The sequence below is a fragment of the Cetorhinus maximus genome, chromosome 4 (genome assembly GCF_964194155.1).
Source record: "Cetorhinus maximus chromosome 4, sCetMax3.hap1.1, whole genome shotgun sequence".
Classification (NCBI taxonomy): domain Eukaryota; kingdom Metazoa; phylum Chordata; class Chondrichthyes; order Lamniformes; family Cetorhinidae; genus Cetorhinus; species Cetorhinus maximus.
The window spans coordinates 70,940,726-71,084,904 of record NC_135882.1 but is presented as its reverse complement, the minus strand read 5'-3'; the positions used below and the strand labels follow the sequence as shown (position 1 = coordinate 71,084,904).

The 144,179-nt window shown below is 45.3% G+C and overlaps 1 protein-coding gene across 2 annotated transcripts; it reads left to right on the top strand.

Moving 5' to 3' along the window:
* Positions 1–24,126: 24,126 nt before the first annotated feature.
* On the top strand, positions 24,127–118,109 carry LOC144679676 (cysteine-rich secretory protein LCCL domain-containing 1-like). Of its 2 annotated transcripts, none has more exons than XM_078540280.1 (14): positions 24,127–24,831; positions 60,444–60,562; positions 60,665–60,797; positions 72,031–72,146; positions 73,005–73,105; positions 81,846–82,016; positions 83,086–83,146; positions 83,513–83,579; positions 98,322–98,452; positions 102,415–102,458; positions 102,556–102,628; positions 109,817–109,892; positions 114,852–114,985; positions 116,465–118,109. In XM_078540280.1, the coding sequence occupies exons 1-14, from the start codon at positions 24,484–24,486 to the stop codon at positions 116,514–116,516; spliced, it is 1,626 nt and encodes a 541-aa protein (XP_078396406.1). In that variant the 5' UTR covers positions 24,127–24,483; the 3' UTR covers positions 116,517–118,109. The 2 variants fall into 2 exon arrangements, with proteins under 2 accessions (XP_078396406.1, XP_078396407.1); XM_078540281.1 differs by having other exon boundaries at positions 24,130–24,831; positions 81,849–82,016.
* Positions 118,110–144,179: the final 26,070 nt, after the last annotated feature.

Genomic DNA, 144,179 nt, shown 5'->3' with positions numbered 1-144,179 from the left:
TTATTTATTGGTTTGAAAGTCTTCAGCTCCCCGAGGCAGCTCTCTGCCTTCAGGGAGCTTTTGTTCAGCGCCCGCCCTCCTCCAGCCCCCACCCCGGCAGCACTGAGCATTTTAGTGCATGCTTCACGCTGTTAATTGGCGTTAATTGGCCAGCCGGTGTGAAATCGCGGTCGGTGGCCGATTGCAGGCGACGGCCCGTTTCCCGACCGGTCCCGGGCCTGCCCATTGCGCCCACACGCCAACCTAAAAATCCTGCCTTATAGGTTTCAATCAAATCACCTCTTACTCTTCTAAACTCCAACGGATACAAGCCTAGTCTGTCTAACCTTTCTTCATAAGACAACCCACCAATTCCAGGTATTAGTCTGGTAAACCTTCTCTGAACTGCGTCAAACGCATTTACATCCTTCCTTAAATAATGTGCTCTCCCGACATCTGCAGCGGAAGTGGAGGCAGCCTGCTGATGTCTGTGGTGACCTTGATGCACGTCGTCTGGAGGGCCGAGACATGGAGGGTCCCGGCCTGCTTTTGGGGTCCTGCTGTGTGGCAGTGGCACCCTCCTCAGTCTGTGGAGCTGGAGCTGCTGAGGTCACAGGAAGAGGGGATTCGGATGGGCTGGGCACTCCCGGATGGCCCTGGGGTGTGTACCTCTGATTCTCCTCCCTATGGGTGCCTGATGGCCTCTGGCTGACTCCTTGAGGAGAAGGGGAAGCTGGAGTGAGATTGAGCTGTCCTGCACCCTTCTCACATTGACACTGCTGGAGGCCAACAATGGCATCAGCGATGGAGTTCAGCGGTGCAGGAGCGATGTGCTGGACCATGATCTCCATGGCGGCCGCCATCCTGCCAGTGTTGACCTCAGTGAACTGGCATGCTGGCACTATCACCTCAGACTGAAGACAGACTGACTCCTCCATTGCGCCTTGCAATCTGAGGAGTACAGTGGACATCCTTTCCTGATGCTCCCGAGCTTGTCTTTGCAGCTCCAGCAACTGTGACATGACCGAGTCCAGAGGCTCGGCAGCTGACTCGGACTCAGCAACGCTCTGGCCTCCAGCAGTACAAGTGCCAGAGACCTGGAAAGCCCCTGCCGTCATCTGCTGTGGATCAAACAGTGCGATGTGCTCACCAGATTGTGATCCTGGGGCTACTCTAGAACTAGGTCCCACTGAGGTGTGTATCTCTGCGCTGGTGGAAGGTGTGGGTGAGCGCTCTGACGGCATCCAAAAGGCACTCGAGGGATGCATCGCTAAACCGGGGGGTTGCAGTCTTCTTGTCTTTCAGGAACTGGAAGCACTGAGAGGTGTGCACACGGCTGCACTTTAAATATGGCTCCTGGCTTGAGGAAGCAGCAAGGTGACCGTGTGGCAGGTGAATGAGAGCCTGCCTGCCACCAAAATGGTGTGTTTCCCGGGAATGCACGATTAATGTGGCAGGAATGGGACGATTCAGCATGAAAAGCCGCCATTGCAGCTGGCGGGTAAAACGTTGTTTTTCCCGCCCACTTCCGCATTTAGTGTGAATCTGGGGCAATTCTGACCTGAATCTAACACATCAATAACAAAAACAGAGATTTCTAGAAATATTCACAAAGTCAGCATCATATGTGGAGAGACAAACAGTTAATGGGCAGAATTTTCCCAACCCATTGAAGCTATATTCAGGATGAGGAAGACCAAAAGAAAAAGATTTCAGTAGGGATCCTGACATGATCCCGCCCTCTTGTGGCATACACTGCAGTAGCTTGGGGTTCCAGCAGGGAGCCCCTGTGGATCTGTTGGGAAGCCAATTGTGGTAGTTTAAGAGCCTTTAAAAGCATGGAATCCCTCTTTCTAAACAGCACACAAATCAGACACTGTGTCTGCAACTCATCAAGTTGAAGCAGGTGAGTGTACAGAGGGAAGTGACTGTAGAGTGAAACTAAACAGATATTAGCAATATAAAGGGTGAAACTGGCAAGCCTATGGTCAGCCACAGTGAAAGGCTAGTGCTGACAGCAGTTCCTGTACCTTAAACTAATTGATTTTGATGGGGGTGGCACTTCTGTGCATGTTAGGAAGATATAGTAATTGTCATAATATTTTTGGAATTTACTATAAAATAGAGTAACAGTGGGATGTGTCTATGTGTCCTCTATGTGTGTGTGTAAGACTTAATTGAATTAGAGGCAGCTAGTCTGGGTGCTTTGATGTGGAAGAGATGTTAGGTTTGGGATGTTAATTAGATAAACATGGGGAAGTTTAGAAAAAAGCAAAAAACTGCGGATGCTGGAAATCCAAAACAAAAATAAAAATACCTGGAAAAACTCAGCAAGTCTGATAGCATCTGCGGAGAGGAACACAATAACGTTTCGAGTCCGTATGACTCTTCAACAGAACTAAGTAAAAATAGAAAAGAGATGAAATATAAGCTGGTTTAAGGGGGGTGGGACAAGTAGAGCAGGATAGAGGGCCAGTGATAGGTGGAGATAGCCAAAAGATGTCATAGACAAAAGAACAAAGAGGTGTTGAAGCTGGTGATATATCTAAGGAATGTGCTAATAGGTGACATTAAGGGTAGAAAGCAGGACGAGCAAGGTACAGATAGCCCGAGTGGGGGTGGGGTGGGGGGGAGGGATCAAAATAGGCTAAAAGGTAGAGATAAAACAATGGATGGAAATACATTTAAAAATAATGGAAATAGGTAGGAAAAGAAAAATCTATATAAATTATTGGAAAAAAAGGGGGGGATTGGAAAGGGGGTGGGGATGGAGGAGAGAGTTCATGATCTAAAATTGTTGAATTCAATATTAAGTCCAGAAGGCTGTAAAGTGCCTAATCGGAAGATGAGGTGCTGTTCCTCCAGTTTGTGTTGAGCTTCACTGGAACATTGCAGCAGGCCAAGGACGGACATGTGGGCATGAGAGCAGGGTGGAGTGTTGAAATGGCAAGCGACAGGGAGGTCTGGGTAATGCTTGCAGACAGACAAAAGGTGTTCCACAAAGCGGTCACCCAGTCTGCGTTTGGTCTCTCCAATGTAGAGGAAACCGCATTGGGAGCAGCGAATGCAGTAGACTAAATTGAGCGAAGTGCAAGTGAAGAGCTGCTTCACTTGAAAGGAGTGTTTGGGCCCTTGCACGGTGAGGAAAGGGTAAGTAAAGGGGCAGGTGTTGCACTTTTAGCGGTTGCATGCGAAGGTGCAGTGGGAGGGGGTTGAGGTGTAGGGGGTGATGGAGGAGTGGACCAGGGTGTCCTGGAGGGAACGATCCCTGCGGAATGCCGCCGGGGGGGTGAAGGGAAGATGTGTTTGCTGGTGGCATCATGCTGGAGTTGGTGGAAATGGCGGAGGATGATCCTTTGAACGGGGAAGCTGATGGGGTGATAAGTGAGGACAAGGGGGACCCTACCATGGTTCTGGGAGGGAAAGGAAGGTGTGAGGGCGGATGCGTGGGAGATGGGCCGGACACGGTTGAGGGCCATGTCAACCACCGTGGGTGGAAAACCTCGGTTAAGGAAGAAGGAAGACATGTCAGTGGAACTGTTTTTGAAAGTGGCATCATCAGAACAGATGCGACGGAGGCGAAGGAACTGAGAGAATGGGATGGAGTCCTTACAGGAAGCAGGGTGTGAGGAGCTGTAGTCGAGGGAACTGTGGGAGTCGGTAGGCTTGTAATGAATATTGGTGGATAGTCTATCACCAGAAATTGAGACGGAGAGGTCAAGGAAGGGAAGGGAAGTGTCAAAGATGGACCATGTGAAAATAATGGAGGGATGGAAATTGGAAGCAAAATTAATAAATGTTTCCAGGTCCAGACGAGAGCATGAAGCAGCACCGAAGCAATCATCGATGTACCGGAGAAAGAGTTGTGGGAGGGGGCCGGAGTAGGACTGGAACAAGGAATGTTCCACATACCCCATAAAGAGACAGGCATAACTGGAGCCCATGCGGGTACCCATAGCCACACCTTTTATTTGGTGGAAGTGAGAGGAGTTTAAGGAGAAATTGTTCAGTGAGAGAACAAGTTCAGCCAGACGGAGGAGAGTAGTGGTGGATGGGGATTGTTCAGGCCTCTGTTCGAGGAAGAAGCGGAGAGCCCTCAGACCATCCCGGTGGGGGATGGAGGTGTAGAGGGATTGGACATCCATGGTGAAGAGCAGGCGGTTGGGGCCAGGGAACTGGAAATTGTTGATATGATGTAGGGTGTCAGAGGAATCATGGATGTAGGTGGGAAGGGACTGGACAAGGGGAGAGAGAATGGAGTCAAGATAGCAAGAAATTAGTTCCATGGGGCAGGAACAAGCTGACACGATCGGTCTGCCGGGACATTCCTGTTTGTGGATTTTGGGTAGGAGGTAGAAGCGGGCCATCTGAGGGAAGTTTAGAAACATAGGTGTCAAGAGAACATTTGCATTTTTAAATAAACCAGACTACATTGTTTTCAAAGGAGGGAGTGAAATGTGTTACCCAGCCAGGTGAAGTTCGGAAACAGTGTGTTTATTTTTTCTAAAGATTACTGATAAAACTTAGTGCTATGAGAAGGTTTGGAAGGTAATGTCCAAAGACATAGTGAAACAATGGATATTTGGATTCAAAGGAGAAAATATGTATAAAGGAGCAAAGGCTGTGTGCAAGGCTAGGATTTTTAAGATCTTACAAGTATGAAAAGTCTTCAGCATCTATGCCTCAAACTGCTGTCTTCAAAGGACTGAAGTTAAGAAAACTCACTTGAATTTGACTTGTTCAGAGCATCATGTTTCTTTGCCTGAGTCTTTTAAAATCTATGTGTCTTATGGTGGCCTTAATGAAAGTGTAAGTGGGAGTTAGATTGATTAGGGGAATTTAGAAATTGTACATAGTAATAATTTGTAGATCCATGTATGTATTTAAAAATCATTTCTCTTATTAATAAATGTTTAATCTAGCTTTGTAACTTTTGACTTGTGGTCTTCTTACTACTGAATTCAAGGCACGCATCTCAAGCTATGCAAACTGCAAAGCAAATTGTGGCAATTGTTTCAAGTTTCCCTTTGGGATTTGAACAACTCAGCATTTACCATTGGCTGTGCTTGAATACCTAAGGATCCTATCACCTCATTGCCTGTGAGACTCCACTGTGACATGAGGTTCATCTAATCTGAAGTTGGTTGAACCTCTAAGGAGGAAGTGCAGTGTTCTGCAGCTCAGTAGCCAAGTAACTCTGCAGCAGCAGCAGCAGCTGCCTTCTCCACAGTCAATCAGCTGTAAAGGACAGAAAGAATGGGCACAGCACTGCACCTTGAAAGAGGTAATATCCCCAGCACAGAGCCCATAAGCTAATGGTCAGCTTCCTCGACCTCTCTGGACAGCACAACCTCCAAAGTCGCAGGCTTTTGGATCGTGTGGTCACAGACCTCTGCAGCCCCTTGGAAACAGACCTCTTCCCTAGAGGAGCAGGTGGCCACCCATTGCCCATGGCTGTCAAGGTGACCACAGCCCTCAATTTTGTTGTGTCTGGGTCCTGCTAGGGCTCAGCTGCTGATGTGAGATGCCGCGCTCCACAGCCCACAACTGCATCAGCCAGGTCACCAATGCTTTGACTGTGAGGAGTTTCGACTACATCAACTTTGAGACCAATGAAAGCAGTCAAATCCACAGGGCTGTCAGCTTTGCTTCCCTCATGGGATTTCCACAAGTCCAGGGGATTACAGACTGCGCCCATGTGGTTATGAAAGCACCATCAGAAGAGACAGGTAATTGGAAGCAATTCCAGTCCTTTAATGTATAGCTGGTCTGTGATTACCACAAAGGGATAATTCAAATGTGTGACAAATATCCAAGGATCTTCCATGGCTTGTTCATCCTTCAACAGTCTAGGATTCCACAGGTGTTCTCTCCATCAGACAGCCAAAAAGATTAGCTCCTGGGGCTACCCACTTAAGACCTGGCTGATGACCCTGGTGAGGAGTTCTACCACAGAGGTGCAGGAGAGATATAGCAGGATACAGCAATACAGCAGGAGCACAATAGAGCTATTGGTGTATACAAAATTAGGTTCCGTTACCTTGACCAATCTGGAAGCGCCCTTCAATGCTCACCAGCAAGGGTGTCCAGATATTAGTGTGATGCTGTACCCTGCACAACATGGTCCTGTAGAGAGGACAGGAGCTGGTGCTAGGGAAGGTGGAGAATTCCCAGCATCTTTATCATTAGAGAAGAAATCAGAGGAGGAGAAAGAGGAGAAGGAGCATCCATCCTTACAGCACTGTGGGTTGACCTAAACGACACAAACTGCATGGTTCAAGGCAGCAACTCAGCATCACCTTCTCAATGGCAATTAGGGATGAGCAACATATGCTGGACTTGCCAATGACACCCACACCTCATTAAAAGAAAATGTGCAATTGGAGCCTGCAGCCACAGATCTGCCTGCCCAAGAAGCCCATGACCATGGACACTTCACTTGAGAATTCTGCTTGCAGCATTGAAAGCTACTCATCAAGACCTCTGTGCAAAGCTCACCACCCCAGCCTCCACACACACCCCCACCCTCTCAACTGGCCCCACCAGCAGCATGTTCCCTCCCTATGGACATATGTCCATCACAATCACAGTCCGACTTCTCATCAAGTCAGCCCATGCCAATCACTGGCACTAAACTGGCCAGGGTCAATGGGGATCTAACAAAGTAAACACCATGACAATAAGTAGGTCACAAAAACTTCCTTCATTCAAATAAAGAACGTCAGTAATTGGCTGTGTGGATTTGCCCTGCTTTTTGTGCACAGGACATACCTGGGCAATTTTCCACATTGCTGGGTAGATGCCAGTGTTATACCTGTACTGGAAAAGCTTGGCTAGGTGCACAGCAAGTTCTGGAGCACAACTCTTCAGCACTAATGCCGGAATATTATCAGGGCCCATAGCCTTTGCAGTATCCAGTGCCTTCAGCCATTTCTTGATATCACGTGGAGTGAATGGAATTGGCTGAAGACTGGCATCTGTGTGCTGGGGACTTCAGGAGAAGGCCAAGATGGATCATCCACTCGGCATTTATGGCTGAAGATTGTAGCAAATGTTTCAGCCTTATCTTTTGCACTGATGTGCTGGGCTCCTCCATCATTGAGGATGGGGAGATTTGTGTTGCTGAATGTAAGTGAAATAGCAAATCACCAAGGCTCCTTTGACAATGCCTTTCAAACCCACGACCTCTACAACAAAGAAGGACAAGGGCAACAGATGTATGGGAACACTACCACCTGCAAATTCCCCTGCTGCCACACATCATCCTGACTTGGAAATATATCGCTGTCCCTTCATTGTCGCTGGGTCAAAATCCTGGAACTCCCTTCCTAACAGCACTATGGCGGTACCTATGCCACATAGACTGCAGCAGTTCAAGAAGGCAGCTCACCACCACCATCACAAGGGCAATTAGGGTTGTGCAAAAAATGCTGGCTTAGCCAGCAATGCCCACATTCCATAAAAAAAAAGAAAAAGTGTTCCAAGTTAACATAATGTAGATCATGCCTTTTAATGTATTGACTTTGATCAACATGAGTGACAGTTAAGTGTCAAGTGGCAGTGTGATTTCGAATGCTGTCACGAGATCTCTGGGCTACCCCCATCTCTCCATCAGCAATGACCTGTACAGGCATCACTCTGCCAATGTCTGGGGCTTCCTTCTCCATCAATATCAGGGTTACCATGGTTCTCTGCCTCGCCCTGAAGTTGAGTGCTCTCTTCTTCTGCAATGAGAAAAAAACAAGAGTTATGAGTGTGGCGAGTTAACTAATCATTGAGGGTGGAGGGGAGATGTTTGAGGAGGCTGACTGTGAGGAATGGGAGCAAGAGGGGAAAAGGTTGTGGCTGAGTGTGTGTTATCTGTTCAGTTGGAGCTGTGAGGAGGAGGCTGAAGAGCAGGGGGTGTGTGTGACGGCAAGTTGTGTCAGTCAGAGGAGGGTGCTAGAGAATTGAGAGTGTAAGGGTACTGCTATCTTTACTCCCCCTGCAAGGTAAATTTATTCAGTTGAACTTATTGTCAGTCTGAATCCTCAACTAAAAGAGATTTTAATTCAGCATACAAGCTTAAGTCAGCTATGCTAGTTAGTTGCAGCTGTAGCATGTTGGTGCTGATGTACACCACTGTGATCAATGGCAACCACATCTGCAGTAAGCGTCTGCAGCTTGGGGAATGTTAGCTCAGAGTTGATGAGCTGGAGCTTGAGCTTTGGACACTGCAATTCAGCAGGGAGGGGGAAAGTTGCCTGGTCATTTTATTCCAGGAGGCAGTCACATGCATTAGGCTAGATACTTCTGATTTAGTCTGTGATCAGGGACAGGTGAGTGTGAATGCAAGTGAGGCAGGTATGAGGACCCAGGAGGTAGTGATGGAGGAGCCTCAGCCCTGCAATTGTCCAACAGGTTCAAGATTCTTGCATCTTATGTGGACAAGGAAGAGGAACTCAAAGCAGTTGCAATCACCAGGGAAAGAGGTGCTGCAATAGTTGAGAGAACTATTAGAACTAAAGGCTGACAAGTCTCCACGATTTGATGGTCTGTATTCTAGGGTCTTAAAAGAAGTGGCTGTTGAGATAGTAGGTCAATTAGTTGTAGTTTTCCAAAATTCCCTTGATTCTGGGAAGGTCCCATCAGATTGGAAAATAGTGAACGTAACTCCTCTATTGAAGAAAGGAGGGGGACAAAAAGCAGGAAACTACAGGGCAGTTAGCCTAACATTGGTCATAGGGAAAATGTTAGAATCTATTATTAAGGAAGTTACAGTGGGGCACTTAGAAAATCTTACTGCAATCAGGCAGAGTCAACGTGGCTTTGTGAAAGGGATATTGTGTCTGACTAATTTATTAGAGGAAGTAACAAGCAACATGAATAAACGGGAGCATGTCAATGTAGTATACTTGGATTTCCAAATGGTGCCACATCAAAGGTTATCGCACAAAATAAGAGCTCGAGGCATAGGGAGGTAACATGTTAGAATGGATAGAGGATTGGCTAGCTAATGGGAAGTGGAGAGTAGGAATAAATGTGTTATTTTAGGGTTGGCAAGCTGTAACGAATGGAGTGCCACAGGGATCAATGCTGGGGCCTGAATATTTACAATCTATATCAATGACTTGGATGAAGGGATGGAATGCATGGCAGGTAAATTTGCTGATGACACAAAGATAGATAGGAGAGTGAGTTGTGAAGAGGACATAAGAAGTTTGAAAAGGGATATAGATGGGTTAAGTGAGTGGGTAAAAATTTGGCAGATGGAGTATTTTGTGGGAAAATGTGAACTTGTCCAGTTTGGCGGGAAGAATAGAAAAACAATGTATTCTTTAAATGGAGAGATTGTAGTACTCTGTGGTACAGGGATAGGTTGGACCTGTATCCATTGGAGTTTAAAAAAGTAAGAAGCAGCTTGGTTGAACACATAAGATCCTGAGGGGATTTGACAGGGCGGATGCCGAGAGAATGCTCCCCCTTGTGGGACATACTAGAACAAGGGGACATAGTCACTGTTTAGAAATAAGGGGTCTCCCATTAAGACAGAGATGAGAATTGATTTCTCTCAGATGGTTGTTAGTATGTTGAATTCTATTCCCTAGAGAGCAGTGAAGGCAGGGTCAATTGATTATCTTAAACTTGTTGTTAGTGTAGCTATTAGCACACTCAGGATTGTTCAGCAAGTGCTATCCAATCACAGAATCCTATCTAACAGTAAACATTTTTGGGTTTTGCAATCACAGGCTGGTTGAGTATGTTCTGTGCTCAGCCTATTCCAAACAACTGAAGGAACATGTTATTTGATCTTATCAGCCATTCATTGGGGCACATGGCCTACGTACCTGGCATCACATCTGCATTGAATTTCAAGCATGACGTTGCTCAATTATGTGGTAGGCCAAATGTTTTTTTGGAAGGACGGCTGCATCCTGTTAGTGGAAATTCCCCTTGCATAGCCACTGCTTAGTAACAGAATCAATTTTTTCTTATTATTCATTCATGGGAGGTGGGTGTTTATGGCCAGGCCAGCATTTACTGCCAATCCCTAATTGCCCTTAAGAAGATGGTATTGAGCTGCCTTCTTGAACCGCTGCAGTCTATGTGGTGTAGACACATCCACAGTGCTGTTAGGGAGGAAGTTCCAGGATTTTGACCCAGCGACAGTGAAGAAACGGCCAAATAGTTCCAAGTCAGGATGGTGAGCGGTTTGGAGGGGAACTTTCAGGTGGTGGTGTTCCCATGTGTCTGCTGCCCTTGTCCTTCTAGATGGTAGTGGCCATGGGTTTGGAAGGTGCTGTCTAAGGAACCTTGGTGAGTTCCTGCAGTACATCATGTAGATGGTACACACTGCTGCCACTATGCATCAGTGGTGGAGGGAGTGAATATTTGTGGAAGGGGTGCCAATCGAGTGGGCTGCCTTATCCTGGATGGTGTTCAGCTTCTTGAGTGTTGTTGGACCTGCGCTCATCCAGGCAAGTGGAGAGTATTCCATCACACCCTTGACTTGTGCCTTGTAGATGGTGGACAGGCTTTGGGGAGTCAGGAGTTGAGTTACTCACCGTTCCTAGCCTCTAACCTGTTCGTGTAGCCGTAGTATTTATATGACTAGTCCAATTCAGTTTCTGGTCAATGTTAACCTCAGGATGTTGGGGATTCAGCAATGGTGATGGCATTGTATGTCAAGGGGTGATGGTTAGATTCTCTCTTGTTGGAGATGGTCATTGCCTGGCACTTGAGTGGCGTGAATGTTACTTGCCACTTGTCAGCCCAAGGCTAGATATTGTCCAGGTCTTGCTGCATTTGGACATGGACTGCTTCAACATGTGAGGAGTCACAAATGGTGCTGAACATTGTGCAGTCATCAGCGAACATCCCCATTTCTGACCTTATGATGGAAGCAAGGTCATTGATGAAGCAGCTGAAGATGGTTGCGCCGAGGACACTGCCCTGAGGAACTCCTGCAGTGATGTCCTGGAACTGAGATGATTAACCTCCAACAACCACAACCATCTTCCTTTGTGGTAGGTATGACTCCAGCCTGCAGAGAGTTTTTCCCCGGTTCTCATTGACTCCAGTTTTGCTAGGGCTCCTTGATGCCACACTAAGTCAAATGCGGCCTTGATGTCAAAGGCAGTCATTCTCACTTCACCTCAGCTCTTTTGTCCATGTTTGAACCAAGGCTGTAATGACTCTGGAGCCGCGTGGTCTTGTGGAACCCAAAATGAGCGTCAGTGAGCAGGTTATTGTTAAGCAAGTGCTGCTTGATAGCACTGTTGATGACCTTTTCCATTACTTTACTGATGATCAAGAGTAGAGTGATGTAATTGGCCAGGTGGATTTGCCCTGCTTTTTGTGGACGGGACATACCTGGGCAATTTTCGACATTGCCAGGTAGATGCCAGTGTTGTAGCTGTATTGGAACAGCTTGGCTAGGGGCGCGGCAAGTTCTGGAGCACAAGTCTTCAGAACTATTACCAGAATATTGTCAGGGCCCATAGCCTTTGCAGTACCTAGTGCCTTCAGCCATTTCTTGATATCACATGGAGTGAATTGAATTGGCTGAAGACTGGCATCTGTGATGCTGCAGACCTACAAAGGAGGCCGAGATGGATCAACCACTCAGCACTTCTGGCTGAAGATTGTTGCAAATGCTCCAGCCTTTTCTTTTGCACTTGATTGACATATACAAGATCCTGAATGGCCTTAACAAGGTTGACATCAAAAGGATGTTTCCTCTTGTGGGTGAGTCCAGGACTAGGGAACAGTGTTTTAAAATTAGGGGTCGTCCTTTTAGGACAGAGATGAGGAGACATTTTTTTCTCTCAGAGGGTTGTGCGACTTTAGAACCCTCTACCACTGAAGGCGGTGGAGGCGGGGCCATTGAATATTTTTAAGGCATAGGTAGATTCCGGCCCATCTCCCGCGCATCCGCCTCACACCTTCCTCTCCCTCCCAGAATCATGATAGGGTCCCCCTTGTCCTCACTTATCACCCCACCAGCCTCCACATTCAAAGGATCATCCTCCGCCATTTCCACCAACTCCAGCATGATGCCACCATCAAACACATTTTCCCTTCACCCCCACCCCGGCGGCATTCCGCAGGGATCATTCCCTCCGGGACACCCTGGTCCACTCCTTCATCACCCCCTACACCTCAACCCCCTCCCACTGCACCTTCGCATGCAACCACTGAAGGTGCAACACCTGCCCCTTTACTTCCCCTTTCCTCACCGTGCAAGGGCCCAAACACTCCTTTCAAGTGAAGCAGCATTTCACTTGCACTTCCTTCAATTTAGTCTACTGCATTCGCTGCTCCCAATGCGGTTTCCTCTACATTGGAGAGACCAAACGCAGACTGGATGACCGCTTCGTGGAACACCTTCGGTCTGTCCGCAAGCATGACCCAGACCTCCCTGTCGCTTGCCATTTCAACACTCCACCCTGCTCTCATGCCCACATGTCCGTCCTTGGCCTGCTGTATTGTTCCAGTGAAGCTCAACGCAAACTGGAGGAACAACACCTCATCTTCCAATTAGGCACTTTACAGCCTTCTGGACTGAATATTGAATTCAACAATTTTAGATCATGAACTCTCTCCTCCATCCCCACCCCCTTTCCGATCCCCCCCTTTTTTTCCAATAATTTATATAGATTTTTCTTTTCCCACCTATTTCCATTATTTTTAAATGTATTTCCATCCATTGTTTTATCTCTACCTTTTAGCCTATTTCGATCGCTGCCCTTCACCCCACCCCCATTAGAGCTATCTGTACCTTGCTTGTCCTGCTTTCTACCCTTAATAACACATTCCTTAGATAATATCACCACCTTCAACACCTCTTTGTCCTTTTGTCTGTGACATCTTTTGGCTATCTCCACCTGTTACTGGCCCTCTATCCAGCTGTACCCACCCCCCACCCCTTACACCAGCTTATATTTCACCTCTTTTCTATTTTTACTTAGTTCCGTTGAAGAGTCATTCGGACTCGAAACGTTAACTGTGTTCCTCTCCGCAGATGCTGCCAGACCTGCTGAGTTTTTCCAGGTATTTTTATTTTTGTTGTAGATAGATTCTTGTTAGGTAAGGGAATCAAAGCTTATTGGGGTTAGATGGGGATGGAGAAATCGAAACACAAGAAGATCAGCCATGATCTTATTGAATGGCAGAGCCTGCCCGAGGAGCCGAATGATCTACTCCTGTTCCTATTTCTTACACTCTTCTGCTGGGCTGCCTCATCATTGAGGATGGGGATATTTGTGGATCCTCTTGCTCCATTGAGTCATTTAATTGTCCACTGCTATACACGACTGGATGTGGCAGGACTGCAGAGCTTAGATCTGATCCGTTGATTGTGGGACCACTTAGCTCTGTCTATCGCATGCTGCTTATGCTGTTTGGCACGCAAGTGATCCTGTGTTATAGCTTCACCAGGTTGACACCTCGTTTTTAGATCTGCCTGGTGCTGCTCCTGGCATGCCCTCCTGCACTCTTCATTGAACCAGGGTTGATCTCCTGGCTTGGTGGTAATGGCACAGAGAGGCATATGCCAGGCCATGAGGTTACAGATTGCGGCTGAGTACAATTCTGCTGTTGCTAATGGCCCACAGCACCTCATGGATGCTCGGTCTTGAGTTGCAGGATCTGTTTGAAATCTATCCTACTTAGCACAGTGGTAGTGCCACACAACACAATGGAGGATAATGAGTCATAGAGTCATAGAGGTTTACAGCGTGGAAGGAGGCCCTTTGGCCCATCGTCTTCCCACCAGTCATCAAGCCCCAATCTACTCTAACCCCATTTTCAAGCACTTGGCCCATAGCCCTGTATGTTATTGTGTTTCAAGTGTTCACCTAAATGCTTCTTAAATGTTGTAAGGTTCCCGCCTCTACCACCCTTACAGGCAGTGAGTTCCAGATACCACCACCCACCCCCCAGCCCTCTGGGTGAAATTTTTTTCTCTATTTCTACTTCAATTTGTCAGTCTTAACTTTTTCTGTCTAACTCCCTGTTACTCATAGAAGTGTTTTTAATTAAAATGGCAATTTTTTTTTGTAAAGCAAACTATATTTAATTTACACCTAACATACTTAACAGACAACATACTTAAAATTTTAATTTTTGGTTGTAATTTCAATCAATGTCCACAAGGTGGCTACAATTCCTTTTGGTGTTTAAAAGCAATACAAAAATAATGTAGGTTACAAAGGTTATAAAAACCAAAAGAAAGTGATAGGTTTAAAGGGCTAATTTTGAAATTCAGTGTTTCCAGACTATTAACTTGAAGGTATTTTGGACAGGCTTTCTTCATTAAATTTGTATAGTTCTGTTCAGCTGTTCACACCCCCACCTAGACCACTAGACTCTTTAGAATACTCCCTGATCTCATGATGGACGGAAGAAAGTTAAAAAAAATAATTACAAAGTGCAACCCCAACTACCACCTATGTGCCTGATGCCATTTTTCTAAAGGTAGGTTGTGAGATGTGCCTGTGTCTCATGTTGGTGAGGTGAGACACTTCCTTATGTTTAAAACAGGCTCTCTCGGTGCAATTGGGAACTTGATTTATGTTTAAAGGATGACAGCCGCGTTTTCGAGGGCTCAGAAAACCTGGCAGTAAAATGGAGCTGGGAGCAGCCGCCTATAGAAGAGAAGTGCAAGCATTGCCTGTGGACTAGGAGAAGCAGATGCGTTCCCTCCAATCCCTCAAACAGGCCTCTTGCTGATTGCGGCCTCTCCCTGCTGCTGCAATTCGCTGACCCCCTCCAATGCCCAGTCTCATTCGCCTGCCCCATGACCTGCCCCCTGCCCGAGCACCTGCCTGAACTTCCCCTCTCTCCAGATTGCCAGGCCTTGACTTCCCCTCCAACCAACCAAGCCCGGATCTTTTCCAATTGACAGGCACCGTCTCCTGCAATGCCAGGCTGCGGCCTGCTACCCCTGGATTTCCCACTGTCAATCTTTTCATTCGCAGGCAGGAAATAGGATCAAAAAATAATAACGAGGTCCTGCTATTAAATTCACATCCTCAGGGTTTCCTTCCATAACTGCACTCCCTCGCTTCTACCCTGGCTCTCCATTAATATTGGGACTTAGGCCAAATATTGGATACCAACTTAAATTATTTGAGTGTACACCTTTTATAAATGCCTGTAGTTCACAATCTATCATGAGCTTCTGACCACATATTCATGCCATTAAGGCTACCTATTCCCACCTGCATTATACTACTTTGCAATCACATGGATATGTGGCCCCAAACCTCCGAGATTTCTAAGCTTATCTAATTCTGGCCTTTTGAGCATCCTTAATATTAATTGCTTCACCACTGGTGGCTGTGCCTTTCAGCTGCATAAACTCTACGGGCTGGATTTTACGTATTCCTGCTGGGCATGTTTTCAGTGAGTAGCAGGAGCTGCATGTAAAATAGGGCAGGGCCCATCCCACCATCTCCCCTCCCATCCCCGAGCTCACATGGTAGGTGGGTGGGTGCCAACATTGGCAGCCTGCTCATCATATTTAAATAAATAATCAAGGGTCAACTGAGCTTGTTAACAAGCCGATTACCCTGATAATACACTGCCCATGCCCTAATAAGGTTGGGCAGTCAGGTTGGAGTGGTGTTTATTTAAAAAAAAACTTTTTTAAAAGGCGGGAAGGAAGTGGGGTACTATCTTCGAGGAGGGGTACCCTTTGCACATCAGGGGCAGCCCCCCTACGATAGTAGCTGTCTCTTTCTTCCTACATGCCTGGTTTCTAAAGTCAACCACCCCCACCCCCTGCCCCTTCCCCAAGCTGTCCAAACCCTCCCAGCCCAAAATCCTGGACTTACCTCACTCTAAAATCCATTGGACCCACTATTGCGCTATTGGTGCTGCCGAGACTGCTGGCCAATCCAATTCGGAAGTCCCACTGGCAGGCTATTTAGCCAGCTTGCAGCGCGTTACAACTGTGGGGCAGGCTGGCATGGAACAAGCCCTCCACCCCATGTAATAAGCAGCCCTATGTTTTGAAATTTCCTCTCTATATCCCTCCGACTCTCTAGCTCTCTTTCCTTCTTTAAGACGGTCCTTAAAACCTACCTCTTTGACTGAGCTTTTGATCGTCTGACCTAACATCACCTTATTCCACTGTCTAGTCTTTGATCCTCCACTTGCTACAACATTTCTGCAGTTACTGATTGCTCAGCTGCACTCACCTCCACTTTTGAAGGCCTAATCTCTAATAAAACCATTACTCCTCCTCACTCTGGCCATTCCCCTGGTAGATCTCTCATCTCCGCTTCTTAAGTCCAAGGGATGCAGATTTGAAAGGATATGGTGGACAACTGGTTTAGCCACAACTGGCTAGGCCACATAAAGAACTATCGGATCCTGCTGTCATCTGCTAAAGCTGCTCTTTATTCCAGGATCATCCTGGAATGTAAAGAAACCCCTGGTTCTTTTCTTTACTACAAACTGTCTTCTTAAACTCCTTTCTCTGTCTTGTCCATCCTCACCTCCAATAATAAATGTGAGGGGCTCATGGACTTCTTTGTCACTAAGATTCAGACCATTTGATCACTGCCACTACCCTCCATTCCATCAGCCCACTTGGCCGAACTGCCCCACCCTAGCCCTGAATTCACATCTTTTTCTTATATCTTTCTTATTTCCTGTTCCCTCTCTGAGCTCATCTTGTCCAAGAAACCCACCTCCTGATTCCTCAACCCACTAAACTGCTGACCACCCAACTTCCTCTCCTGGTCCCCATGTTATCTGAAATTCTTAACAGAATTCTCTCTTCAGGTATTGTCCTTCTCTCCTTTAAATCTACCATCATCAACCCCGCCTCAAAAATACCAATTCTTGACCCCGCCATACTTGCAAACTACCACTCCATCTCCAAACTCCCTTTCCTCTTTGAGGTCCTTGAATGTGTTGTCACCTTCGAAGTCCATGCCCAACTTTTCTGGAACTCTGTGTTTGAATCCCTCCACTCGAATTTCTGATCAGCCACAGTACCAAAATGGTTCTTACCAAAGTAATAAATAACATGCTCTGTGTTGGTGACAAAGGTAAACTAGCCTTCCTCAACTTCTCGATCCTTCTGCAGCCTTTGACATTGGCAACCACCAACCTTCTCAAATTCCTCTTCACTGTTGTCCATTTTTATCTATCTAATTATAGTTAGAGTATCATTCGCAATGGTTTCTCTTCCTGCTCCCACACTGTTATGTCTGGTGTCCCCCAAGGGTATATTCTTGGCTCGCTCCTATTTCTCATCTACACGCTGCCCCTCCGTGAAATCATGCGAAAGGAAGACGTTAGTTTTCACATGTACACTGATGACACCCAGCTCTGCCTCGCTAACTGCTCTCGACTCCTCCACGGTTGCTAATTTATCAGGCTGTTTATCCAACATTCATTACTGGATGGGCAGAAATTTCCTCTGATTAAATATTGGAAAAGCTGAAGCCATTATCATTGGTCTACGTTCCAAACCCTGTTCCCTATCTACGCACTCCATTCTTCTTCGTGGAAACTGTCTGAGTGTAAACCATGCTCTTTGGAATCTTGGCAAGGTGAGCTTCCAAACACATTTTCACACCATCAAAAAGACAGCCTGTTTCCACCTCTGTAATATCACCCAACTTCGCTCTGCCTCAGCTCATCTGCTGTTGAAACTCTCATTCAACGCTTTGTCACCTCTAGACTTCCCTGTTCCATTACTCTCCTGGCCAGTCTCCCACTTTCTACCCTCTGTAAACATGAGGACACCCAAAACTCTGCTGCCCATATGCCAAGTCTCCTTCACCTTCATCTCTGTGCTCGTTGACCTACATTGGCTCCTGGTCAAGCAACACCTTAATTTTTACTATTCTCATCCTTGTTTCAAATCCCCCCTGGCCTCACCCCTCCCGATTTTTGTAATCTCTTTCAGCCCACAACCCTCCAAGATTTCTGCGCTCATCTAACTCTGGCCTCATGAGCATCCCCGATCATAATTGCTCCACCATTGGTGGTCACGCTTTCAGCTACCTCTGACCTCTGGAATATCCTCCCTGCACCTCTCAGACTGTCTTAAAACCTGCACCTCTAAGACTACTTACCCTAATATCGCCTTATGTAGCTTGGTGTCTAATTTAGCTTCATAATGCTTCTGTGAAGTGCCTGGGGATTTTTTCTTACGTTAAAGTAGCTACATAAATGCAAATTATTGTTGCTGATCCAAAGCAAAATACTGTGGATGCTGGAAATCTGAAATAAAAACAGAAAATGCAGGAACACGTCAGGCAACAACTGTGGAAACAAAAACAGAGGGGGAAGTTTTACGGCCCGCTGCTAACCTATTTCAAGGCTGGTGGGGGGCACCTAAAATAAAGTGGGTGGCAAGCCGACCCCTGGCCTGTCCCCCTACATTACAGTGGGCGGATAGGGTGTCGGGCAGCCTACCCACCCTTCGGCCTATTGAGGCTCTTAATTGGCCAATTAATTGATAAAATAATTGATGCTATCAACTAGTGGTATTTAAAGGTTTTGATGAGGGGGCAGAATCATGGCACAGGTCACATTAGCCTGTTTTTGGTGTGATAGGAAGTTTTGCATTAGTTACATAGTTCACAAAATCTAGGCCGCCACAACATTCGGAACAACATTGGCTACTTTTGCCACGAAATGTATAAAGGTGTGAGAGTTGAAATCTGTAGGGAACTATAGAAAATATATTAGCTTGAAAGGGGCTGCCAAAGCTAAGTTACAATACAATATGACATAGAACCTAACAGCACAGTACTGAATGACTCTTAGGAAATTTTTTTGCATTATCTGAGAAGGCAATTGCCCAACTGTTTAACCTACAGGGCAACATAGTGAACACCTCAATGTCAGTGTCCACTGCTGAGTGATGGATCTGTGAAATGATGTCAATATGCTGCTGGGTGTTTTGGTCAGAGATAAATATCAGCAATGCCTTTAAAATGCCTCCAGTGTGCATTCCAACATGTTTTTTAAATACAACCCCTGGCATCATGTGCTGTCTTAATATTGTTTAATGCATTTGCAATAAATTCATTGATATGAGTTGCTCAATCTTCCTCCACATTTTATTGCTTCCTCCTGCTGCCAAAGCCAACAGCTATTTTGAGGAGGAGGTCACATTTTATCATGACAAATCATTACAGCAGTGATTACAATTCAAAAATACTTCACTGGCTGTAAAGTGCTTTGGGACATCATGTGGTTGTGAAAGGCGCTACATAAAAACAAGTTTTTTTTGAATGAATGAAAGATAGTACACCACCAATGATGCAATATCTGGAGTTTTGCATACACGACTGTTTTGGTTAATGGGAAACCTGCTCAATTTTGGCTGACTTCTTTACAGTCACCCTCTCGATTGCACCTTGGAACTTGGAGGGGTCACCAGAAGAAACATCAGCTAGCGTTGATTGGTGTTAACAGTTCACTAGGCCTACCACACACCAGTAGCATGCATGAAGAGATCATTTGCCAGCTTAGCCTCATCACTCAGTAACTTTCTCTTCAAACGTTGTCTTCTTGTTGCCTCTGTTCCATTCTTTAGAAGCCACCTTGAAGTTTATCTCCTTGATCTTGCTTTCAGTCAGCTCCATTAACCCTCCTCCCTCCACTACATGGGGTAGAATTTTCTCCACAGATTTTGGAACCCCACCATCAAGGTCAAATGGGGTTCAGAAGCCTGCACTTTAAGGAAGCAGTCACCCGGCTGTGATTTTCCCTGAATTGGCCAATTAATGGCCAGAGGACTGGCTCTCCATCCAATTAAGCTGGACAGTGGCCTCTCAAACAATAGGAGGCTCTGTAGCTCAGAAGAAGCAGCAGGCTGCCTTGTGAGGTAAGTAAGGCACCTGGATGAATTCCAGGCCCCGATCCTGCATCTCAGCTGCATTGCTTTTGTGATGTTATTTTTAAATTCAAATGGCCAGGGGGTGAGCTCGGCTCTGTACTAAAGGCACCAGGGCATCCAGAAGGCAGGATGTTAAGGGCTGCCGCTGACTTGCCAAAGACAGCAGGCAGCTCCTTAGAGGGCCAGCCCTGTCCATGGTGATGAAAGGGACTGTGCAGGAAAAATGAAGGGCCAGTGCACACACTATCGCAAGTAGGCCCAATCAAAAACAGTTGTAAGACAAAGAGACATAAACTTTATTTGGTCCCATGGCGAACCCGACAGCTGTACACTAACGTGCACCAGACGGTTCGGGTTTGCTGAAATAAAGTTTAAAAACTCCATTCTGTACCAGACAGGTCTCTTAACAAATTTCTTAAGGAGCTCAAGGCACATTAATTGGCAGTGAGCCATCTTTTCTGTTCCCTCCCTCAACACACCCTTTGAAAATTGCAAGCAGTCTTGGATGCATCAGGATCTGGAGACGACCACTGGGACCAGGGTTTTCAAATCCCTCCCACAGCGGGTCCCAACTTCACGGCCCTTCAAACATCTGGCCTGAAACTCTGGATTACTAGTATATGCCCACAACACTACCTGGTCCTTTTACCCGTTAACATTATGCTTTGGTGACCAAGATTTAGTGTAAATAGCCCATAATTGGCAGCCTGGCTTTATATTTATACCAGAACTAGGTGATTTAAAAATTTGCTAAGAAATGCACTAAATATGGTAAGCTCATGCTCCTACAGGTTTTACTTAAAGAGCTCTGTTTTCAGGATGAGAATCTTTTGCATTATATTTCACAATGGGGGGAAATTTATGGAGGTGACAGGGATCTCTGGCTGCTGGCTGGAGAGCTGACGAGAGACTCATGCTGCCTCCTCCAAGAAGGCCCACTGGTATTATGTACCAATCAGGCAGTTGAGGGGTCACCATTGGGCTTTCCCTGGGGGGGCGGGAGGTCCTGCCCACTGAGGTCTGCCAGCCGGTCAGAACCGACAACTCATTTGCCCCGCAGTGCCCCCAGGGAAGCAGTGACTGCTGCCAGACGATACTTACCAGAGTTCCAGGATTGCACAGTGCCCCAGGCCAACGGTAAGTGATGGAAGGAGGGTTTCACTGGGTGGGGGGGTCTAGGGGAATAAGCAGGTTGGGGTGATGGGTCTCAGTGGGCACCCTCCCTCCCAATGCCAGGTCCGCTGATCTTGCATTGAATGTCTTTGAACGAGGGACCCCACTCTGGGAAACTGCACAGGTTTGCATCCCGTGCTTCCCATGTGGCAACCAGCTCGCCCACTGCTGGGTTAATACCAGGGAAGAGGCCCTTAACTGGGCACTAATTGCTCTTTGAGGACCTTATTTGGCAGTGGGCCTTCCTGCCACAGACATGATCAGGGTGGAGGCAGGAAAGTAGCGGAGTTGCCACCATCCCACCCGATTAAATGCTCTCCCTGCCTCCAAACTTGCCCCATAAAAGAACATAAAATTTCTCCAAATATGCTTTACTCAAATTTGAATGAACTATTGTCATATATAACTTATATAATTTTCTGGCTAGTAACATAAAGAACTGTTTTTTCTGCCACATATACTAAACTGAAATCTTTTACCTTGATGTTTCAAATAAAAATGATTCCATAGATATTTAACACTTAGATAATCTGATTATTTAAGCATTTCAAAACTGTATTTGCTAAATTCTTCATGTATTTTAATATTACAGCGTAGCATGCCAAAAATAATAGGTAGCATCACTTCATTAATCAATGTAGATGCTCAGCAAATGACTCAGTATCTCCATCCATTACACGTACTTGCATCATAACTGATGCTTCTCCAAGCCAAAGGCACACTGATTGTAAAATAACTTATACAAGTCAAATTGAATTAAAACTATTCTACAAATACCTTACTCATCTAATTACCAAAGCTGTTTCTTATATAAAAAAAACACAGGCAAAAATGCTGGGAGTTAGCCAACATAATTAGACAAGCATCTCTATAAATAGATCAGAACATTGCTGGGAAGCATTTCAATCACATTAATAAAAATGCAGAGGATCTTTTACAAAACATGCTATTAGGGAGATAAAAAGACAGACAACTAATGCTGCAAATCTGCAACAGAAAAGAGAAAATATTGGAAAGTCAGAGAACATCAACTAGTGTTTAAAATATTTTGGGTGGGACTGCTGCAGGCTACTCTGAAAGTGCTGATCAGATATTGGAGAGTAAAGGTAAACTGATTGTAGCGGAAGTGAGGTCTGCTTACGTGAGAGGCTGGTGACGCTGTTCTTGAATTATAGAGTGCAGATTCAAAATTTGAACACCCCATTTTCTGCACTGTCCCTCTGTTGGTTGTTTCTGTTATTTAATCTCTCTCTTACACCTCTGTCTGATTGGCCCTCTGCTGCTTCATTTGCTGAATTATTTACTCCCCTGCTCCTTTGTCTGTATTACCCTATCTTTTCTCTCTAGATTATTTCCTTTTCAGAACCTCTTTATGGAATTTTCCATAATTTTGGACACTCTCGACCTTACTGCTTTCTATGGATTGCAATTTTTTGGGACTATTTTTTAATATTATCCTTTCTGTGGATTGTCCCTGTTTTCTGTGTTAATCATTCCGGACTGCCCATTTATTTTGAATTGCCACTTTTCTCTGTATTACCTCCTTGTTTGGTCTTGCAATTCCCTAGTTCTGCCTGCCTCCTCCCCTGCCCATCTCTTTGGATTGACCCTTTTTCCCTTATTGACTTCTTCTCCCCCCGATTGCTGGAATAATATTTATTTGGATTGCTGACCTCTGGATTAATTCTCTCTCCTGCCACACTCTCTGGTTTACCTTTCTTGTCCTGTTTCTTAGATTGTATTTTTTCATCGCTCATTCTTCTTCATCTCTTCGAATTAGACTCTTTTGTAGAGAGTAACTCTCTCTTCCACTCACACCCCACCCCTGGATTGCCCCTTCTATCATTGTTAGTCTAGTTGCTCTTTCTAACTTACTCCATTATTTTGTGTTATTCTAGCTCCTGGGTTGTCCTTCATTCTTTATTATTCTCTCCCACATCCCTCTCCCCTGACTGCCCCTCGATTTGCATTGCCTTTTTTCTAGAATGTTTCCTCTCCCTGAATTACTTCTCCCTTTCTGTTGTCCCATTTCCTGAATGATCTCCCTTTTGCTTTTTGCTCCCTCTCTGGTTTGCCCCTTATTTTTAGATTATCTCCTCTCCTAAATTACACTCCCCCCACCCCCCAGATTGTTTCGTTGTCTTAATTACCCATTTTAGGGGTTTCCCATCTCTTACTGGGTATCCCTTATTCTGCATTTCTCTTTTTCCTGGATTTGCTCTCTCCTGTCCCATTTTCTCTAGGTTGTATTTTTTTCTGGTTTGTGCTTTTTTTTTTCTAGCTTTCTCCCTTATTTGGGTTGTCTTTTTGTGCATTAGCTTTCTTTACTGAATTGCAATTGTCCTGTCTGGATTGCCCTGTCTGGATTGCCCTGTCTGGTTTGCCCTGTTTAGTTGGCCCTGTCTGGATTGCCCTGCTTAGTTTGTTCTGTTTGGATTGCCCTGTCTGGATTGCCCTGTCTGGGTTGCCCTGTCTGGATTGCCCTGTCTAATTTGCCCTGTCTGGGTTGCCCTGTCTGGTTTGCCCTGTTTAGTTGGCCCTGTCTGGATTGCCCTGTTTAGTTTGTTCTGTTTGGATTGCCCTGTCTGGATTGCCCTGTCTGGGTTGCCCTGTCTGGATTGCCCTGTCTAATTTGCCCTGTCTGGGTTGCCCTGTCTAGTTTGTCCTGTTTGGATTGCCCTTTATCTGGCTTGTGGATGGTGGCTATGCGGAGTGAGCGCTTTGCGCCGCTGTGTGGGGCGCGGGTGGACACGTCACTCTGCTGTGGATAAAGGCAGCGGCGGAGAGTTTGCTCCCCGCTCCGGGCAACAGCAGCGACGGCGGACAGAGCGGTATCGCACCGAGCCGCCCACCACCAAATCCCTTCCCCCTCTCCAGCCGCGTTTTGTTGTTTTCTTGATTAAAAAGTTGCAGACATTTAACATCATTAAAAAAAAAAATCCTTCATACATCAAAACAGAAGCGGGAGTTGTTGATTGTGTCAGGATTGCAGGTAAGTGTGGCCCGAATCGTTTACCAGGGACTGAATGCGGTGTAGCACTGGCCGCAAAGTTATAACTAATTCTGTATCTCGATTTCGGCTTCCCCTTGGCCAGAGGTCCCAAGTGGACTGGCTGTCGTGGCACTGGCTGTCCCTCAGGCTGCACTACAGCAGCTTCCATGGTCTGGACCCCCCCATTGAATTTGCCCACTTGCTTGTTGAAAAAAAAATTCAAGGTGCCGGTCGATATTTGTTGACAGCCTTTGCATCCATGGACGTCTACATTTACTGGCGTCCTGGGTTGTCTCCATGACAACGCAAGCGGCACACTTCTCCTCCCAACGCCAAGGACCATTTACTGTTGTTATTTAATAAATTGATGCGTTGAGTCCTTTCACCTGCAAAGAGTGCACTTTTCATCATTTCAGCTTCAAATGTGAACGGGATTTTGAGTGAAGTGTCTTGGAGTTAATCCCAAAATATTTGGAGGTCATTCACCATGAAGTGTTCAAAGTTGGGATGGATAAGGCTGACTGCTTTGCTATTCGTTGCACAAACAGTTGCGATGATGAGCCCCAATGTTACTTCCGAATTGGATGTAATGTTGGCAACGTTTAAGGAAGACCGTGAAGAACTCTTGGCAACTGAAACAGTCACTCAAATGAGCAACAATTTTACCAATGGTTTGGATTCAATCTTGAGAAAATATATGGATCAAAATGAACAACAGGAAACATCCAGAAGGGTGAAAAGATCTATCACAGATATTGATAGACAAGTAATCTTGGATCTTCATAATAAACTGAGAGGTCAGGTATCACCAAGTGCCTCTAACATGGAATATATGGTAAGTGCATACATTTCTGCTTTAAAGCATCATAAATGCTTAATTCTTAAAGTAAAAGTAAAATAATGTTGCTTGTTAGTATTAGGAGCAAGTGCTTTTGCCTTATTATTCCACTTCCATCATTGGTTACCAGTGTGCAAACAAAACAGCACCTCCTGGTAAGGTTGGTAATGTCAAGGTGAAAATGAACAGTTGAAGTATTATGCAACCATGTGTGTTTCTGCTTTCTTTTTAAAAGTCATGAAGTAAAATGGAAGTAACTATTACTTTTCTTTAGAAGGACCACATGTCCTTTATGGCATTTGGCTGCATTTGGAGCTGTTCAGTGTAGCATCTCATGCCATGGCCAGAGTTGTCCTGGGTTTATGCAAAAAAAAGTCATAGGAAATTACTTAAATTTACAGTTCAGTAATTCCACGAAACAAAATAAAATTTGCTCTCTTGTCTCATTACCAAAATGCTTTATATGTATAAAATCTTACATTGATTTACGTAGGATATACAGCACTGAAACAGGCCATTCAGCCCAACCTGTCTGTGCTGGTGCTTATGCTTCACTCAAGCCTCCTCCCATTTTGCCTCATTTTAAATCTACCAATCTATTCCCTTGTCCCTCAAACGCTTGTCTAGCTTTGCTTTAAGTGCATCTATACAATTTGTTTCAACCACTCCTGGTGATAGCAAGTTCCATATTCTCACCATGCTTTGGGTGAAGAAATTTCTTCTGAATCCCCTTTTGGATTACTTGGTGACAATCTTATATTGATGCCTTTAGTTATGGTATTCCCCAAAAGAGGAAGCATTCACTCTGTATTCACTCAATCAAAACATTTTTTAATTTTAAAGAGTTGTTTTAGGTCACCCTTCAGCCTTCTTTTTTCAAGAGAAAAGAGACCTAACCTGTCAATCCTTTCCTGATATGCTGATCCACTTGTTTCTGGTATCATCTTTGTAAATCTTCTCTGCACCCTCTCCAGCCTCTCTGTATCCTTCATACAATGTGGTGACCAGAACTGCATGCAGTACTGTAAGGGTGGTCTAACTGAAGTGTGATACAGGTTTAGCATAATTTCAATTGGCCCATGAGAATAACCTTTCTGACTTTTCAGTTCAATCCCTCTAGAAATAAAACTGAGTGCTTGGTTTGCCTTTTTTAAGGCATCGTGAACCTGCGGTGCAATTTTTAGTGATTCATGTATTCGTACTCTGCACTCTCTTTGTTCCTCTACCCTACCTAGACTTGTACCTTCCAAGTCATGTGACCTCTCTATTTTTCCTACCAAAATGTACTACTTGTGTTATCAGTGTTGAACTTCATTTGCCAATTATCTCGCTCTTGGTTATCTTTTTGGATCTGTTCAAAAATTAAGAACTACAGCATTTCATTTTATAATCATTGGGCAGCATTTTACCCTCCCTGAGGTAGGTTTAAAGGTGGGCTGGGGCGTAAAATTGGCTCTAATGCCAGGGCATTGTTCCTGGCACCTGCCCCAACCACAGTTTTATGAGCAGCGAAGGAGGCATCAGGTGGTCTGAACCCATAGTCCAATTGAGGTTAAGCAGGCAATTAATGGCCACTTAAGGGCCTCCTCCCATCGTGTTGCAATTTTTCCTCTGTCAGGTGAAGGCCAGCACCGAGTGGGAAGTCCAGCAGCTCTCGCTGCTCGGACTGCTGGCTGGCAAGGAGCGGGGGTACCTCTTTTACGAGCCCCCAGGCACATCAGAATCCACCCCCCCCCAGGTTTCTTCCCTCGACTGGCCTGTCCACCCAAACATCCCACCCATCCCGCCAGTCACCCCCTTACCAGGACCTACTCGTCTGACCTGCTGAACCCCGTCTGCTTACCTATCCCTCTGGTTCCAGTGAAGATCTCGGATGGTGATTGGGGGCAGTCCCAGCAGTGGCCTGGTGGTGTTGCTGGCCTTTTGATTGGTTGGCATCTCTCTGAAGCAGGACCTCTTCTCTCGCTAACGCCCGTTGTATGTTAAATGGCTGCAGGGCAAGCCATGGGAGGGAAGGCGGAGGGGGAGTGGGGTAGTGGTGGGCAGGGGCGGGCTTGCCCTTGTAATTTACACTGGGGTTGCAGGGACCCCAGCTCAATGTCAAATTCTGCCCATTGTTACAAAAGCCAATTGCTGCAATCCTGTTAATTTTGTTGCAGTTATACCACGTGCTCTCAGAATAACTTGTGATCTCTTTTAAAAAAGCCTTAATTTCTCCCATCAACATGGTTAGAACAAAATATAAAAACTCTGCTGGCAGAGGGCAAGTATTTGCAGGATGATTTTTTTTTTTGTTACACTTTCACTTACTTTCCTGTTTTAGTTAGCAATGCAGTGTTTCTTAGTAGAGGGAGTGAGATTACATGTGTAGCAACCATGCCACTAGGGCCACGTGAAATACCTGTTTACTATGTTAATGAAGACAATAATCAGTTTAAAATGAATGGGTTAACACCTTATAAAAAATCGGCCAGTGGAATTTGATTGAACATCTTAACATATTTGATGCAAATACCATACAGCATCATTTCAACAAGTAAAGCTTCTTCCAGAGTTTTTAAACCACTGTAGGACTTAATTGATTACTAGCACTAAAAAAGTGAAACTTGCTCTTTACTACAGTTGGCAGATTTTGTAAAATTTCCTGTACGTTGTTGGAAACCCTGATGACACCTATTTGGCAGTGCAATAAAGGCATAATGCTTTCACTTTCAATTGCATGAAGGGAAAACAGAATATATAACTGCGCCTGTGTCATTTCCTCAGTGATACAGCAAACTTTGCAAAAGTCCACTGTGCAGAAGAATGAGAGAGCAAGCGACAGAGAGAAGGTCTTAATTTACAGTGTTTCCCTCCAATGCTCTGAAATTGACTTTTTGGTGGTGGCTCAGGTGACTACAAGAAAGTAAATTGACATGTATGCATTTGAATGACTATTCTATTTGTAATGCCATGCAATTACTGCCAAATAGAAATTATTTTTTTGAATTTATCACACTGAAGTTTAAGTCACAATACTAATATTGACTATTTTGCTTGAATTTTTAATTAATAAACATGTACAGTGCACTTTCACACTTTTGGATTTATAAAGTTGATGCTAGACCAGGTTGTGTTCACTCATTATATCAATTGTTCGGAAATAGAGACCGTTTAAGTAAGTTATATGTGTATTTGGGTGTGTTAGGAATAAGGTATATCTTTAAGTTTAAGTTCAATTTATTTTTTTTCTATTAGTGGGTTAAAAGGCGAAACCTGGGATCTAGTTTCATTTTTGAGTGGAGACAGCAGGTTTAAAGCTCTGTTTGTAGACCTGCATTTCTAATGAGATTTTTATGACTCTTGAAGGAGAGTTAAAGCAAACACAAGAGTAGAAAAAAACTGTGCTGTTGCCTAGCAACAGTGGTCCAAAGAGAGAGGCCACACGTACACATAGACACAGACACAGAAAAAAACTAAAAAGAAGCAGTTTGATTTCAGTTGGACGCAGCTGCCAGAGAGACTGGACAGCAGAGGGACAGATAGCAAGACCCAAACTGAAGCTAGAGACTGGGTATTGGGACAGAGAACTGCAGAGAGAGTAGATTCTCCAAAAGGTCCCAAGGCCAAGGAGAGAGACAGAAAGGAGGGGTCCCAAGAAGACCTTTTAGTCAAAGGAAGAATAGGAGCCTGGAAAAGGTTCTGTTCTGTGGAAGTGGAAGTAAGGAGAAGTCCCCCCTTGAGGCTTCTCTTGAGGCTTCATGCTTCAAGAGAAGAAAGCTGCAGGATACAGATTTAAAATAATATGGGCTTGGGAGAAACCAGAAGTTCCAAAGAGACAGCGGAAGGTCTGTAACTCCTTACTATAAGCACTTGAAACAGTGGTGTTCTGTTGACACGGCTGAGTCAGTGAGAGAGAGTGTGTGGAAGAAAGCTTAAATGCATGTGGTGACCCAGGGGAGGGGAACACCATAAGAAAAGTTCGAAACCCTGGCAGTGGACCCTTGTGGAAGGCATCTGAGAGAAACCGCAAGTTTGGGAGAATAAGTTCTTCGAGAGTGGAGAGTGGAAAGCCCCTAGTGAAAGATGGAGTTCAGTGAGACTGGTTGGCTCATGGTGTAACAAACGTCTGGGGGGAGTTGAACAGAGATCCATAGCATCTGGTTGGGGTGGCATCTGTCACTTGGTTTCAGAGTGTGGTGTGTCTGACCACTGGTCTCCTATTGGTTTACATGGACTATGTACTTACTGTGAACATTAAATTATAAGATAGCTTTTGTAACTTGCGTTATCCTTACAAATCTGTATATATCTACAAAGGTATAGTTGTGAGTGAAGGAGTATTGTAATATAGTTAATCTTTTCTGGTTTAATAAATGTTTTATTCTTTTGTTAAAAGTTTATCAGCTGACTCCTGTGACTCTGTTCAATAGCCACTCTCCACATGTCTTAAAAAATAAAAGTTAGGATCTATCAAGCCGGGTTCTACCCTGAGATCTGGTGTGTCCAGTAGTAACATCAGCTGCGATCATATTACAACATACAGCCAGTTTGAGTACCTTTTCTAACTATGGATTTTTAATTATATGTTATTTTTCTTAAAATTTCCAATTGAACAATAAGCATATAGTACTGGATCATCTTAGTTTAGTCCACACTCAACATGTATGTGACCTAGGTTTCAGTAATTTATATGAAATCTTAACTTGCCTGTATAAAGGTAACTTGAACCAACTAGAGAAGACCAGATTTCCTAATTAAACAAATGAAGTGAGGCACATCATGTAAGCGGTAACTAGTCTTTCTGGTAGCTGTACTTTCCACCAATCCCTTACCTTAATGTATTTAAATATGAAGTATTCTTCTTTGCAGTAAACAATTGTTGAGACAGTTATAAACTTGTGATTTCAGTAATCTACCAAGTGCAGGACATTCTTTTTGTTGGCATAGCTTAAACTGCTTATTGTCTATTCATCCGTGTTTTGGTTTACACAAATATTCCAATAAAAGATTATTTAATTAAGTTGAAAGTCACATTTTGAAAACAAGCCGTCATACTCCTCCATTTGTTTCCCACTATTTTTTAATAAAATTAGATAAATTACTGATATGATATAAAATTTGATAAATTACAGAAACATACAAAAACAACGACTTCATTGTAAGTGTTGCAAAATAAAAATGTGTGAAGTAAAAACGCACCATGAGAATTAACATACAAACAGAATGTGTTTGTATGAAACTCCTTTCACTTCTATTTTAAAATGGGTGTTAAATGATTAAGGATACAATTAAAGTTTGAGTGTCAAAGGATACAAAATAATAGTGAATGTTCTCTATAATACAGAGAGAGTGTGACCTGTGTTCAAGCATAACTCCTAAAGGGTATTTATTATACGGCACTTCTACAGCTTTGGATAAATATCAATGCAAAAATAACATTATCATTCAAGAGTTGGGACCTACACAAGTTAAAGTTATGAGTACTTCTCTGGATTCCTGTTTTAATTGTTTGGATTCCAAGGCTTAGGAAGTACTAAGACTATCCTTTGAATCTGCTGGATGCTTTACTTGGATAATTTTCTGACTTTGTTGTGAGTGGCTGACTTCACAGTAGTCTATATTGGAAGTTCAGACTTAAGCTATATATCATTTTCCAACTATTTAAATTGTTAGTTGGAAAATTGTGTGCAATGTCCACCCAAATTCTTGATGTGCACTCCAGGCAGGACTGATGATGCCAGGAGCATAAGTGAGAAAATCACTCCTTATATAAACTTAATGCTGAGACTTTTAGTGACTCAGAATTTCCGAGAGACTTGTGCCATTGAAATAACACATTTCCTGCATGAATTTGTTCTACAATGTAAAAGTCCTAGGAATTTATGGCAGGAGCTATGCCATTATTTGTACTGTGCAATAATTTAGTGGGATTTTGGCTTTGTTTCATAGATTCTCATTGAAATTGTGTAGAATGATTATCATTCCTCTGCTCCCCAGTTAAGTCAATGATGATTGCGAATTTCCTGGAATTATGCCAATTTTCTTGTTGCAGTCACTTTGACTGAAAAATAATGGTATAGGTGAATCTCTTTAAATTCATGAGTTCAAAATAGATGATTAAAGTCAAATAAAATCTTTTACTTTTTCTTCATACTTTTAATTCTCAGCTATAATCTATCAAAACACTTTGTGGGGTGGGGGATGGAATTGTTGGCATAGCCCTGCTTTAAGCTCCTGGCTCTGAAGAAGCAGCAAAACCAGCTGAAGAGTAAAGCTCCCATTACTCTTCATCAACAATGCACCTTAATTTATGCATCAAAAGGAGTCCCCTTATGGCCCACAAAAATGGATGTACAATTGTTTCCCAGAAAAAAATGTCAATTAATTGATTTAAAAAATAAGTAAAAGACATCCTTTTGCTGGACTGCCAATGATTTTTAAGAGGAAAATATACTCCACAGTTGCAAGTTATAACATGAAGCCAAATGCAATTGTACAAATACGAGTTCTTGATCAAAGCACGGCAACAGCATTAACAAGTTTTTTGGATAGGTTATTCCAAAGATGAAAAGAAAACCACGAATACTGAAAATATGAAATAAAGGCAGAAAATGCTGTAAATACACAGGCTATTTTGCATAAATTAGTTATTCAAATCTATATCAAATAATTTGGTACGTGTGGAAATATTCTCATGAATACACATGGGTGGCGGTTAAATTTGATAGCCCCCAAAAACAATGTGATGCTTCATTAATCCATGCCTGTTGATTGAAATACAGGCAGCATGCCAACTTTGTGTTTGATTGCTTTGTGTAGTCAGCACTACCACGTTGTTTATTGTCTGCACAGATCAGCTGGGGGCCCAAAATCATTACTTCCTAGCACTTTTTAAAGCTAACCTGTTCTGCTTAAAGTTAGCCTGTACTCTTTAAGAATAGATGCATTATTGTTGATGCTGGTTATGGCAATATGCAGGAAGTAAATCTGGCCTGTGAAACATTGAAGAATGGCACAACATGGGAGCGAGCAGTGTCCAAGAATTTTAAACACTGCACTGGAGACCTTGGTGGAGGAGTGAAATGTAGGATAAATGCCCTTTATCCATAGGGGCCCAGGAGATGCTTCAGGCACATGCTCGAAAGACAGTGGGAGCACATAGCCACGGTGGTCAATGCCAGAATTCTTTCCCCGAGAGCTTGGATGTAGTGTTGCAAAAAGTTCATTGACCTCACATGAATCGTCAAGGTCAGTGAATGCATCTTCAAATGCCATACCCTGCCAACTGTTCCACTAGCCTCAGAAACTGCTCAATTCACCACACTCGCATCACTCACCTACCACCAATCTCTACCAATCAGGGTTCGTACCTAACATTCTTCTGTTCCATAGCAACCCCACACTTATACCACAGCTGCAAGGCTTGCACCCACACCTCATAACTTGCATACACCATTCAACACTCTGCCACATGACCAACAGGCTTAGATAACATTCACTGACACACATTTCTGCTCCATGCAGGACAGGAGGCATAGGGCGGAATTTTTTGTGCCCACTGGCATCAGGCGTCTTTGGTAGGAGCAGACAATATGGTGAGAAGGCCAGAAACTGATTTCATGATGTCGTGAAACCAGTTTGCGATCGTCAATGGTGGACCATGTTTCCCGCTGTTGGATGTCAAGAACCTCATTGTAACACATCTGCATATCGTTATAAGGCCAGGCCACTGGAATCCCCCTGAGTTGGATCATCTGCCCATGCCGACATGCTTCACAACAGCCAATATAAGGTGCGTATTCGGCGGGCTGCTCTTTGAGCAAGAACTCAGAGCCAAGTGCACTGTGACATTGCACAGCACTCACGAGGGTCGCCTGTTGGACTCTAAGGTTGAAACGACTTGGGTGGGGGTTGGGGCAAGGGTTGCCCTACAGTTGATGTGACTTGGCGGGGCAAGGGCTGCCCTGCAATTGAAGGTAGTGGACAAGCATGGGCAGGGTGGGGGGGAGGGATGTGGCCACACATTAGGGAAACCTTGTACAAAGTGATCATTCTTATGCAGCTGAGACAGTTCAGATGCAGACACATTGACATGCGTGGAGTTGGGCCTCTAGCTTATCTACCCACTCAAACAACACAGAGGCATGAAAGTGCTACTAAGTGCTCCAGAGCTTTTCACCCCTCAGGCACAGACTGCAAATTAATGAGCGTTTTAGTGGACTGCAGAACAGTTGGACGATTGGGCACATTGTATAATCTCCTTGCGGTAAGCTGGCCATGGGGCAGTCACTGTTGAAGGTGCTCACAGCCCCTTGCAAAATCATCATCCCGGTTTGGACCAATCTCCCCCATGGTTCAAGCTAACAGTGCAGCCTTGCAGTGCGGGTTAGGAGAATGCCTGCGCCTGAGCTGAGAGCACAGCATGTAGTGGGCGAAGCTGCCACCAATTGGGCAGGAGGAGTGGGGTGGAGGAAGGTGGGATCTTGGGCAGCCATGCAGCACACTAAACTCTGGCCATCCAAGTGGTGACCAGCACTCTCCACGATGCGTTAAGGGACCTTCAGACTTAAGCCAGAGAGGTTCTTAGAACATCCAAGCTAACCCATGCATCTCTCTCTTTCATCCTGCAGGAGGGGTGCATCAGGAGTATGCCAGTGGCTCCTTTCAGGGCTCCACAGGTGACCTCTGTGGGATATCACAAGCCACCACCCACAAATGCATCCGTGAGGTCATAGATGCCATCTTCACGAGGGCACACAACTTTGTGCGTTTCGCCCGAGACCAGGACAGCCAGGATGCAAGAGTGCTGGGATTTGCCCAGGTCTCGGGTTTCCTACAGGTGCAGGGTGCCATCGACTGGACTCACGTGGCACTCAGATCTCCGTGGCAACAAGCGGTCAATTATGCCACCGCAAGGGCTTCCACTTGCTGGTGTACGATAAAGACATCCTGCAGGTTTGCGCATAGTTTCTAGGGAATGTCCACGACTTCTACCATCTCAGTCAGTCACAGATCACTGATGTCTTCCAGGGTCCACAGAGGCTGCAGGGATGGCTCCACGGGGACAAGGGTTACCCACAGAGGCCATGGCTGATGACACCTCAGACGGCAGCAGAGCGAAGGTAAAATGAGGTTCATGCTGCAATTTGTAACTTGGTGGAGCAAGCCATCAGGATGCTGAAAATGAGGTTCCAGTGCCTGGACCAGTCTGGTGGAGCCCTGCAATATAGTTCACAGAGGGTGTCATGCAGCGTCGTTGTTGTCTGCTGCACCCTTCAAAACCTGGCGCTGCAATGGGGAGAGGAGCTGGCTGAGGCGGAAATGAAGGAGCTGCACATCTTCTCCGATGAGGAGGACATAGATGGAGATGAGGGTGAGGAGGTCCTCGAAAGCAACAGTGACAGCGAAGAGGCCCTCACACTGGCCAGCCGAGGCAAGTGCACTTGGGAGGCGCTCATAGCTGCCAGATTTGTGGAGGATGATGACGACATGCAGTGAGGAGCCACTATAGACCCTCACATTGCATTTATGAATGTTTGACTCCAGTCTGGCTTACGGCAGCGCACACACCCTCTCTGATAAGGCTCCTGTCATGGAGACGCAATGGAGGCCCTAACAGTTGCTCAAATGTAGTAGATGATGACAACATGAGGTGAGGACACTCCATAGATCTTCACATAACCTCTGAGAATGTCTTGAATCCTGCCTGGATGAAGGTAGCTCTCTTGCGCTCTGTGATCAGAGACATATGATGGAGATACAACCATCAAACTTCTAAAAGCATCTGATCCTTTGTCAGCCTTCAGCACCTGATCCCTTTAGGAGCACAGCATCACTGGTCACAGATGCTATGAGATGGGGGCCAGCCCCACCTCAAAGGTGCTGAGAGCACACAGCGAGAATAATGGAACTCTGTGACGTCTGCCCACGACATTCCGGCAGCAATGAAAAGCACCATCGAGGTGCAGGCATCAGTAGTATGTCCACTGAGTGTGAGGCCGGATCATCACTTTGATCTGAAGGCTGCACAAAGCACAGGGAAGAGGCACTGGCCTGAGAGCCTGCCTTTGTCTTGTGCAGAAAGGTTTCACATTTGAGTGTCATGAATACTGCTCATCAGAACAAGGAGCCATAGGCAGGGAGACATTGTTGAGAGTTTATTTACAATAGTGAACATTATGTACAAATGATTAACACCTGTGCCCAGGCTATGCAACTACATCCGCTTAACTTAACTAACTGTGCCGCTACGTCTTGGTGCTCCCCTGATATCCACAGTGGAGGTGGAGGTAGCCCGCTGACTGCTACGCCCTGTCTGCGATGACCTTGATGGGTGTACTCTGAAGGGCCAAGACCTGGAGTGCCTGGCTTGCTTTCAGGGTCCTGCCATGTGGCAGTGGCACTGTCCTTGGTCTATAGAGCTGGAGCTGCTGGGGCCAAAGGAAGAGGAGACTTGGATAGGCTAGACAATCCCGGAGTCACCTGGATGGAGAGTCTCGGGTGCTGAATCCCCTCTTAATGGGTGCCCAAGGGCCCTGGCTGACTCCTTAAGGAGAAGGGCAAGCTGGAGTGAGATCAAGCTGCCCCATACCCCTCTCACATTGACACTGTTGGAGGCCAACTATGGTGTCAGTGATGGAGTTCAGCCCACCCAACAGTGCAGGACCGATGTCCTGGACCAAGAATCTCCATGGCGGCCGCCATCCTACCAGTGTTGACCTCGGTGCGTTGGCATGCCAACACTATCATCTCAACCTGAAGGCAGATGGACTGCTCCATTATGCCTTGCAATCTGAGGAGTGCAGCGGACATCCTTTCCTGATGTCCCCGTGCTTGCCTTTGCAGCACCAGGAACTGAGACATGACCGAGTCCAGAAGTTCGTTATCTGACTTGGACTTGGCAAATTTCTGGCCTCCAGTAATCCTCTGCGTGCCGGACACGGGGGAAGTCCCTGCCTTCATCTGCTGTGGATCAGACAGTGCGATGTGCTGACCAGATTGTGACCCCTAGGCTACTCTAAAGCTAGGCCCCACCAAGGTGTGTGTCTGTGCACTGGTGGAGGGTGAGCTGTTACGGGACTTCAAGGAGGGTGCCTTCTGATTCCCTTTCAGACGTTTCTTCGAGGCTTGATTGGTGGCCCTGGGTTGTGGACTCTGTCAGCTGTTCCCAGATGTGCCTGCGAAAACAAGGGGAGATAATTAGTGCATGGCAGTGGCCTATGAGTGACACATTACTCACAGCATTGTTGTCTGATGGATGTTGCACTGCGGGACCCTCACTTGGTAGAGCAGCGCCGACCTCACCGATTGCACAGGAACAGCCCAGATCATCGTCGGCCAGCTGGATGGCTCTGTTTTCAAAGCCCGTGAGGACCTTGATTCCAGGCATCCTTCCACCAATCTGTGATCTCTCCCTCCTTGCGTGGCAGCTTGTCCTGCATGAATAGAGATGGGGAGAGTGTAAGCAGGATGCCTACAAGGCCAGATGATAAGTGTGTCTGGCATGTGTGGGTAATGAGTGGTCCCGTAGACGCGATGAGGACAGTGAAGGTGTGTGTGAGAGTGAATGGTGACGTCCCTTGAACTGGCAGTGAGTGAGATCACTGTGGATATGTGGATGGGTTTGTGAGTGTGTGAGTTGAGAATGATGAGAAGAGTGACTTACCCTGGTGGAACAGAGGAGATCATTCATCCTCTTCCTGCACTGGGTGGCTGCCCTCTTTTGCAGGACGTTGGCGCTGACCACCACTGCCACCACCTCCCAAGTCGGATTGGTGATGTTGCTGCCCACCCTGCGGCCAGAGCCAAGGTAGAGGACATCATGGCGGGCCTCCACTGCGTCCTAAAGGTGCTTGAGGAATGCATCATGAAACCTGGGGGCTGCAGTCTTTTTGCCTTTTGGGGCCATGTCCTCCATGCAGCAGCTGTGGGCTGGAAGCACTGACAGGTGTTTGTACAGCTCCACTTTAAATATAGCGCCGGGTGTGATGAAGTAGTGAGATGATGGTGTGGCGGGTGAATGAGAGCCCGCCTGCCATCAAAATGGCGTTTTTCCTGGGAATGCGCAATTAATGTGGTGGGATTGGGATGATATGGCGTGAGAAGCCGCTATTGCAGCTGGCGGGTAAAACGTCATACAAATCTGGGACGATTCCGCCCAGAGAATCGAAGGCAGCAAGAAATAACTACCGAATCCCTCTTGCCCACAGCACAACCTTACCCTTCAGTCTTCCTACTTTCAGACACTCAAGAATGGATGAGTGCAGCTCCAACAGTCAAGAAGCTTGACACCATCCAGGACAAAGCAATCCGTTTGATTGGCGTCCCATCCACAAACATTCACTCCCTCCACCACCGACGCACAGTGGCAGCAGTGTGTACCATCTACAAAATGTATTGCAGGATCTCACCAAGCCTCCTTAGACACCATCTAGAGCACAAAGGCAGCAGACACATGGGAACACCACCACCTGGAAGTTCCCCTCCAAGTCACTCACCATCCCGACTTGGAAATATATCGCCCTTCCTTCACTGTCACTAGGTAAAAATCCTGGAACTCCCTCCCCACCACCACTGTAGGTGTGCCTACACCACAGGGACTGCATTAGGGTTAGGGTTAGGGTTAGTGGTTAGCGGTTCAAGAAGGCAGCTCACCACTAGCTTCTCAAGGGCAATTAGGCAGGGACAATAAATGCTGGCCTAGCCAGGAACACCCACATCCCGTAAATGAATTTTTAAAAAAAGTGCAACTGGCCAGGCAGTGGAGGAACAACAAGAAGACAATGATGTGGGAATGGGAGTGTAGTGGCTATGTTAATGAACTAATAATCCAGAGGACTGGATTACTGATCCAGAGACATGAGTTTACCTGAGGAATTTAAATTCAGTTAATTAATTAAATCTGGACTTAAAAAATATCAATAATGGTGACCATCTAACTACTGGATTGTGGTAGAGACCCATCTGGTTCACCAACGTCTTTTTGGGAAGGAAATCTGCTCTCTTTACCTGTTTTGTCACTTCAGACAAGTAGCAATGTGGTTGACTCTTAACTACCCACTGAGGTGGATCACCACCACCTTCTCGAGGGCAATTAGTGATGAGCAATAAATGCTGGCTTTGTGAGCGATGCCTATATCCTGCAAATGAAGAACAAAAGATGCGCCATCAATCAATTTTACATTCGCATTCACCGGCTCAGATACTGACGCTGCATAATTTAGAGGATTGCTTAGAGGTGGGAACTACACATGGTGAGACCATAGACACGTGTGGCTTGCCATCCAGGGAATGGGGACTTGATAGTGCAGGTGCCAGCTCTCCAGAAGGAGAGGGGTTCTGCTACAGAGAACTCAGATGAGGACTTTGGGGTAGCCTACAGAGGAATGCTGAAACCTGACTTCAGGCTGCATCATCACGCAGGGGTGAGGTGGGGGGTAGGGGGGGCATAAATGTTGAGATAGCACAAGTTTGCACTCCACAGAGCCACTACCAATTCCCAGAGGTAGCACCTCAGACAGCCTAGTAATCTGTCAGAAAACCGATTGCTGGACAGCTGTGGCATCCTGCAAGCCCCTTTGAACACTGGTATCCACAACCATGATGGCAGGAGCCTGAGCTTACATGACAGTAGTCTGTGCTTTCTCTGCAGCACTCAGGTTTTGGGGTGGCTGCTGCTTGTGCTGTAGTGAAAGCTGAGACATTGATCATTAACGCCGCATCATGGTTGAGTCTCCAAGCCTGTGAATGAAGTTGACCACCACCTCCATGCTGGAAATGATGGGCTCCAAGCTCTGTTCAAAGTCCTATGCCAAGTTAGTGCCGGATTCCTCCAAGCACCTTGTCATTTACTGCAGGGTTTCTGACAGACTTCCCAATGCACCAAGCACTTCACTGTGCATACCCATCAGCATTCTTCTTTCTGGAAGCAGCTGGTTTGTGCAGAAGCTTTGCAGTCGGGAAAAAGCCCTTCAGTAATTGCCACACTTCCTGTAGACTTGAAACAACTATAGAAAGCACCAAACACTTGTAGAATTGGACCAACAGCCAGGAGAAATCAACCAGCAACCAACCTGTAAGTAGCTGTTAACCTCCTTAAATAGTGCTGGTGGGAGGTCTTGCCATTGAATGCATGGTTACCAATACAAGGTTAATAGAGGGCATTGGTTCACCCAGTGAGCTATAAAATGGCAGATCTGATGTTAAATTAACATCATAAATTGACTGGCGTCATTATCTCCCTTCTTTGCATAATTCCAGCAGATGTTGATTGTGCACTGCTAAGGCCTTCAACAACATGGCATCTAGTGCAATTTGTGGCACAAATGTGCGCACATTCATTGGGCGCCACTTTGTTCCCCAAAAGGCACCCATAGCATTCAAACCACAGGCCGTGCAGAGCCCAATTTCACACCCAATCTGTTTGAAAATTTTGTTTAGAGAAACGTTTGTTCATGCGTTCATATACTAGTCCAAGTCTATGAAAGCTGGGTTACCAGAAGACACACAGATAATGTTTCCAGGATCTGCAAAGTGTGGAACAAACAGTAGATTGACCTCACTGGTAGTTTGGTCTGGGAAAAGTAAGTAGAACCGAGTGCCTCCATGGATGAAAAATAAATAGCTACATCCCTTGAGGCAGAAAACTGTTGAATGATTGAAATGCAAATGATGTGCGATCATGAATGAAGAGTCTTGGATAGGAAACAGGCTCAGATCACAAAAGAAGGTTTCTTCATTCTGTAATATGGACCACTGCAATTTCATCGAGTATAGAAACAGATACCAGTTTCTTTCCAAGTGCACAACTGTAATTATCGTGTGATTATATGGTCCTTGTTTTTAACCATAGCATGTTTCCTTAATGTTTATGATACAACTACTGGTTCCAATTTGTAAAAAACTTACATATTAAATTAACAGTTAGATTGATCTAATCACTATTCCACTGAACTCGGCAGTATAGGTAATGAAATAATAAGGTTGGGACTGTGTTGTTGTCACAGCTGTTAAAATAAATGGCCAGCATTAGGTACAGGGTATTATTATAGCATCGACTTTAAAGATAAAAGAGGCACAGGGAAAGGAAGGAAAAGTCATGTTCGTTTTTGTTTATTTCCTCATGGGAGCATTAGAATTTTCAGGAGCAGGAAGCAACCATTAGATACAACAAATCTGTCCTTTTTTGGTGGATTTCAACTCAAGTAAAAATCTGTTCTCTTTGGAGAGAACGTGCTCACCACAGAATGAACATAGGAAAAGGAGAAACAAAGAGAAAAGTAAGAACCCAAAGTCTAGGACTGAAAATCAAGGGTGAGAAAATAGAAACTGAGAATGCATCTTAATAACACTTTTTTTTATAAACGAGAAGTAACTGCACCGATGTTGTGTTGCTGGAAATCAAAAACATTCAGGGTATGCGACATCACTGAACATCTGATGCTGTAAAGATAAATCTATGAGAAAGCAATTTGCTTTTGTAATCAAATTGTTTTGCAATTAAATTGTAAATGAAGATATGTGCAAGGAATTTAAATATCCTGCAAAAAATGTTAAAATGAAGATTTCTCCAATCATGAAAATAATCTAATTTTTTTTGCAGTTTACCAATGACAGCAACTTAAATTTTTGCAGTGCCTTTTACCTAAAGAAATTCATTTCACAAATGGAAACAGAGATATTAACACTAAGGGTGGGATTTTCCAGCCCCGCTGAAGTCAATGGACTTTTGGCTGGCTTGCCACATCCATCGCGATGGACTCACCGTGCCGGGCTGGAAACTCCTGGCCTAAGACTAATAGGGGGGAACTGGGGGTTGGGAGTAGCAAAAATGTTAGTTGCAAAGATTTGGGTTGTGGTGGGGGGACGATGGATGTTGTCTATATGGATTTTAAGAAAATCTGTGACAAATTACCACATAAAGGACTGGTTAGCAAAATGGAGGCTTATGGAATAGGAGGGTCAGAGTGCAACTGGATAAAACATTGGCTTAAGGACAGAAGGCAGTGAGTCATGGTAGATGGTTGTTTTTTGGACTGGAGGGTGGTAGACAGTGTCCCCCAAGGGTCAGTGTTAGAATCATTGCTTTTTTTTTTGCCATATATAAAAGACTTGGAACTTGGAATATGCTGCAAAATTTCAAAATTTGCCAATGATACCAAACTTGGAGGAATGGCGAACAGTGAGGTTGACACAAATTGTCTGCAATAGGACATAGATAGGCTAGCAGAATGGGCAGACAAGTGTCAGTAGGAATTTAATACAGAAAAGTGTGAAGTAATACATTTTGGTAGAAGGGATGAAAGAGGCAATATAAACTCAATGGCACAATTCTAAACAGTATACAGGGACAGGGGGACCTGGGGGGTGCACATGCATTGATCTTTTGAAGATGGCAGGACATATTGAGAGAGTGGTTAGCAAAGAATATAGGATCTTGGGCTTCATAAAGAGAGGCATTAAGTGTAAAAGTAGGGAAGTTGTGCTGAACCTATTCTGTTCTGGTCACCACAGTTTAGGAAAGATGTGAATGTCCTTGGGTGGGTACAGAGGAGATTTGGCAGAATTGTTCCAGGGATGGGTGGGAGTTTAGTCACAAGGTTAGGCTGGAAATGCTGGAGTTGTTCTCCTTGGAGCAAAGGAAATTGAGGGTAGATTTCATAGAGGTGTACAAGATTATGACGTGCTTAGATAAGGTAGACAAGATAAAGCTCTTCCCATTAACTGATGGTATAAGGTCTAGGGGAACAGATTCAAGTGACTCTATGAATCATATAAGATAAAAGCAAAAAACTGCGAATGCTGGAAATCCAATACAAAAACAAAAATACCTGGAAAAACTCAGCAAGTCTGGCAGCATCTGTGGAGAGGAACACAGTTAACGTTTCGAGTCCGAATGACCCTTCAACAGAACTAAGTAAAAATAGAAGAGAGGTGAAATATAAGCTGGTTTAAGGGGGCGGGTGGGGGGGTGGTGGGTGGGACAAGTAGAGCCAGTGATAGGTGGAGATAACCAAAAGATGTCACAGACAAAAGGTCAAAGAGGTGTTGAAGGTGGTGATATTATCTAAGGAATGTGCTAATTAAGGGTAGAAAGCAGGACAAGCAAGGTACAGATGGCCGTAGTGGGGGTGGGGTGGGGTGAAGGAATCGAAAAAGGCTAAAAGGTAGAGATAAAACAATGGATGGAAATACATTTAAAAATAAAGGAAATAGGTGGGAAACCCCCCACCTATTTCCCACCTATTTCCATTATTTTTAAATGTATTTCCTTCCGTTGTTTTATCTCTACCTTTTAGCCTTATTCGATTCCTTCACCCCACCCCACCCCCACTAGGGCTATCTGTACCTTGCATGTCCTGCTTTCTACCCTTAATTAGCACATTCCTTAGATAATATCACCACCTTCAACACCTCTTTGCCCTTTTGTCTGTGACATCTTTTGGTTATCTCCACCTATCACTGGCTCTACTTGTCCCACCCACCCTTAAACCAGCTTATATTTCACCTCACTTCTATTTTTACTTAGTTCTGTTGAAGGGTCATTCGGACTCGAAATGTTAACTGTGTTCCTCTCCGCAGATGCTGCCAGACTTGCTGAGTGTTTCCAGGTATTTTTGTTTTTGTTTTGACTCTATGAATCATGTCCAATAAAAGATACTGAGCACAAAATTCAATACTTCAGTGCCACTAGAACTGGCACAGTGGAGCCCTGGTGCTGCTTTGCTGTGGTGCCATGCAATGCCAAATTATCCTGTGCCATCCGTGCAGTGTTTCATCAGGAAAATGGTGCATGCACGAGCATCCCCTATGTGTGCCAGGAAGCTGTGAACTTGTGTTATCCTGACATCACAAAACCCAACTAGCTGATGCAATGCTAGGGCACCAGATTTGGACCATGCAGGTTCAGGCAAATTCAGCAATCACTCAGCGAACATCAAGCGTGAACTTGCAAAGTGGGCTCTGAACTCATACTTCTTAAAGGGCCAAGTACCCAATTTTGCAGATAAGATAACTTTTAGGAACTTCTGCTGTCGCAAACTGCCTGGAAGTACTCTGGAGTGTGTTTGGGGGTGTTCTGGTGAGTTCCTGGATTTGACAAGGATTGTGGTGGAACCTTACAGGAATGAAAGAGGAGTAGGTGGCCTGTTCACACAAACAGATTTGGGCTCAGCAGAGTCTATGCCTCTGGGTCTGTAGCACAACAGCAGGATGAAGCAGAGGCTACAAAGAGGGATGAGCTGTGTGCAGTACCCTCTGCCAACTTGAAGCTGGAATCTTCCGTATACCTCGACCCCATGACTGGAGGTTGCCTGGCAGGCCAGCAAATGCACCCAGCATCGTGGTGTGCATGCCCATCAATGCGGGTCTGTATGCTGCTCAATCAAGGTCCTTGTCTGAGTGTTCTGTAGCAGAACTCATCTGTGACCTAGCCCTCCAGGGAGCAGCCAAACAAACCACCCTTTCTCCTTGACCTGCCTGTAGCCTACTCATGCCTGCATAACTCACTTACTAGAACCCAACTCTAAATTAGCCTCTAAGGTACATGCAGCGCCAATATCAAGCTAGTGGCTACAAGTGTTAAATCAAGTGATGCAGCCTCATCATTAGTTCTCTGTTTTTGCTCTCCTTTCTTTCTTGGGCTGCTGTGGCTGGGCAGGCGGCAGTAAGAGCAGGAAATCAGATGGAACATTTCAGATGAAGGAAGGAGGGGCTGGGGTTGGAAGTGAGGGGTCCGTGATTACACCATTAGCAGCTTGCTCATCATGCCCACTAGCAGGATGAGGGTAAGCTGGGAGCTGAGAAAGGACATAAGGCAGGAACATGCTGTCTTCCTCAATGCCCTCAGGAAAGCCTGTTGTTGCCAGTCTCAAGTTTGCTAAGAACCATCTCCTCTTCGGCGCTCAGGAAAAGTAAGCGTCTTTGTTCCCTGCCATTTCTGCTCTGCTACTTTGTACTGTTTACCATTTTGTCCTGCAAGAAAGGGGACATAATGCCACTGGTTGTGTAGCACTGTGTTTGGACAATACTCCTGCCAGAGCTGAATAGCTGGAAGTAAATGGAGGCTGCGGGAGGTGGATGTGAGGCTGGCAGCATTGGTAGATGTGTGAGGTTTCTAGAATCTGGATGTTGGGTATGAGTCCCGAGTATCGGGGAGTGCTGCTGAGTGAGTGATGGGGCTGTGGTGCACTGAACAGTATGAGATGCTATTGTTGTGGTGCATAGGAGAGATCATGTGCAGATGCATTCTTTGCCCACACGTATGTCATTAGACCTTTTTGTGGCACTGCTGCTACGTCCTTGGATCGAGACACTGGGAATTTACCTCCCTGGCCATCTGCTTCCACTCTCTTCTGAAATGGCCTTTGAGGCCCGCCTCACCACCACCCCCCGCCCCTTGCCACCCCATGGAACAATGTGGTATGAGCACAATGTGGCTTGGCCCTTTGCTCAGTGCAGAGGCAGCTGCAGCACGAAGAAGGAAGCAGGGAGGGACTTGCTCAGCCTTGTGCCCACAATCATGTAGGTGAGCTGGTGCACCAAATTTACGTGCTGCTCACCTTAACCAGAACCGGTGTGGGAAGGCTGCATTCACAACACCCATGTCCAAAAATCAGTGCTGTTGAATTTCCATCCCCAAGATTTTGCATGATCTGGTTCAGTCTGAGTAAGTGGCTGTGAGGAGGATCCGATCAGTCACAAAGGTATGGAATATACTACATTCTAAAGACACCCAGCTGTTCCTCTCCACCTTTTCTCTCCATCCCACACCACCTGCACTCTGTCAGACTGCTTGTCGAAATTCAAGTTATGCAACAGCTACAACATCCTCCAATGTAACATTAGGGAGATAAAGCCAACAGAAGTTGACTCCATGCATGTGGAAAATGTCACCAGGTCAAAGAAACTGGAGGAGGTATCCAAGGATAGACCCTTACAATACTCAGGAAGTTACAGAGTCTGAAAGAGAAGCCATTGCTGTAGTTGTGTTGGCTGCATCCTTATAGAAAAGAGTTGAACTATGCAAGGGCTTGTGGAGCCGGACACCAAAGGAGAGGTCTTGAAGAAGGAAAATGTACTAAGAGCTGTGACATGCTGTAATATGCTGTTTACACCACTTTTCCCAGTTCAAGGGGCTCTTCTGCAAAAGTCACACTGGAAAAATGGGAGACATCATGCAGAAATTTAACCATATTTCTGATTAAGAATATGTGATGATAATTTTAAAGAGTTCTGAAGAAAGCATAGTTTACTTCACAGCAAATTAAACAATATTACACTACAATGTTAGACATAGGTAAACACCATCTTGTGCCTTATTTGTAGGGCTGGACTAACCTGCTTTTGTTCTTGCAGATCTCAATTACAAACTGCCCCATTATCTGTATTAATGGGGTTTGGTCGTCAACATTTTCAAGGAACTTGGACAGCTTTAACATGACATTCTTGGTTTTACTGTGGTTTAGTATTTCTTTGCCTGTTACTTTCTTTGAGCTGCGTTCAGATCTCTAACCCCCGACAGTTTGTTTATAGGGCTGCCTCTCCGCAAGCCCTTTATTTTTCTTTACTAGACTAGAATGCTAGATCAGAGCTTGCCTTTGCACCTTTGAATCATCTGGATCAGGATTCCTGGCTACCAATGATCACTGCCATATGTTCTGTTTCACTCCCACAGGCTGTGTAAATGGGTTGTTGATTTGTAAATGGCTGTTTTGTGCTCAAGACCTATTTTAACTGCTCTATCTTATTGTGTCGCTATCCAGTTCAACTTCTCAAACCCTGCTGTTTTAATGTACTCAGTCTCTCTCTGTTCCATTTATAGCACCTCAGATCACTTTTCTATACAGGCCAAGAATGCTTTGTCTCAGTCCCAGGCCCTTACCTACCTGTACTTGTTGCTGTGTCTCTCAATGAGTCTAATATTCCAGCTCATGCTTTGCATTCTGCTCCAGGCCTCTATGTGTTACTGATTCCTTACCTGCTGCAGTCACATTTCACTTCGCAGTTACTGAATTTTCCCCTGTAGATGGGAATGTGGAAATCGCAAAACAAGAAGATCTTATTGAATGGCTGAGCAGGCCCGAGGAGCCGAATGGTCTACTTCTGTTCCTATTTCTTATGTTCTTATGTATTTTCTTGGTTTTGACTCCTTGAACTCACTTCTGCACTTTCTAATTATTATTTCCCTTTAGACTTTGCTACTGCTTCTTGGTATTTTTATTTCCCACACCCAATTTTTCTGCACTAGCATTCCTTTTCTCAATGGCTCTTTTTGTGCTGCTTTTCCTTATTATCCTTCTTTCTGCCTCTCCCTAGTTTCCTGTTCATATCCCCACTCCAATAGCTACTTAAAAACACATGAAGTATTACTGCAGACCACTTCCTAAATTATCATTTTATTTATCCACCTGTTTAGTACAATAAAGAGGGTAAAATAATAAGATTATATATCCCTTTAAACAATAATCACACTGGACCATGGCAGTGAAATCTTCTATGGCTGTTGCATATCTGATACCTAAGGGAGAAATTATGCTACTACTTTTGCATACTGTGAACCCATTTCCAATATTAATATAAAAGAGGCACTATAAATGTGGAGTCAGGCCCCAATGTGACTCTTCCTGTACTCTTAAAGCATTCAAAATTTATGATCTGGGAGCCAACCTCTGTGCCCATGTATAAGCAAGCATTCATCATACCTTACATTCCACTGGCCTGATCAGAAAACAATTGATTGTTTTCATAGCATCATAGAATGGCTACAGCACAGAAGGAGATCATTCAACCCATTGAGCCTGTGCCAACTCTCTTCAAGAGTAATTTAGCTAGCTTCCCTCCCCAGCTCTTTCACCATAGCCCTGCATTTTTTTCCCTTCAAGTGCTTATCCGATTCCCCTTTGAAAGCCATGATTGAACTTGCACACATACAACAGGTCATAACCAGTTGCTGCATAATAGTAAAAACATCCTCGTGTAACCTTTGGTTCTTTTCTCAATTGCTTTAAATCTGTGTCCTCTGGTTCTCAACCCTTCTGCCAATGGAAACAGTTTCCCTCTATATCTAGACCCCTCTTGATTTTGACTACCTATATCAAATCTCCTCTTGTTAACTTAGTCTTGTTGAACTAGTGTTTTATAAAGGCTCATCATAGTTTCTTTGCTTTTATGCAATGCCTTTTTATATGCCTTTTTAACCACTTTGTCATCAAGCCCTGTCATCTTTAAAGCCAGCCAATTATTATGTTACAGTTTCATCTGCCAACCTTTGATTCTAATTACACATGGACATCAGAATTAGGAGCAGGAGTAGGTCACTCAGCCCCTAGAGCCTGCTCCGCCATTCAATAAGATCATGGCTGATCTGATTATTACCTCAACTCCACATTCCCAACCTCAACTCCACATTCCCACCTACTCCTGATAATCTTTCACCTCCTTGCTTATCAAGAATTTATCTACCTCTGCCTTAACAAATATTCAATGACTCTGCTTCCACTACCTTTTGAGGAAGAGGGTTCCAAAGACTCACGACCCTCAGAGAAAAAAAATTCTCTTCATCTCTTCCTTAATTGGGCGACCCCTTATTTTTAAATAGTGAGCCCTAGTTCTAGATTCTCCCACAAGAGGAAACATCGTTTCCACATCTACCCCGTCAAGGTACCACAGTCTCTTATATATTCCAATCAAGTTGCCTCTTACTCTTCTAAACTCCAGTGGATACAAGCCTAGACAGCCCAACATTTCCTCATAAGACAACGTTCCCATTCCAGGTATTAGCCAAGTGAACCTTCTCTGAACTGCTTCCAATGCATTTACATTCTTCCTTAAATAAGGAGACCAATACTGTATACAGTACTCCAGATGTGGTCTCACCAATGCCCTACATAACTGAAGCATAACCTCTCTACTTTTGTATTCATTACCTTTCCTAATTACTTGCTGTACCTGCATACTAACCTTTTGTGATTCATGCACTAGGACACCCAGATCCCTCTGAACCTCAGAGCTCTGCAATCTCTCACCATTTAGATAATATGCTTCTTTTTTATTTTTCCTGCCAAAATGGACAATTTCACATTTTTCCACATTGCACTCCATTTGCCAGATCTTTGCCCACTCACTCAGCCTATCTATATCTTTTTGTAGTCTCCTTATGTCCTCTTCAAAACTTACTTTCCTATCTATCTTTGTATCATTAGTAAATTTAGCAGTCATATATTTGGTCCCTTCATCCAAGTCATTTATATAAATTGTAAAAGGTTGAGGCCCCAGCACTGATCCCTGTGGCACACCACTCGTCACATTCTGCCAACCAGAAAAAAACTCATTTATGCCTATTCTGTCTCCTATTAGCTAGCCAGTCTTTTATCCATGCCAGTATGTTACCTCCTACACCATGAGCTTCTATTTTCCATAATAACCTTTGATATGGCACCTTATCAGATGCCTTCTGGAAATCCAAGTTCAGTACATCAACCTGTTCCCCTTTATTCAGAGCACATGTTACTTCTTCAAAGTACTCCAATAAATTGCTTAAACATGTTTTGCCCCTCACAAAACCATGTTGACTCTGCCTGATAAACTTGAATTTATCTAAATGCCCTGCTACAACCTCTTTAATAATAGCTCTTAACATTTTCCCTATGAAGACGTTAAGGTAATTGACCTGTAGTTTCTTGCTTTCTGTCTCCCTCACCTTTTGAATAAAGGAGTTACATTCACTATTTTCCAATCTAATGGAACTTTCCCCAAATCTAGGGAATTTTGGAAAATTAAAACCAACGCATCAACTACCTCACTAGCCACTTCTTTTAGGACCCTAAGAAGAAGTCCATCAGGACCTGTGGACTTGTCAACTCGCAGTTCCAACAATTTGCTCAGTGCCACTTCTCTGGTGATTGTAATTTTCCTGAGTTCCTCTCCCCCTTCAGTTCCCTGATTTACAACTATTTCTGGGGTGTTACTTGTATTCTCTATAGTGAGGACTGATCATCTACCATCTCCTTATTTTCCATTATTAACTCTCCAGACTCTCTTTTTATATGACCAATGCTCACTTTGTTAATTCTTTGTTTTAAAATATCGATAGAAACTCTTAAGCCAGAATTTACCAGCCCCGTTGGCATCAGGCATCATGGCAGGCGGAGTGGGGGTGGGGCAATATGGCGAGAAGGCCAAAAATCGGTTTCATGCGAGTGTGAAGGCACAGGGGGATCATCTGATGGTGTCCGCATTGGTGGAATGTGGATCCGGCTGGAGGCCGGCGTGAACCCAATTTGCATCCCGCTAATGGGGTGCAAAGTAAGGTCTGACCCAAATCGTCCCCCCACACCATATTTACCGTTGCGCTGGTGGGACAAGCGTGACATGCAGAAGTCGGAATTTACTTTTAAGGCCTTGCTCAGATCGTGGACACCCAAGGAGAAGTTGTTTCTGGAGCCCTACAGCTACCTAATCCTGGAGGAACATGTGCATTCATGCTGGGTGGATCCTCATGAACATGGCTCTGCTGCAAAGCAGTTCATGGAAGATGGGAGATCTGCATTGATGCCTCGGGTCAGCTTCAGAATATTACGGTCTTAGCTATGGATGTTATGGATAATCAGCGAGTGGGGATAGAGGAAGGTGTACCAGTCTGGGTAGGAGAGGAAGATCTAGGTGACAGGGAGACAAAGGTGTACTAGGTGGGGGGGTAGGGGGATCAAAGGTGGTGAGGTTGGGAGGTGGGGGATGAAGGTAATGGGGGATGAGTTGATGGTGTGGATGAAGGTGGCAGGGATGTGAGGTTGGGAGGGGGGTGTATAAAGCTATCAGGGGTTGAGGTTGGTGGGAGGACGAAGATGTCGGGGGGGCTGAGGTTGGGAGGGGGGCATGAAGGTTTTGGGGGGCTGAAGTTGGGAGGGGCGCACAAAGGTGTCGGGGGGGCTGAGGTTGGGAGGGGTCACGAAAGTGTCGGGGGGGTGAGGTTGGGAGGGAGTACGAGGGGAGGAGGGTGTAACGGAGGAGAATGCAGCAAGTGGGGAGGTAGGTGTAAGGGAGAGATTTTGGAGCGGGGAAGGAGTTTGGTGGTGGGAAGGAGTCGGTGGTGGGAAGTAGCTCGGAGGAAGGAAGGAGTGGGATTCTCAGGAAGGTAGGGAACATGCATGTTCATCTGGACATCCTGGAAAGAAAAAGATTTGGTTGGTAGGTGACAGTGGGGAGGTGGGAGGTGATGTCAGTGGTGGGGGGTGGGGTCAACAGTGTTGGGGAAAGGATATGGGTGACTGGGGGAGGAGAAAGGATGGTGGGGGGGTGCTGATCAAAAACTTGACTACGACCATCGTTTGCGAAATCAAAAGTGAGCGGAGCCTCGTGTTGCACGGGCACAGGTGCTGTCTGGGAGTGTGATCAGTGGGTGGGTGGAGATGCAGGTCAGCTCAGATGGACAACTGAAAGCGAACCCCAGCAGGCAGCATTGAAAATGCTCAGAACAGTAAGATGACTGTGATGGATGAAGGCTCTGCATGCCTGGGAGAGTGCTTGCACGAGGCTCTGAAAGGCCCTGCCACACACTCACTTCTCCCTCCAAAATCACTCATGGTCTGGCTGCATGCAGCTGAACTGCTAGTGGGGGGAATGCAGTGGGAGGACTTACAAAGACTGTTAATGAAGTTGAAAGACACCATTACACTTTATTCCGTTAAAGTGAATCTATTTTCAGATTATAAAATGACAAAGTGTATTCACCCATGCAACCACATGTGATCAGAATTTCCTAACTTTTCTAGGCCTACCGTGTCTTTTAGGTGTTGTCCTGGTATCTGCAGCAGGGGTGGAGACAGCCTGCACAATATTTGGCCCTGTTGCCTCTGATGACTTTGGTATGCGTCCTCTGGAGACCCAAGGCCTTGAGGGCCCTGGCTTGCTTTGGCTGTCATCCTGTGGGCCAGTTGCTCCCTCTGTGGAGACAGAGGACGACGTTGAGGGGGTGACAAGCAAAGGGGCCTTGGAGACAGCCATTGAGATTCCTGAGTGGACGACCCAGGGTGTCCAGATGCTGCTCCTCCTCCCTTCAGGTGTCAAGGGCCCCGGCCTGACTCCTTGAGGGGAAGGAGCACCTGGAGGGAAGTTGAGGTGCCCCATTGCCCCCTTGCGTTGCCATTGTAGGAGCTCACCCATGGCTACCGCAATGGAGTGCAGGTCTGCGCACATCTCCGCGTTTTTCTGGACCAGGGTCTCATGGCATCCACCATCCTTCCCATGGAGACCTCCATACGTGCACATGTGGGCACCACTTCATCAGAGAACAGGCAGATACACTCCTTTGACTCACGTGCCACTCTGTTGAGGGCTTCTAACAGCTCTGTGTGATGTTCCCCTGCCTTTTGCTGACTCTCCAGAATGAGTTGGAAGGCCGAATCCAGAGGCTTGTCATCTGACTCGGACCTCACAGATGCCTCCTCCCCAGCAGTCCTCCGATTGCTGGGGAGCTTGGCTGAACCTGCCTCCTCCTGCTGTGGACAGGTGTCCATGATGGAATATTTCCCACTTGCCTGGATGAGTGCAGCTCCCACAACACTCAAGAAGTTTGACACCGTCCAGGACAAAGCAGCCGCTTGATTGTCACCACATCCACAAACATTCACTCTCTCCACCGACGCAAAGTAGCTGCAGTGTGTACCATCTACAAGTTGCACTGCAGGAATTCACCAAGGCTCCTTAGACAGCACCTTCCAAACCCACAATCACTACCGTATAGAAGGATAAGGGCAGTAGATAGATGGGAACACCACTACCTGGAAGTTCTCCTCCAAGTCACTCAGTATCCTGATTTGGCAATATATCGCCGTTCCTTCACTGTTGCTGGGTCAAAATCCTGGAACTCCCTTCCTAACAGCACTGTGAGTGTACCTACACCACATGGACTGCAGCGGTCCAACAGGACAGCTCACCACCACCTTCTCAAGGGCAACTAGGGACGGGCAATAAATGCTGGGCCAGCCAGCCAAGCCCACATCCTGTGAATGAATAAAAAAATTGCAGTGACCACCAGATTGTTAACCCAAGCCTGCTCTAGATCTAGGTCCCACCTGGTGGAGGGTGTGGGTAGGCGCTGTGATGGGTCTTCTAGGCTACTTATTTCCAGCTCTTCAGTGGAGGAGATGTCCTCATGGTTGGAGTTGAGGAAATGGATGGAGCTGAGGGACTGGGCTGATGGCGTCAGTCGCTTGGCAGAGCTCCCTGTGAACCAAAGTAGAGATAATTAGTGCATGGCAGCAGAGCCAAAAACAAGAGAGAGAGCACTCACCATTGCGTTGAGAGATGGATGATGTGGTGCAGGATCCTCACGTGGATGCTCACCGCTGACCTCACTGTTGCTGCAGGCACGGTCCGTTTCCTCACCAGTCAGCATGATGGCACACTCCTCAAAGTGAGCGAGGGACCTAATGTGGGCCAGTCCACCCCCAGTATGGGACCTCTCCCTGCTGTTGTGAGGCAGCTTCTCCTGCATGAAAGCAGATGGAGAGAGTGTGAGCAGGACGAATGGCACTGCATGGAATCTTTTTGTGGTGAGTGGAGCCATGGACGAGATGAGGACAAGTGCTGCAGAGGATATGAGCCTGATGGAGATGTGAGGGTGTGTGTGAGAGTTATTGGTGTCCCCACTTGAGGTATGAGATCCCTGAGAATGTGTGATGGGTTTGTGAGTGTGTGAGTTGAGAGTGATGAGGTGGTTCACTTACCCTGATGGAATGGATGAGAGCATTCATCCTCTTCCTGCACTGGATGGCTGATCTCCTCTGTGCTCTGGTGGTGCTGATCACTGCTGCCACCACCTCCCAGGCCAGATTGGTGACTCTGGTGGACCTCCTGCAGCCAGAGTGGGAGTAGAGGACATTGCCGTGGCCTCCCACTGCCTCCAGCAGGTGCCCCAGAGAGGTGTCACTAAATTTGGGGGCTGCTGTCTTCTTTGCTTTCAGGGCCATCTGTCACCTGGAGACCATAAAACCATAAGACATAGGAGCAGAAATTAGGCCATTCGGCCTATCGAGTCTGCTCCGCCATTCAATCATGGCTGATAAGTTTCTCAACCTTATTCTCCCGCCTTCTCCCCGTAACCTTTGATCCCCTTACCAATCAAGAACCTATCTATCTCGGTCTTAAATACACTCAATGACCTGGCCTCCACAGCCTTCTGTGGCAATGAATTCCATAGATTCACCACTCTTTGGCTAAAGAAGTTTCTCCTCATCTATGTTCTAAAAGGTCTTCCCTTTACTCTGAGGCTGTGCCCTCGGGTCCTAGTCTCTCCTACTAATGGAAACATTTTCCCCACGTCCACTCTATCCAGGCCTTTCAGTATTCTGTAAGTTTCAATCAGATCCCCCCTCACCCTTCTAAACTCCATCGAGTATAGACCCAGAGTCCTAATACGTTCCTCATATGTTAAGCCTTTCATTCCTGGGATCATTCTCGTGAACCTCCTCTGGACCCTCTCCAGGGCCAGCACATCCTTCCTGAGATACGGGGCCCAAAATTGGTCACAATATTCTAAATGTGGTCTGACCAGAGCCTTATAAAGCCTCAGCAGCACATCCCTGCTTTTATATTCTAGTCCTCTCAAAATAAATGCCAACATTGCATTTGCCTTCCTAACTACTGACTCAACCTGCAGGTTAACCTTAAGAGAATCCTGGACTAGGACTCACAAGTCTCTTTGCCCTCCAGATTTCTGAATTCTCTCCCCATTTAGAAAATAGTCTAAGTCTGTATTCTTTCTACCAAAGTGCATGACCTCACACTTCCCCACGTTGTATTCCATCTGCCACTTCTTTGCCCATTCTCCTAACCTATCTAAATCCTTCTGCAGCCTCCTCGCCTCCTCAATACTACCAATCCCTCCACCTATCTTTGTGTCATCTGCAAACTTAGCCAGAATGCCCTCAGTTCCTTCATCTAGATCATTAATGTATAAAGTGAAAAGTTGTGGTCCCAACACTGACCCCTGCGGAACTCCACTAGTCACCGGCCACCATCCTGAGAAGGACCCCCTTAACCCCACTCTCTGCCTCCTGCCAGACAGCCAATCTTCTATCCATGCTAGTACCTTGCCTCTAACACCATGGGCTCTTATCTTACTGAGCAGCCTCCTGTGCGGCACCTTGTCAAAGGCCTTCTGGAAGTCCAAGTAGATAACATCCATTGGCTCTCCTTTGTCTAACCTGCTCGTTACCTCCTCAAGGAATTCTAACAGATTTGTCAGTCATGACCTCCCCTTGATGAAACCATGCTGACTTTGCGCTATTTTACCATGCACTTCCAAGTATTCTGAAATCTCATCCTTAATAATGGACTCTAAAATCTTACTAACGACCGAGGTCAGGCTAATCAGCCTGTAATTTCCTGTCTTTTGCCTCACTCCCTTCTTAAACAGGGGGGGTTACATTAGCAATTTTCCAGTCCTCTGGGACCCTCCCTGACTCCAGTGATTCCTGAAAGATCACCACTAACACCTCCACTATCTCTTCAGCTATCTCCTTCAGAACTCTGGGGTGTAATCCATCTGGTCCAGCTGATTTGTCCACCTTCAGACCTTTCAGTTTTCCTTGCACCCTCTCCTTGGTAATGGCCACCATACTCACCTCTGCCCCCCGACTCTCTTGAACTTTGGGGATGTTACTTGTGTCTTCCACCGTGAAGACTGACATAAAGTACCTATTCAGCTCCTCTGCCATTTCTTTGTTCCCCACTACTTCTCCAGCGTCATTTTCCAGTGGCCCAATGTCCACTTTTGCCTCTCTCTTACTCTTTATATATCTAAAAAAACTCTTGCAATCTTCTTTTTTCTTACTGGCTAGTTTACCCTCATATTTAATCTTCTCCCTCCTTATTTCTTTTTTAGTTGTCCTCTGTTGGTCTTTGAAGGCTTCCCAATCCCCTGGTTTCCCACTGCTCTTCGCCGCATTGTATGCTTTCTCTTTAGCTTTTATGTTATCCCTGACTTCCCTTGTCAGCCATAGTTGCCTCGTCCTCCCTTTAGTATGCTTCTTCTTCCTAGGGATGAATTTTTGCTGTGTCTCCCAAATTACTCCCAAAAACTCCTGCCATTGCTGTTCCACTGTCTTTCCTGCTAGGCTCATCTCCCAGTCAATTCTGGCCAGCTCCTCCCTCATGCCTCTGTAGTTGCCTTTATTCAACTGTAATACCATTACATCTGATTCCAGCTTTTTCCTCTCAAATTGCAGGATAAATTCTATCATATTATGGTCACTTCCTCCTAAGGGTTCCTTCACCTTAAGCTCCCTTATCAAATCTGCCTCATTACACATCACTAAATCTAGAATTGCCTGTTCCCTAGTGGGCTCCACCACAAGCTGCTCCAAAAAGCCATCTCGTAGACATTCCACAAATTCCTTTTCTTGGGATCCACTACCAACCTGATTTTCCCAGTCTACCTGCATATTGAAATCTCCCGTGATCACTGTAACCTTGCCTTTCTTACACGCCTTTTCTATCTCCTGGTGTATCTTGTGCCCCACATCCTGACTACTGTTCGGAGGCCTGTACATAACTCCCATTATGGTTTTTTTACCTTTGCTGTTGCTCAACTCTACCCACACAGATTCTACATCATCTGACCCTATGTTGTTTCTTGCTATCAATTTAATTTCATTTCTTACTAACAAAGCAACCCCACCCCCTCTGCCAACCTGCCTATCTTTTCGATAGGATGTATATCCTTGGATATTTAGCTCCCAGCCCTGATCCCCTTGCAGCCATGTCTCCGTGATGCCCTCCACATCATACCTGCCAATTTCAATCTGCGCCACAAGCTCATTTACCTTATTTCATATACTGCGTGCATTCAGATACAACACCTTCAGTCCTGTATTTCCCGTCCCCCTTCTCATTGTCGTCCCTTTATCTGATGTGCTTGAAGTTAGGTTCCTAGCCCTTTCCAAACACTCTGTCCTATTTTGTGTTCTGGAGACTTTAATAGCCTCTCCTGGGCTCTCCTTTCTTTTCAGTTTTTTCATAATTTTCCATGAAGTTGAACCCACCCCCCAACATGCTAATCTGCTGCTGTGTTTCCCATTAGTCATACTTATAAATTTGTGGGCTGCTGTCTTCTTTGCTTTCGGGGCCATCTGTCACCTGGAATAGTCCTGGCCTGTAGACTTGGAGTAGGCATGTGCTCTGGTGCACTTTAAATATGGCACCCAGAGCGAGAATGTGCTGAGATCATGGTGTGGCGGGCAAATCCGAGCCTGTCCGCCAGCGATACGGAGTATTTCCAGTGAGTGCATTGTTAGTGAGGCAGGATGCATCGGGAATGGGCGCGGAAACCCCCCATTGCGGCTCGTGGGTCAAACAGCTTTTTTCCTGCTTGCTACCGCGCTTTGTGCAAATCTGGGACAATTCTGCCTTCATATTTCTAGCTAGCTTTCTCTAATACTCTAATTTTTCCCTCCTTATCAATCTTTTAGTCACTCTCTGCTTTTTTAAATATTCTGTCTAATCTTCTGAGATGACACCCATCCTTGCACAATTATATGCTTTTTCTTTAAGGTTGATACTAACTTTTACTTTTTAGTTAACCACGGATGGTGGGTTATCCCCTGGGAATTTTTCTTTCTCGTTGGAATGTATCTATTCTGTGTATTCTGAAATATCCCTTTAAATGTCTGCCACTGCATTTCTATTGACCTATCTCTGTTTTCATGCCCTCATAATTGCCCTTATTTAAGTTTAAAATACTAGACTTGGACCCACTCTTCTCTCCCTCGAACTGAATGTAAAATTCAATCATATTATGATTGCTGTTACCTAGGGGCGCCTTCACAATGATGTCATTAATTAATCCTATCTCGTTGCACAATACCGGGTCTAGTATAGCCTGCTCTCTGGTTGGCACCAGAATGTGCTGTTCTAAGAAACTGTCCTGAAAACATTCTATGAACTCCTCATCTATCTACCTTTGCCTCATCTAGGCTACATTTGCCCATCTTTTTTTCCGGTCTATATGTAGATTAAACCTCCCCATGATTTTTGCCGTACCTTTCTGACAAGCTCCCATTATTTCTTCCTTTATACTCCGCCCTACTGTGTGGTTACTGTTAGGGGGCCTGTACACCACTTCTACAAGTGACTTCTTGCCTTTATCATTTTTCATCTGTACAGGAACCGCTTCTACATCCTGGTTTCCTGAATTTGGATCATCCCTCTCTATTGTTCTAATAGCATCATTAATTAACAGAACCACCCCTGCACTTTTTCCTCGCTTCATGTCCTTCCTAAATGTCACGTATCCTTCAATATTCAGGTCCCAAATTTAGGTCACCCTGCAGTCATGGGCAGAATTTATACCTTGTGGGCTGGCGCGCGCCCAACTTGAGCGGGCACGAAGTAGCATAAGATGACGTCAGGCGAGCAATCTTCAGGTTGTTGGGTGTGCGCAGCTGTCAGAAGCTCACCTGCCAACAATTAAGCAGGCAATTGAGCCCATTAAGGAGGCAATTGAAAGTGATTTTTTTTGTGGCCTATCCACTTTCGCCCATCTGCCAACCGTAAATCGGCCAGGTGGCCTTTACATCTTTGCTCAAACCTCAATCCCTGGCAGGATGAAATCTCTGTGGGGAAATAAAATAAAAAGGCATATCTGGGACCTTTTTTTGTGAGGTATGCTTTCAGATGCTTGATTGTGCTGCATGGACACATTTTGCAGCATTTTTGTTTCGTTTATTCTGTGCAGGTCTGCAGCGCCCTCAGGCAGCTGTCTGCCTTCAGGGAGCTCAGTGGAAGCGCTCAGCAGCACCCACGGTTTTGTCAGCGCCCGTCCTCTTCCCGCCCCCACCGGCAGTGCTGAGTCTTTTGCAGCACGCGTTTGATGCTGGCTGGCCGTTAATTGGCCAACCAGCATGAAATCATGGTTGGGGGCCTGTTTCCCCTCTGCTCCTGGGCCCGCCGATCGCCTGCACCCAACAATTGAAAAATTCAGGCCCATATCTCTGTATTAGCCCATTAGATTGTACTTACTTATTTCTATTTGAGCTATCAGTTGATATGTTTTGTTTCAAATGCTGCATGCATTCAGACACAGAGCCTTTAGTTTTTTCCTTTTATTATTTTTGTAACATCCTGCTGATTTACTCTTAGGTTTGCACTCTCTATCCCTTCGTGACACGGTCTGTATATAATTTCCCATAATAGTACCCTTTTCTCTCTTGCCTTGTCTCTACTCTTTCATTTACCACATCCTCTTCACAAATTTGATCCCTTGCCTCCACCACTTAGTTTAAAATCCTCTCTTCATCCCCAGTTTTTCCACTCACTAGTATTCTGGTCCCAGCACGGCAGGGGTGTAGACCGTCCCAACGGTACAGCCCCCACTTTTCCCCCATACTGGTGCCAGTGCCCCACAGACTGGAACCCACTTCTTCCACAGCAGTCTTTGAGGCACACATTTATTTCTTTAATCTTATTTGCCCTATGCCAATTTGCACGTGGCTCAAGTGATAGTCAGAGATTCTTACCTTTGAGGTTCTGCTTCTTAATTTGGTTCCTAGCTCCTCACACTGACTATGCGGAACCCTTTTCCTTACTCTGCCTATGTCATTGGTACCTACATGGAGCATAGTGACTGGATCCAACTCACCCCCCACCCCCTTCCCCCACCTTCCAAGTTCCTCTCCAGCCCTGATCAGATGTCCAGAAACTGACACTGGGCAGGCAACACAGCGGTCTGAACTTGTTCTTTGCTACAGAGAACAGTATCAATCCCCCTCACTATACTGTCCCTTACTACCACTACATTCCTTTTTGCTCCCCCCACTTGAATGGCTTCCTTTACCACAGTGCCATGGCCAGTCAGCTCATCCACCCTGCTCTCATCCAAACAAGCTGAAACAACCTCAATCCTGTCAGGCAATTGCAAAGGCTGCACTCCTGCCCTCTGGGTCCCCTTACCTGCCTCACTCACCTTGACCTTGGGCAGATCTGTTCTTAGCCCTCTGAAATTAGCCCCCCTCCAAATAAACATTTTTACTCTAGATTGCTCCTTCACTGTTCCATAGCTGAATTAAGCCTTGTGATAGAAAGATCACTGTTCTCTAAATGTTCAACTATTGAGACTTGAACCACCCCATTCTCCGGAACAGATCCAGCATACCTTATGCCCAAAAGGAAAAAACAGTTCAGACCAGTGCTCTTATTTCGCAGTTTTATTGGTGTTCCATTTTAAGGAAAACAAGACCAGTTCGAACCAGTATTCTTATTTCCCAGTTTTTACTGTTTTTTCCTTCTGGGTGGTTGGGCCAGAAACATACGGATCAAGAAAATTCTCCTGAATACACTTCAGAAATTCTTCTCCCTCTCTGCCTTTGACACTATTACTATCCCTATCTACATTAGGATGATTGAAATATTCCATTATCACTACGTTATAGTTCTTCCATCTCTTGATAATTTTCCAGCAAATTTACTTCTCTTTCCCAGGACCAGTCTGCCTAAAGAATGCACCCAGTGGTGTAATAACACCTCTGTTGTTTCCTAAGTGTAACCAAATAGATTCTGTCCTTGACCCCTACAAGACATCCACTGTCTCCGGCACTGCAATATTCTACTTAATCAATAATGTCTCCCTCCTCGTTTCTTTTCTTCCCTATCTTTCCTGAACACCTTTCTTCCCTATCTTCCTGAACACCTTGTATTCAGGAATTTTTAGCACCCAGTTCTGCCCTTTTATTGAGCTAGGTTCCCATTACTGCCAAAACATCATATTCCCATGTGGCTATCTGCATCTGCAGCTCACTAACCTATTTACCACTCTTTGTGTGTTTAGATATATGCACTATAAACCTGAATCAGACCTTATTGTACTCTTTCTTAGACTGACCCCATGTAATACCTTACTAATTCTTATTTGGGTGCAGCCTGTTTCTTCCAATCCTTTGTGCATCTTATTTCTCCTTTCTAATGCTATATCCCGGATCCCATCACCCTGCCAAATTAATTTAAAACCCTCTCCCACATCATTACAAAGTGAGGACATGAACAGGTCCAGGGCCAATCTCCCCAGTCTATACTGGTCCTATCTCCCTGAGAACAGCTCCCAATGTCCCAGGCATCTAAAATTCTTCCTGCTGCACCATCTGTTCAGCCATGTATTCACCTGTACAGAGCTCCTCTTTCCATATTCACTAGCCTGTGGCACTGGGAGTAATCTGAAGATGACCTTCTGGGTCCTGCTTATTCATTTCTTTCCCAAACTCTGCCTCATCCCTCTTTCCAGCTATGTCGTTGGTACCAATATGAACCATGACCTCTGGCTGTACACTCTCCACCCATAAAATGTTCTACAGCCGCTCAGTAACATCCTAGACCAGGGAAGTAGCATCCTGGAATCATGCCTGCAGCTGTAGAAACTTCCGTCTGATTCCTAACTATTTTAACTATTCCTATCACTTTTGTTTTCCCAACTTTCCTCCTCATCCCACCCTGCACAGTCACCCTGGTGTCTTGGACTTAGTTCATATCAACAATTTGATTGCCTGTGTTATGTTTTTAGTTGAACTTGTTCTGCTAGATAAATTAATATCATCCAGCAATGCCTCAAACTATCTTTATGTTGACTACTTTCTTTGCAGACATGGGATATTGAATTGGAAAGGTCTTCGGAAGCTTGGGCTGCAGATTGCCAATGGGAACACGGACCTGCTTACCTGCTACCTTCTATAGGGCAGAATCTGGGTGCACATTGGGGCAGGTACTGTATGCAATCCCTGACTAGGATTAACTAGTTCATTTCAGAAATTGTATGTCAGTTTTGTCTTTAAAGATTACTGTATTTAAAATTTTAAATCGACAGATATCGGCCTCCTACCTTTCATGTTCAAGCATGGTATGATGAAGTTAGAGATTATATGTATCCTTATCCTCAAGAATGCAACCCTTGGTGTCCCTTTAGATGTGTTGGTCCAGTATGCACCCATTATACTCAGGTACGCTTAAGTTTAAATAAAATCTTTAACGTGGTCATTATTTTTGGTAAATTCTTTCAATGGCAAGTAGTTTTAATTGTAAAAAAGAAGCTTGGTTCTGGGTGGTACAGTATTTTAATGTGCTGCTTCAATCACCTCTAGGATTTAGTTCAAAATCTAGTCCGTTGAATAAAAGTCTCCTCTTTCTACTGTGTAAAATAGACATACGCGAAATATAGCTTGGCTGGACTCCGTTTGTCCTCACAATACGAAACTGACACTAAATTGACAATCTTGCTACGATTAGTAGCATGGGAAATGTTAACAGCTTATTGGTACAGGAGGGAAATGTTCTCCTGAGGGTGGGACTAAAGGAAGAAAAACTTTCTTTATCGTAGCACTTTTTACAACTTCAGAATGTCCCAAAGTGCTTTACAGTGACTCAAGTACTTTGGAGGTGTAGTTGCTGTTATAATATAGGAAATGTGACAGCCACATTATGCACAGAGAGGTGCAACAAATGTTCCTGGTTCCATGGGGGTGCACTTGGATACGGGATGCTTGGGTAGGCGGTGTTGTGGGGGGTATGGTGGTGTTGCTGGGAAAATAGCTGGGAGCCGCATCAGGATGGCTCCCTGATGCCTTCATGGATGGTCACCACAGAGACGAGCAGCCAATTTTAAACTCTTAAGGTCCCAATTAGGGGTGATTGAGAGGCCATGCCAGCAGTGGAGCAGACCTTCATGTGCAGAGGCCCCCAGCTCTTTGGAAGCAAGCGCTTCCAGTAGTCCAGAAGACGCGATTAGGGGCAGAGCCTCCAAGGTGTGGCTGGCAAGACTTGACAATTGTCAACCTTTTGTTTGAGCAAGCAGAATTGGGAGCCCACCACTGTCCTTATGAGGAGCATGAGCATGGAGGTGGTCAATTAGGAGGCCACCTCCATGAATATCACTGTGCTGCTCTCACTACCAAAAGTGCGGTCTCAGGGCCTACATTTGGTTCTGATATTGAGGTCCCAAGGCCTGTTGTGAAATCCTGTCCATGATAATAGCCAGATAATCTGCTTTTTCTTGGCTAAGGGATGAATATTGTCCAGGAAGAATTCCTTTGCTTTTCTTTGACCGGTGCCATGAAATCTTTCACCTTTACCTGAGAGCATACCTTGGTTTTAAATCTTATCAAAAGATAACACCTCTGATAGTTCAGCACTTCCTCAATATTGCACTGGAGTGCCAGACTGAATTATGTGCTCAATTCTCTGGAGTAAGACTTGAACCCATAACCTTCTGACTTAGAGGAGAGAGTGCGACTAATTCAGACAATACTAACAGAGAAAAGAGGAAACTTTATCTTTCATCTGACTGCTGTATATGACTGGAAATGATTGGTGCAAAGTGCCTGGAATAAGGAAAATGTTCCACTCTTAGTGCTTAAATCCATTGGGGGAAAACATTGGATAAGGTCCATTTTCAGGCGCAGGGTTCATGACGTGTGATTGCTGTACACCCTGTCCTGTTTGCCGCAGGCAGTACCCAAACTTCATGCTGCCTGCTCATCTAAATAACTGCAGCCTAGCACAGGCTGCTGATTAGTTACACACTTAGCAAGGGCCCAGCAGCGTGCATGAGTCATGTGACACAGAGCTAGCTTGGACCTCTTTAAAGGCAACCTTCCCTCTTAAGGGGGAGCTGCACTATACAACGGAAGCTGCTGTAATTGTCTCTGGAAGATGTGACTGAAAGGAAAAGAAGAGAAAATAGAGCAGCAGGAGAGACAGAGGGATCCCAGGTTTCTGGAGGTGGAAAGTGGGGAAGAAGCAATGTTTCCACAGGAGGCCTTCAAGGCAAAACCTGAGAAAGGATTGGGAGTAGCTGACCAGGAGGTCAGTTCCCAGAGTTTGGCCCCGAGGACCTGACTGCCACACTGGAAAATGTTTGATGTCCTTGTGTGTGGGCAAGGTCAGTGAATGCAAATTCACATGACATCTCATGCCCACTACACCATCAGACTCTCTCTCTCTCTCTCACTGCTCAATGCACTGCACCCCCATCACTCAATCATCAGAAAACAAGATCTATACCTGACATTTAGATATGCCACCGCATCCTCACGTATGTACCAATGCTGTCAGCCTTGCACAAATCTCCAGCTATTCGACTATAGCAGGTACATCACCCAAACATTTCACAACGTACTAACAGTATTCCCTCTTGCAGGACAAGGTGGCCCATAACCACAGGGATTAGACTTGAACGAGAAGGGAATAGGCAGACTTGCATTTCCTTTGCCCTCTGGCTGAGGTGATGCTCCACATCATGGGGTTGGCTGTTACTGAGGCTGGTGCATCTGGCGTCACTGATAACATTCAGGAGATAGTATGTTCCTCCTTATGCACCTCCTGAGATCCCACCTTAACCTCAACCTGCTGTCTGACATGAAGTGCATGCTAGGGATGATGTGACCATGGACCTCTTGTTTTTCACCCCCATCCAGCTCCCACACTCCAACCCTCCCTTCGACATTTACACTTTCAGGTCCCCAGGATTTGCTGTCTGGCCAGTTAGTGCAGTCTCAGGAGGGAGAGTGGGAGTAACACTAGACCTCTGATGAAGAAGCACTATCACTCTCGGCCAACAACTCAGATACTGGCACTGCTTGAACTTTAGAGGGTAGTATCCAATTGGGATCAGTATGTGGTGTGTCATTGGTCATGAGTGAGCTGCAGCCAGACCAGGAGGAAAGGATAGTTCATACATCGGCCCACCATAGGCCAAGGTTGCAGATTAGTTCTGCTGCAGAGGACTCAGATGACGTCGATGGGACAGCTTAGAGAAGATGCTGATGGGCATGCACACCCAGATGCTTAGTGCATTGGCTGGTCTACCAGACAACTTTTTGTCACTGCCACATGGAGGAGTCCAGCACTCATTGGCACAGGGCTTCGTGCAGAACTTTGAGCCAGCCTTTCCATCATGGTGATCCTGTAGACCCAAGGGAGTGCCAATAGCTTTTCCATGCATTCCTCTCTCAGGGATACAGCATCCATGCTTGATCGCTGCCACTCCATCTGTACCCTTGCCATTGCCTCTCAGCCAAGGACAGACTGCTGCCACCCATGTTGAGATGGTGTAGTCATGTTTTATATGAATCATTGGAAGTATTGATGGATAGCTTGCTATGGAATAGATTTTTGTTTGTGGCTATTATTTCAGGATTTTGGCAATGTGAACGCTTCAATGATACGTAACAGATGGAAATTGTGGAGCAACTGAGATGTGGGAGTGTTATCTCAGAGGAACAGGGGTCTGAGTATCCTCTCAAGCACAACTCGTCTGGAGTGAAGGGCTCCCTGATGCCTCCTCCTGATATCCTCTTCCTCCTCCTCTTCCTTCTCTTCTTCCTCTCGCGGTAGCCTCCAAATGCCTGGTGGCAAGGGCTACATCCTCAAGATGGCAGATTTATAGAGGATGCAGCAGACTGCCACCAACTTCGATACATGCTCTGTTGAGTACTGGAGGGCTTTTCCCAAGTGGTCCAGGCAATGGAACCGTTGTTTCAGGTTGCTGATGGTTTGCTCCATGATGTCCATGGTGGCTGAATGCCTATCATTATAGGTAACCTGTCCACATGTGGCTGAGTGACAGAGGGGAGTCATGGGTCAAGTAGAGAGTGGGCACAAAAGCAAAATATTGTGGATGTTGGAAACCCAAAATAAAAACAGAAAATGCTGGAAATAATCAGCAGATCAGGCAGCATCTTTGGAGAGAAAAACAGAGTTAATGTTTCAAGTTAATGACCTTTCATCAGAACCTTTGTCAGGGTATCCTTTGTCACCCAGTTACCAGCCTCTGGTTCTTCTTGGTGGACTAAAGCTGGTAGGTACACCTGACTGGCACAGGATGAACATGTTATGGTTGCTGCTAGGATTGTAGGCATTTACTGAGAGGATCTTCTGTGCACGGCTGCACATCAACCCTGTCTTAATAGAGTGGTAGCCCTTTTGGATACAGAGCATTTCCTTGTAAACATTGTGGCCACAGAGCCATCTATGTGGAATCCTGCCATCCTGGCAAATCCATGTGCTCTTACCTCCTGCTTCTCTCTGGTCAGGGAGAAGGTGAAAAGATGAAATGCATCTGTTATCTCCCTGATGCAGCAAAGCATAATGAACTGTAGTGTCACCTGCTCCCACCTGGATGGTCCACTGACAGAGAAGGTGAGGGCCGTGTAAACCTTGTCAGCCACTGGCAGCACCATTTTCGAGGCTGTGAGGCTCCAGCTGTTGGAGGTGGCACAGAACAGTTACCTCTCCCTTGATGAAACACAGGCACCTTACACATCGCTCCTGGCAGAGGTGCAGATGGGAGAAGTGCTCTCCTTTTAGTGGATAAGGCCTGCTATTGAGAGCACTCTTCCTCCTCCCTCTACACACTGCTGCTCCCAACCTTTGCTGAATGGTGCTCCATTTCCAAATCATGTTGCAGCCCAAGAGGAGCTGCAACTCTAAACCCTGTTACTAAAGCAAGCTTTCTCTGGACAGGCCAACCAATTCCTTTGATCTCCTTGTCAAGATCCAGCACCAGTTTTGAAAATCACAAATGTTTATAAAACTCCTCCAATAACACACAACATGGTACTTCCAATAACTGCACCTACAAAAGTAAATCAAAAGAACCTCACCTGGAAGTTGGATTGTTAGCCCTTTAAATAAACCTAGTTGGGGGAGTGGGTGGGGGGCTGTGGGGTTGAGGTGCGGTGGGTCCTTTGTGTAACTGAATGCTAAATCAGTGTTAGAATCTGTATCCATCCATTCTGCATACTTTGGTGACATGGATGGCACACACACACTAGCACTCTGGCAGTCAGGCTGAGCTGTACTGGAAGTAGCTGGAAATATTCCTGCTGCTGCTTTTGGAGCTTAGGGCTTCCATGGCGCAGGGACCAACAGCACTATGAAGTCCAATTCCACGAATATGGGCTGAATCATCCCAGATTTGCACTAAGTGCGGTAGCAGGTGGGTAAAACATTTTACCCGCCGGCCGCAATGGTGGCTTTTCAAGCTGTATCGTCCCAAACCTGCTGCATTAATTATGCATTACCAGGAAACACACCGTTTCCATGGCGGGCTCTCATTCACCCACCACACCATCACCTTGCCACTTCATCACGCCGGGCGCCATATTTAAAGTCCAGCCGCACACACACCTCTTAGTGCTACCAGCCCACGACTGCTGCAAAGAAGACGTGGCCCTGAAAGGCAAAAAGATGGCAGCCCCCAGGTTCAATGATTCATCCCTAGTGCCTTTTGGGCACAGTGGAGGCTCGGCCAGATGTCCTCTACCACAGCTCTGGCTGCAGGATGGGCAGCAACCTCACCAATCTGGCTTGGGAGGCGGTGGCAGCAGTGGTCAGTGTCAACATCCTTCAAAAGAGGACAGCCACCCAGTGCCGCAAGAGGGTGAATGATCTCCTCCGTTCTGCCAGGGTAAGTCACTTTTCTTAGCACTCTCAACTCTCACACTCACAAACCCATCACACACCCACAGGACCCGCACTCACTGCCAGTTCAAGGGACACCACCATTCACTCTCTCACACTCACTGTCATTGTCCTCACCCCATCCATGGGACCACTCACCATCCACACATACCAGGCATACTTATCATCTGGCCCGGCAGGTGTTCTGCTTACACTCTCTCCATTTCTATTCATGCAGGAAAGCTGGCACACAGCAAAAGGGAGAGGCCGCAGACTGGTAGAGGAATGCCTGAAATCAAGGTCCCCGTGGACTTTGAAAACAGAGCCATCCAGCTGGCCGGCGAGGATCTGGACTGGTCCTGTGCTGATGGTGAGGTTGGCGGTGCTCTATCAAGTGAGGGACCTGCATTGCAACATCCATCAGACAACCATGCTATGAGTGATGTGTCCTGTTTCACAGGCCATTGCCATGCACTAATTATCTTCCCTTGCCTCCACAGGAACACTTGGGAACAGCCAACACAACCACGACCCTGGGCCTCCAATTAAACCCTGAAGAAACCTCTGAAGAGGAATCTGGAGCGCTCACCCACACCCTCCACCAGCGCAGAGAAACACATCCCGGCAGGACCTAGCTTTAGAGTAGCCTCGGGATCACAGTCTGGTGAGCATATTGCACTGTCTGATCCACAGCAGGTGGCAGCAGGGACTTCCCAGATCTCCGGCACTCAGTGGACTGCTGGTGGCCAGAAATTTGCTGAGCCCAAGTCAGATGACGAGCCTCTGGACTCAGTCATGTCACAGTTGCTGGAGCTGCAAAGACAAGCTCGGGAACATCAGGAAGAGATTTCTGCTACACTCATCATATTGCAAGGCACAATGGAGCAGTCCATCTGCCTTCAGGTTGAGATGATAGCGTTGGCATACCAATGCACTGAGGTCAACACAAGTAGGATGGCGGCCGCCATGGAGAGACCTTGGTCCAAGATGCTCCTGCACCGCTGTGTGGGCTCAATTCCGTCATTGATGTGATAGTTGGCCTCCAACAGTGTGTACGCAAGAGGGGTGCAGGGCAGCTCGATCTCACTCCAGTTACCCCTTCTCCTCAAGGAGTCAGCCGGGGCGCTTGGGCACCCATAGGGAGGGAGGATCAGCTGGTGTACCATTGAGGCCATCCATCCAGGTGACTCGGGGAGTGTCCAGCTCATCCAAATCCCCTCTTCCTGTGACCTCAGCAGCTCTAACTCTACAGGCAAGGAGAGTGCCACTGTCACGTACCAGGACCCCGAAAGCAGGCTGGGGCCCTCCAGGTCTCGGCCTTCTAGAGTATACCCGCCAAGGTCAACACAGACAGGGTGTAGTCAGCAGGCTGCCTCCACCACCACTGTGAATGGCTGGTGAGCATCAAGACGTAGTAGCAGGTTTGGGAAAGTTAAGAAGATGTAACTCTTTCGAGTGCATTCACAGTTCTTGACTTTTTTTTTTGTTCAAAGTCCTGGGGTGGGACATGAACCCACAACCTTCTGACTCAAAGGTGAGGGTGCTATGAACCGAGCCACAGCTGACACCTCAAAGAAGATGTAACTCTTTTGAGTTATCAACAGATCGCATGTAATTCTTTCGAGTACATTCACAGTTCTTGGTTTTCCGGGAGTGGGACATGAACCCACAACCTTCTGATTCAAAGGCGAGGGTGCTATGAACTGAGCCACAGCTGACACCTCAAAGAAGATGTAGTTGACAACCTGGACATGGTTGTTAATCACTGGTACATACTGTTCACTATTGTCAATAAACTTCCAAGAATGTCTCCCTGCCTATGGCTCCTTGTTCTGATGCTCAATGTTCATGTCACTCATATGTGAATCCTTTCTGCACAAGATAAAGGCAGGTGTCTCAGTCCAGGGCCTCTTCTCTGTGCTTTGTGGAGCCTTCAGACCAAAGTGATGATCCGGCCTCACACTCCCTGGACATATTAGTGATGCCTGCACCTTGGCAGTGCTGGTCATTGCTGCCAGAATGTAGCGGACAGGCATCACAGAGTTCCATCATTCTCTCTGTGTGCTCTCAGCACCTTTGAGGTGGAGCTGACCCCCACCTCTTCAGCATCTGTGACCAGCGATGCTGTGCTCATGAAGGGGCCAGGCACTGAAGGCTGACAAAGGATCAGAAGCTTTTAAAGTTTCATGGCTGCATCTCTATGATATGTCCCTGATCACAGAGTGCAAGCGAGCTGCCCTCAGCCAGACAGGAGTCAGACATTCTCAGAGGCTATGTGAAGATATATGAAGTGTGCTCACTGCATGTCGTCATCATCCTCCACAAATCTAGCAGCTATGAAGGCTTCCCGAGTATGCCTGCCTCATCTGGCCAGTGTGAGGGCCTCACTCCTTCATTGTCGTCTTTGAGGGCTTCCTCACCCTCATCCCCTTTGGCGTCCTATTCATTGGAGGAGACCTCCAGCTCCTCCATTTCCTCCTCAGCCAGTTCCTCTCCCTGTTGCAGCGCAGGTTGTAAAGGGCGCAACAGACGACGACAATGCATGATACCCTCTGCGGACTCTATTGCAGAGCTGCACTAGACCGGTCCAGGCAGCAGAACCTCATTTTCAGCATCCCGATGGTTTGCTCCACCAAGTTGCAAGTTGCAACATGAACCTCGTTATACCGTCGCTCTGTGGCAGTCTGAGGCCACCGCACGGATGCCATCAGCCACGTCCTTTGTGGGTAGCCCTTGTTCCTGAGGAGTCAACTCTGCAGCCACTGTGGACCTTGGAAGACTTCAGGGATCTGTGACCGACTGAGAATGTAGGAGTCATGCACACGTCCTGGAAACCATGTGCACACCTGCAGGATGCGTTTGTGGTGGTTGCACACGAGCTGCAAATTCAACGACTGGAATCCCTTGCGGTTGACATTGTTGACTGCGTGTTACGACGGAGATCTGAGCACCACGTAAGTACAGTCGATGGCACCCTGCACCTGTGGGAAACCTGAGATCTTGGCAAAACCAATCCTCTTGCATTCTGGCTGTCCTGGTCCCGGGTGAAATGCATAAAGTTGTGTGCCCTTGCGAAGATGCCATCCATAATCTCATGGATGCATTTGTGGGTGGAGGCTTATGATATACCACAGAAGTTGCCTGTGGAGCCCTGAAAGGAGCCACTGTTGTAGAAATTGAGCGCAGCTGTCACTTTCATGGCCACTGGCAGTGGATGCCCTCCATGTCCCATGTCCCCATGGCGCCAAATCCTGCAGTAGTTGACAGATGTGACCAACGAGTTCCCTAGACATGCGCAGTCTTTGGCGACACTGGTTCTCGATCACCTACAGGAATGAAAGGCGGCGTCTATAGACTCTGGTCTAGCTGGGCGCCGACCAGTGATGGCTCGCTGTGGCACTTTGGCAGCGTGTGCAGGAGCCCCAGCCACCCCTTCTTCCTGAGGGTGCTGCACCTCCCTCTGTCCAGCCAGGCACCTCCATTGCTATCTTTTCAGTCATCTCTCTCTGTACGTCATGAGGCATACAGCTAGGTCACTAGGCTCCATGATCCTGGTGTACTGCTCCTCCAGGATGAAAGAGAGAGACGAGTGGGTTAGCATAGGTTTTCTAAGAACCTCTCTTGATTAAGTCTGAAGGGCCCTTAATGCATCCTGGAGAGTGCTGGCCACCATTTGGATGGCCAGAGTTTAGTGCGCTGCATGGCTGCCAGAAACCCCACCCATCTCTGCCCCACTCCACCTGACCAATTGGTGGCAGCTTCGCCCACTGGACCGCATGCTGTGCTCTCAGCTCATGCACAGGCATTCTCCTAACCCACACTGCAAGACCACACTGTTAGCTTGAACCTTGGGGGAGACTGGTCCAAATCAGGATGATGATATTGCAAGGGGCCTCCCCCAGTGACTGCTGCAAGGCCAGCTTTAGCAAGGAGGTCCAACTGTTCTGCAGTCCACTAAATACTCATTAGTTTGCAGTCTGCGCCCAAAGGGTAAGTTCTGGAGCACTTGGTGGCACTTTTGATGCCTCTGCGATGCTTGAGTGGGCAGAGGAGCTAGAGCCTGGACTCCAATGATATCAAGGTGGCTGCGCCTGAACTGCCTCAGCTGCAGAGGAATGGTCACGTCATAGAAGGTTCCCCTAACGTGTGGCTGCTTCCCTTGCCCAGTGCCCTCCCCCCACCCCCCACCCCCACATATGCCTGTGCACTACCTTCAACCGCAGGGCAGCCCTTGCCGCCCACCCCACCCAAGTCGCCTCTACGGCAGGGCAGCCCTTGCCTTTCCCACAATGTACCTCATCCTTGAAGTTCAACAGGCGACCCGGGCGAGGACTGCGCAATGTTACTGTGTACTCACCTCCGAGTTCCCTCAAAGTGCAGTTCACCAAGTGCATGCCTTTTATATGCTGTTGTGAAACACGTCGGCGTGATTGCAGACGATCCAATCAGGGGGATGAATCTGGCAGGTTGGGCTTATAATGATATGCAGATATATTAAAATGAGGTTCCCAATGTCCAGTGGTGGGCTGCGTCTCCCGCCATCGGTAGGTGGACCCAATGATCGCAAACTGTTTTCATGACGTTGTTAAACCGATTTTTAGCCTTCTCGCCACATTGTCTGCTCACGCCACCAAACACGCCAGCGGGCACAGAAACTCCTGGCCTAGCTTGAATGCACAGAAAAAGGAAAGAAAACGTTCTGTTTTTTCTCTGACATAAAACAATATTATTTGTCACGTTCTGTCATTTTTTTTATTTGTTCATGAGATGTGGCATCGCTGGCTAGGCCAGCATTTATTACCCATCCCTAGTTGCCCCCTAGTTCAGAAGGCATTTAAGAGTCAACCACATTGCTGTGGGTCTGAAGTCACATGTAGGCCAGACCAGGTAAGGACAGCAGATTTCCTTTCCTAAAGGGCATTAGTGAAGCAGTTGGGTTTTTACAACGATCGACAATAGTTTCATGGTCATCATTAGACTTTTAATTCCAGATTGTTTTATTGAATTCAAATTCCACCATCTGCCGTGGCGGGATTCGAAACCAGGCTCCCAGAGCATTACCCTGGGTCTCTGGATTACTAGTCCAGTGACAATAGCACTACGCCATCACCTCCCCGTACATTAATGAATTAATGTTCACTTTTCTCGACCTTCGCATGGTTTCATGCCAGACACTATTTTATAGGGCAGAAGTTTACGGCCTGCCTGCCAGCAGGATTTTCTGGTCCCGCCAAAGTCAATGGACTTTTGAACAGCTCGCCGCATTTTACGCCCCTGCCCCCAACCTGACGGGGCCATAAAATTCCAACCACAGTTTCCTGAAACTTAAAGAAGTTAATTTCCTCTACTTGGTGGCTGAGGAACACTCATCTTCCAGACGCAAAGCAGCTCCTTTTACATTGCTCAAAGATTTTCTAGGAATCTCCCAAGAAAGCATAGCAAAGCAAGAGAAGCAGGAGGGGGTGTAGGCAGTTCTCCTGCCTCATTTTCCTTATGAAAAGCCCATTTGGCAGGACACCCAGAAGTGGGTCCTTCACTAAGCCACTCAGAGGATGAATTATAAAATTTGGCATTGAATAAGACGATGAAACCTAGAAAATGTTAAGCAAGTATCTTTCCTTTTACAACTACTGGATGCCATCTTGTGGGATCAGGCGATCCAGGTATTTCAATTGGCTTGACATGATTATGATTACTTCTGTCAGTACTTCTGTTAGCGTGAAGCTAATGTTGGACGCATTACAACTTTTTTTTTTCCTTTTATCTTTCTTCTAGGTAGTATGGGCAACAAGTAACAAAATTGGCTGCGCCATTAATTTATGCACAAACATGAATATCTGGGGCCAGGTGTGGCAAAAAGCCATTTACTTGGTTTGCAACTATTCTCCTAAGTGAGTAAAACTAAAAGAGCTAGTAAATGTAAATATATGTACTGTTAGTATGCTTGCAATTATTATAAAATTATAGATTTTTATATTTTTATATAAGTATTATTATAAAATTATAGATTTTTTTAAGGTAATTTATAGGTTCTCTGATCGACTAAATACCAATTACACATTTATATACTGGCTATAGAAGTTCCTGATACTTAACTGTAAATTATTCTCTGAACTTTTGTACAACTGATGTCACAATTACTAATCCAGCACTGTCAGCATAATTACATGTCAGATATATCAGACCTGCACTGAAAACCATAGTCAGCAAAGAAATTTAGTCCAAAGCTAGATAAAACTATTTCAAATAATTAGAACAGTGTACGTTTTAATAACTGGCATCAGGTGATGTCTAGGCTGGAATGTGCCCTCAGGTTTCAGAGGAACATTATTGTTACCCAAATTTCATTCTCTGGGCTCTGATAGTCATCTGAACCCTTCAATTACATTACCGCCTTGTAATTACTCCTTGATATCTATTATTTTCATTAAAACTACTTACAACAATACAATTCAGGCTGATCCATATGTGTAACAGACAACTCTGGAATTTGAATCTGGAACCTTTATCAGTGACTATTTCCCTTTTTGATTTGTTATTTGTAAAAATTGATTCTCATAACTGCGCCAACTCACATGTTTTATATCTCCAGTCGATTATCAGGTTGAAAAAAACCTTTGGAGTGAAAAACAAGTGAAAAAAATTGGTTTATAATTGTACCTTTTAATGATCTATAAGAATACATTTTCTGAAAGAATATTGAGTACATTATACAATGTAACATTTTTCTATATATATCTTATTTTCAGGGGGAACTGGTGGGGCCATGCTCCTTATAAACATGGACCTCCCTGTTCTGCCTGTCCTCCTAGCTTCGGGGGAGGCTGTAGAAATAATTTGTGTTACAAAGGTATGTGCCTTTTACCTTCCTTTACTTTGTACATTTATAACTTGTTTATAAACTATGACATAAATGAACCTTTATGTCTATATCACAGCAGAGTTTATGGATATCCTAAATACTGACCTTATTGTAAACTCTGGTCCTGAAGTTGCCCTATAACCTTAACAAATGCATATTCAACTGTTTTATTTACATTTGTGTGTGTTGGACATGGAAATGGAATGTGAATCAAAACATCACAGATGTATAGGAAAAAAAATTGAGTCTTCTGGGTTTAAACAAGTGCACCAGGAACGACATGAATCTGTAGAGATAATGGATTGTCAGAGTATGGAATGTGTTAACCACAGATCGTTTGTTGAGGTAAAGACGTTTGCAACTTTTAAGGGAAAATTGGATAAATATTTGAAACAAAACTAGATAAAGGGCTTTGGAGAGAGAGTTTGACAGTGGAATTAGCTATGGATTGCTTTAGTACAATGGACTAAGTGGCCTTTGGGATTTATATTTGTATGTAGACCTTTTTACGTGATACCTCGGGGTAGAACTTGTACACATTGCATCCATTTTTCGTGCTTAATGTGATATTCAGAATATGAGGAATTCCTGGCATTTCAGGATTGTTAAGGAAGTGTGGGGTAGATTTAAAAGCTAAAGACCTCATAGCACTTCGCAAACCAGTAAATTTAACATTTTTTAAGAAAGGTTTCAACTAGCACCAGCACCAAACAACACTGCAAATATATCAGCAACATCTCTCCCTCAGCCCTAAGTGGGTGACCTGATGGGACCGATAAATTGCTAGGAGCCTGCCATAAATATTATGATGATCTGTTATAGGTAGGCTGGAATGAAACAGGTGGACATCATGTCTGCCTCACCACCAATTTGGCTGAATTACTAAGAAATTAAAAAATGCAGGTCTTTTGGTTTATACAGTGAGGTTACAAGTAGCAATTGTGCTCTTCCTGCTTTAAGTGTTTTGGGCAAATCCAGTGAGGTCCCGCAGACTGCCAACACATATCAGAAAATCACTGTCTTCTAGTATGGCTACACATGAGGCAGTGTCTAGTTTTAAATCAACCAGTGTATAAAATAAGTTCAGATTTCCCCTACATGGACAGGTTCCAGCCTTTGAGCCATCTGGAGAACTTTTCTTCTTGCTTATCTACCTCTCCCAATATTAGCTAACACCTTACTTGCAGGTATACTGTGTACTGCGTTTCTTTTAACTGTCACGGCCCCTTTCAGATAGTGCCATTTTCTCTGAGCAGAGCTTTGGGTAGAATCTAACGGTACCGTTTGCACACCTCTTTCTCATTCAAAGTTCTTATTGTTTTGGTTTTAAACTAATTTCTAAAATCTGGAGAAAACTTTCCCTTTTTCATTTATTAAAATTAAACATAATCGGTGTAATCCAATTAAAACTTTCATCCGAAATATTCATGTTCCTATCAGCTTCAGCTCATGGTATTGTTAACATTAATAGAGTTTTGTGAGGCCCCAAGCCACCCGTAGTGTCTGGGATACTGCCAGTGGAAATCAAAAAGTCACAATCATCATGCCTGTAGTTTTCCATCCACCAAACTGAATAATGGGGCCTTGCGAAGTTTATCTTAATAATTTTAGTGCCAATGGCACACAATGATTTCCCGTAAATCTGTTGAATTCTTGTTCATCAGGGTTTTCCCAGGGTTAGTATTTGGAGTTTTTAAAACCTCGTCAGTGTAGTAGTTGTAAAGGCATTAACTCTGTAGTAGCAGGTTGGGAACAACTTTCCTATAAAGCAATAATTAGGCTTGTGTTGCTGTCTTAACATTTTGTATAAACTTTAGAATTTTGTATGCTAATTTGTAGGTGACAGTATACAGCAAGTGAATGCAGGTAGATATCACAATAAGGAAAAAGTGAACTTGAGGCTGAATTTCACAGAAGCCTGAACATAATGTGATGCTGATATTTTTCAGTTCTTATGAAGGTGCTTCACCAAACAGTTTTTGATCTCATTGAAGTTTGGCATGTTAAGGTCTGTTGATTATTACTATCCTAAAAGAAGATGTAATTTCAGTATTTTTCATAGTTATCACATCATCTTAAATTCTAATTACTAGAGCTGTTTACCGTTGCAAATTAGATTGAAAAGAATGTTCAAATTTGAACAATATCCAGAAGATATTAATAGATTGCATAACGGGTACATAATTGATAAATTAATTTTGACACAGATAGGTGTGAGGCATTATATTTTGGTAAGAAAAATAAGGAGATCACATATTGCTTAGAAAATAAGAATCTAAATAGAACAGAGGAGCAAAGGGACCTGAGAATTCAAGTAAACAAATCATTCAAAATAGTAACACCGATTAATAAGGCCATTAGAAAAACAAACCGTGTACTATGGTTTATTTCTAGCAATGTAGGTTGTGCTAAACTTGTATCGTGCCTTGATTAAACGCCAAATGGGGTGGAATGTCACAGTCCCTTGCCAGTCGGTTTGAAGGTTTGAAGGTCGGGGGCTCATAAAATGCGGCACATGGCCTGCCCGCTGCCTACCCACCCACCCCCAAGCTGTCAACATGTCTCCCATTTTATGGGGGGGGTGGTGGAATGGTGGAAGCAGCCCTTGGGTCTATTGAGGCCCTTAAATGAAGTGGCCAATTAATGACCACTTAAGTGCCTCATCCCACCCGCACAGCCATTTTACCCATGGGAGGGGGAAGCTGACGCCAAACAGGGAGCCTGGCAGCTATAACTGAATTGGGCTGGTACATCCTTTGGGGGTCCCCTTTGCCCATCAGAAGTGCCATTTTCCATCCCCCCCTCCCCAAGGTCATACCCCCCTTTACCCGCTGTAACCCTTCAACCCCTCCCCCACAGCCTTTCAAACCTTGCCCCAAACCCTCTCCCTCCCCTCACTGGCGCCTTCCACCCTGCCGATACCCCGGACTTACCTTCAGTCTAGCTTCCATTAGTCTTCTTTTTCGGGACTGCCTGTGGTATGAGCAGTGGCCCCTGCTCGAACCTGGCGCTTCTGGAACTACTGAATTACAGACCATCTATTTGGCCAACACCTCTCTAAGATGGGACTACCTCCCCAGCTGGGGGCAGAAGTCTCACCCTCAGTCAGTTAAAACCTTGCTGAATGTTAAATGGCTACAGGGCAGTTGGTACCAGTGGGGATGTGTTCCCCAGTGACTCTTCGGGTGGTGGAGTTTCCCGCCCCACCATGCGAAAAGTCCTGTCCTTGGAGTACTGTGTACAGACCTGGTTGCTATACCATATAAAGAATGTAGCGGCATTGGAAAAGGTAAAAAAAAAGATTTACAAGAATGATCAGAAATGAGATCATATAACTCGCAGGAAAGAATGAATAGGCTGGATCTCTTTTCTCTTGAAAAGAGAAACGTTAGGGGTGGCCTCATAGAAGTATTTAACGTTAAGGAAGGCTTTGATAGAGTAGATACAGGAGAGTGTTTCCACTTGTGGGGAAGTACAAAACTAGAGGTCATTAATGTAACATAGTCAGCAAGAAATCAAAAAGGGAATTCAGAATTCAGAAGAAACATTGTGACAATAAAAAAAATGGGAAGGCGGTGGCTAATGGTAATATCACTGGACTAGTGATCCAGAGGCCCTGCCTAATTCTCTGGGGACATGGGTTCAAATCCCATCATGGCATTTGGTGGAATTTAAATTCAATTAATAAACCTGGAATTAAAAGCTAGTATCAGTCATATTGACTGTGAAACCAACGTCAATTGTCATAAAAACCCATCTGGCTCGCTCACTAATGTCCTTTTGGGAAGGAAATCTGCTGTCCTTATTTGGTCTGGCCTACATGTGGCTTGACCCACAGCAATGTGATTGACTCTTAACTGCCCTTCAAAATGGCCACTAATTTGTATCAAACCACTACAAAGCCAAAAAGGAATGTAATTGGATGGACCACCCTGGTATCAGCATAGGTACTGGAAATGACAATGGCATACCCAGCCCTGTCAACCCTGCAGAGTCTTCCTTCCTATCATCTGGGGACTTGTGCCAAAATTGGAGAGCTGTCCCAGGTAATAGCCTGACTCAATCAGACATCACCATCACCATTCCTGGGTATCCCAGAGGTAGTGGTACAGTGGTATGCACTCGGGGAGGGAGTTGCCTTGGGTCCTCAACATTGACTCTGAAGCCCATGATATCTCATGGCATCAGGTCAAACATGGGCAAGCAAACACTATACTGATTATTACATACTGCCACCCAACACCATCCCCACCGCACCCCCCCTACCCATCACCCTCCTCAGCTGATGAATCTGTGCTCCTCCATATTGAACATCAGTTGGAAGCACTAACGGTGGCAAGAGCACGGAATGCACTGTGCCCCTGTGGGGGACTTCACTGTTCAACACCAACTGTGGCTCGGTAGCACCACTGCTGCCTGAGCCCTAAAGGCCATAACTGCTAGACTGGGCCTGCAGCAGGTGGTGAGGGAACTAACAAGTGGGAAATACCTACCTGAACATGTCCTCACAACTCTACCTGTTGCAGATGCATCTGTCCACAATAGTATTGGTAGGAGTGACCACCACACCATCCTTGTGGAGACAAAGTGCCGACTCCATATTAAGAATACCCTCCATCGTGTTGTGTGGCAATACTACCATGCTAAATGGGATAGATTTCGAACAGATCTAGCAACTCAAGGCTGGACATCCATGAGGCGCTGTTGGCCATCAGCAACCACAGAATTGTATACAACCACAATCTGTAACCCGGCATATCCCCCACTCTACCATTACCATCAAGTCAGGGGGTCAACCCTGATTCAATGAAAAGCGCAGGAGGTCATGCCAGGAGCAGCACCAGGCATACCTAAAAATGAGGTGTCAACCTCATGAAGCTACAACACAGGACTACTTGCATGCCAAACAGTAGAAGCAAATGCGATAAATAGTATTAGGTGATCTCATTGCCAATAGATCAGATCAAAGCTCCGTAATCCTGCCGCATCCAGTTGTGAATGGTGGTGGATAATTAAACAACTCACTGGAGGAGGAGGATCCACATCCTCAATAATGAGTGAGCACAGCACATCAGTACAAAAGGAAAAGGCTGAAGCAGCTGCAACTATCTTCAGCCAGAAGTTCTGAATGGATAATCCATCTCAGCCTGCTCCTGTGGTCACAGCATCACAGATGCCAGTCTTCAGCCAATTTGATTCACTCCACGTGATATCAAGAAATGGCCGAAGGCACTGGATACTGCAAAGACTGTGGCCCTGACAGCATTCTGACAATAGTATTGAAGACTTGTGCTACAGAAGAGCCATGTACCTAACCAAGCTGTTCCAGTACAGCTACAACACTGGCTTCTGCTCAGAAATGTCGAAAATTGCCCAGTTATGTCCTGTCCACAGAAAGCAGGACAAATCCGACCCGGCCAATTACTGCCCCATCAGTCTACTTTTGATCATCAGCAAAGTGATGGAAGGGGTCATCGACAGTGCTACCAAGCATCACTTACGCAGCAATAACTGCTCACTTATGCTCAGTTCGGGTTCTGCCAGGGCCACTCAGCTCATTACTTCATCACAGTCTTGGTCCAAACATGCACAAAAGAGCTGAACACAAAAGGTGAGATGAGAGCATGTGACCGAGTGTGGTATCAAGGAGCCCTAGCAAAACTGAAGTCAATAGGAATTTGAGCAAAAGCTCTCCACTGGCTGGAGTCATACCTAGCACAAAGGAAGATGGCTGTGATTGTTGGAGTTCAATCATCTGCAGTGATGTCCTGGGAGTGAGGAGTTCTTAAAGATTGTGTCCTAGGCCCAACCATCTTCAGCTGCTTCATCAATGACATTCCTCCATATAAGCTCTGAAGTGGGGATGCTCACTGAGGATTTCACAATGTTCAACACCATTCGAGACTCCCCAGATATTAAAGCAGTCCTGTCCACGTGTAGCAAGACCCAGACATCATTCAAGCTTGGCTGATGTATGCTGTGAATGCTATTTGCCACTTAAGTGCCAGGCAATAGCCAACTCCAACAAGAGAGAATCTAACCACCTCCCCTTGAAATTCAATTGTATTACTATCGCTGAATCCCCCACCTGCTTGATTGGCACCCCATTCATCACTTTAAACATTCACTCCTTTCACCACCAGCACACAGTGGCAGCAATGTGTACCATCTACAGGATGCACTGCAGCAACTCAGCAAGCCTCCTGTGACAGCACCTTCCAAACCCGTGACCTCTACCACCTAGAAGATGCATGGGAACACCTCCACCTGCAAGTTCCTCTCCAAGCCACACACTATCCTGACTTGGAAATATTCTGCTGTTCCTTCACAAAAACCTGGAACTCCCTCCAGAGCAGCCCTGTGGGTGTACTTACACCACATGAACAGCAGCAGTTCACCACCACCTTCTCAAGGGCTATTAGGGATAGACAACAAATGCTGGTTTTGCTCGCGACACTCATATTCCATGTAAATCCTGATAATGCCATAATAAACCAATACATTGTTTAAAATATAAAGTTAAAATCCGCACTGTACAACAAAAATCTAATAAAAAGATGTAGCACCTCCAGCTATAGTAGATTCAAATCATAAAATAATACAGTGCACATCAGGATCTTTCATTAACTTAACTTTGTCTCTTTCTTTATCAGACTGATTTCAATGTATCATGTAATCAGACTGTGTTATTAAACCCCTGAGGTACGATTTATATCGGCCGCCTCTTCATAACTTATTCTCTAGATCAAGGGGTCCAGCTTTTTGTAGTAGTGTATCAGAACCATGTATCAGAATTGCCATTGAAATATATTATTTAAGGTATGATCATAATTAATCACCAGACCAAACGCCCAATCTGTTGCGCATTTCTTGGAACCCTAAGAACATACCATTTCCACAAGAAAACAAGATTACTACAAGCACAGAAATCGGACATGACAGGAATAGTAATACAGAAGTGTTGAGCAATTTGGCAAATGATCTGGAGAAACTTGACCATCCAAATGCCAGTGACTGAAATAAAGGGTGTATTTTATACTTCCAGTCTCTCTCCAATTTATCATCAAGTCTCAGTACACTTTGACAATGATGCAAAATATGATCAATACATAATACTTTTCTATAATCTCTCTAAAAAAATAATATTCGGGGACAATTTTAATTCAACCTATCTGGCAGGAAGTGCGTTGGTAGGTAATTAAAATCACCATGGAGCCACTGAGACTGGTTGTTCTCATTTTTGTCCTGGTGCGTCTACCCAAAGCCAAGGTGGGGGTGAGATCCTTTTGGCAGGTCTCAATGATGCAGTTTTTAACAGACAACTTAAGCAAAAAGCTGTAGTGTCTTTCTGCTCAAGTCAAAAGCAGCAGGAAGGAGATCAGAGCTAGAAGAGGGGAAAACAGGTTAAGTTTCTTTTTTTGTTGGGCTAGGAGGCTTCTCTGAGACGAGGAAAGCTTAGGATTTGGTTCCCCCTTGCCCCCCTCCCACACACTTTCAGATTGTGCAGCCCCTGTAAGCAATCTTGGCAACTGATATTATCATTTACCAGGTGCCAACAACAGGCTTTGTGATTTCATGACGATCCTTCCCCATGCCCTTCACCCTCCCATTCCCCAGAACAATGAAAATTTGGAGAGTGAAAATTAAACGAGCCCTGGACTCGAATGGGTGTCATTTTCCTCTGGGTGGCTGAGAAATTAACTCTGTAGCGCCAGATTCAGACCTTAGCATCCATTATTTTCCTTTTTATTTTTCTTTCTTGCATTCTATCCATGCCAGTTATCAAACAAGAATGGCCCAGAGTCCAGTTCCCAAGCCTTTCCTAATGCTGCTTCCATTTGATCACCAGGTTTCCATTTTTAAAGAGAAAAAATATCCTGTGCTCAGCTGGCAGCAACCACAGTGACGTTGTTGAAATAAACCCCCGATTTGGAGAACTGGCTAAGCAACCCAAATTCTGTATCCTGTTGCACAGAATATTCAATCTCAATGTGTCACTATTCCACTGTGAGCGTTCTTCACTAAAGGGAAAGAAAAATATTTATGTGGCACCTTATTGTCTCTCAGGAAAACTTCAGTGTAATTCACATGCAATGAATTATCTCGAAATCCAGAGACAATTATATAGGCAAACATTCACGACAAATTTTTGCAAATGACAGTGAGGTGAATGACCAATTTTTGATGGTAATGATTGAGGCAGGAATGTTGGCCAGATCACCAGGAAAACATCCTATTCTTCTTTACACTGTGTCAGGTGATTTTTAGTGGAATTGATAAGAGAGTGCATTGAATTCATCCAAAAGACAACATCACGGACAATGCAGTAAAGCACTGCAGTATCAACTCGGCTTGTGTGTTAAGTTTTGGATCAATGTTTAAACCAGTAAATGCTGCCAGCTGAGGAATGTTAACATTGTTTAATGTAGTCACTACCTAGAGATATTTGAAATCAAAGGTAATGCATACGATTTTTTCTTTTCTTAAATACTTTCTACTTCTTTTACCCAAAACACTAAATATTGAATGGTCTAGGCCCACACTAAAGCGTTTTCTGATTAAACCCTGGTTTACGAAAAATATATTATTATTTATTGTTTTCTCTGACGGACCAATAACTATACGGAACTCTCTTTGTACTCAATCAAGCAAATTGCATAAAACGTAATTTAAGAAAACCTTCAGTGTTTATCTATTAATTCTTTTCCATTTCTGTTTCAACTTGAAACAGATGGCACAGATCACCATTATTCCCCTTCCGAACCAGAGGAGGAAACCAATGAGGTTGAGCAGCAGAGAACAGGAACTCAAGAAACACGCTCAAAAGCTCGAACACAAACAGATTCTTCAAGGACAGAACATCTTGACGTGAATGAGGTTGTAAACACCCAACAAATGTGTAAGAACAACTGGTTTTATACTCTAATACAATGGCAACATGCTATGATACTGGAAGTCTAGAATAGAACCAGAAAATGCTGGAAATACTCAGAAGGCCATGCAGCATCTGTGGAGAGAGAAATAGAATTAACTTTTCAGTTTATCTTCCATCAGAACTGGAAAATGTTACAGATGTAACTGGTTATGACCTGAAATTGCTGAACTTAGTGTTGAGCTCAGATAATTGTAAAGTGCCCAAATAAAAGATGAGATGCTGTTCTTTGAACTTCCATTGAACTTCAGTGGAGCACTGAAGGAGGCAGAGGACAGAATGGAAGTGGGACGGAAAATTAAAATAGAAAGCAACCGGAAGGCCAGGGTCATAGCTGTGGACTGAATGGTGTTCAGCAAAACAGTTATCCAATCTGTACCTGGTCTCCCAAATGTTGAATACACTGCATTGTGAGCAACGAAAACAATGTGCAGAGAATACAATGTATTAATTTGAAAGAAGTTGCAAGTAAATCACTGTTTTACCTAGAAGGAATGTTTGAAGCTCTGGATGGTGGGGAGGGAGGAGCTGAAAAGACAGATGAGACGTGTTGTGGAAAGGGAAATGCGTATTTGGTGCGATGGTAGAGTGGAACAGGATGTTGCAAAGGGAATGGCCCTTTGGAATGCTGAAAGGGGAGGGGAAGGTATATTTGGTTGCATTAATATAATTTACAATAATGTTGCATCACATGTTCATTTGCAGAATTCTTATTTTTTGTCATTTGTGCTAAAATTGTCAACAAAATGACTTTTTGATGCTCTGTGACATCATCTATGAGGACTTGAGTAGAGGAATGAATTTATTGGTCGAATATGGATTTTATTTCATTTTTCTCTCCACTACAAAGAACTCCACTCTCAACTCCAAATAAAATCTCATGGTAGAAATAAATCATCTTAAGAGCAGGAAGCTGAATTTGCTGAATAATTGAGTTCTTAATGACCTTGAGATACTGGAATGATTCTGAAAAAAATTACTAATATCATGAAAGAGATCTAGAAAATTCTCATTCTTGTTATAATCTCTTCCACAGCTCAGCTGGTGTCTTGTGAAACCAAACTGCGTGACCAATGCAAGGGAACAACTTGCAATAGGTGAGAAACTGAGTAATCCCAATTCCTATTCTAGTAAATAATATAAACTTGATAACTAATAGTCTATTTTTCATCAGAATTCATATATTAGTTATCTTCAACATACTTTCTCAATTAGTTGTCTTAATACCAGTGGCCTAACAAAAACTAATTAGCAAAATAGTAAAAAACAAATACTTGCTATTTTACTTGGTGACAGTTTAAATTTACACCGACCAGCAAGTACAAGGTTCATATTTAGAAAATTCTTTTAATAGGAGTTTTAATGTTAACTAAATGTTAAACTAAAATCTTTTGCTCTGGAAATGTAGATAGAAATGGAAACAAGTCGCCAACCTTTAACCCTCTGCTACTTCCTTATTCCAGATATGAATGCCCAGCTGGTTGCTTGTACAGTCAAGGAAAAGTAATTGGAACACTGCATTATGAAATGGTGAGTAAAAGAACATGACAGAATTCCCTCATTTTAGTTCCAGGGTTTATCAGTTGGGCAGCTACACATTTTGAAAGTTACTCAATTCTTCTGCAAAAAATATGTTTTTAAATTGAATTAATGAGCAATTATGCATTATGTAAACCTGAAATGTCATTAACTCACTTCTTTTGCCCAATGCTTACTGACCTGTTATGCACTTCTAGCAATTTATGTTTTTACTTAAATTTGATGGCACTTTGATTTATTTTGATAAACAACTTATTAAATCTCAAATTCCATTTAACAACTTATTCTTGTAGTTTCTTAATGTTTAAAGATATTGAGGAAGAAATTGAGTTAAGCATCCATATGTTTTGTCATGATCTGCTGAACCTGAACTGCACCAAATATCATATCAGCTTGGACAACTTCCAGCCATTTCTAGAACTAGTGCAGATACATTTTATATGTTGACAACCTAAACCCATTAATTTCTATTTTTAATCATGTTCGCCGATATCTCCTCTTCCCACCCAACAACACCAAAGAGGAACAAGTAAACTCCTCCTCCTTTCCTGCAGTTTAGCCAGTTAAATTGATGAGCCTGGAAAGAGCAGAAGAGAAGGAAAAGGGATAAAACAAATGTTACTTGACCAGCCTTATTGAATTTTTTGAATAATTAACAGAGAGAGTAGACAATGCTAATACAATAGATGCAATTTATCTGGATTTCTAAATGGCCTTTGATATGGTGTTCCATAATAGACTAATCAATAAGGTCAGACAGTGTGGAGTCTGGGGACAAATGGCAGAATGGATTTCTAGCTGGCTTCAAGCCAGCAAGCAGAGAGTGGGAATAAAAGGTAGTTATGCAGAGTGGCAGAAGGTAGGAAGTGATGTTCACAAGGATCAATGCTGTTTCCAATGTTTTGGAACTTGGAATCAAAAATACAATTCTAAATTTGCAGATGACACCAAATTGGGGAAGACAGTCAATACTAGGGAGGATTGCAATAATTTACAGGAGGACATTAATAAAACTACAGAATGGACAAATAATTATCAAATGAAATTCAACACAGATAAATGTGAGGTAATACATTTTGGTAGGGAGAGTAGGAAGGCCATTTATTAGTTGGAAGTTGCAAGACTAGCTGGGATAGAGGAACAAAGGAATCTCAGTATACAAATATGCCAATCACTAAGGTTTGCCAAAAGTTAGCATGGCCATAATAAAAGCAAACTATGCATGAGGCTTTATTTCTCGAGGGATAGAATTGAAAAGTAGGGAAGTTTGGCTAAACCTGTATCGAACATTGATTAGACCACACTTTTTACACTGAGTGCAGCTCTGATCAACATAATATAAAAAAGATATAGAGGCACTGGAGAGAGTGCAAAGAAGATTTACAAGGATGGTACCAGAAATGCATGGGTATACATATCAGGAAAGGATTGTTGGGCTGGGTCTCTTCTTTTTAAAAAAGAAAGCTGAGGGGTGACCTAATAGTGATGGCAGCCTTCTGTCTCACAAGTTGATGGTTTGCGCTGTAGCGCTCAACTCAGTGTTAAGCAAGGCCTGGTGTGGCTCAGGACCTTCACTCTGACATGGCAGTCTCTGCCCCATTTGCCACAGAGGAAGCAAGTAGGCTGAGAAGGTGCACAATTCACTGGCTTCTGTTTTCTCTGGGCCCTCCTCTCGGCCAGCTGAGCTTTTTGTTTTTGATTGCCTCTTCCAGTGCCCTTCCAAACAGTCAGCCTCCAGAGGTCACAGTCATCAGTAACTGTCTTGCAATTGTCAGTGTCAATGCCTGCCATCTTTATAACCCACTTGCAGATGTCTTTGTAGTGGATGGACACCCAGGAGACTGTGACTCGGTGGCCAGTTCACTGTATAGAAGGTCTTTGGCTATATGGCCATCATCCATCCTGATGAACATGGTAGAGTCAGTGCTGACGTTGTTGGCTTAGCAATGAGTGTATGCTGATGGAATTAGCATGCTCCAGGACCTCTGAGTTGGTAACCTTGTCCAGCCAAGAGCTGCATGGGATACATGTCAGACAGTGAAGGTGGAAACTGCTCAGCCTTTTCTCCTGCCTAGCATATATCGTCCAGGTCTCACCACTGTAGAAGAGTGCGCTGAGGATGCCAGCTTGGTAGACTCGCAGTTTGCTGTTCTCAGTCAGGTTGCTGTCATTCCACATATTCCTGTTCAGCTTGGACGTAACAGCTGCAGTTTTTTGCAATGTGTGTGTTGATTTCAGCACCAAGTGACAGATTCCTGATGATTGTAGTGCCTAGATATGTGAAACTATCAACAACCTCCAGCATCACATTGCCAATACTGACAGATGGCAGCATGGCCAAATCCTGGACCATGAATTTGTCCTCCTGATGCTGATGGCCGGACCAAACTCATTACAGGCATGAGAGAGTCTGTCCATTTGTTGTGAAAGGTGTTCCTCGGTATGGAATGTTAGTCCGGCATTGTCAGCGTAGAGTAACCCTCTGATGAGAACTTGGTGCACCTGTGCCTTCAATCTCCAGCGATCAAGTTTGAGCAGCTATCTGTCAGTATATAAGTAGACACCCTCTGTAGATGACCTGAAGGCATATGACAGCAGCAAAGAGTAGAATATTTCAAAGAGTGTCGGTGCCAGAACACAACCCTATTTGACCTCACTGTGGAACTCAAAGGGTTCCGATGTTTCCCTGTCATAGATGACCTTACCATCATGTTGTCATGGAAAGAGGGGATCAAACTGAGCAGTTTTAGCGGGCAGCCAATTTTCTCCAGCAGCTTAAATTGACTGCCCCTGCTCACATAGTTGAATGCCTTGGTGAGATTGATGAAGGCAATATATAGTGATTTCCTTTGTTCTCGGTATTTCTCTTGCAGCTGCCAGACTGACAGTTGTAGATCTTCCAGTTCTGAAGCCACACTGGGATTCGAAGAAGATGTGTTCAGCTGGGATCTGCATTCTTTCAAGGGAAATACAAACAAATACTTTTCCCCTGATGCTCAGCAGAGAAATGCCTCGATAGTTGTTGCAATTGCTGTGGTCGCCCTTATTCTTATACAAGGACACAATCTTTGTATCACACATATCCTGGAGCATTGCCCCTCCCTCCATTAAAAATAGAGAAGTTTGTGCAAATGCTGCAAGAGCGCTGGCTTCCCTTGCTTGATGAATTCAGGCGACATAGCTTCAGCACATGGAGAGTCAATAACTTTGCTAATCTCCTTAACTGTGTGTTTGATATCCAGCTTTGCCACGATGGGCAGGCTTTCTATGGTGACAAGAGCTTGCTCAGTGACTGTTTTCTCCTGACAGTATAGCTCAAGGTAACATTCCACCCATCTCTCCGACTGTTTATTGCTGTCAGTGTTGACCTCCCCTGCCTTTGTTTTCAGTGGAGTTGTTTTCCATGTTGATGCACCTGTTTGCCTTTCTGATCCCTCCATACACACCCCTAGCATTCCCTGTGTCAAAGGACACCTGGATATTCTGGCAAAGTTGTAACTAGTAGTTATTGGCGCACCAATTAGGAGTCTGTTGGACTTTACTTTGAGTGGCTCTTCATCCATTCAGAGTCTTCTTTCTCGGGTCACCTTTATAATTAATGAGAGCAGACTGCTTGGCATCAATGGCAGGTTCCATCACAGTGATGCTGACCTCGAACCAGTCAGCATTTTTCCACCCCTGCTTCCCATGTTTTGAGAGTGCAGTATTATAGATGCTGTCCCAAAGTAGGTTCCATTTCGCTTCTGCACTCTGTGTGTGAATGCCTGAGAGTGCCTGTTCAATTGAGTTGAGGAACTGTTGGTTTTTACCTGGATAGGCAGTATGGTTAATTTTGTAACGAAAACAGTATTTATGCTTTGTGTGAAAAATCTTCAAGGGTTGCATCCTAACCCTGATGCACACCAGGAAGTCATCTGTATTGCAGACAGCACTATGGTAGCTGTGTGTGCTGAGAATGCTGGTCCGAGAGTCACATCTGGCGATGATCAGGTCCAGCTGGTGTCAATGCCCTGATCTTGGATGTCTCCAGGACACCTTGTGGCATGGTTTGTGGTTTGTTCTGATAAAAGGGTGTTAGTTACACAAAGTTCATAGCCTGCACATTGCATGTCTAGGGGCCAAACCTCCTCAAGAGTTCCTCTGAAGTTTTAGCCTGGGGCCGCAAGGGACCCAGTTTCCATGTGTCACCAAGAGGAGGCACAGCTGAGGACCTGCTGATGGTGAGGCTGTGTACTGGCAGGGAGAAACTTACACATTTGGCTCTTAGTTATACAAATAGTCACTTGGTAGTACAGAACTTGAGTTTTGCTGAAAAGGAGACCTGCTGTCGAAAGTTTTTGCCTTACACTCATCAGGACATAATCACAAGAATACCAAATCACAAAGGGCACAACAATTTATACCGCATGAGAAAAGGGTGCTGATTGGTTGGCAAGTGGACTCTGATTGGTGGAGGTGTTGCCATGGAGAATGCACCAAGGAACAGTTGTGCCCCAAGCCTTTGTTTATTTGAAAAAGGCGCAATGCCTGGACTTATTATGTTTGCAAAGGACCGGGACCTGCATACAAATATATGTAACTTTTAGCACACTCAAGTGAGCCACATTGTGAGCCTGACTATTAGTCTTGTTGGTATAATTCTTAGAACAATTGGGATTGTTTTGTAAGTGTTGTCCAATCTAATGTTGGACACTTATGTTCTAGTTTTGCAAGCACGGGCTGGTTGAGTACGGTCAGGAGCTGCTTGTTGCGAACAGACGAAGAAATGTGCTGTTTGATACCATCCACCAGTCATTGGGATGTACGGCCTACATACCTGGCATCCCAGTAAAACTGAAATTCATATACTATATTACTCATCTTTGAGGTAGGCAGAACGTGTTTTTGGCATGATGGCAGCTTCCTATTAGTTGGAGAGTACCACTGCGACTGCATGGTAGCAGCATGAAACGGCTAGCTTCGCCTGTTCCTCCACTTTTTGAGACACCTTACCCTTACAGGATAATCTGAGGTAGACTGAAAGTGGTGGCTATAAGCCCATTCATGAATTTGCGTGATCTACAGCGAGCAATGATCTGATCAGGGTAGGTATTATCCCTCAGGATAGCTTTGTTGCATCAAGCTTGCACGGTGAGCAAATGGCTTAGGCCTTATTTGTGAAGTGGTGATAAGGCCAATTTTATAGCCCCTGGAGCAATAGGAATTCCAATCCGTATATTGACAAGTGAAGGTCGGCTTGCAGTAGACAGCAGAAGAGAACCCATTTCTCAGGTGGATTTCTCAACTAACATGTTAGAGATTTAGTATTCTTGCAAAGGGGCGCGCGAGGAGACAAGTGACTATGCCGGAGTGAGACGGAGACTGAAGACGGAGTAGTGAATTAGGTTCACGTGGGAATTCAGTGCACAGGGAAAGGAAATGTGGCATACATAGGAATTAATCTCAGTTAATTAAGTGAGTAATTAAATTAAGTTAAGTAAATAACATAAGTAACAATGGCATGTCAGGTGTTATGTTGCAGCTGTGGAATGTGGGATCTTTTGGACATCAAGACGATCCATGACAAACATGTCTGCAGAAAGTGTCAGCAGCTGGAGGAATTCTGGATCAGGATTATTGATCTGAAAGCCAGACTGTAGACACTGCAACATAAGAAAGGGGGAGAAATACCTGGACACTTTGTTCCAGAAGATGGTCATGCCTCTTAGAATAGGGTCATCTGTTTTGGTCAGCAGTGGTGAGAGACAGTTAATGGGACCAAGCAGACAGTAGTGGAGGAGCCTCAGACTTTGCAATTGTATAACAGATTTGAGGTGCTCACGACCTTTGTGGACGAAAGCGAGGTCTGCCAGGTGGTAAACAGGCTGGCCAAGGTACCATGGTACAGGAAGCTGTTCAAGCGGGGTGGAGGGGAGGGGTGGGGGGGCCATCAGGAATGTAGTGGTAAGTAGGAGACCATAATAGTAATATGGGAAATGAGGGTTATAGAATAGCAGGAATGGACAGAAAGATAAAAACCTAGGAATACACCAGTAGTCAAGATTAGATGTTACAAAGATAACAAAAAGGCAAAACTAAAGGTTCTCTATCTGAATGCACATAGCATTCATAACAAAGTAAATGAATTGATAGCGCACTTTGAAGTAAATAAACATGATATGATAGCCATTATGGAGACATGGCTGCAGGATGACTAAGATTGGGTCCTGAATATTGAAGGGTATATGATATTCAATAAGAATAGGAAGCTGGGTAAAGGTAGATGGGTAGCACTGTTGATCAAGGATGGCATTGGTGCAATAGTTAGAGATGACCTTGGTTCAGGAGGTCAGGATGTAGAATCAGCTTGGGTGGAGATGAGGAATAGTAGGGGAAAGAAATCACTATTGGGAGCGTTCTAAGGCCCCCTAACAGTAACCACAATGTAGGAAAAAATATATACAAGGGGAGGCGATGGCGTAATGGTATTGTCACTGGACTAGTAATCCAGAGACCCAGGGTAATGCTCTGAGGACCTGGGTTCGATGGCAGATGGTGGAATTTGAATTCAATAATAAATCTAATGATGACCATGAAACCATTGTCGATTGTTGTAAAAATCCATCTGGTTCACTAATGCCCTTCAGGGAAGGAAATCTGCTGTCCTTACCTGGTCTGGCCTACATATGACTCCAGACCCACAGTAAATGGCTTAGCAAGACACTCAGTTGTATCAAACTGCTACAAAGCCTCAAAAAAGGAATGTAACCGGACAGACCACCCAGCACCGGAAACTACAATGGCGAACTCAGCCCTGTTGACTCTGCAAAGTCCTCCTTACTAACATCTGGGGGCTAGTGCCAAAGCTGGGAAAGCGGTCTCACAGACTAGCCAAGCAACAGCCTGACACATAATGTCCCATTAACCACCATCACCATCCCTGGGTATGTGCCACCCCACCAGCAGGACAGGCCCAGCAGAGGTGGCGGCACAGTGGTGTATGGTCGGGAGGGAGTTGCCCTGGGAGTCCTCAACGTCGACCCCGGACCCCATAAAATCTCATGGCATTGGGTCAAACATGGACAAGGAAACCGCCTGCTGATTGCCATGTACCGCCCTCCCTCAGCTGATGAATCAGTGCTTCTCCATGTTGAACACCACTTGGGGGAAGCACTGATGGTGGCAAAGGCGCAGAATGTACTTCAGTGTCCATCACCAAGAGTGGCTCACTAGCACCACTGCTGACTGAACTGGCCGAGTCCTAAAATGACATAGCTGCTAGACTGGGTCTGCAGCAGGTGGTGAGGGAACCAACAAGAGAGAAACATACTTGACCTAATGCTCACCAACCTGCCTGCCGCAGATGCATCTGCCCATGACAATATCGGTAAGAGTGACCACTGCACAGTCATTGTGGACATGAAGTCCCGCCTTCACATTGAGGATACCCTCCATCGTGTTGTGTGGCACTACCAACGTGCTAAATGGGATAAATTTCGAACAGATCTAGCAACGCAAGACTGGGCACCCATGAGGCGCTGCGGGCCATCAGCAGCAGCAGAATTGTACTCAAACACAACCTGTAACCTCATGGCCGACATATCCTCAACTCTACCATTACCACCAACCCTGGCTCAATAAACAATGCGGGAGGGCAAGCGCAGCACCAGGCATACCTAAAAATCAGGTGTCAACCTGGTGAAGCTATAACACAGGACTGCTTGCATGTCAAACAATATAAGCAGCAAGTGAAAGACAGAGCTAAGCGATCCCACAACCAACAGATCAAATCTAAGCATTGCAATCCTGCTACATCCAGTCCTGAATAGTGTTGGACAATTAAACAACTCACTGGAGGAGGAGGCTCCACAGATACCCCCATACTCAATGATGGGGGTGCCCAGCACATCAGTGCAAAAGATAAGGCTGAAGCATTTGCTATCTTCAGCCAGAAGTGCTGAGTGGATGATCCATCTCGACCTCCTCCAGAGGTCCCCAGCATCACAGATGCCAGTCTTCAGCCAATTCAATTCACTCCACGTGATATGAAGAAATGGCTGAAGGTACTGGATACTGCAAAGGTTATGGGCCCTAACAATATTCCAGCAATAGTACTGAAGATTTGTGCTCCAGAACTTGCCGTGCCTCTAGCTAAACTGTTCCAGTCAGCTAAAATACTGGCGTCTACCCGGCTATGTGGAAAATTGCCCAGGTGTGTCCTATACACAAAAAGCAGGACAAATCCAACCCGGCCAATTACCGCCCCATCAGTCTACACTCGATCATCAGTAAAGTAATGGAAGGGGTCATCAACAATGCTATAAGGCAGCACTTGCTTAGCAATAACCTGCTCACTGATGCTCAGTTTGGGTTCTGCCAGGGACACTCGGCTCCTGACCTCATTACAGCCTTGGTTCAAACATGGACGGAAGAGCTGAACTCCTGAGTTGAGGTGAGAGTGACTACCTTTGACATCAAGGCCGCAATTGACTGAGTGTGACATCAAGGAGCCCTAGCAAAATTGGAGTTAATGGGAATCGGGAGAAAACTCTCCACTGGTTGGAGTCATACCTAGAACAATGGAAAATGGTTGTGGTTGTTGGAGGTCTGTCAACTCAGCTGCAGGACATCGCTGCAGGAGTTCCTCAGGGTAGTGCCCTTCCCAACTATCTTCAGCTGCTTCATCAATGACCTTCCTTCCATCATAAGGTCAGAAGTGGGGATGTTCGCTGATGGTTACACAATGTTCAGCACCATTCGCGACTCCTCAGATACTGAAGCAGTCCATGTCCAAATACAGCAAGACCTAGACAATATCCAGCCTTGGGATGACAAGTGGCAATTAACATTTGTGCCACACAAGTGCCAGGCAATAACCATCGCCCCTTCACTTTCAATGGCATTACCATCACTGAATCCCCCACTATCAATGTCCTGGGGGTTACCATTGACCAGAAACTCAACTGGACTAGCGATATAAATATTGTGGCTACAAGAGCAGGTCAGAGGCTAGGAATCCTGCGACAAGTAACTCACCTCCTGATTCCCCAAAGCCTGTCCACCGTCTACAAGGCACAAGTTAGGAGTGTGATGGAATACTCCCCACTTGCCTGGATGAGTGCAGCTCCCACAACACTGAAGAAGCTTGACATCATCCAGGAAAAAGCAGCCCACTTGATTGGCAGCACATCCACAAGCATTCATTCCCTCCATCACTGATGCGCAGTAGCAGCATTGTGTACCATCTTCATGATGCACTGCAGGAATTCACCAAGACTCCTTCGGCAACACCTTCAACCCCACGACCACTACCAGCTAGAAGGACAAGGGCAGCAGATGGATGGGAACACCACCACCTGGAAGTTCCCCTCCAAGTCACTCAGCATCCTGACTTGGAAATATATCGCCATTCCTTCACTGTCACTGGGTCAAAATCCTGGAACTCCCTTCCTAAAAGCACTGTGGGTATACCTACACCACAGGAACTGCAGCGGTTCAAGAAGGCAGCACACCACCACCTTCTCAAGGGCAACTAGGGATGGGCAATAAATGCTAGCCCAGACAGCGAAGCCCACATCCCGTGAATGAACTAAAAAATGGGTGCTTGTGATATAGGGACAGCAATAATCATGGGTGATTCTATTCTACATATAAACTGAAAAAATCATATTGGCAGTAGTAGCCTCTAGAGTTCTTAGAATGCTTTTGAGATTGTTTCTTAGATCCGCATGTTCTGGAACCAACCAGACAGGAGGTTATATGAGACTTGGTATTGTGTAATGGGACAGGATTAATTAATGACCTCAGAGTAAAGGCACCCCTAGCTAGCAGCAATCACAATATGATTGAATTTTACATCCAATTTGAAAGGGAGAAGAGTGGGCCTAAGACAAGTATTTTAAACTTAAATAAGGGAAACCATGTGGGCATAAAAGCTGAGCTACCTGAAGTGAACTGAGAAACTAGGCTAGAGGATAGATCAATAGAGAAGCAGTGGCAGACACTTAAGGGGATATTTCAGAATACTCAGAAATATCCCTACTACAAAGAAAAATTCTAAGGGGAGGACCCACCATCTGTAGTTAACTAAAGAAGTTAAGGAAAGCATCAAACTTAAGGAAAAAGCATATAACTACGTAAAGATGAGTGGCAGGTCAGATGAATGGTCAGAATATAATGAACAGCAGAGAATGACTGAAAGGTTAATCAGGAGAAAGAAATTAAAGTATGGGAGGAAGCTAGCTAGAAATGTAAAAATGGATAGCAAGAGTTTCTACAGGTATTTAGAAAGAAAAAGAGTAAGCAAAGTGGTTGTTGGTCCTCGACAGAGTGATATTGGGGAGTTAATAGTAGATAATAAGGAAATGGCGGATGAAATGAACAAATATTTTGCTTTTGTCTTCATTATGGGGATACAAAAACACTCCAGTAATACCTGTAAACCAGGAGATGGAAGGGAGAGGAGAACTTGGTGAAATTACGATCACAAGGAAAGCAGTACTGAGCAAACTGATAGAGCTGCGAGCTGACACGTCTCCGGGTTCTGATGGACTTCATCCTAGGGTCTTAAAAGAGGTGGCTTATGAGGTAGTAAGTGCATTGGTGTTAATTTTCCAAAATGCGCTAGAAAAGGTTCCATCTATCCAAGAAGGGAGGGAGGCAGAAAACAGGAAACTATAGGCCAGTTAGCTTGACATCAGTTGGGGGGAAGGCATTAGAATCAATCATTAAGGAGATTATAGCTGGGCACTTAGGTAATTGGGACGGGTCAGCATGGCTTTGTGAAAGGGAAATCCTGTTTAACCAATTTATTGGAGTTGTTTGAAGGAGTAACATGCACTGTGGATGAAGGGGAGCCTGTAGACATGCTGTGCTTGGATTTCCAGAAGATATTTGGCAAGGTGCCATGTCAAAGGTTATTGCGGAAAATAAAAGCTCATGGTGTAGGGGTAACATATTAACCTGGATAGAAGATTGGCTGGCTGGCAGAAAACAGAGAGTGTGCATAAATAGGTCTTCTTCTGATTGGCAGGATGTGACAAGTGGAGTCCCACAGGGATCTGTGCTGGGGCCTCAACCTTTTACAATTTATATCAATGACTTAGATGAGGGGTGTGAAGGCATGGTAGCTAAATTTGCAGATGACACAAAGATAGGCAGGAAAGTAGGTTGTGAAGAGGACATAAGGAGGTTGCAAAAGTATACAGATAGGTTGAGTGAGTGGTCAAAAGTCTGACAGATGGAGTATATTGTCAGTAAATGTGAAGTTGTTGACTTTGGCAGGAAGAATAAAAAAGCAGAGTATTACTTAAATGGAGGACGTCTGCAGAATTCCCAGGTGCAGAGGGATCTAGGTGTTCCAGCACATGAGTCATAAAAAGTTAGTGTGCAGGTACAGCAAGTAATGAAGAAGGCTAATGGAATGATATCCTTTATAACAAGAGGAATTGGACATAAAAGTAAGGATGTTATGCTTCAGTTATAGAGGGTATTGGTGAAACAGCATCCCGAATACTGTGTACAGTTTTGGTCTTCTTATTTAAGGAAGGATGTAAATGCGTTGGAGGCGGTTCAGAGGAGTCTTACTAGATTGATACCTGGAATGAGCGCGTTGTCTTATGAGGAAAGGTTAGACAGACTGGGCTTGTTTCCACTGGAGTTTAGAAGAGCGAGAGGTGACTTGATTGAAGTATTTAAGATCCTGAATGGTATTGACAAAGTGGATGTGGAAATAATGTTTCCTCTTGTGGGTGAGTCCAGAGCTAGGGGGCACTGTTTTAAAATTAGGGGTCACCCTTTTAGGGCAGAGATGAGGAGAATTTTTTTCTCTGAGGGTTGTGTGACTTTGGCGCTCTCTACCTCTGAAGGCAGTAGAAGCAGGGTCATTGAATATTTTCAAGGCAGAGGTAGATAGATTCTTGTTAAACAAGGGAATCAAAGGTTATTGGGGGTAGATGGGAATGTGGAATTAGAAACACGAACAGATCAGTCATGACCTTAGAGAATGGCGGAGCAGGCTCGAAGTGTTGAATGGCTTACTTCTGCTCCTGTTGCATTATGTTCGTACATATGTTCGCATGATTCTAACTTGATGAGTACAAGACAAAAAGCTTCAACACCACATCCCTTTTTTCAACAGTACCTTTGTCTCTCTTTTTTGCATTATTACTGGCCAGCAGTGTAGGCTGAAAATGAGAAGCACACTGGCACGTGTTAATTCTTATCAACCACACACTAGACACACCGCATTGACCTGTTGGACACATGGTGACCTAATAGAGGGCTTTAAAATTATGAAAGGCATTGACAGAGTGGTTGCAGAGAGAATGTTCCTTCTTGTCAGGAAGAGCATAACCATAGGCCATCAAAATAGTCACCAAGAAATCCTATAGGGAATTTAGGAGAAACTTCTTTATCCAAAGAGTGGTGAGAATGTCTCTCCATGGATCGCCACCTTGACGTGGTGGAGAGACTTGTGTGCTCCAACGATCCCTTGAGCAATGCCATTCGGAGCTCCTTACTCCTGGTAGGGCCACCCATAGTGGCAAGGTCAGGAGGAGAAACCAGACAAAGTGGGACCCAGAAAGCCCTCAATGGCAGCACAAGCGAAGGGAGATTGTGCATCTCACCAGCTGCCAAGGCTGGAGAAGGCTGCAGTAGCAAGGTGGTCCTGGTCACCATGGTTTGATGTGTCACAGAAATCTGACCACCAACCCAACAAGGTCATGTGGACAATGACATCGCTCCAAAGTCTCCAAAGTAAACAAAGTCACGTGCAGTCTTCTACCAGAGTCCCCCTGTATTGATGTCATCCTCACATCGAGGGACAGCTGACAACGATGGTGCGAATATAGAGCTCACAATCACAGAGCGGTTGAAGTGAATAGTATAGATGCATTTAAGGGGAAACTGGACAAACATATGAGGGAGAAGGGAATAGAGGGTAATGACAATAGATTTAGATGGGTGGAGGTTCGAGTGGACATGAATGCCATGATGAACTGGTTGGGCCGAACAGCCTTTTTCTATGCTGTATATCCTATGTAATCATATGTTATGTAATATTCTGTAGTCACGTCATGCAACATTCTTGCTCACTAGTTCAAATGCAACCTCTTCCAATAGGCTCAATACTTGTAGGGATGGCAGACCTTCTCCTGTCCTCAATAGCTCCCTGGGCCTGAATTTTTCGGATGGTGGGGTCTCCCTTCCTGCCATCCGAAGAGTCGGTGGGGAACACATCCCCACTGACTCCAAGTGACCCCCAGCCATCTCACGCTCGAATGAGCTTCAATTGGCTGCAGGCGGGACTTCCACCCCTCACTCTGGAGGGAGTCCCACCTTAGAGAGCTGCAGTGGACTGAAGAGGAAGTGTGTGAAGATGCCTAAGCCCGTTTCCGAGACTGGAACAGAAGGTAAGTTTAAAGGGTCCCAGGGAGGGGACAGTAGGGAAGGCCTGGGTGGGGGGTGGTGCATTGGGGGTGTTGGGGGAGAGGTTGGCAGGGGGTGGGGAGGGAGGTCCAGCGGCCACTGGACCTTAAGTTGGGGGGCGCCCAGCATAAAATCAGTGCGAAATCGGAGCAGGCAGGAATCCGGAGGGAACCCCGTCCCTTCAATTTCACTCCCGCTTCACCCCCCATCCCCCCAATGGCCTAAAAGCCCATTGGTGGGGGAGGGTAAAATTCAGGTCCTGGTTTTGTGTATCAGATTTTACTGCAAGAAGAAAGGGAGTGTATTAATGCGTGATCTGCAGAGAGATTGTCAATATGTGCATGTCAGGCTAGAATATTGAGTAGTGCATGAAAGATGATACAGTTGTGGGGAAGTGAGGGGTGTAATTATTAGGGGAGAAGGCACTGCAGAATATGCTGTAGCAGTAGAAGGGATTACTGTGGAGTGTGCTGCTGCGATTGCAGGTGAGTTAAGTAAAGGGTGAGTGATGGCTTGTGAGTGCTGTGGCTACAGATGATGCAGAACTAAGCAGAGATTAGGAGAGATATGAGTAGAAATCTTACTTTAATACCTCTGGCCCAATCACTGAAAATCTTGTGACATCCAGGTCCTTGGTGCATTGTTGCTCACATTTATCTGCTGTGCCACTTCTGGCCATTCCTGCAGGGCTAATTGCCTTGGTAGTTTTCTCATCGTGTTCACTGGAGAAATCAATTCCTTCCTCCTGGCTACTTCTCCACAAGGACCTCCACAGCAGCATCTGAGAATTCCGACAAAAGGGGAGTTCTTGTAGAACCTATGCGAGTCACCACCTTCACTCTATAGAAGTGGCTGGAAGAAATGATTCAAAAAAACAATAAATCTGTACTTCCCCTTTAAGACAGCCATTAAATGACATCACTACTATCCAATGACACCACTACTATCCAATTTTTCCACCCACCCAGCTGCAGCCTTCCCCATTGGTGAACTATGCAATAATGCTGGCTCCTTGCAAATGCTAATCAGTAAGGCATGTGCAAAAATTTGGCTCATAGCTCTCACTGACATAATTCAGTACATGTATCAGCTACACCCATTTTATGACTGTTTTCAGTGCAAGTTGGATTTCTTCATCCCCTCAGGATCAAACTTTATATCTTAGTTTGTCATCGATGATCAATTTTACATCTTTATTTCCTTTGTCAACAACACAGAGACCAACTACAGGAAAAAAATGAAAAATGGTGTTGTGCTCAGAATATGTTAGCACATAGGTAGTGGGATTATTATATTCTTTTAATTTTATGTGCATTTTTTCAGCAATCGAGTATTTGTAGAGCAGCAATGCATTATGGAGTGCTGGACAATGAAGGTGGCTGGGTTGATGTTACCAGACAAGGAAAGAAACCTTTCTTTATAAAAGCCAATAGAAATGGGGTTCAATCATTTGGGTGAGTATTGGTGACTCCAGTTGCAAACTATTCATAAACTGCAAATGAAACACAGAGAAGTAGGGCTATAGACCTCTGCTCCTTCAAGTGCAACTCCATGCTGGGAGTGCAAGAGTGCTTAATTTGCCTGTAAATTGCAGTTATTGTAATCTCCTTGCAGACATTTGTTTTGCATAATGTATACCTTTTGAAGGATTTAAAGATTGCAGCCCTAAAAATGCATGGGCAGTGATTATGGCAGTCATGCATTAACCAAGCTTGCCAGCACCTTCCATCACTGACTCTGTTGGAGATTGGTGGGGGGGGGGGATGGGGCAAGAGGAGGATACCCCATTTACATGGGGCTGAAACATGCCACTGTGGTCTCATCTTGTACACTTGTCTGACCCATGCTGCCAGTAGCTCTCCCACCCTTCTTCCAAACCCCACTCCCCCAACCCCCACCCAAAGAGTGACGACAAGGAACAGGAGAGAAGAATAGGGGAGAGAGGAAAGGGCAGGCAATTGGAGGTGCAAAGGAAGAGGGTAAAGGTTGGGAGTGAAGGAACAGGAGGATGAGGAAAGGAGAAGGAAGAGAGTCACAGGTAGGAGAGGGAACAGGAAGAAGAAATGGGAAGATCAGATGAAGGTAGGCAAAGTGGGAGGAGAGGGAGAGGGGGATAAAGTGCCAGACAAGAGGGAAATGTTGAAGACAGGAAGAGAAAGTGATGGAAGGGAAAGAAGGAGTGGAGAAGAAGGGGAGAGTGAGTGAAAGGGGATACAGGAAAGCATTTTATGGTTTTAGAAGGGAAAGGGAGGTGATAAATGGGAGAGTAATTGAAGAAGATTGATGGTCAGTTTTATGAGGAGGTAATGATAGTGGTTTTTACAGGTACACTGACAGTGTCTGCTGAGTAGCTTATAAATATGGGACACCCACTACAGCAACAGAAGAGAGGAGGCCAATCTTAAAGGTGGAAGAAGCATGTGAAGATTGGAAACTTGTTGAAGTTTAAGCCTCAGACTGAACCAAGGCCTAAAGAAGTTGACCTCAAATTTCTCAGGGCTTCTTTTGGTCCCCTGCTGTAGCTTTAGTGAGAAACTGGCAGAATTACTGAGGCAACAGGGAGACACCATTGTGTTGGATCTTTGTGTTGTTTTCTGCAACACCCCTGCCCCAACCTACAAGACAAAAAATAGGGGAACTCCCTAAGCTGGGGGAAATAGGGAGAATTCCCATTGCTGGGTTTCAATCAGGACCTGTTGTCTGCATGATGCTAGTACACTGAGATAGATGAGGCATTTTGGCCTCCACAAGGGTGCATGTAGTCTTCACCAATAAATTCCTGTGGCAAGTGGACAGGACAGTGAAGGGCAGACACCGGCCTGTCTGACTGGAGTGAAAGAATGAAATCTAGGTTGTAACGAGGATGAAGCTGTAGGCTTCCCTACCCAATTTTGCTCACTTACTCACCCTTAATAGCACTCAAGTATTCTTTCTATTGTAACGTGAAACATGTTTGTTAACAAAACAAATATGGATAGGATTGAATACCACTGTTAATGACTTTAAACTCAGTAACCTAAGCTATCAAAATTGATAATACGACCTTGGGAATAGATATGGAAACCATAGCATAGTAATGATGTCACTGGGTTCTTAATCCGAAGGCCTGGACAACGAGTTCAAATTTGCCATGGAATTTAAATAAATCTGGAATTTAAAAACTAGCCCCAGTAAGGTTGATCATGAAACTACTGGGTGATTATCAATTCTTATAAGGTTCAGTGCAAGAAATTTGCTACCTTTGTCTGGCCTTCATGTGACTCCAGACTCTTGTCCTCTGAAGTGGCTAAGCAAGCCACTCAGTTGTATCAAACCAGTATGAAAAAGTTGAATAAGAATGTAATGGTCCTGTCTGCAGACATCCCGGCAATGACTTAGGCACGGGATATGTCAAAAGCACACCCTGTCTAGTTAACCTTGCAAAGTCCCCCTCACTAACATCTGGGACTTGTGCAACAGCCTGATATGGTCATAATCGCAGAATCATATTTTACAGCCAAAGTCCCAGCTCCTGGATCACCATCTCAGTGGCAGGGCAGACCCAACAATGGCGGCACAAAGTATACAGTCGGGAGTAAGTGACCTTGGGAGACCTTAACATTGACTCTAGATCCCATGTAGTCTCTATGGATCCCATGTTGTCTCATGCATCTGGTTAAAGTTGGGCAAGGAAACCTCCTGTTGATTATAACCAATTGTCTTCCCTAACCTGATGTATCAGCACTCCTCTGTTGAACACCACTTGGAAGGCGCACTGAGGGTAGCAAGGGCGCAGAATGTGCTCTGAGTGGGGTACCTGCCAGATTGGACTTGCGGCAGGTGGAAAACACGTGGGGGAAAAGCCTTATTGGCCTGTCTACCTGTCTCTGATGTATCTGTCCATGAAAGTATTGATAGGAGTGACTACTGCACAGTCCTTGTGGAGACCAAGTCCCATCATATCCAGCACAAAGAAAGATGGCTGTGGTTGTTGGAGGCCTGTCATCTCAGCCCAAGGACATTGCTGCAGGAGTTCCTCAGGGTAGTATCCTAGGTCCAATAATATTCTGCGGCTTCATCAATGACCTTTCCTCCATCATAAGGTCAGAAGTGGGGATGATTATGCAACATTCAGTTTAATTCATAACTTCTCAGATAATTAAGCAGTCCGTGCCTGCATGCAGCAAGATCTGAGTTTTACCACTAATCAGAAACAGTACAGAACTAACCATATAGATACTGCAGCTAGAAGATCAGGTTGGAGGCTGGGAATTCTGCAATGAGAACTCACCTCCTGACTCCCCAAAGCCTGTCTACCATCTACAGGGCACACACCAGGGGTGTTATGGAACACTCTCCACAAGCCTGGATGAGTTCAGCTTCAACAACATCCAAGAAGCTCAGTGCCATTAAGACAAAGCAAATGCTGCTTGGCACCCCATCCACCACCTTAAACATTCACTCCCTCCACCATTGGTGCACAGCGTCTGCACTGTGTACCATCTACAAGATGCACTGCAGCATCTCGAGGCTTCTTCAACATCCTCTTCCAAACCCATGACTTCTACCATCTAGAAGAACAAGAGCAGCAGATGCATGGGAACAGCATCACCTGCAAGTTCCCCACTAAATCACACACCATCCTGCCTTGGAACTATATTGCCATTCCTCCACTGTCTCTGGGTCAAAACCCTGAGCTTCCTCCCTCGCATGTGATCCTTGTAATACACGGACTCTAGCAGTTCAAGAAGGCTGCCTTCTCAAGAAAAGCTAGGGATGGGCAGTCATTGCTGGCATTGCTAGTGCTGCTGCACCTTGTGGTACAAATGAAGAGAAAAATTGTCACAACTTCAGAATAACAAAGAATGACTTGCATTTATATGGCACCTTTCATGACTACTGGATGTCTCAAAGCACTTTATAGCCAACAAAGTACTTCTGAGAGATAAATATTGTCCAGGACACCATGAATAGCACCCCTGGTCTTTTTCAAAATAATGTTATGAGATCCTTTACATCTACCTCAGAGGGCAGACAGGACCTCAGTTTAACGTGTTGTCCAAAAGACAGTGATTTTTACATTGCAGTGCCCTCTCAGTACTGCACTGTGGTGTCAGCCTTGATATTTATGCTCATGTCCTCGAGTGGAATGAATTCACAATATTCTGACTTTGGGACAAGGGTGCTACCAACTGATCCATGGCTGATACCTAACAGCTGAGTCAGCAAAATAATTAAAGACAGCTATTCTCCAATACACAGTTAATCATATTTAGAATGAAAAGTACCTTGAAGCTCAGTGATTTTTAGTATTACAGAATCAACTATTTTAAAACTGAATTGCTTCAACGATTGTTCCCAACAATGTATTTGATTATAAATGGAAGATCTACAATCCTCACCATAACAAACTTACACATTTCTCCTTTTGCTTTAGTAAATATAAAGCTGCCAATTCATTCACCGTCTCTAAAGTAACAGGTTAGTTCTTTTGAGACGTATTTTAAATATCTTTATTTTAGTTTATTGTAGTTATGTATATTTTAATTATTAATTATAACTTTTATTTTCTACACAGTCCAATCTGCTAACTGCCAGACAAGAGGACATCAAATATGCACATTCAAAAAGCCAACTTCACATTGTCCAAGGTAAATAAATGATGCACTGATTTATACTGAATTTTGTTTAAAACTGTAGTTTGCAGCTTGTCTTCATTCCACCCCTGACCCTTCCACCCATTCCCGAATCTTTGGTTTTGCATGCTCTGTGCTGTTCCTGGAGTTGTGCTCCCAGGGTCACCATGTCTATTTTTTCAGAAATGAATGACAACGTATCTGCTGAACAAAATTTCCAGTTTTTCTTTGCCCATTCTAAAAAAGCATCTCACTGTTTAACATCTCAGGCAGCTTTGTTGAGATTGATACCTCAAAAAAAAACAATTTAGGAATTAAACAAATGAAGTTACAGATTAAAACAAAAACAGAAAATGCTGGAAAAACTCAGCAGGTCTAACAGCGTCTGTTAACATTTCGAGTCCGTATGACTTCTTCAGAGCTAAAGAGAAGTAAAAATGTGATGAGATTTATACTGTTTAAGGGGGGTGGAGCAGGTGAAGCTGGATAGAAGGCCAGTGATAGGTGGGGGCAAAGGAGAAATTGACAAAGATGTCATGAACAAAAAGACAAAGGGGTAATGGTAGTGGTATGGGCTAAGGGAGGTGCTGATGGTGGCATTAAGGTAAGCCCACCGACTCCCATAGCTCCCTCGACTACAGCTCCTCACACCCCGCTTCCTGTAAGGACTCTATCCCATTCTCTCAGTACCTTTGCCTCCTTCGCATCTGTTCCAATGATGTCACTTTCCAAAACGGCGCTTATGACATGTCTTCCTTCTTCCTTAACCAAGGATTCCCACCTACTGTGGTTGACAGGGCCCTCAACCATGTCCGAACCACCCCTCACGCCTCTGCCCTCATGCCTTCCTCTCCCTCCCAGAACCATGATAGGGTCCCCCTTGTCCTCACTTTTCACCCCACCAGTCTCCGCATTCAAAGGATCATCCTCCGCCATGCAATGTTCCAGTGAAGCCCAACACAAACTGGAGGAACAGCACCTGATCTTCCAATTGGGCACTTTACAGCCTTCTGGAATTAACATTTCTGGACTTAACATTGAATTCAACAACTTCAGACCATGAACTCTCTCCTCCATTTTCATCCCTTTTTTTAACCCTTTTTCAATATTAATTTTTATTTTAAAATTTTAATTCTTTATCCACTTATTTTTATTTATTTTCATTTTTATACATTGTTTTATCCCCACCTTTTACCCTATTTTCGACCTTTTTCTCACCACTGTCCCCTCCTCTCGCCCCACCTGCACAAGGACCATCTGTCAGTTGTTCATGTTGCTCTTTCCAGAGTGCTTACCCTTGTCCTGCTATTATCACATTCTGCTTTCTTACCTTAATGCCACCACCTCCTTTAGCCCGTACCACTACCATTAACACCCCCTTTGTCCTTTTGTTCGTGACATCTTTGGCAATTTTTCCTTTGCCCCCACCTATCGCCGGCCTTCAATCCAGCTTCACCTGCTCCACCCCTCTTAAACAGTATAAATTTCATCACATTTTTACTTCTCTTTAGCTCTGAAGAAGAATCATACGGACTCGAAACATAAACTCTGTTTTTCTCTCCACAGATGCTGTCAGACCTGCTGAGTTTTTGCAGCATTTTCTGGTTCTTTTTTTCAGGTTTACAGCATCCTCAGTATTTTGTTTTTATCTTACAGGTTAAAATGCTGAGTATTAAACCACTAATATATCCACTACTAAATCATGTGATTTTAGAATTTTATAAATTCATTCAAGGGGTATGTGCTTCGCTGGCTAGGCCAGCATTTTTTGCCCATCCCTAATTGCCCTTGAGAAGGTGCTGGTGAGCTGCCTCCTTGAACCCCTGCAGTCCATGTGGTGTAAGTACACCCACAGTGCTGTTAGGGAGGGAGTTTCAGGAATGTAATTCTGAGACAGTGAAGGAACGGCGATATATTTCCAAGTCAGGATGGGTGAGTGACTCAGAGGGGAAATTCCAGGTGGGGGTGTTCCCATGTATCTGTTGTCCTTGCCCTTCTAGATGGCAGTGGTTGTGGGTTTGGAAGGTGCTGTCTAAGGGCCTTGGTGAGTTTCTGCAGTGCATCTTGTAGATGGTACACACTGCTGCCACTGTGCGTTGGTGGTGGAGGGAATGAATGCTTGTGGATGGGATGCCAATCAAGCAGGCTGTTTTGTCATGGATGGTATCAAGCTTCTTGAGTGTTGTGGGAGCTGCACTCATCCAGGCAAGTGGGGAGTATTCCTGACTTGTGCCTTGTAGATTGTGGACAGGCTTTGGGGAGTTAGAAAGTGTATTACTTGCCACAGGATTCCCAGCTTCTGACCTGATCTTGTAGCCACAGTATTTGTATTTTTTGTATTCATTCAGGGGATCCGGGCTTCAAAGGCTGGGCCAGCATTTATTGCCCATCCCTAGTTGCCCTTGAGAAGGTGGTAGTGAGTAGCCTTCTTGAACCCCTGCAGCCCATGTGGTGTGGATACGTTTGGTTGAATGGCTGGTCCAGTTCAGTTTCTGGTCAATGGTAACCCCAGGATGTTGACAGTTTTGGATTCAGCGATGGTAATGTCATTGAATGTCAAGGGGCGATGGTTAGATTCTCTATTGTTGGAGATGGTCATTGCCTGGCACGTGTGCGCTGTGAATGTTACTTGCCACTTGTCAGCCCAAGCCTGAATTTTGTCCAGATCTTGTGCATTCGGACATGGACTGCTCAGTATCTGAGGAGTTGAGAATGGTGCTGAACATTGTGCAATCATCAGCAAACTTCATCACTTCAGACCTCTGGATGGAAGGAAGGTCATTGAAGCAGCTGAAGATGGTTAGACCCTGAGGAACTCCTGCAGTGATGCCCTGGAGCTGAGATGACTGACCTTCAACAACCACAGCCAACTTCCTTTGTGCTAGGTATAACTCCAGCCAGTGGAGAGCCTTCCCCTCATTCCCATTGACTCATGTTTTGCTAGGGCCCCTTGATGTCACACCTGCTTATCGCGCACACTGCCAAAGGTAAAATTCAGGCCAATGAAAGGTGGAAATGATGTCAAAGGCAATCACACTCACCTCACCTCGGGAATTCAGCTCTTCCATCCATGTTTGAACCAAGGCTCTAATGAGGTCAGGAGCTGAGTGGCCCTGGCGGAACCCAAACTGGGCGTCAGTGAGCAGGTTATTGCTAAGCAAGTGCCGCTTGATAACACTGTTGATGACCCCTTCCATCACTTTACTGATGATCAAGAGTAGACTGATGGGGCGGTAATTGGCCAGGTTGGATTTGTCCTGCTTTTTGTGTACAGGACATACCTGGGCAATTTTCCACACTGCTGGGTAGATGCCAGTGTTGTAGCTATACTGGGACAGCTTGGTTAGTGGCGCAGCAAGCACTGGAGCACAGGTCTTCAGTATTATCGCTGGAATATTGTCAAGGGTCATAGCCTTTGCACTATCCAGTGCCTTCAGCCATTTCTTGATATCACGTGAAGTGAATCGAATTGGCCGAAGATTGGCATTTGTGATGCTGGGGACCACTGGAGGCGGCCAAGATGGATCATCCTCATGGAATTTCTGGCTGAAGATTGTAGCAAATACTTCAGCCTTATCTTTTTCACTGATGTGGTGGGCTCCCCCATCATTGAGGATGGGGATATTTGTAGAGCCTCCTCCTCCAGTGTGTTGCTTAATTGTCCACCACCATTCATGGCTAGATCTGGCAGGACTGCAGAGCTTAGATCTGATCCATTGGTTGTAGAAATGCTTAGCTCTGTCTATCACTTGCTGCTTATGCTGTTTGACATGCAAGTAGTCCTGTGTTATAACTTCAATAGGTTGACACCTCATTTTTAGGTATGCCTGGTGCTGCTCCTGGCATGCACCCCTGCAGTCTTTATTGAATCAGGCTTGATCCCCTGTTTTGGTGGTAATGGTAGAGTAGACGATATGCCGGGCCATGAGGTTACAGATTATGGTTGACTCTTTTCACTTCTAGCGTTGTGTGAGGAGTAAGATATGTAACCACAACGGGCTGAATTTTACATCCTGCGGGCAGTTGCGGGCCTGAAATCGGGCTAGAAGGTGTCGAGCAAGCGTCCTGATGTCACCGCGCACTTGTGCGTTATTTCGCTCGGCGGGCGCACGCAGAAGTCGGAAGCACACCCGCCAACAATTAAGCCCATTAATGGCGAAATTGTCTCCGATTTTTCGTGGCCCATCCAACCTCACGGTTGGCGGACAGGCGAATCGACCAGGCGGACTTTACATTTTTCACCAAACCTCATCCAAGGGCGGGATGAAATTTCTGTTATGAAATAAAATAAAGATAAACATCTGTGGACAACATTTTTCAGGAGATTGATTGTGATGCATGGATTTTTTTTTGCAGTTTTTTGAACCTTCATTTTAGCATTTTCAGGCCTGCAGCTCCCTGGGGCAGCTCTGCCTGCCCACTGCTCCCAGGCCCACTGATCGCTCGCGCCCACCAAAGATAAAATTCAGGCCAATGAAAAGTAGAAATTAATGTCTGGAATTTTCTAGCCCCGTTGGCATTGGGTGTCATGGAGGTGGTGGGTGGCGGTGGTGGTTGGGGGATAATATGGTGAGAAGGCCAAAAATCAGTTTCATGCTGGCATGAACGCACAGCAGGATCATTTAATGATGTGTGCCATGACGGGATGCCAATTCCTTTGGAGGTCGGCGTAAACCCGCCTTGCATCTCGCTAATGAGGTACAAAGTAAGGCCCGACCGGAATCGTCCCCCAATGCCAGATTTACCATTATGCCAGCTTGAAAATGTATCAGCCCAGAACAGGCCTGGACAAGTGTGATGTTAGATGTCAGGGCTTATTGTTCAGATTGCAGACATCCAAGGAGCAGAAGATGTTGGAGCCCTACAGCTGCCAGACCCTGAAGGAACACGTGCTTCACATGCTGGGTGGAAGGGGCAAGGAGTCCAGTGAGGTGGGGGAAGAAGGAGTTTGGGGTCGAAGGACTAAGGGTGGATGTGGAAGCCTGGTGAGGCTGGGGACATGAAAGTCCAGCCAAACTTAACAAAAGAAGTTAAGTGAACTTTAACCTAAGATTCAGGAGCGGATTAGAGAGGCAGGGTGTGAAAGCATGAAAAACATCTTGAAGCTCAGTGATTTTTAGTGTTACAGAATTAGCTATTGTACACCTGAATTGCTTCAGCAATTGATTATCATAATTATGTCATTATAATTACTTTGCTCCATTTCCTGCCAAGCAGTCAACCAAATTGACAGGTTGGCCAACTGCCAGCTGGAAAAACAAGTGGCCAGGAAACCATCGCCAGACACCCTTAGGGATGAGACGTTTGGGGATGGACCCTGGCAATTGGGAGGAAAGCAGGCTCCAGCTGTGAGGTTGTGATGAGGGTCAGCATTGGCTGTGATTGTGGGCTGCAAATCAGGGCTTGAGACTGGGGGAGGAAGTCACCATACCAGTCATCTCAGCTCCAGCACATCACTGCAGGAGCTCCTCAGGGTAGTGTTCCAAGCTCAACTATCTTCAGCTGCTTCATCAATGACCTACCCTTTATCATATGGTCAGAAGTAGAGATATTCGCTGATTGTGCAATGTTCAATACCATTCACAAAACCCTAGATACTGAAGCAGTCCATGTCCATATGCAGCAAGACCCGGACAACATTCAGGCTTGGGCTGATAAGTGGCAAATAACAGGTCAGAGACCGGAAACTCTGCGGAGAGTAACTCACCTCTTGACTTCAAAAGCCTGTCCACCATCTATAAATCGGGAGCATGATAGAATACTTGCCTGGATGAGTGCACTTCCAACAACATTCAAATAGCTGGACACAATCCAGGATGAAGCAGTCTGCTTGACTGCCATTCCATCCACCATCTTAAACATTCACTCCCAGAGGTGTATACTATGTACAAAACATGCTGTAGCAACTCAACAAGGCTCCTTCAACAGCAACTTCACCCTGACTCTACCGCCTAGGAGAACCAGGTTATGCAGATGCATGGGAACACCGCCACCTGTAGTTTCCCTCCAAGCCACACACTATCCTGACTTGGAACTATATCGCCATCCCTTCACTGTCACTGGATCAAAATTGTAGAACTCCATTCCTAACAGCACTTTGGGTCTAACTACGCCAGATGGACTGCAGCAATTCAAGATGACAGTTCACCACGATCTTCTCAAGGGCACTTAGGAATGGCAAGGCCAGTATTTGTTGCTCAATGATGCTCACATCCCATTAAAGAAAAAAAAAGCTGATGTTAGCTGGTGTTGCCACATCTGACTTAGCAAATGTACTGGGGCAATTTTAACCTTACCCACCCAGCAGGAAACTCACAGGATTCGATTGGCCACTTGTTTTGCACCTTGGTGGATTTTCGTTTCTATTGACTTCAGTGGACGGCATTATAAAATAGACAACTGATCAGGTCCCATCGGTTTCCTGCCAGGCGGGTTAGGTTAGAACGTCTCTCTGGAACAGGAAAGAGAAAACTGGACAGTGTACCCACTTTTAAAACAGCAATTTTCATTTATAAAATATATTTTAATGTCAAAAAATATACATTGAGTGCCTCATGTATGGAAAACAGGCACTGAGCCATGAAAAGAGAGATTAGGTGGAGTGATCTAAAGTTTAGCTGTAGGGACCAATTGGGGTAAATACCCAAGATAACTAACTGTGAAATCATACCCTATAACACCTTTAGTGAAAAAACATGTTGGGAGAAAGTTGGAGGAGAAAGTGGCATAGCGTAATTTAGAAGAACTTGTTTCACTGGCTAGACTATTAAGATCTTCAAACATAGCATTGTTGGAATCCATACTGAGTAATTTAGAGTGAGGGCTGTGTAATGCAACCCATAGATCTTTATTGGACACAGAGTGTGTGTCAGTATATTACTGACTGAGGAACTAGGGATAGATCCATAGATGTTTTAACATTAGAAATAATGAAGATAAGGGCATTAATGTGTCTTAACATATATATGAAGATCTTCCAATGGGAATGATTTTAGTAGAAAATTGTTAAGCATGACATTTAAGTGAAGGCAATATTTATTAGGGTAGGAAATGTCTCAAAACATTTTGGTTAAGGATTTCCTTTTGAAAATATATTATTTTAGCAGTGAAAATCATCTAACAATACTTACATTGTCACTATTGCTGTGATGATTTTAATTAGACTCAAGTATTGAACCTATGCAATTTGCTCTCTAATTTCAGGTTATATTGTCCACAAAATTGTATGCAGGAAAATCCACATCTGGCTCGGGTAATTGGAACCCATTTCTATTCCGATGTAAGTAGCTGGAGTACATCTTGCTAGGTGATTTCTTTCAGTTATTGTATGAAGTTTCAGTGTTATATCATAGTTAATGCACTTATGTGTGTTTGTGTATGTGTGTGTATATATATATATATATATATATAATGGGAATTCATTTAATAGTCCTAATGAACAGCACAACATGATAAACTAGACATCATCTCATTTTTCTCTGATGTATGTTATGACTCCGATTTGTTTTTAATATACCATTATGAAATACATGTTGAACAAGTGAGGAAAGAAGTCAGTGGAGCACATACCTCCACCACACTGTGTTAAATGCATAAGTTATTACAGTTACGCAGCTAGTTCTTGAGACTTTTCGCTGCCTGGCTGAGGCTCTGTAACTACAAAGCTGAAAAAGAAATCTTTTTATTAAGAGCTCCCATCTCACTGAGGAGATTTCAAACCAATCCATATCCAACAACCTGCTCTGGAAACTCTGCTCACATTTTGACAGCTATGACAAATTCCACCGCTGAAGCTGAGACAATTCACAACATTCTAAAACAATAGAATGTTTTCTGAATAAAACAACCCACAACATTCTTAAAAGAAGGGCAATTTGCCCTATTTCCCAATGTTAATGGATCCATTAAAAAAATCCTGGATCTGGATCTTCATCTTCACCAAAAGCTAATCAGATTGTTGGACTTCTGTGAGACTCTGCATCTCTTTGACCACTGACATCTGGAGCCATGATGGCAGCAGTTATAACCTGCATGACAAAAAGCTGAGCTTGCATGACTTCAGTCTGAGCTTCTACTGTAGCACTCAGGCTTTGAGTGGTTTTTGTTTGTGCTGCAATGAGACTTTAACCATCAGATGCTGCATCACGGTTGGGTCTACAAATACGTCAGTAGAGTTGACCATGACTGCCCCACTGAAAAGCATGAGCTTCAAGCCCCTTGCAAGGCTCTGTGAAAGTTTGAGGCCGAGTCCTGCATGCTCCTTGATGGTGACCACAGGCTTTTTGGCAGGCCTACCAAAGCACCAAGCATTCCACTGCAGTGAGTCCAGAGGGAAGCATGCTGTGATGGAGTCGGACTTCAAGGTAAGTCCTGGGCCTCATTGGGAGCCAGGCTGGCCAGGGTTATGGGGGGCCCAGTGGAGAGGATGAGGGAAGGAGAAATGCGGGAGGGTGAATACTTTGAGGGGAGGCCACTCCCAATGTCCAGCCACCAATCCAACAGGACTTGGCTCCAACCTCCACCGCTGTGGGTAAGTTCGCAGCAGAGTGGCGAGGCCTGGGAATAGTGCTGCTGGCATGGTGCCCAATTTTAAGGCCTATCCCTGGGGTATCATAAAATTCTGGCCTGTGAGTTAACCTCTGATGTTAACTGTCTGCTATACACAAGATCTTACTTTGTTTGCCTCTGACCCATAGTCAAAATTTTCAAACTCTAGCCTGTTGAAAAAAATGTAGCAGTCTGTTCCCAGGCAGAATACACTCATGCAGTCAAGCATTTGCTGTGGTTTTTGGAAGCATCCAGCCTCTTTTTTTTGTGATGCCATCAATTGTTCATACAGCGTATTCTTAGCTGAGTGCTACCACTGCTACCAGCTCGTGCTCTGCACCTGGGTAACAACACTTTCCAGAGACTTTGGACTCAAAACCCAAGCCAATATTTGTTTATTTATTATTGCTCTTGTTTGCCAAACCTCTGTGGAAATTTTTGCTGTCCAGGTATAGAGAACAAGGGAGCCACAGTGATGCCATCCTTTCCAGAATGAATGAAGCAAAGTAAGTCATATCCATGGGTGGCAAAAGCATGTAATGTTACAAGTGGGAGTTCCCCAATTCAAATTTACCACTTAAAGAAAACAAAATGGATGCAACTTTTCATCTTTAATTCTTTTTTACCTCAAACAATCTTGGTACAAATCTTTGCCCAATTTGCAGGATTTTATATGCATTAAAATTGAGTCTCAATATTAATTTGTAGCACATGAAGCTTTGCACCAGAAAACACTTAACCCACAGTAAAGTTTCCCTTTTAAATCTGAAAAGCTATCAATCATACACCTATACAATAATAATGTGTAAAACAAATAAGACCTTGATGGCATTCAAATTTAGTGCTTCATCTTTTTTTATTCAGTGATATTTATTATCGTAAGCATTCCAATATTTCATGTCAGTTCAGCAGGCCCAAGGTTTTTAAAAACTTTTATCACCAAATTCAGGGACTTAAACTCCAATTTTTATAGCCCAGAACCTCAACCTCCTTGAAATAGTGACAGTCTTATGACAGTATTGTCTCCGATAAATTTAAAAAAAACATGACTCTGACTTTTTAATAATTGCCTGTGCAAGATTTGCAGATATGCATTTGCTTAAAAATGGTGTTAGTCATTTCTGAATAATTGCATATGCACAAATGTGCACCTTAGCTGTTTCTCCTGTTGCTTAATTTGCTACTTAAACAGGATGTTTAGAATTGTGCAAGCTCTTAATCCAAAAGTGACATTGAACTTTGCAGTATTAAAAAGTTCAGATTTAACCATGCTGGATTGTAAAAAAACATTTTATTACTTCAGTAAGCTGTACAGTTGGTTCTTGAATGGGGCTCTCTGGCTCCTCCCTGGTCCCACAGAAATTTTCCCATGTGTTTTTTTCTTGAACAATATCCATTTTGGTCTTCTGAATTTTGCTGAGTGACTTTCAAAGGAGAATGATGAATGGAACAATGTAAATGAGTTCACAATACAGTGCTAAAGAAGGGCTATGTAATGTAGCATGAATTGTTTATATAGTACTGGCTTACAAAATGCATCAAAAATCACATTGACTAGGAATGGCAGTGTATCATAGGAAAATAACTGTGACTGGAATGCAAGATTTCTTCTGTTTGAACATGCTTGTGCGACTTTGTCAGGAGTGCACCGGATGTTATGGCAGTACAGCGGCAGGATGTTTGAGGAAATTGACAGCCTATGTTTTTGCATTCCAATTTTCAGGATGAAGCCACTCAGTTAATGTCACAGGTTTCATTAAAAATGGCATGGATCAGGGGCTTTATTTTCAGCACGGGGTCAGGAACATGATGCCCTGATCATTTCTGGATCCTAATCCTGCACCAGTCTGCGTCATTCATGCAGCACTATCTTCAAATGCAGTTGTCCTAATTAGCCTAGAGGTGAACTCGGCACCCACTTAGTGACTCCAAGCTCTGCCAGGAGGTGGGGGCTGCTTGTTGAGCACAGTTGTCAAAGATAAATGGCAACCATTACACCAGGAGTAAATGGTAACCATGACGTCAAAAGGAAATGGCATGATAGGGTCTTGCAGAATGGAGAAGGCCGGACATCAGAGAGCCAACAGCTTTACATTGGGAAGAAGTGGCCAAATGAGCAACGCAAAAAACTGCAGTCGATCTGAGACCTTTGCCAATAATTTACCTACGAAAAACTTTACTTGATGACTCTCCACATTATAGCCAATGAAGTACTTTTAGAAGTGTAGTTTTCACACAAGCTCACAAACAACAATGTGACAACAAGTTTGCGCATAGTCTGGTTCAGCCTCATACAGTTGCCAGGGAGAGGGATGGAGTCAGTTGCTAGGGAACAGAGTTTATAGCAGGGAGTGAAGAGAATGGCTTCAGCCTTCCCAGCGTTCAATTGGAGGAAATTTCTGACAAGCAGTCTGATAATTTTGCGATAGTGGAGGAGTTGAGAGAGGTGTTGGTAAAGTAGAATTGGTTAAGAATGTACAAGTGAAAACTGACACTGTGTTTTCGGATGCTGTACCTGGAGTCTTTTTCATACTTTTCACTCGTACAAGATGAGCTCATCACCATAATCCAATAAATGATTTATGTTCTATGCTGCAACCATAATTATCCATGTATCCACTTTATTGATATTAATGTGGTCAGTGCTCCTCTGAACTTTCTGCTGTTTATCCTTCTTGGGCAGAATTTTCTGCCTGTCGGGCGGGCAGACCTGACCCAATCTCCGGCAGGCAGGGGGCCGATCCCCGCCGGAGAAGTGGGCCCTGCCGCCATTTTATGTGGGCGGGCCAATTAAGGCCCGCCCAGCGTGATGTCCAGCTTCTATGCGATTCCTGTGCCGGCGAGGCGGGGGGACGGGACGACGACAGGGGATTCCCCAAAAGCGAGAGTGTGCTCTTTCACGCATGTGCACGAAAGAGCGCACATCTCCCTGAGGCTAAGTGCAGCCTCAGGGAGATCGCTTCCACTTTTCAAAATATTAAAAATAGAGAAAAAAATTCCCTAACATGTCCCCCTCATGTGACAATGTCACATGAGATGGGACATGTTCATAATTAACATAATAACTTTATTAAAAATTTTAAAACCCTGCATGAAACCTCATCCCGCCAGTGGATGAAGTTTCATGTTTTATCTGTTTGCTGCCGGGTCTCCTGGCCTGCCCGCCAAACTTAAGGTTGGACAGGCAGGTACACTAATTACTTTAATTGATCTGTCAACGGCCTCAATTGGCCATTGACAGGTCGGCGAGCCCACAGCTGATTTTGCTGCGCCCCCGCTTTCCTGAAAATTTAAATGGGGCGGGTTGACATCAGGGATTCCACCCGACATCATCCTGCGTCATTTTACGCATCAGCGAGCGGGCCCCGCCCCCTGCTTGCCCACGACAAAATTCTGCCAATCAGCTGCATATCTACTATCCTAACCTCTTTATTTTCTTTACATTCTCACTGTTTTGATCTAAAGACTCACTGCACAAACACGTATACTACGACTTACTTTGCACAATGGAGCTAAGATACCAAAAGCAAGCAACATTCCACTTTCAAGTATATTGGCTTACTTTGGATGTTTAACATAATTTCAGAACCAAAGTGGTTTGTGTTTCCTGATGGTTGTGACTGAGGGATGAAGCCACACAGAGACAAATTTATTTCAGATATTAATTATTTTAAATGTTATTTTCCTCCAGAGATCCAGTATTTGCAGAGCAGCTGTACACGCCGGGGTCATTCATAATCATGAAGGAGGTTATATTGACATGATGCCAGTTGACAAAAAGAAACATTATGTTGGCTCATACCAGAATGGAATATTCTCTGAAAGGTTGGAACAATAATCTAAAGCAGCAGACTTAGTCAGATGCCAAAGTTAATTTTTGAACAGCAGAGCTTATTCAACTTATTGGCTAAAGAAAAAAAACATAAACAGGCTGAAACAGTCTGTCCCATCCCAATGTTATACAAAGTGATTAATGATTTCACTGGAGAGTATGGTATGCAGAACTGCCTGGCTCCTGTAAGCTGATAAAACATATCCCTCTAAAAGCTGCTTACTAATACAGTATCACAACAAATATTGTTTTTTTTTATAACTGGTTTACAAAGTGTCTGGACTTCATAGACAAATAAAAATGCTATGGGATGAATTTTGAGATTCATTAATAATTGAGTTTCTTAGTATTGTCTTTGGAATCATCCTGAGTATTATTTTTTTAATTCATAGGAACTAAATTCTGAAAAGGCTTTTATGACCTATTATGCATAAATGTACCCCACATGTGGTGCTAGAATCAAAGATTTCTATGAACATTCTAAGCATGTGTTCACTGTAATTAAGACACTAAGAAGCAGTTAGAAATACTATCAGCAGAAAAGAAAACCAGCTTGAAAAAATGTTAACTGTATCTATAGCAGCATATTCTTATATTAAGTAACCTCATGGCTAATATTAATGTAAATAAGGTCAGTAATGAGGTTTATTACCACCACGAACCCTGTACATCACCATTTAGGCAGTCTGGAGTATTGATTGGCAGTTTCTACCATACTAACTCAGTATGTTAGTAGAAGTGGCTTTTTGGTGGGGCAAATGAGAATGGGGTAATGCTCAAAAATACAAATACACTCTTCCAGGTTAAAATATTTCTTAGTTCTTTAGTTTCAGCATACCTTACCGAGGTGGTTTATCCTGAAATTATTCCCTCCTATAGAAATATCAGTTTTAAGTACAAACTACAATGTGCAGAGTCTGTATTCCAGCTCTGCTCAAACCTTCAAAACACAAGTAGCTAAGCTGTTATTATTGTCAGGCACTAAGGACTATACTGGTTGTTGGCCTAACTTCACCTTGTTCAAAATTCATATTAGTGCTGTATACATAATAGATCATAAGACATGTGACTATGCTCCTTACAATACACCAGACATACAACATTTTACGAGTACAAAAGGAAAATACTGTGAATGCTGGAAACCTGAAATAAAAACAAAATATACTGGAAATGCTAAGCAGGTCAGGCAACATCTGTGGAAAGAAATATTTCAGGCTGATGACCTTTAATCAGAATTGTTGAGCATTTCCAGCATTTTTTGTTTTTACAATATTTCTGGATCCTTTTGTGGATTAGTTGCAAACATTGAATATTTTTCTATTGTCTTAAGTTTGAGCCTTTCTAAAAAAAAACATAAACAGAAACTGTATAAAATTAGATCAGCGATTGCAAAAAATCTTAGTTCTTTGGGAACAGCTACTGAAAAAGAACGTGTATTAATATTTAACTAATGTTTTTCTCTTCTCTTTTAGCCTTAAAAATCCACCTGGAGCTAAAGCATTCAGAATATTTGCAGTCATTTGATTCCAGTGAGAAAATAATCCAGAAAAGTTAGTAAAAGACTTGGAAGAAGCAAAGTGTTTCAACTATTTGCTGTGCTTTTTGCTGAGTTGTGATATTGGCAGAAACAGTGTAATCCATTGCAAACCAAACATTTCTGTACTATATATTGAAAAAATGTATTGCTGAACATCAGAAACACAGAATCGAGGTACCTAATAAGCTAATAATAAACTTATTAAGTTTGTGCCCCATTTTTAGTTATAACTAATAAATCTATATTTCTATAATTACTGTTATCTAACAGAATGCTGCTAACTCAATGACACAACAAAAAAAATACAAAATTCAAACTGAAAAGCAAGATTAGATAGGACTAACCTAATGCTTTATAAACCTGGCAGTTACTCCTGCAGGCCAGGAAGTAAGTCAATTCTAATAATGTATTACTAGTAGAAATGAAAAGTTTGTAGAGACATTGGGGGAAAAATTGAAATTTATCGTACCCATTTTTGGAAGAGAGAAGAGTATCGGGGGAGACAAGCTTTGTAGCACCATCTCTTGTACCCAGTCTTTACCCAAACTGAAAGCTGGCAACTTCCAAATGTCCAGGGTGAGCACCTGAAACAGGTATTAGGCATCTTGAATAAGCAAATTGGGGTGCCAAAACCTGTTTTAGAACCTCATACCAATTTTTGTGATCAACTGAGCAGAACTTGACCCTCGCATATTCTGCCCAGCTGATCTGGGTCTTCAGCGACCTAACTAGTGGTCCTGGAAAGGACCATTGGAGACCTATCACAAAAAAGGTGACTTTTAATAGTTTCATATCTGTGGAACCTGTACTCCTGTGAGTACTCCTGTGTCTGTAAAAGTACCACGAGCTGTTGCCAGCACAGGTATGCCCCCATCCTCTGCTTCTGGTTTGCTCCCCTTTCCTCTCAAGACCTACCTGGAGGTTGGCTTGGTGTCAGAACTGGCTGAATTTCTTGAAGCATCAACCTGTGAGCTGAATTGGACAGACAGTTGGGATCTGCAGATAAGGCCTGATGCCGAATTTCCAGTGGGCTCAGACATTTTCTTCAGATACATGTTCACTTGGTGACACTCATTTCGCACCAGTTTTCGGCACTACTCCAATTTCTTGGTCAATTTGGTAATATACTTCACACCAGCATTTGTAAAGTCATTAAATAAAATTCTAGGCAAAGTTAGCATAGTTTATGCACAGGTGGGCCATATAATTTAGATTATAAAGCACTATTTTGGAAAATAAGCTAGCACATTTACATTCCATTATTTGGTATGTGAAACATGGTATAAAGGTGATGGTTGTTTCTATAAAAAAAACTATATTGCTTACAGACCACAAATCTGTTGAAAATTATTTATGTTATTTTGTTATCATGGTTAAATTGCCTTTTGTACTCATAACTTTTAAACATTTTATGATATCTGTCTTTCAAACAGTGCTGTCTGCCATTATGTATCTTTACTACCTCAGATACTGTCCTTGGTTGTAGTATATGTGCTTGCACAGATTTTTTTCAATTCAGAAAATGCGTTCTATCAAATATTTTGAATTAAAGACCCTAAACAGTAAATGTTGCACCATTATTGTTCAGTGTGCCTTCCATTATTTGTACACAAGAAAAGATCTTTTTGACTGTAACTCCTACCGCCAAACAGGGAAAGGAAATCGGCCCCCACTCTGTCCACAATACATGCACAGTTTCTCCGGATGTGCCTGGGACATGGCTGTCAGTGACATCTTAGGCACTGACACTGCTTGTGCACGGGGAATGCGCGCTCTGCAGTTGTGGCATCGGCAAACACAGCTGATCTTTTTACTCTCTGGACGCAGTTTTATTCATCCATACCCATATTTTTGAAAAAAGAATCAATTAGGAGAATAATAAATTCGAACATTTTTAGATTATTTCTAGCATGCTATTTTAGTAAATCTGTGCAAATGCAAATACACTTGAGTCTTCACTGATTATTAATTATTTTTTGTGAGGTTTGAAAGAACTATACAGGGGTATATATATCTCTCTGTAAGGGGGAGACTTTAATCCCTAAAAGATGTTGGGTATGGGTCAGGTGAGTGGTTAAAGTGTTAAAAAAAACTAAGTCCCACTCCAACCTGCTCACATAACGGAGGTGGGACATGTGGCGGGTGGCCAACCCTCAAGGAGGAGGGTTGACACATTAAATATTGTATCAAGGCTGCAAGCCTCATTAGTATTCAACGTTTTGAATTTGACTGTGGGCTGATAGGTTTCCCAGCTACCCAACTTCAACTCCGGAACAACGCCACTTAGAGTCATAGAGTTTTACAACACTGAAAGAGGCCAAAAACAAAAAGCTAAAAGCTACTGCGGATGCTGGAAATCCAAAACAAAACAAAAACAGAATTACCTGGAAAAACTCAGCAAGTCTGGCAGCATCGGCGGAGAAGAAATCAGTCAACGTTTCGAGCCTCCATGGCCCTTCGGCAGAACTGAAAAGAGGCCCTTCGGCCCATCGTGTCTGGGACGGTCATCAAGTCCCTATCTGCTCTCATCCCGTTTTCCAGCACTTGGCCCGTGGTCTTGTATGCTACGGCGTTTCAAGTGTTCATCTAAATACTTCTTAAAAGTTGTAAGAGTTCCCGCCTCTACCACCCTTTCAGGCAGTGAGTTCTAGATACCAACCCCCCCTGCCCCCACTGAGTGAAAAGATTTTTCCTCAAATCCTCTTTAAACCTCCTGCCCCTTACCCTAAATCTATGCCCCCTGGTTATTGTCCCATACAGCAAGGGGAAAAGTTTTTCCTATCTACCCTATCTGTGCCCCTCATCTCTGGGATTGATCCATCTCCCTGGGGTACAGACATTGTTGGCCCTGCAGCTTCCTCCACTTTGACTGAAACCAAGGACAGAATCTTCCAGTCCTGCCAGCAATGGGAATTGTGGTGGGCAGGGGAACTTAATTTGGAGTGAGGCCAAAAATCACGACGTCAGGGTGAGCTGTCAGAATTTTGTTCTCAGGGCTTTAAACAATGTCGGGAAGCCCTTTTGCATGCACTAACATCTCATGCATGCTCATTTTAAAGGCCACCTTGCTGGAATTAAGTTCACCCTCCAAATTAAGTTCCCCGTCAGGGAGAATTTAGATGTTCAGTTTTTTTGACTGTATACAAATGGCGCGAATCTGGTGAGCTTCACTTCTTCTATGAATTAGATGTTGCTAGGCACTGCGTTTGCCTTCTTGGGGACCGCTATAACTTCATTCATATTGGGTGACGGTAGCAAAAGCTGCGCCAAGGCTGGACATGAGAGGCAGGGCCAGCAGGGAACTGGGGAAGGGTTTGCTGCATTTGCTGATGCTGCAACTGCAGAGCGTGCACTCCCCGCGCACATGCAGTGTCAGTGCCTGTGGTGTCACTGACAGCGACGTGCCAGGCACAACTGGAGAAACGGTGCATGTACTATGGACAGAGTGGTGGTTTGACAGAGGGTACGGGGACTCAGGGGTACAGTCAGAGGAGGGAATTGGATCTGGTAGGGTGGAAGCACAAGGCTCATTGGGGAGTGGCAGAAAGTCAGGGTACAGCAGGAGGGGTCAAGGTCAAAAGGGGCATGAGCACATCATCAGCAAAAGGAACAGGGAGAGCAGGAATGTGACGATAAATGATAATTAGGCCCTGGGTAATGGGGGGAGGCTGAATGGTTACAGGATGGAGAGTAACTAAGGGGGTGCTGATTGTGGAGGAGCATGGTGGGGGGGAACTTGGTGGGTAACCGGGGGAAGTTAGAATGTGTTGGAAGCACTGCCAAACCTCAGATGCACTGTCTTGAATCTCTCAAGGTTGTGGCGCAGTTCGTAAAACCTCTCAAACATTCAATATGGGAGGGGTCTCAGAAACAGGCAGGAGAAGTTAATGACTCGTCTTTTGGCCCGAGTAAAAGGGCACCCTATTAATTATTAGTTCACTCCAAGGAGAACCAGGCTCAGCTGAGTTCTGCTCTCAAGGTTCCAATGCCCAATAAACCGGCAATGCTCCATGACTAATGGATCGTTTTCCAGTGAGCACCCATCAAGTTCTGGAGCTGCAATTGATTCTGTGCCATTTGTCATCTGCTGCTGTCAGAGGCAGGGAGGGAGGGAGGTGTATGCCTCCAAGGGCACAGATGGTGAACGGCAGCAATCTCCCATCTCCAAACATCCATCTTCCCTGGTAAATGGTCATGGCTGACAAGCGCTCATTTGGTAAGTCTTTCTATGATACCAAGGCAATGCTGTCTTAGAGCCTCGAGGGTAATGGAGACAAGCTGAATAGTGTCAGAGGGAGGGTTCTCACACATGGCTCTTATCACCCCAGCCAATTCACAATGTCTCCATGCACAAAGTATGAACCATCCCTGGTCCTCCAGGCTGTCCTTCACCTGAAAGGGCTGCCATGGCTAGATGGAGGCCAGGCCAAGGGCTTAGCACTGGCCTACAGGCTTTGAGATGGAGAGAAGCCTGCAAAGGACATGCTCACTAAATGTATTACTTAAATTCGTTCATAGATCCACTGAGGTGTTGATGATGCAGGCTGCAGGCAACCCTGCCTTGGCACTGGCTTGCATCCAGATGAGGAAAAGGAGGGCCTGTCACAGGTTGGCACAGGGCCAGGTGGAGCAAGAGGCAGCAGCGCCTCAACAAGGTAAAGATGCTGGCGAACAGGGTCCACTGCAACAGTAACCATTGGCCCGACCACAAGCGTATCACAGGCGGTGCTCTTATCTAGAAATGAAAGGCAATGCCGGAGGTGCCTCATTTGAACCGGGATGTGGCTGCTCACATCTGCCAGCTTCTCTAGGACGAGCTACAGCCACTAGGACTTGGCGGGAATCCCAAGCAAATGGTATTGAAAGTCACCGTCACCTTGAACTTCTTTGCCAGTGAATCCTTCCAGGGCTCCACTGGGCACCTGTGCTGCATCTCTGCAGTCGGCGACACACTAGTGCATATGGGAGGTCACCGATGCCCTGTTCAGGAGAGCGCACCAATTTGTACAATTCCACCCGGGGCCTGAAAGTCAGGCTGCAAGAGCGATAGGAAATCTCAAGCTTCCCGCAAGTGCAGGGCACAATTAGCTGCACACGTCTGATTTTGAGAGCTCCCTGGCATCATCAACTTTGAATGTGCAGCTCATTTGTGGTCAAGGAAGGCAAGCCCTGCATGTTTGTGCTCAGTTCCCAAGGAGCTCTCATGATGCCTATATTCTGAGCCACTCGCAGTAGCCAAGGTTTTTGAAGAACCTCAGAGATTGCAGGGCTGGCCGTGGCTGATGGCGCCAGTTCACCATCCACAGAATGTTGCTGAGGATGATGCTGAGGCCTCCACCAGGTCCCTGATTGAGCAGACAATAGGCCTCTTAAAGTTGAGGTTCAGATATTCGGACCTCTCAGGCAAGGCTCTCCAATACTCACCACAGAGTGTTTCCCGGATCATCGTCGTCTGCTGCGTCCTGCATAACCTAGCGCAACATAGAGGAGACATGGAGGGGAAAAATGTCTCCTCTGACGAGGAGGACGTTGAAAGCGATGGAGCTGATGAGGGCCAGGACCTTGCCAATCCACATGCAAAGGCCATAGCAAGGGTATGACACGGCAGACGTGCCCATGCCAATCTGATAGCTACCAGATTCCAGTCAGAGTAAGCTGCGACTCATTTGTTGAGTCATTTTGATCCTTTGCTAGCTGATAGGTGCCAGAAGCTTGTTCTTTCCAGACATTATTTTTCTCTAATGTTCCTTGATTTATGATAGCTGAATTAAATTATGCTAATTACTGCCTGCCCTTGTTGGATTGATCCTTTGCATGTGCCAAACTGTGTTTAAATGCAGAGCCCTGGTGCTGAATGCACGTATTGGAACCTACACAGCACTCCTTCCTTCTGCGTCCTCAGGCATCTATAAGTGGAACAATGATTTAAACCATGCCCTCACAAAGTCTGTGTGCATGGCAGCTTGGCAGCAATATCAAATCTAAAGTCGCCAGGGATCTCATGTCACCCCGGACACCTGCTCCCAAAGTGGGGCCAACCTGGCAGAGAGCTCTTTCAGGCAGAACCAGAGAGATAGGTCCACAGGGAGGAGCAGCATGGGAGCACCATTTGACCCCTCGAGATTGCTCCTCTATGCAGATTGATGAGGGATGATCGTGTATCTGCTCCCCCGATCGCCACTCACACGTCATAAACTCTAATCCCTTGACACCTTTATCATGCCAATATGTTTCAAGGTAAGTTTGGAGTCCACTCACTGAGAGTGCCTCACCTGCACTATGGATTGCTGATGTGCAAGCACGCTGACCCTCCAATCACAGACAGCCCTACAAGTCTCAATCCTAGATGGCATTACTATTCGTGTGAGACCGTGATCCATCATTGTGGATGCCTCAGCCAAGGTGGAATTCTTTCCTGCATGGACAGCAGAGGCCTCTTAGAGCTGGTGAAGCTTCACATGGATAGCCTCACAGTTCTCCACATTGTCCAGCACACAGGCCCATTCGAATCTCTCTCTCTCTCCTCATTCACTAAAACCCTGGTCCTACAAAGATGTCCAAAGCACTTTTGTTGTTAATCCTTTATGCGAGGCCTACTGACACCCTTCAAAACGAGACAAGCAGGCCACACACGTCTCCATGTGAGGTCTGACAAAGACTTCAGACAAATGCACATATACCTCTTAAATCCTACACTCAAATCCCTCTTGCAGTCAAGGCTTGTGTACCTGTTGCCTCCTACTTGCTACCTTCAGCTATAATGTTAACTCAAAATGACAGATCATCAAGGAAGGCCATTCATGATCGAACGTGCCCACCACAGCTTCCTCCCGACATGTAGGGCAGCCTCTGGTTTTCTGCTGTTAAGAAGACAGTGAAGAGCTTCACTCTCGAAGCCCTGAAACTGCAACTACAGTATTCCTTGTCGCTCACCTCAGGTCTAACTCCCCTCGAGTACTCGTGCCATCCACCCACATCTGACATCAGAGCAACAGCAGCAAGAGATGCAATGACCTCGATGAATACATTTTGAGGTCAGGACATGTGTGAGCTGCAAGAAAAGGCAGGAGGAGTGGCCAGCCAGGACTCTGACAACTGATGGCCAGTGCTTAATCTTGCACGTGCAGGATGATTGAGTAATCGCTATGGTGATAATGTGGGAGAACTGAACTGTCGGAGATCCTGATTGGATTCTTATGGAGGCCCACATCCCAGAGCCTTAAATGTCCTTGGACATTGAATCAACTGGAAGCAAGATGGAATCCATGACTCTTCCAAACAGTGAAAGCGAACATGTATTTACAAGTGTTCAAAATATTTACAATTAGTGTACACATGTGGCACCTGTGCGCCTTCAATGCTTCTTCATTTTTCTCATCTTACCACTATATCGAGGTGCAGCGCCAACATCCGCAGCTGAGGGGGAGGTAGCTGGCTGACTGCTATGCCCTGTTGGCTGTGAGGACTTTGGCAGGTGTCCTCTGGTGGCCCAAGGCCTAGAGGGTCCCGGCCTGCTAAGGGTCTCCTGCTCAGCCGCAGGTGCACCCTCCTTGGCCTGACCTGCTGGAGGCAATGGGGTCACTGGCAGAGCGGAGGTGGAGCATCAGGGCACCCTTGGAGTATCCTGGGATAAAGCACCCAGGCTGCCTGGCTGGTTTTCCTCCTCCCTGTGGATGTCCAATGGCACCTCCCTGACTCCTTGAGGGAAGGGACACCTGGAAAAAGGTTGAGGTGCCACATCCCCCTCTCACCTAGCCACTGCTGCACTGCACCGATGTTTAGAACGATGGAGTGCAGATCTGAGCGCACATCCGGCAGCCACTGTGTGTTCTGCTGCTCCTGAGTCTCCAAGACAGATTCCACCCTTTCCATGGAGGCAGCCAAGCTCTTGCATGCCGGAGCCACGACATCAAACAGAACATGGATGGATTGCTCCAGCCTTCAGTCCAGCCTGCGCATGGCCTCTGGCATTCTGCCTGATGTTCCTCTGCCTGTCTCTTCACCTCCAACATGTCTCTTAGGACCAAGGCAAAGGGCTCATCATCTGCATATGGCCGAGCAGGGGCCTGGCCTCCAGTAGTCGTCCGAGTGTCAGATACCTTGGTTGTCACTGCCTCTGCCTGCTGTGGACCTCAGGTTGTAACCCCAAGACCACTCTAGAACTTGGACACACTGAGGTGAGTGTCTCCGCGCTGGTGGAGGGTGCAGGTGAACACTGTGATGGTGCATCCTCTGAGGATTCGGAGGCATCCTCCTCAGGGGTGGGTTTGGGGCTGGGGCTGGTCGGGTTGCAATCCTCTCCGTTTCTTGCTGGTACCTGGAATAGAGAAAAGAAAGATTTAGTGATTGGCTAAGCAGGCTTGTAAATTAAAGGCATCTCACAGACAGCGTGCGCAGCTGACAACTATAGACTGGATACATCCTCACAGGCTTCCTGGGGGAGTCCTATCTCACCTTTAACATAGGCATGGATCTACTCCTCCCCACCTATGTCAGTGGCCTGGTCCTCATAAGAGGACTCTGATCTTAGCTATTCCCTCTTTGGTCTTGGCCTGCTCCCACTTGTCATGGGCCGCCTTCTCCTGCTGAAAGACTGAAGGATTGATTGTCACCCCAATGGTTGCATGAGCAGTTCAGGAGCATGCATGCCTATGGCAGCTGCTGAGTCCTCCTCAATAAGTGATTAAGAACCTCCGTCCTGCAACTGATATGACATTTAGAGCTTACAGTGGCTGGCCCTGATTCAGTGCAGATATTCCATCTGCTGGTTGTATGTGGCATCCCTGTGCACACTCTAACCCTTAGACTGCCTGATGCCGTTATGAGATGCAGTGAGTAGATGGTGCACGTACCCTGGTGGAGCATGGGAGATCATTCATCCTCTTCTTACACTACTGGCCATTTCTTTTCTGGGCCCCATAGGCGCTAACCATCGCTGCGACCTCTTCCCAGGTTGTCAGGCAGGAGGGCCTGCTTCTGCCACCCCTGGGAAACAGCACCACCCAGCTTTCCAGGGTGGCCTGGAGGAGAGTCTGCAGAGAGGAATCGCTGAACAATGGGGCTGCTGTCTTCTCTTGGGCATTCTTCAGGATGCAGCTTCCGGAGCTCCTGGCCTGCAACGAGTGAATGGTAGCCTTTTAAATACAGTGCCCTGACCTTTGACCTCAATAAATTAACAGCGGGGAGGCCAACTTTCTGCCCACCCCTGCCATGTGATTCGCTGTGCTATGCACAGATAAATAAGTAATGAGCTGAGCAGCGCAAGATCGCACCTGTTCAGCCATATCGCTCCCCTGCAGGAATCACTCCCACTTCCGTGTCCACCACCGAACCGAGACTTCAGAGCAGAAGATTCCGCCCCAATTCTTTCAATCAGGCTGGCTTCCACGTAGGTAACCTATTGGTGAAGTCACACGCAGGCTCTGCACTTTCCCAAACTCCACCAACTTCCCCTCCAGCAAGTCAGGTAAATTAAAACTCAGCCCCAGCTGTTGAATTCTAACAGTTGTTATTTTTCTTCTCTATATCAATACAGTGTTTTAAAGGCTGATTACATCAAATGTTCACATCTCTATGTAAGTGTAAGCACAGAGCTGCCTCAGGGAGCTGAAGATTTATAAACTCAAAAATTATGAACTTAAGCAATGTTAAAAACATACCCCCTCGTGTATGAGCAGGGACAGGTTATGAATGAAATTTTAAAATTTTTATTTAATTTTTATTTGCTGTTGGAAGCCTCATCTCGCCTGGGAATAAGGTTTCCTAAAAAATCCAAAGGCCGCTTGGCCTTTTCGCCTGCCCGCCAACCGTAAGGTTGGATGGGCAGTGAAAATTTTCATTTAATTATTACTTTAATGGCCTTAATAGGCCTGTTAATTGTCGGCAGGCGCGCTGCTGACTCACGCGCGTGCCCGCCGACCGAAATATCGCACAAGTGCGTGATAACGTCAGGACGCTTGCCCAACATCATTGCCCATCATTTTATGCTTGAGTGGGCCGGGCACGCACCCATCAGAGCAAATTTCAGCTCAATGTCTCCATCGATGATTCTGAAGCAAGAGCATCTATCCCATAGGCTTATCAAGTATTCATCTGTACAATATAACTGGCAGTAATTCTACATCATTTAATTTTACAACTTACAGACTGCAAAGTAAATGTTGTAAGAAAAATGGACTCATAGGATAAGACTTCCTCTGCACATCTTATGGAGTGAAATCACAGATGTGTTTCTAAGGAATGGGTATCAGAATCTGCCACAGAAGCTGCATTTTCACCCATACATTTCAAAGTCTTAACTTTTAGGTCATTATTACTTTGAGTGTTTAGTAAGAGAGAAGTTTTAAGGGTTTTGCAGGAGAGGGAATTATATTTGATTTTTATATAAATCAGGATAACACCTAATGTTACTGTTTTTATGATAATCATGCAGTGACAGCCAGGAGTACATCATTTAGTTATCTGTCCATCATGTTGAATGATCATTTGTAATTTGGGTCATTCTGCATCATAATTTCATGCACCTCAGGCAAAAATTTATGGCGAATAATTCAGCCTCAGAATCTTTTTACAAAAAGCTTTTCATTCTGATATTGTTCTTAACAAGCCGAAATGAAGGAGAGGTTTGCAGTTCTTCTATAGATGCCTGTCAAAATTATGGTGAGAATCAACTGGAAATGTTGAGCAGTTTTTGTCTCATAATTTGTATTCAATTTGTTTTTCTATTTCCACAGGAGAAATCAAGAAATATTTTATAGATGAAGCTCATATGGAATCATTCCTTCCTTGCTGTGGAATATGAGGAAGGATAGGACAAAACCCTAATGCCAGTTTAGTGACTGCGTGCCAACATAATCCTCCGTACAGATCACACCACAAGTTTCCATAGCCTTCTCTGGTTCTTTAATTCTCATTCTTAGCTTGTCCCCTCCTTTCCTACAGATCCACGAAAGCAATAGGTAGCAGAGGAGATAATAATGGTGATGATGATGAGGCAGAATTTCTTCCTAGTGACATAGTTGATGCATTGGATACAGGGAAGGTTCCATTAGATTGGAAAATAATGAATGTAACTCCCTTATTCAAAAAGAGAGAGAAACAGAAAGCAGGAAACTACAGAGCAGTTAGATTAACACCTTTCATCAGGAAAATGTTAGAAGCTATTATTAAAAACATTATAGCAGGGCACATAGATGAATTCAATGCAATCAGGCAGAGTCAACATGGTTTTGTGAGCGAGAAATCATGTTTAACCAATTTATTGGAGTGCTTTGAAGAAGTAACATGTGCTGTGGATAAAGGGGAACTGGTGGATGTACTGAACTTAGGTTTCCAGAAGGCATGGTGTAGGGGGTAACTTATTGGCATGGATAGGAGATTGGCTAGCTAACAGGAAATGGAAAGTAGGAATAAATGGGTCATTTTCTGGTTGGCAAGGTGTAACGAGTGGTGTGCCACAGCGATCAGTGCTGAAGCCTCAATTTTTTACAATTTATATGAATTACTTAGTTGAAGGGACCGAAGGTGGTTGCCAAATTTGCTGATGGCACAAAGATAGGTCAGAAAGTAAGTTGTGAAGAGGACCTAGAAGGTTACCAAGGGATATAGATAGGTTAAGTGAAAGGGCAAAGATCAGGCAAATGGAGTATAATGTGGGAAAATGTGAAATTGTACATTTTGGCAGATAGAATAAAAGAGAAGTATATTATCTAAATGGTGAGAGATTGCAGAGCTCTGAGATGCAGAGGGATCTGGGTGTCCCAGTACATGAATCACAAAAGGTTAGTATGCAGATACAAGAAGTAATTAGCAAAGCAAATCAAATGCTATTATTTATTGCAAGGGGAATTAAATACAAAAGTAGGGAGGTTATGCTTCAGTTGAACAGGGCACTGGTGAGACAACGTCTGGAGGACTGTATCCTATATTGGTCTATTTATTTAAAGAAGGATGTAAATGCATTAGAAGTAGTTCAGAGAAGTTTGGCAAGACTAATACCTGGAATGGACAGATTGACTTATGAGGAAAGGTTGAACAGGTTGGGCCTGTATCTGCTGAGCTTAGAGGAGTAAGAAGTGACCTAATTGAAACATATACAATCCTGAGGGGTCTTGACAAGTTGGATGTGGAAGAGATTTTCCTCCTGTGGGAGAACTGAGAACTAGGGGCAGATTCAATGAGTCCTGTAACCATCAGGCATCATTATGGGTGGGGGGAAGAATTCGGCAGGAGGGGCAGAAATCAATTTTACGCTGATGTGAAACCACAGCGAGATATCAGTGGTGCCTGCCATGGCTGACTGCGAATCCCACTGGAGGCCAGTGTGAGCATGAGTTGCATCCTGGTAATGGGATGCAAAGTAAGGCCTGACCAGAATCGTCCCCCCACGTCCAATTTGCCATTATGCCGGTGGGAAAACACGCCAGCCCAGAACACATTTGGACAAGCGTGACATGCAGAAGTCAGGACTTAGTGTAAGGAACCTGCTCAGATCGCGGACATCCGAGGAGAAGAAAGTGCTGGAGCCCTGCAGCTACCGGACCCTGAAAGAACACACGCATTGCATGCTGGGTGGATCCTCATGGACATGACTCTGCCCTGAAGCAGCTCATGGAAGGTGGGAGGTCTCCGTTGATGTCTGACGTTGGTTTTGGAAAATCACGGTCTTGGCCATGGGCTGCTACAGATGATCAGCGAGGGGGGTGGTGGCGGACAGGAAGCTCCAGCTGTGAATGGGAGAGGAAGGTGTACTGGAGAGGGCGGGGGGGGGTGGGGGGTGTTGGGGGGCTGGCGGGGTGAGGTTGGGAGGGGGGTACGAAGGCATCAGGGGGAGGAGGGAGTCTGGGGGGTGGAGGGTGTAACGGGGAGAATGCTGCAAGTGGGGAGGTAGGTATAAAGGGGGGAGGAAGGAATGAGGGAAGGAGTTTGGAGAGGGGAAGATGTCTGGGGGGAGGAGGAAATTCAGAGAGGAGAAGGTGTCCGGGGGAAGGAGGGAGTAGAGGGAGTAAGGGTGGAGGAGGGAGTAAGGGGGGGATGTCCAGGTGAACATGCAAGGGTGGGGTCTGTGGAAAGCAAACTGCGGGTGGGTGTGGTAGGAAGGAATGGTGAGTGTGAGAGGGGGCAGAGGGGGCCCATAGAGTAGGAGAGTATGCGTCGGTAATAGTAGAATGGGCGGCGAGGATGGTTGGTGGGAACACGGAGGTAGACGTAGACCTTGAGGGTGGGAAGAAGGAGGTCAGGGACATCAGTGTGGATGGGGATTGAGTTCTCCGGAAGGTAAGAAACGTGTGCATTCACCTGGACATCCTGGAATCACAAGGTTTCGGTTTTGGAATGTGATGCCGGGGGGATTCTCAGTGATGGAGGAAAGGACATGGGTGACTTGGGGGTGGGGAAAGGATGTGGGAGCTTAGCAAGAACTTCACCACAACCATGATGTGTGAATCGAAAGTGAGCGGAACCTCATGTTGGACGGGCATAGGTGCACTGAGTGCAATCAGTGTATGGGCGGAGATGCAGGTCAGCTGAGATGGGCAACTGAAAGAGAACCCCAGGAGGCAGCATTGAAAATGCTTCGGACCTTGAGATGAGTGTGCTGGATGAAGGCTCCGCGTGTGTGGGAGAGAGCTCACACAAGGCTCCGAAAGGGCCTGCCACATACACACTTCTCCCTCCAGAATCACTCGTGGTCTGGCTGCATGCAGCTGAAAGGCTTGTGGGGGGGCGAGCATGCAGGGAGAGGACTCGTGCAGCCTGTCAATGAAGCTGAAAGTCACCATTATACATTATTCAGTGAAAGTGAATATTTTTTCAGGTTATAAAGTGACACAATGTGTTCACCTATGCAACCACTTGTGATCAGAATTTCTTAACTTTTCTAGGCCTACCACTTTTTCTAGGTGCTGCTCTGACATCCGTAGAAGGTGGGGCGACGGCCTATGCAATGGTTGGCCCTGTTGCCTCTTTTGGCTTTGGTGTGGGTCCTTGGGAGAGCCGAGGCCTTGAGGGCCCTGGTTTGCTTTGGCTGTCCTCCTGTGGGTCAGCTGCTCCCTTTGCAGTGATAGGGGACAAGGATCAGGCACTCACAGGCAAAGGGGACTCAGAGGGAGCAAACAGTCTCTGAGAATCTTGAGTGGATGAACTAGGGGTGTCCAACTGCCGCTCCTCCTCCCTTCAGGTGCCCGAGGGCTCCGGCCCGACTCCTTGAGGGCAAGGAGCAATTGGAGGGATATCGAGGTGCCCCGTTTCCCCCTCGCATTGCCACTGCAGGAACTTACCCATGGCTACTGTGATGGAGTGCAGGTCTGCACACATCTCCAGGTTCTGCTGGACCATGGTGTCCGCCATCCTTCACATGGAGACCACCAAATGTGCACATGTGGGTACCACTTCATAAGAGAGCAGGCAGACAGACTCCTTCGATTCGCGTGCCACTCCGTTGGGGACTGCCAACAGGATTTTACCATCGGCGAGTGGGGGCCTGCTCACCGACGCGTAAAATGATGTCGGGTGGAACTCCCAACGTCATCCCACCCCATTTAAATTTTTAGGAAGGTGGGGGTGCAGCAAAATCAGCTGTGGGCCTGCCAACCTGTCAATGGCCAATTGAGGCCATTGACAGGATCAATTAAGCAATTAAAGGACCTGCCCGTCCAACCTTAAAGTTGGTGGGCAGGCCAGGAGTCCTGGCGGCAACTAGAAAAAACATGAAACCTCAACCACCGGCGGGATGAGGTTTCATGTAGGGTTTTAAAAATTTTAATAAAGTTGTTATGGAAATTATGAACATGTCCCAACTCATGTGACATTATCACATGGGGCAACATGTAAGGGAATTTTTTTTCTATTTTTAATATTGTTGAAAGTAGAGCTGATCTCCCTGAGTCTGCACTTAGCCTCAGGGAGATGAGTGCGCTCTTTTGTGCGCATGCGTGAAAGAGCATTCTCTCGATTTTAGGGATTCCACCCCACCCACACAGGGAGCACATAGTGCTTCCCTGCGGATGTCAGGCAGGGCGGGCCTTAATTGGTCCATCGACATAAAATGGCGCCATGCCTCCGATCGGAGGTGCTGATTGGAAGTGCGCCGGCACGCGCCCGCCCATTAACATCCCCCCGACGAGGGGAAAATTCAGAGTGTTAAAAAGAGGGGAAAATTTCAGTTGTGCACTGATGCCTTCTGTAGCAGTCACTGAAGAAACATGTGAGGAACGGTCATTATGGTACCCTGTAATTCTGCCTCCAAAACTGCTCAGGTGACATCCCCAGTAATGTTCAGGACCAGATCTTTCTGCATAGCAGAGTAATGGAGCAAGCTACAATTATTTGGGACATACAAACTGGTGCATACTGCAAACCCCCTCGTAAACTGTCAAGGCGCTGCCTTTTCAGGGCAACTAGGCATGTGCAATAAATTTGCCCTTGCTAACAGTGCACACCCTCTCCCAATAATAAATAAGTAACAAGTTCCCCTTCAAGACCTCAGTGATGTTCTTGCTGACCACTCTGTTGAAGTAAATGAATTATCTATATCTTCTGTCTCTTCTGTAAAATGTATCAGTTGCCTAATGAAAGCATGGCTGTACTGCAGTAAAAGCAAAATACTGCGGATGCTGGAGATCTGAAATAAAAACAGAAAATGCGGGAAAAACTCAGCAAGTCTGGCAGCAGCTGTGGGGCGAGAAACAGAGAGTTAACATTTCGAGTCCAGTAGGACTCTTCTTCGGAACTTCTCAGTCACACTGGACTCGAAATGTTAACTCTGTTTGTCTCTCCACAGATGCTGCCAGACCTGCAGAGTTTTTCCAGCACTTTATGTTTTTAATAAGACTGTACTGCAGCCTGGTTGATAACACATAGATCTCTTGTGGCTACAGTGAATATGTCCCCTAAACGTTGAGCAATGTGATCAGTTTCATAGTCACAGATAGAGCAGTGTGGGCAGATGACTATGACCATAAGTTCTCATGTATTGCATGGCAATTTATCTTTATTGTCTCTTGTGTGGACCTCACCCTTCTAATACACAGCAGCGCCTTAAGGTCTTTATGAAATTTGTGTAGTCTTATATTCTTCGAGGGTAATAACTGGTGGCCTACATCCTCCTTAAATGTTGCATATTTTCCTTTCTTCCATCCTCTGCTGCTCCTCCTCCTCCTGAATGATATTGGCGGACAAGATAAGGCCACATGAATGACATACCTGCTCCTGGGAAGCCCTCAGTGGGTGGATGGGTGGGGGTTCAGAATCTTCTGGGGGCCTTAAAACTGTTGGGAGTAGTCAAAGCAAGTCCAAGAATAAATCACTCCAAAAAATCATTCCCAGCTCAATAAACACTGCTCAAACTCTCCAAGCCATTTACACTCAGAAAATCCTCACTTTCAGTAACCTCAGTGAATCCTGACAGTAGGTGTGCCTGAAATCTTTCACTATCATTTAGCTTTATTGCACTGCAAGCTGACAAACAGCAATTTTTGGACTACAGCAGGACTAGCCCTATTTCCATATATTACAATGAGCTTGCAAGTAACTTGATAGCATAGAATCATTGAATTATGGCATATTTACAGCACAGAAGGAGGCCATTCATCCAATCGTGTATATGCCAGTTCTCTACAAGAACACCTCAGCTAGTCCAACTCCCCTGCCCTTTCCCTGTAACCCTGTATTTTCTTTTCTCTTCAGGTGATTATCCAATTTCATTTTGAAAGCCACAGTTGACTCTGCTTCCACCTCACTCTCAGGCAGTACATTCCAGATCCTCACCACTTGCTGGGCCAAAAAGATTTGCCTCAGGCTGCCAATGGTTCATTTGTGAATTGCCTTAAACTGGTGTCCGCTGGTTCTCAACTCTTTCACCAGGGGGATCAGTTTCTTTCTAGCTACTCTATTTGCTCACGTGTGCTCTCTGTCTGAAGGGAGGTCCTTGGCTCACTGTCTGCTGATGTTTCACCCTGAGCTATTCTCTTGGCAGTTTTTGCCAGTGGTGGTTTGCCATTGCCTTCCGCTCTCAGGAGCAGGGTGAGGAGGCAGGTCTCAAGTCTACCTCAGCCAGAGCGGGAATCAAACCCTCACTGTTGGCATTATTCTGAACCACTCACTAACCATCTAGACAACTGAGCTAATTGGCCCCAAATTACTCTGCCTATACCTCTCATGATTTTGAACACTTTGATCAAATTCCTTCTGAACCTTTTCTATTTTGAGGTGAACAGCTCCAGCTTCTCAATCTATCCACGTAACTGAAGTCCCTCAATCCTCAAAGCATTTTTGTAAATCTTTTCTGCACCCTAGTTGGTGAACCATGGATTACACCCAGTGCTGTAAAGATACCTTTGTTGTTTCTTAAAGACCCAGTCATGTAATGGTATCTCCAATTTTTTTTTAGGTAAAATCATAGGAAGGACCAAATCTCAATAGGAAACTCAGAAGCTGATATTGAGGTGGAAAACCAGTGTAAATGAAAGCTGCTTCATTTCATTGCCCTGCTACCATTCCCCTCACCAACACACCCTTGGCAAAGTGATGCCCAAATATTGCCCAGGGTATAATGAACTTGAAAAACCAGCTTCCACTGGCTTCATCCTTATGTTTGAATAGAGTGCTTTTGAAAAGAATTTTCTTTCAATAGCTTTTCCAGAAAATGTCTGATAGCATTGGGCTAAACTGTTATTTCATTTGTGTGGCACAATGTTGCTGTTGGCTTATGAAGAAATAGGAAGAATATTTTGAGCACTGAATGGAAATGGGGCATGATAGAAACTTGGAGAAAAGGTGTTCTTGGAAGTCAACCTACAAAGCTGACTGATGTGTTCATTTTATGGAGAGAAATAAAATAAATAATTTGCATTCATGATTGTAAGGAAAATAACATTTACTACCTGTTGTGAGTGGTGGCCAAGTTGGTACTATTAATAGAGCTGATCAGCAGACACTTCTTAGGTGGAAAATTTTAGTTTATTTACAAAGGTACCCAGCATCAAATACATGTGCTTTCACTTCAAACTCTACCTCTACACTACTAACTATTAACTACAGAGGTATCCCGCACTACTCTCCTATTGGGTACTAAGATCACGCGATCTTCCTTAACAGCATTCTTCTTAAAGGTATAGCACAAATTAGATAAAACCATAATTACCACATCCCTTCCCCTTTACTTGGATATATGTTTTACTATTACAAGTACAACTTTCTCAAGACAGCAAAATATTGACACTGATAAGTAATTTACAAATCCAGGGGTTTCCTTATGCATGTAAAGTGGCTCAGCTCCACAACTTCAGATGCTTTGTCAGGAGCCTCCTTTTCTGGAGTTGTCTGAATACCAGGTGCTTTAGTAGGCACCTGCAGATCTGTATCCTCAACTCTTACAGGAATATCAGACACATCAGACATGTCTGTACTAGACTGAGTTCTCTCAACAAGAAATGCTGACCCGGTCGTGAACACTGGTGGGATCAATTCTTGGTGATTTGTTTCTTTCTTCCTTAGGCGTGTCTCCCTGGGCAGAATTTTCCTGTTGGATAGCGGGGGCTGGCCCGGCACGTTTTTGTGTAAAATGACAGGCGGTGACGTCAGGCGAGCGTTCTGTCACCGCGTGCCATTGCGATATTTTGTTGGGCAGGCACACGATGATATCCGCTGCGCGCCTGCCATTAATTAATGGACCACTTAAGGCCTTTGACTCACTAATCAACGCTGATTTTTCGGTGCCCCTGCAATCTTGGGATCGGCGCATGGGCGCAACGGGCAGGCGGGTAAGACACATTTGTATAAACCTCATCCACGGACAGGATAAGAGGGCTCAGTGGGGTCGCGAGTGTGCTCGCTCAAGTATTGATTTTTCAAAGCTTTTGAAACTTGCCTGTGTGATCTGCAATACTTCAAAATGCATACCAGCTGCTTGGTCTGGACTCTTAACCCTCAGGTCAGCACTCTGCAGTGAGGAATCTTTTTTGGGCCTCCAGGTTTCTGGAAGCCTTTCCATTGCCTGGGAATGGGAGCTGAACTGTCCACTGGAGGCACCTCCACTGAGGAGGAAGGGAGGGCTAAAAGGGGAAGGAGGACAGGAGTGCACATTAAGCCTCCAGGGGAGGACGGGCACAGGCATAAGGGGCGCAGGGCCAAGAGGTAGTCCAAGGTGGAAGCTGCTGCAGATGATGCCACTATCCTGCTGCCAGGGTATACAGGTGGTGAAGCAGCTATCTCAGTATGTCTGAGGTGCAGTGCCGCAGGAGGCTCCATCTCTCAAGGGAGACAGCCAACTATATCTGTCAGATGATTGGGGCTGAGATCTCTGCTAAGTGTGTGGGTGGACGCCCCATGCCAGTGGTTCTAAAAGTCATAGCTGCCCTCAACCTCTATGCCTCTGGCTCCTTCCAGGGCTCAGTGGGTGATCTTTGCAGTGTCTCCCAATCAGCTGTCCACACTTGTGTCAAGCAGGTTACAGACGCTCTGTTCAGGCGTGCATTGACATTCATCCACTACCATTGGGACCAGGCAAGCCAGACACAGCGAGCCAGAGGCTTCGCGGCCATTGCTGGCTTCCCCCGTGTCCAGAGTGCAATAGACTGTACACATGTGGCTATCAAGGCGCCAGCAGGTGAGCCCGGTGCCTTCATCAACAGGAAGGGCTTCCACTCCATGAACGTGCAGATAGTGTATGATCACAGGATGCAGATTCTACAAGTCTGTGCAAGGTACCCAGGCAGCTCCCATGACGCCTACATCCTCAGACACTCCCAGGTGCCGGGGCTCTTCCGTGCTCCGGCTCGGCTGGATGGATGGCTGCTGGGTGACAAGGACTATCCCCTCAGAAGGTGGCTCATGACGCCTCTCCACCATCCAAGAACAGAAGCTGAGCAGTGATACAATAGGAGCCAAGCCTCCACAAGGGCTGTGGTGGAGAGAACCATCGGTCTTCCCAAGATGCGCTTCCGATGCCTGGTCCGTACAGGGGCTGCACTCCAGTATCCAGATCGTGTGCTGCTGATAGTGGTTATATGCTGCGCTCTCCATAATCTTGCGCTGGAAAGGGGGGACGCAGTGGACGATGAAGATGTTGACACAGTGGATGTGGCTGCACACGATGAGTCCAGCAGTGAGTCCGAGGATGAGCATGCACAGGGAAATGATGAGGGGGTAGACGCTGACCCGGGCATACTCCAGGGAGGCAGGGACATCTGTGAGGCTTTAATCCAATGAACCTTCAGCTAGCACACCACAAATGGACCTCCAGGACAAGCCTCCATACTCGATACCTATGTGCCAAATCTTCCAGGTTAGGAACAGTAACTAAGGGCCTTGTTAAAAAAGCTGAATGTCCCGCAAAACACTCCTATCATTTTTGGAAACCATACACATGCAGAAGAAAAGAGGCACCCTCAGCCATGGTCACAATTCTGAACCTAATATCACAGGCAAAGAAACTTAATGAAACAAAATGATAATGGTGTTCCAATTCCAAGCAAATCATAAAGACCTCATCTCGGGCCAATACAAAAGCACCAGTGATAAACCCGTGGTGTGCCTAAGGTGCCTTTTGTTTACATTTCCAGGTGCTACATCTTGGTGCTGCCCCATCGCTGGGACTGGCATCTGAGACAGCCTGCTGACTCTGCTGTCCTGTTGGCCTCGATGACCTTGGCGGTCGTCCTCTGGCCCATGGAGCCTGTGCTGGCCCCGCCTGGGAGGGAGCTGCCAGTTCCACAGCTGGCATCTCCTCAGTCGGTGCAGCCTCAACAGATGCTACGGTCATTCAGAGAGGGGCAGAGGAGCTGCCACCCTCATCTGGAGCGCCCTGTGAGGAGCTCGCAGAGATGACAGGCAGCTGCTGCGCCGACGTGAGGTTGCTTCGGATAGATGGACACCGAGCTTGGAAAATTGGTGCCCACACCATCTCCCACACTGGCACTGACCCGCTGAGGTCAATGCCGATGTGAGGGCTTGCTGGTCAGAAGCTCTGATTGGTCTCCTGGAGGAGCCTCTCCACAAGAGTTGCCATTCTTTCCATGGTGGAAGCATGGCGCTTGGACATGTGGGTCATTGCTTCGGCGATCGTCCACGTAGACCCCTCCACCACAGAGACCAAGCCAAGCATAGCCTCATGTATCTCCCCCAGATGCTTCCGCACACCCGGCCGCATTTCATGCCCCTGCTGCGTTGCAGACGACTCCTGAGGCACATCATCAGGTACTGACTGAGCATGTGTCTGGTCCCCTGCAGTCCTTCGACTGCTGGCGCCATGGGCACTCTCTGTCTATGCCAGTTCCTCTAGTGACTGTGAAGTGCCCTCGCCGCTGTGCCCCAGGACACTAGCCGATGTTCTAATTCCCACCGAAGTGCTAGTATCTGCGCTGGTGTCTGCCTGGCAGAGATGGTGTGATGCTGGTGAGACTTCAGGGCCCTCAGGTGTGAGAGGGGGCATATGCTGCTCCTCCTCCCGGCCCTGCTCCGCTGATGCTGAAAGGAAGAACAAGGGCATTGGATCAGTTAACATGGAGACAATGACAAAGTGCATCCCTGCCCCTTGGATCATTATGTGTTCATCCTTCCATAAGAAATGGTCAAGCCATGTCGCAAAATTAAATCACTTAACATTCAGCACTGCTATGACTGTTGGGAGAACAATGCTGACCTCACTGCTGGCCATACATACCTGGCCATGGCACCCCAGCCTCACCGACACCAGTGACCTGGGCGCATGGCGCCTCTCCAGATCTAGGGCCTTCTTCTCAAACCGGCTGAGAATGGCGATCTGTGCCTGGCCGCCGCCAGTCCTCACACACTCTGCTGCATTATGAGCATTCTTCTCCTGAAAAGGAGAGAAGAACATTGATCTGTGCAAATTGCACATGGGCTCTCTTCGCGCACGGCCCACCCAAACCAGAGTGGGACATATCAGGGCCCCAGAGCATCCTCACCCCATTGCTGCCGAACACTCACACAAAGATGCTAGGCCTGTTCCCCCCCACCACCCCCCCCACTCCACTTTGGCCACATGCTGCCCACATCATATTAGGCACCACACGGTATATCCTTCCATAGCAAGGAGGTGCAAGCACGTGGGGCGCAGAGGGCAGCAGATGGTTCATTGCCATGCCACCTTGAAGCTCCCTCCCAGCATCTCATCGCCCTGACTTTGACATGTCCTGCAGTTCAAGCACAGCCCCTAGGTGCAGCTCCTCCATGTTGCCTCCACACCAGTCATGCGGGTCTCAGTGTACCACATGTTGCGGGCGCAGAACCCATCTCTTCACTGTCCTCTCACACTGACCTTGACATGGGCAATATCTGCTGGCCCACCCAGCGGAGGACACATGCCGTCAATGATTCAATGCAGTCACTACACTCAGATTGTCGGGGGGAAGCGCAGCAGTGTGGAAAGCCGACCTGCTGGGTTAAGTGACCAATGCAAACATTGTCCTCACTCTTCCAGGGCTCAACAAGTCATTGAAACGCTTGTGACACTGGACCCAGGTGCGCTGCTCCATGTCACAGGAGCTCACCACCTCCGCCACCTCCTCCCAGGCACGTTTTGTCATCTGGGGGGGCCTCCTCCTCCTGTCCTGAGGAACCAGCACCTCCCACCGTGCTCTCACTTCCTCGAGGAGGGCAGCAAGGCAATCATCTGAAAAACAAGGGGCACACTGGCCCACCCCCGCCCTATCCTCCTGCCAGGCCTGCCCTGATGGCCTACCATCCGGCCTGGCCTGCCCCGATGGCCTACCCTCCAGACTAGCATAACCTCCATTGACCCACTGCAGAGCCCTTTGCCTAGCCATTGCAAGCAGCCTTTCCAAGGCTGCCAGGCCTTCCTTTATACAGGCTGCCGGGTCACCATTGGACCCAGTGGGCTGAGCGCGCCCGCTGCTGCCCACCCATTCCCACTATCACGGGAGTCGTGAAGTACACTGGGCGGGACTTAATTGGCCCGACCGTGAAGAATGGCTGCGCCTGCCCGCACCCGCTCTGCACCCCCCACCCCCCCACCGCCATCCAATTCTTCCCCATGTGACTCGGCCTTCCATCTCCACATGGTAAGGTAGAGGTCCAGTTACTGCACTTATTACACCCTATAACCATTTTGGGCTTTTCCAAAGTTCTTCACATATACCCTCTCTCCCACAGTAAATTTCCTCTTGCAACTATGCCAATTATGCCTAATTTTCTGACTTCCCTGACTCCTTTCCACCTTCTCCCCTAAATTCGCCTTATTAAACACAATCTCGTCCTGAGACAGCATTTCAACAATAGCTCCGCAGGTGTGACATCTGTTGTTGTGTGACGGGTGGCATTCCGTAGGGACCATCCCCTCGACCACTCCTCCATCACTCTCAAGACCTCATCTCCTTCCCATGGCACCTTCCCATGCAATCGCAGAAGGTGCATCACCTGTCCCTTTACCTCTTCTCTCCTCACTGTCCAACGGCCTAAACACACTTTTCAGGTGAAGCAGCACTTCACTTGCATTTCCCTCATTTTTGGTCTACTACATTCGTTGCTCCCAATGCGGTCTCCTCTACATTGGAGAGACCAAACGCAGACTGGGTGACTGCTTTGCAGAACACCTTCGGTCTGTCCACAAGCATGACCCAGACCTCCCTGTCGCTTACCATTTCAACACACCACCCTGCTCTCATGCCCGCATGTCTGCCCTTCGGCCTGCTGCAATGTCCCAGTGAAGTTCAACGCAAACCAGAGGAACAGCACCTCATCTTCCAATTAGGTGCTTTACAGCCTTTTGGATTTAACATTGATTCCAACAACTTCAGATCATGAACTCTCTCCTCCATCCTCACCCCTTTTTATCCCATTTTTTCAATATTCATTCTCATTTCTTAATTTTTATTTTCTCATTTTTATTGTTTATTTTTTATTCACTTATTTTTATTTTTTTTTATTTTCATTTTTATTCATTGTTTTATCTCCACCTTTTATCCTATTTTCAATCTTTTTTCCCACCACCATCCCCTCCTTCCACCCCACCCCCACAAGGGCCATCTGTCACTTGTTCATGTTGCTCTTTCCAGAGTGCTTACCCTTGTCCTGCCATTATCACATTCTCCTTTCTGACCTTAATGCCACCATCAGCTCCTCCTTTAGCCAGTATCACTATCATTAACACCCCTTCGTCCTTCTGTTCATGACATCTCTGGCAATCTCTCCTTTGCCTCCACCTATCACTGGCCTTCTATCCAGCTTCACCTGCACCACCCCCCTTAAACAGTATAAATTTCATTACATTTTTACTTCTCTCTAGTTCTGAAGAAGAGTCATAAGGACTCAAAACGTTAACTCTTTTTTTTTCTCTCCACAGATGCTGTTAGACCTGCTGAATTTTTCCAGCATTTTCTGTTTTTGTTTCAGATTTCCAGCATCTGCAGTATCTTGCTTTTATCTTTGCATTTCTTAAGGTTGTTGAGTCTTTAACATATTTCTTTTCCACTGTGATGAGTGTTCTTGAATAGTGTTCTGTGCCATCGTTCATCCGATGGGGGAGCACTGCTTTCACTCCATAGGGGGATGAGTCACATGTCAACACCAATTCTTTCTTCTGGTCATTAAGTACTAATAGATTGCACAAGTGCAACAATTGTTTCACCTTTATGAGAGCTTCTTTCTGGGCGCCTCCCAGGACTAGTGTTGGTTCTTTTTGAGTAGATAATATAGGGTGCCGGTTCTATAGACAAATTGGGTAAGAATCTCCCATAATAATTAATCATTCCTAGGAATGTTTTGAGCTCTGAGGTGTTCTTTGGTGCAGGTGCCTCTATTATGGCTCTCACTTTCTCCTCAACCAGTGGAGACCCTGTCAATCTACCCAGTGACCCAAATAGATTACCTTCCTCACTTGGAATGTGCACTTCTCTTTTTTTAAAAGCACTCCAGCTTGCAAGAAACATTTTAAGACTTCTTCTAAGCTTGCCAAATGCATTCTCCAGTGAATCCTGTCACTCAAACATCGTCTAAATAGACTACAACCTGGGGCAGTCCCTGCAATAAGCTTTCCATTGTTCCCTCAAAGATGGCACAAGCTGAGGAGACACTGATGGCAATTGTGTATATTGGTACAACCCTTTGTGGGTATTAATTGTGACAAATTCCCAGGAGGCATTATCTAACCCTAGTTATTGATAAGCATGATCCATATGACACTTCATGTAGGTGGTTCCACCTGCTAGCTTGGCATACAAGCCTTTGATTTTTGGTAAGGGGTGTCTGTCTAGCTTAGCTACTTTATTAACTGTCAATTTGTATTCTCCACAAATTCGGATGCTTTGGTCGGATTTAAGGATGGGGACTATGGGCACTGCCCATTCTGAGATCTGCACAGGTTGTATAACACCCAGTTTTTCTAGTCTGTCCAGTTGGCTGTTGACCTTTTCTCGCAGTGCTTAAGGTACTGGTCTCGCCTTCATGAATCAGAGGGTTGCCTCTGGATCCACATGAATTTTTGCCTGCAGCCCCTGCAACTTCCCAAGTTCATCCTTGAAGACTGTGGCATACTTTTGTAGTAGCTCTGGTAACTGCTCTCAACTGGAAAATTTTGGCCCATTCTAACTTAATCCTCTTTAGCCAGTTTTGCCCCAGGAGGCTTGGCCTCTCGCTACCACCATCAAGGGTAGCTTTATCATTTGGCTTGCATAATAGGCAGTTACTCTGCTTATGTCTTCAACCATGTATGTTTTTAATTGGGCAATTGTTTCTTCTAAATTTAATTAATGTTCACCATTACTCAGATATCTGAAGGTATGTTCCCCAATTACTGCAGTGGAAACTCCTGTGTCCACTTCCATTCTAACAGGTCTACCATTCACTTTCACGGTTACATAAATTGGTTCTGTCTTTCCAACCTTCAAATTAAACAATGGGTAAATATCTGAATTTGTTGCTTCGGGCTCTTCTAAATTGTAGATCTCACTGGGATTTTTCTTTTGTTCAAAAGTCTGCCTGACTCTTTCCTTGCACTGTTTCATTATGTGTCCATTTCTATGACAATAAAAACATTCTACTTTTTTAAACTGCCAATCGTTAAAAGATTGCTTGTTTTCACCTCTATTGGAATTATTCTTTGTTTTTGCTGCTAAGTCAATTTTTCTCATTTTCCATTTTTTTCCCGCTTCTTGACAGTCTTGCATTTTGGCACCCTTTTTGGCTGGGGCTTCCTGCCCGATGTGGAGAATAGCATCATTTTGCGCTCCCTGTATGGCTTTTGATTCCCTTACTGTGCTTTCCATTGCCAGTGCTATCTCTAGCACCTTCTTGAAACCCAAATTCGCTTCAGACAATAATGTCTCCTGAATTGTGTCCTCATACACACCGCACACTAAACGACCTCTGAACATGTTGTTTAGAGATGTATCAAACTTGCCACATAGCATGCAACTGTCTCCCCCAGGGCTCTATTTCTCAAGTTAAACTTGGCCCTTTGCATCGTTATTGAGGGCTTTGGTTGATAATGACCCTTCACGAGGTCCACCAATTTTTCGAACCTGAGGCATTGGGTGCTGTCAAACTTTGAATCAAACCATAGTTTTTATTCCCACATGTGCTTAAGAGGATCACCTGCCTCTTCTCTTCTCCCATAATCTCGCTCGCTTGGAAAAAGAACGTGAGATGTTCAACATAATGAGACCAATCGTCTGTTGATCGAAAGGATAAATTCTTTTGAAATGCGGCATTCTGAGAGGGAATTACTTCGTCAATTCGAACAGAACTTCCACTTACAATTACTTTATGAAGTACAGCGCCAATTTTGTTTCACTTGATTTCTTCTGTTACACTTGTTTTATCCTCACCACCAGTTTGTTCTGAGTGTTGGCCAAGCTGGTACTATTGATAGAGTTGATTAGCAGACAGTTCTTAGATGGAAACTTTTAGTTTATTTACAAAGTTACTCAGCAGCAACTAAACATGTGCTTTCACTTCAAACTCTATCTCTACACTACTAACTACAGAGGTAGCCCATGCTACTCTCCTATTGGGTACTAAGATCATGTGATCTTCCTTAAAAGCATGCTTCTTAAAGGTATAGTACACATTACATGAAACCATAATTACCACACTACATGTGTACATTCACTGTGTTACAGGAACACAGGAACAGAAGTAGGCCATTCAGCCCCTCAAGCTTGTTCCACCATTTAATTATTTAATGGCTGATCAATGGCACCTATTACTTGATATTCTTACCTACCAAAAATCTATTGATCTAACTCCTGACATTTTCAATTGACTCAGCATCCACAGTCTTTTAAGGGAGAAAGTTCCAGATTTCCATTACTCTTTGTCTGAAATTAATGATTTTATTCCCAAATAGTCTACTCTGATCTTAGGACACTGCTGTCTTGTTCTGAATTTCCCAACCAGATGGAATTGGGCAGAATTTAATGTTTACAGAGGCGGACGTATCCGCCAACTGAACAGCTGGTGGCAATACAGGTGCAACCGTTCCACAGCTCCTACCAACCTGATTTAGTGCCAAACAGGCATTTAACAGGTTGGAGTTGGGGTCCTCATCATCTTCAGAGTGGATATCCGACCTCTGAGACCTTCCGGCCAATCAGAGGCTGGGAAGCAGTCGCTATTGCCGGTACTGCAGGAAGTCAAGGCGGCAGGATCTTCGCTGGAGCCTGGAGTGAAAGTAG

Coding starts and splice junctions, on each gene's coding strand:
- LOC144679676 (XM_078540280.1), top strand. CDS start 24,484: ATGAAGTGTTCAAAGTTGGGATGGATAAGGCTGACTGCTTTGCTATTC. Junction 60,563..60,664: donor CTGGGTGCACATTGGGGCAG/GTACTGTATGCA, acceptor TTAAATCGACAG/ATATCGGCCTCCTACCTTTC. Junction 72,147..73,004: donor GTTTGCAACTATTCTCCTAA/GTGAGTAAAACT, acceptor TCTTATTTTCAG/GGGGAACTGGTGGGGCCATG.